This window comes from Pseudophryne corroboree, chromosome 1, assembly GCF_028390025.1.
Source record: "Pseudophryne corroboree isolate aPseCor3 chromosome 1, aPseCor3.hap2, whole genome shotgun sequence".
NCBI classification, from domain to species: domain Eukaryota; kingdom Metazoa; phylum Chordata; class Amphibia; order Anura; family Myobatrachidae; genus Pseudophryne; species Pseudophryne corroboree.
In genome coordinates, this window is record NC_086444.1 from 637,526,312 (window position 1) to 637,670,490 (window position 144,179).

At 47.5% G+C, this 144,179-nt stretch overlaps 1 long non-coding RNA gene across 1 annotated transcript; it reads left to right on the plus strand.

The window, feature by feature from the left end:
* The first annotated feature begins 33,827 nt into the window (after positions 1-33,827).
* On the plus strand, positions 33,828-100,681 carry LOC134930262 (uncharacterized). Its single transcript, XR_010178676.1, has 3 exons — positions 33,828-33,914; positions 36,319-36,443; positions 99,689-100,681. It is a non-coding gene; the product is annotated as an uncharacterized LOC134930262 (long non-coding RNA).
* Positions 100,682-144,179: the final 43,498 nt, after the last annotated feature.

Consider the following 144,179-nt stretch of genomic DNA (forward strand, 5'->3'; position numbering starts at 1 on the left):
GAGGTGAGAGGAGGAGAAAGAGAGAGGGGGAGTGATAGAGGGTTGAAAGAGAGGGGGAGCAGGGTGTAAGAGAGGGGAGGGAGAAGAGATCAAAAGAAAGAGAGATAGGTAGAAAGAAGATTTGAGAGAAAGAAAGATAGGGAGAGCGAGAAAAAGGGAGAGAGGTGAGACAGTGGGAGGGGTGAAAGGAGAGAGCAGGGGAGAGAGAGAGAGAGAAATAAAAAAAGAGAATGAAAGAGAGTGGAGACAGAGAGAAAGGATGAGAGATGAGAGAGAGAGAAATAAAAAAAGAGAATGAAAGAGAGTGGAGACCGAGAGAAAGGATGAGAGATAAGGTAGAGAAAGAAAGAAAGAAAGAAAGAAAGAAAGAAAGAAAGAAAGAAAGAAAGAAAGAAAGAAAGAAAGAAAGAAAGAAAGAAAGGTGGGTGAGAGGTTTAAAAGAGGGAGAGGGGGCGGGGGAGAGAAGGCAGGGGAGAGAGAATGAGAGAGTGAGAAAAGAATGATAGAGAGAGGTGAGACAAAGGCGGGAGTGAGAGAACAGAGGAGGGAGAGAGTGGAGAGGAAAGAGGTGACAGAGTGTGGGTGAGAGAGAGAGAGAAAGAGAAAGGGGAGAAAAAGAGAGGTGAGACAGACAGCAGGGTAGAGAAAGCAGCGCGAGAGAGAGATGAGAGGAGAAAGAAAAAAAGACAGAGAAAGAAAGAGGGTTGCTAGAGTGGGGGAGCAGGGTGTAAGAGAGAGTGGGGAGGGAGGGAAAGAGAGCAAAAGAAAGCGAGGGAGAGAGGGTTAGAGAGAGAAAGTATGAGGGAGAGAAAGGTGAGACAGAGAGGTAGTGTAAGAGAGAGGGTTAAGAGAGAGTGGGATGGGGTGGAGAGCAGGGGAGAGGGAGAGAGAGAGAGAGAAAATGAGAGAGAGACAGGGAGGATGAGAGGGTCAGAGAAGAGGGAGCAGGGTATAAAGAGAGAGGGGGGGACAGAGTGAGAGAGAAAGAAAGAGCAAGACAGAAAAATGAGATAAAGAGGGTCAGAGAAGAGGGAGCAGGGTATAGAGAGAGAGGGGGGGACAGAGTGAGAGAGAAAGAAAGAGCAAGACAGAGAAATGAGAGAAAGAGGGTCAGAGAAGAGGGAGCAGGGTATAGAGAGAGAGGGGGGACAGAGTGGGAGAGAAAGAAAGAAAGAAAGAGCAAGACAGAAATGAGAGAAAGAGGGTCAGAGAAGAGGGAGCAGGGTATAGAGAGAGAGAGAGGGGGGGGACAGAGTGAGAGAGAAAGAAAGAGCAAGACAGAGAAATGAGAGAAAGAAAAGAGAACGAGAGAGAGTTAAAGAGAGAGAGAGAGAGAGAGAGAAGGGGGTGACAAAGAGATGGATGGAGGGTTGAGAGAGAGAGGGGATACAGGTGGCCCTCTGTACTTAGCTCTGTCCCCCTGCCCCCAGTACAAGTGACACTGTGCGTCGCTCCCTTCAGTGAAACGGTACTGCGTACCTCGGGCAGTACTGGGTCTCCCTTTTCATCAGCTCCATCTGCCCCTTTGTTAATCCGGTCCCGTGTCCCTGTCCCTGTGTCTGTAAAAGTTCCACACTGCAGGCTTATTTTCCACAGCTTTTCCACAGGTAGGAAATTCATAACTGAACATAGGCAGTTACCAGCAAGTCACAGGTTACAGAATAGTCCACAGCATACTGTACATACCCTCCAACTGTACCTTTTTGGCAGATGCAGTAGCTTTTTTTTTATGGTCTGTACCGATTTTCGGCTCTCCAAGCTTCCATTGAAAGTATAGGAAAAGTTTTCCTTTTTGTACCGATTTTTATGTGTAAAATGTTGGAGGGTATGAGCATACAAAGTGTAAATTCTCCAGAGACCATTGATCCAGGACCCCTAACAGTAGCCACCCCCATGGCCTATCACCTGAGTGACTAGTTCACCGTCAGGAGCCCTGTCTCTTGTGTCTGAAACCATTTTAACAGCAGGCCAGCAGGTGTCTAATCATGCTTGCAGCGTTGGGACATAATTTCCAGCCCAGGGACTATGCTATAGCCCCAGGATCTATTTGGTTCTAAGTATACAGGGTTTCACGGGCAATTTGGAACAGGCTGATGTATTGTTGAAATGGTGATCAGAGGCTATTCTTAACAGTGTATACTCATTTTTAATTGTCTAACTGACAGATTTTAAGTAAAATAAATTTTTATTAGTTATTTCGACAATTCATCTCCAAGCGCAGCCTTATTTGTTGTTGTATTTGGTTTGTAATTATATAGGCGTAACTGGCCTATCCAGGCAGCTGCTGTACACGTCTAATTGGAATCACACTTGTAGCGCCCTTTTCCAACCTAGGTTGGTTTGTTCCTATTTTTTGCCAGTGGCAAATGCAGGATTTCTAGAGGGGGGTTTCCAAATGCAGTACACAATCTCCCACTCTGCGGAACGTTGGAGCAATTGTGGGAGTCTGGGGGAGCGGTAGAAGAATCTAGTAAAGACCCTGGACATTAATGTATACCTTATGGAATACAGTATTAATATTTAACACTATAGATGGTCTATAGTATAGTCTGTATCACACATTTAAATAATATAAATAAGTGGTCAGGAAAAAGATGAAACATACCATATTTAAGGTCCGTACACACTTAACGATAAAATGAGCGACGTCGCTCATTTTCCCCCTCCTTGAGCGACGTCGCTCATTTTATCGTCAAGTGTGTATGCCGCCAGCGACGACCGATGCGCGGCCCCGCGGGTCGGCAACGATCGTCGCTGTCGGTAGGGCATGCATGAAGGATGTGGACTGTCGTCCACGACCTTCATGCAGGGCTGGCGGGGGCGTGACGTCACTGAGCGATATGAGCAGTCATATCGCTCAGTGTGTATAGTCGGCCGCCGGCCGGCCGGCCCGGGAGAGGGAAACATTAGACGATGTCGCTCACAGAGCGACATCGTCTAATGTGTATGGGCCTTTAGTTTCAAAAATAAATAAATAAATAAATAAACAAACACACAAACATAATAGAACCAGTCCTGCACTTTTTAAGCACACAATCTCCCACCTCATGGTAAGGCTCCTGTCTTTTCTTCCTGGTAGCTACTCTCTTGCCCAGTGTACTGATTGAGGATTCACACAGCAAACTTGGTAGAAGAAGATGCTACCGCTGGGCATGCTATTGCTTTATAATTTGAGTCACTAGCCAAGAGGGGGGGGGGGGGGGTTCCAGGCAACCGGAAACCCCCCTGCATTTGCCTATGCTTGCTGTTGCTCAGACTTGCTGAAACTAAATATCTGAACTGGATCCCACAACATGCTGCTCCACATCCATGTCAGGCATGTTTATGCTGTCCCTGTCAAGAAGGCCACTGCTGTACCTACCTCTGTGTCGTCAAGTATACTATCCATCCATACCTGTGGTGCATTTCAGTTTTGCACAGTTTGCTGACCACCAGTATATAATATATAGCATTACGGTACTGTAGGCCACTGCTGTACCTACCTCTGTGTCGTCAAGTATACTATCCATCTACATTCTATACCTGTGGTGCATTTTAGTTTTGCAGTTCGCCGACACAGTGACCACCAGCATATATAGCAGTACGGTACGGAAGGCCACTGCTGTACCTACCTCTGTGTCGTCAAGTATACTATCCATCTTCATTCTATACCTGTGGTGCATTTTAGTTTTGCAGTTTGCTGACACAGTGACCACCAGTATATATAGCAGTATGGTACGGAAGGCAACTGCTGTACCTACCTCTGTGTCGTCAAGTATACTATCCATCTACATTCTATACCTGTGGTGCATTTCAGTTGTGCGCAGTATATATAGTAGTAGGCCATTGCTATTGATACTGGCATATAATTCCACACATTAAAAAAATGGAGAACAAAAATGTGGAGGGTAAAATAGGGAAAGATCAAGATCCACTTCCACCTCGTGCTGAAGCTGCTGCCACTAGTCATGGCCGAGACGATGAAATGCCATCAACGTCGTCTGCCAAGGCCGATGCCCAATGTCATAGTAGAGAGCATGTAAAATCCAAAACACAAAAGTTCAGTAAAATGACCCAAAAATCAAAATTAAAAGCGTCTGAGGAGAAGCGTAAACTTGCCAATATGCCATTTACGACACGGAGTGGCAAAGAACGGCTGAGGCCCTGGCCTATGTTCATGGCTAGTGGTTCAGCTTCACATGAGGATGGAAGCACTCATCCTCTCGCTAGAAAAATGAAAAGACTTAAGCTGGCAAAAGCACAGCAAAGAACTGTGCGTTCTTCTAAATCACAAATCCCCAAGGAGAGTCCAATTGTGTCGGTTGCGATGCCTGACCTTCCCAACACTGGACGGGAAGAGCTTGCGCCTTCCACCATTTGCATGCCCCTGCAAGTGCTGGAAGGAGCACCCGCAGTCCAGTTCCCGATAGTCAAATTGAAGATGTCACTATTGAAGTACACCAGGATGAGGATATGGGTGTTGCTGGCGCTCGGGAGGAAATTGACAAGGAGAATTCTGATGGTAAGGTGGTTTGTTTAAGTCAGGCACCCGGGGAGACACCTGTTGTCCGTGGGACGAATATGGCCATTGACATGCCTGGTCAAAATACAAAAAAAAAACAAAACATCAGGTCTTCGGTGTGGAATTATTTCAACACAAATGCGGACAACAGGTGTCAAGCCGTGCATTGCCTTTATCAAGCTGTAATAAGTAGGGGTAAGGACGTTAACCACCTAGGAACATCCTCCCTTATACGTCACCTGGACCGCATTCATCAGAAGTCAGTGACAAGTTCAAAAACTTTGGGTGACAGCGGAAGGAGTCCACTGACAACTAAATCCCTTCCTCTTGTAACCAAGCTCCTGCAAACCACACCACCAACTCCCTCAGTGTCAATTTCCTCCTTACACAGGAAAGCCAATAGTCCTGCAGGCCATGTCACTGGCAAGTCTGACGAGTCCTCTCCTGCCTGGGATTCCTCCGATGCATCCTTGAGTGTAACGCCTACTGCTGCTGGCGCTGCTGTTGTTGCTGCTGGGAGTCGATCGTCATCCCAGAGGGGAAGTCGGAAGACCACTTGTACTACTTCCAGTAAGCAATTGACTGTCCAACAGTCCTTTGCGAGGAAGATGAAATATCACAGCAGTCATCCTGCTGCAAAGCGGATAACTCAGGCCTTGGCAGCCTGAGCGGTGAGAAACGTGGTTCCGGTATCCACCGTTAATTCAGAGGCAACTAGAGACTTGATTGAGGTACTGTGTCCCCGGTACCAAATACCATCTAGGCTCCATTTCTCTAGGCAGGCGATACCGAAAATGTACACAGACCTCAGAAAAAGAGTCACCAGTGTCCTAAAAAATGCAGTTGTACCCAATGTCCACTTAACCACGGACATGTGGACAAGTGGAGCAGGGCAGACTCAGGACTATATGACTGTGACAGCCCACTGGGTAGATGTATTGCCTCCCGCAGCAAGAACAGCAGTGGCGGCACCAGTAGCAGCATCTCGCAAACGCCAACTCGTTCCTAGGCAGGCTACGCTTTGTATCACCCCTTTCCAGAAGAGGCACACAGCTGACAACCTCTTACGGAAACTGAGGAACATCGCAGAATGGCTTACCCCAATTGGACTCTCCTGGGCATTTGTGACATCGGACAACGCCACCAATATTGTGCGTGCATTACATCTGGGCAAATTCCAGCACGTCCCATGTTTTGCACATACATTGAATTTGGTGGTGCAGAATTATTTAAAAAACGACAGGGGCATGCAAGAGATGCTGTCGGTGGCCCGAAGAATTGCGGGCCACTTTTGGCATTCAGCCACCGCGTGCCGAAGACTGGAGCACCACCAAACATTCCTGAACCTGCCCTGCCATCATCTGAAGCAAGAGGTGGTAACGAGGTGGAATTCAACCCTCTATATGCTTCAGAGGATGGAGGAGCAGCAAAAGGCCATTCAAGCCTATACATCTGCCCACGATATAGGCAAAGGAGGGGGAATGCACCTGACTCAAGCGCAGTGGAGAATGATTTCAACGTTGTGCAAGGTTCTGCAACCCTTTGAACTTGCCACACGTGAAGTCAGTTCAGACACTGCCAGCCTGAGTCAGGTCATTCCCCTCATCAGGCTTTTGCAGAAGAAGCTGGAGACATTGATAGAGGAGCTAAAACAGAGCAATTCCGCTAGGCATGTGGGACTTGTGGATGGAGCCCTTAATTCGCTTAACCAGGATTCACGGGTGGTCAATCTGTTGAAATCAGAGCACTACATTTTGGCCACCGTGCTCGATCCTAGATTTAAAACCTACGTTGTATCTCTCTTTCCGGCAGACACAAGTCTGCAGAGGTTCAAAGACCTGCTGGTGAGAAAATTGTCAAGTCAAGCGGAACGTGACCCGTCAACATCTCCTCCTTCACATTCTCCTGCAACTGGGGGTGCGAGGAAAAGGCTAAGAATTCCGAGCCCACCCGCTGGCGGTGATGCAGGGCAGTCTGGAGCGAGTGCTGACATCTGGTCCGGACTGAAGGACCTGCCAACGATTACTGACATGTCGTCTACTGTCACTGCATATGATTCTCTCACCATTGAAAGACTGGTGGAGGATTATATGAGTGACCGCATCCAAGTAGGCACGTCAGACAGTCCGTACGTATACTGGCAGGAAAAAGAGGCAATTTGGAGGCCCTTGCACAAACTGGCTTTATTCTACCTAAATTGCCCTCCCTTCAGTGTGTACTCCGAAAGAGTGTTTAGTGCAGCCGCTCACCTTGTCAGCAATCGGCGTACGAGGTTACTTCCAGAAAATGTGGAGAAGATGATGTTCATCAAAATTAATTATAATCAATTCCTCCGTGGAGACATTCACCAGCAGCAATTGCCTCCAAAAAGTACACAGGGACCTGAGATGGTGGATTCCAGTGGGGACAAATTAATAATCTGTGAGGAGGGGGATGTACACAGTGAAATGGGTGAGGAATCGGAGGATGATGATGAGGTGGACATCTTGCCTCTGTAGAGCCAGTTTGTGCAAGGAGAGATTGATTGCTTCTTTTTTTGGTGGGGGCCCAAACCAACCAGTCATTTCAGTCACAGTCGTGTGGCAGACCCTGTCGCTGAAATGATGGGTTCATTAAAGTTTCCATGTCCTGTTTATACAACATAAGGGTGGGTGGAAGGGCCCAAGGACAATTCCATCTTGCACCTTTTTTTTCTTTCATTTTTCTTTGCATCATGTGCTGTTTGGGGACAATTTTTTTAATCTGCCATCCTGTCTGACACTGCAGTGCCACTCCTAGATGGGCCAGGTGTTTGTGTCGGCCACTTGGGTCGCTTAGCTTAGTCACACAGCGACCTTGGTGCGCCTCTTTTTTTCTTTGCATCATGTGCTGTTTGGGGACAATTTTTTTGAAATGCCATCCTGCCTGACACTGCAGTGCCACTCCTAGATGGGCCAGGTGTTTGTGTCGGCCACTTGTGTTGCTTAGCTTAGTCACACAGCGACCTCGGTGCGCCTCTTTTTTTCTTTGCATCATGTGCTGTTTGGGGACAATTTTTTTGAAGAGCCATCCTACCGGACACTGCAGTGCCACTCCTAGATGGGCCAGGTGTTTGTGTCGGCCACTTGTGTCGCTTAGCTTAGCCATCCAGCGACCTCGGTGCAAATTTTAGGACTAAAAATAATATTGTGAGGTGTGAGGTGTTCAGAATAGACTGAAAATGAGTGTAAATTATGGTTATTGAGGTTAATAATACTATGGGATCAAAATTACCCCCAAATTCTATGATTTAAGCTGTTTTTGAGGGTTTTTTGTAAAAAAAAACCCGAATCCGACAAAAAATTTTCAGGGAGGTTTTGCCAAAACGCATCCGAATCCAAAACCAAAACACAAAACCCGAAAAATGTCCGGTGCACATCACTAATATATATATTAATATATATATATTAATATAGGCAAAACCTCACCGAATTTTTTTTGTCGGATTCGGGTGTGTTTTGGATTCGGGTGTTTTTTTTCAAAAAACACTAAAAAACAGCTTAAATCATAGAATTTGGGGGTCATTTTGATCCCAAAGTATTATTAACCTCAAAAACCATAATTTCCACTCATTTTCAGTCTATTCTGAATACCTCACACCTCACAATATTATTTTTAGTCCTAAAATTTGCACCGAGGTCGCTGGATGACTAAGCTAAGCGACCCTAGTGGCCGACACAAACACCGGGCCCATCTAGGAGTGGCACTGCAGTGTCACGCAGGATGGCCCTTCCAAAAAACACTCCCCAAACAGCACATGACGCAAAGAAAAAAAAAGAGGCGCAATGAGGTAGCTGTGTGAGTAAGATAAGCGACCCTAGTGGCCGACACAAACACCGGGCCCATCTAGGAGTGGCACTGCAGTGTCACGCAGGATGGCCCTTCCAAAAAACACTCCCCAAACAGCACATGACGCAAAGAAAAAAAGAGGCGCAATGAGGTAGCTGTGTGAGTAAGATAAGCGACCCTAGTGGCCGACACAAACACCGGGCCCATCTAGGAGTGGCACTGCAGTGTCACGCAGGATGGCCCTTCCAAAAAACACTCCCCAAACAGCACATGACGCAAAGAAAAAAAGAGGCGCAATGAGGTAGCTGTGTGAGTAAGATAAGCGACCCAAGTGGCCGACACAAACACCTGGCCCATCTAGGAGTGGCACTGCAGTGTCACGCAGGATGGCCCTTCCAAAAAACACTCCCCAAACAGCACATGACGCAAAGAAAAATTAAAGAAAAAAGAGGTGCAAGATGGAATTGTCCTTGGGCCCTCCCACCCACCCTTATGTTGTATAAACAGGACATGCACGCTTTAACCAACCCATCATTTCAGTGACAGGGTCTGCCACACGACTGTGACTGAAATGACGGGTTGGTTTGGACCCCCACCAAAAAAGAAGCAATTAATCTCTCCTTGCACAAACTGGCTCTACAGAGGCAAGATGTCCACCTCATCATCATCCTCCGATATATCACCGTGTACATCCCCCTCCTCACAGATTATCAATTCGTCCCCACTGGAATCCACCATCTCAGCTCCCTGTGTACTTTGTGGAGGCAATTGCTGCTGGTCAATGTCTCCACGGAGGAATTGATTATAATTCATTTTAATGAACATCATCTTCTCCACATTTTCTGGAAGTAACCTCGTACGCCGATTGCTGACAAGGTGAGCGGCGGCACTAAACACTCTTTCGGAGTACACACTTGTGGGAGGGCAACTTAGGTAGAATAAAGCCAGTTTGTGCAAGGGCCTCCAAATTGCCTCTTTTTCCTGCCAGTATAAGTACGGACTGTGTGACGTGCCTACTTGGATGCGGTCACTCATATAATCCTCCACCATTCTTTCAATGGGGAGAGAATCATATGCAGTGACAGTAGACGACATGTCCGTAATCGTTGACAGGTCCTTCAGTCCGGACCAGATGTCAGCATCAGCAGTCGCTCCAGACTGCCCTGCATCACCGCCAGCGGGTGGGCTCGGAATTCTGAGCCTTTTCCTCGCACCCCCAGTTGCAGGAGAATGTGAAGGAGGAGATGTTGACAGGTCGCGTTCCGCTTGACTTGACAATTTTCTCACCAGCAGGTCTTTGAACCCCAGCAGACTTGTGTCTGCCGGAAAGAGAGATCCAAGGTAGGTTTTAAATCTAGGATCGAGCACGGTGGCCAAAATGTAGTGCTCTGATTTCAACAGATTGACCACCCGTGAATCCTTGTTAAGAGAATTAAGGGCTCCATCCACAAGTCCCACATGCCTAGCGGAATCGCTCCGTGTTAGCTCCTCCTTCAATGTCTCCAGCTTCTTCTGCAAAAGCCTGATGAGGGGAATGACCTGACTCAGGCTGGCAGTGTCTGAACTGACTTCACGTGTGGCAAGTTCAAAGGGCAGCAGAACCTTGCACAACGTTGAAATCATTCTCCACTGCACTTGAGACAGGTGCATTCCACCTCCTATATCGTGCTGAATTGTATAGGCTTGAATGGCCTTTTGCTGCTGCTCCAACCTCTGAAGCATATATAGGGTTGAATTCCACCTCGTTACCACTTCTTGCTTCAGATGATGGCAGGGCAGGTTCAGGCGTTTTTGGTGTTGCACCAGTCTTCTGTACGTGGTGCCTCTACGTCGAAAGTGTCCCGCAATTCTTCTGGCCACCGACAGCATCTCTTGCACGCCCCTGTCGTTTTTTTAAAAATTCTGCACCACCAAATTCAAGGTATGTGCAAAACATGGGACGTGCTGGAATTTGCCCAGATTTAATGCACACACAATATTGCTGGCGTTGTCCGATGCCACAAATCCACAGGAGAGTCCAATTGGGGTAAGCCATTCCGCGATGATCTTCCTCAGTTGCCGTAAGAGGTTTTCAGCTGTGTGCGTATTCTGGAAACCGGTGATACAAAGCGTAGCCTGCCTAGGAAAGAGTTGGCGTTTGCGAGATGCTGCTACTGGTGCCGCCGCTGCTGTTCTTGCGGCGGGAGTCCATACATCTACCCAGTGGGCTGTCACAGTCATATAGTCCTGACCCTGCCCTGCTCCACTTGTCCACATGTCCGTGGTTAAGTGGACATTGGGTACAGCTGCATTTTTTAGGACACTGGTGACTCTTTTCTGAGGTCTGTGTACATTTTCGGTATCGCCTGCCTAGAGAAATGGAACATAGATGGTATTTGGTACCGGGGACACAGTACCTCCAACAAGTCTCTAGTTGGCTCTGCAGTAATGATGGATACCGGAACCACGTTTCTCACCACCCAGGATGCCAAGGCCTCAGTTATCCGCTTTGCAGCAGGATGACTGCTGTGATATTTCATCTTCCTCGCAAAGGACTGTTGGACAGTCAATTGCTTGGTGGAAGTAGTAAAAGTGGTCTTACGATTTCCCCTCTGGGATGACCATCGACTCCCAGCAGCAACAACAGCAGCGCCAGCAGCAGTAGGCGTTACACGCAAGGATGCATCGGAGGAATCCCAGGCAGGAGAGGAATCGTCAGAATTGCCAGTGACATGGCCTGCAGGACTATTGGCATTCCTGGGGAAGGAGGAAATTGACACTGAGGGAGTTGGTGGGGTGGTTTGCGTGAGCTTGGTTACAAGAGGAAGGGATTTACTGGTCAGTGGACTGCTTCCGCTGTCGCCCAAAGTTTTTGAACTTGTCACTGACTTATTATGAATGCGCTGCAGGTGACGTATAAGGGAGGATGTTCCGAGGTGGTTAACGTCCTTACCCCTACTTATTACAGCTTGACAAAGGCAACACACGGCTTGACAAATGTTGTCCGCATTTCTGTTGAAATACTTCCACACCGAAGAGCTGATTTTTTTGGTATTTTCACCAGGCATGTCAACGGCCATATTCCTCCCACGGACAACAGGTGTCTCCCCGGGTGCCTGACTTAAACAAACCACCTCACCATCAGAATCCTCCTTGTCAATTTCCTCCCCAGCGCCAGCAACACCCATATCCTCCTCATCCTGGTGTACTTCAACACTGACATCTTCAATCTGACTATCAGGAACTGGACTGCGGGTGCTCCTTCCAGCACTTGCAGGGGGCGTGCAAATGGTGGAAGGCGCATGCTCTTCACGTCCAGTGTTGGGAAGGTCAGGCATCGCAACCGACACAATTGGACTCTCCTTGTGGATTTGGGATTTCGAAGAACGCACAGTTCTTTGCGGTGCTTTTGCCAGCTTGAGTCTTTTCATTTTTCTAGCGAGAGGCTGAGTGCTTCCATCCTCATGTGAAGCTGAACCACTAGCCATGAACATAGGCCAGGGCCTCAGCCGTTCCTTGCCACTCCGTGTGGTAAATGGCATATTGGCAAGTTTACGCTTCTCCTCCGACAATTTTATTTTAGATTTTGGAGTCCTTTTTTTACTGATATTTGGTGTTTTGGATTTTACATGCTCTGTACTATGACATTGGGCATCGGCCTTGGCACACGACGTTGCTGGCATTTCATCGTCTCGGCCATGACTAGTGGCAGCAGCTTCAGCACGAGGTGGAAGTGGATCTTGATCTTTCCCTAATTTTGGAACCTCAACATTTTTGTTCTCCATATTTTAATAGGCACAACTAAAAGGCACCTCAGGTAAACAATGGAGATGGATGGATACTAGTATACTTATGGATGGACGAGCGACTGCCGACACAGAGGTAGCTACAGCCGTGGACTACCGTACTGTGTCTGCTGCTAATATAGACTGGATGATAATGAGATGAAATCAATATATATATATATATAATATCACACTAGTACTGCAGCCGGACAGGTAGATATATTTATTATGTAATGACTGATGACGGACCTGCTGGACACTGTCAGCTCAGCAGCATTGCAGACTGCTACAGTAAGCTACTATAGTAGTATGTATAAAGAAGAAAAAAAAAAACCACGGGTAGGTGGTATACAATTATGGATGGACGAGCGACTGCCGACACAGAGGTAGCTACAGCCGTGGACTACCGTACTGTGTCTGCTGCTAATATAGACTGGATGATAATGAGATGAAATCAATATATATATATATATATAATATCACACTAGTACTGCAGCCGGACAGGTATATATATTTATTATGTAATGACTGATGACGGACTGTCATCTCAGCAGCACCGCAGACTGCTACAGTAAGCTACTATAGTAGTATGTATAAAGAAGAAAGAAAAAAAAAAACCACGGGTAGGTGGTATACAATTATGGATGGACGAGCGACTGCCGACACAGAGGTAGCTACAGCCGTGGACTACCGTACTGTGTCTGCTGCTAATATAGACTGGATGATAATGAGATGAAATCAATATATATATATATAATATCACACTAGTACTGCAGCCGGACAGGTAGATATATTTATTATGTAATGACTGATGACGGACCTGCTGGACACTGTCAGCTCAGCAGCACCGCAGACTGCTACAGTAAGCTACTATAGTAGTATGTATAAAGAAGAAAGAAAAAAAAAAAAACCACGGGTAGGTGGTATACAATTATGGATGGACGAGCGACTGCCGACACAGAGGTAGCTACAGCCGTGGACTACCGCACTGTGTCTGCTGCTAATATAGACTGGATGATAATGAGATGAAATCAATATATATATATATAATATCACTAGTACTGCAGCCGGACAGGTATATATATTTATTATGTAATGACTGATGACGGACCTGCTGGACACTGTCAGCTCAGCAGCACCGCAGACTGCTACAGTAAGCTACTATAGTAGTATGTATAAAGAAGAAGAAAGAAAAAAAAAAAACGGGTAGGTGGTATACAATATTATATATATATTATATACAATTATATATATATATATATATATATATATTAAACTGGTGGTGATTATTAAACTGGTGGTCAGGTCACTGGTCACACTATCAGCAACTTGCAAGTAGTACTCCTAAGCAGACAATCACAATATATATTATACTGGTGGTCAGTGTGGTCACAATGGCAGTGTGGCACTCTGGCAGCAAAAGTGTGCACTGTACGTTATATGTACTCCTGAGTCCTGCTCTCAGACTCTAACTGCTCCCCACTGTCAGTGTCTCCCCCACAAGTCAGATATACATTATACAGTCACACTATCTATCTATCACTTCAGCAAGTAGTAGTACTCCTCCTAATGCTCCCCAAAATTACTACTGTGTCTCTCTCTACTCTAGTCTCACTCTCTTCTCTATAAACGGAGAGGACGCCAGCCACGTCCTCTCCCTATGAATCTCAATGCACGTGTGAAAATGGCGGCGACGCGCGGCTCCTTATATAGAATCCGAGTCTCGCGATAGAATCCGAGCCTCGCGAGAATCCGACAGCGGGATGATGACGTTCGGGGCGCGCTCGGGTTAACCGAGCAAGGCGGGAAGATCCGAGTCGCTCGGCCCCGTGTAAAAAAAAATGAAGTTCGGGCGGGTTCGGATTCCGAGGAACCGAACCCGCTCATCTCTAGTATTAATAAAGTCTTACTTTAAATAGATACACCATAAGTGAATCCAGCACCAGGCAGCGATATCCTAAAACAGTGGTTCTCAAACTCGGTCCTCAGGACCCCACACAGTGCATGTTTTGCAGGTAACCCAGCAAGTGCACAGGTGTATTAATTACTCACTGACACATTTTAAAAGGTCCACAGGTGGAGCTAATTATGTCACTTGTTATTCTGTGAGGAGACCTGCAAAACATGCACTGTGTGGGGTCCTGAGGACCGAGTTTGAGAACCTGTGTCCTAAAACCTGATAAATTATCAGTGACTACTATACCACAGGTTCTCAAACTCGGTCCTCAGGACCAGGGGCGTCAGAACGTTTTTAAATTGGGGGGGGCAAGATAAAATCTGAGTTTGGCGCCCCTAGATTCCCAGAACAGTGTGACAGTGGGTGACATGAAAGGCATATGTGTCGGTGGATCATTATGATTATTAGCATTACCAGCAACATGGTAAACATGGGATCTGGTTTGGATCCCGGCATTTGAAATACCTACGTCGGAATCCCGACACTGCTTGGAATGCTGGCGTTGGCATCCCGAATAGGATCACAATCCCGACGCCGGATCCTAGATGTCTGTGTGATGTGCAACCGGAGAAGTAAGCCGTGGAGGGTGGAAGTGGGGGGAGTTAGGTTTAGGCTGCGGGAAGTGGGTGTTAGGGTTAGGCTGCGGGGAGGGGGGGGGGGTTAGGTTTAGGCCGTGGGAAGGGGGGGGATTAGGGTTATTCACCCCCGGGGAGGGTTAGTCTGCGGGGTGGGGAGGGTTAGGCTCTAAGGGGGAGGGTTAGGGTTAGTCTGAGGGGAGGGAAGGTTAGGCACTTTGGGGGAGGGTTAGGCACTAAAGAGGGGCGGCGGTTAGGGTTCGACTGCGGTGAGGGAGGGTTAGGCTGCGGGGATTGGAGGGTTAGGGTGAGGCTGCAGGTAGGGAGGGTTAGGGGGGTAGAGGGGGAGGGTTAGGACACATAACCAGGTGTCGGATACTGTGCAGGGGGATGCAGCGTTAGGTGTTCTGACAGTGTGCAGGCAGTTGAATAATATATACTGTACCCTTGCTGGTCTCTGTGTCAGCTTGACAGTTCAGCCCCACATACAGTACATAAGTTAATATCTCATAGTGCTTGGTAAGCACTGGCTGCTTTCTGGTATATTGCCAAACTTGCAAAAGCGGGTACCTTGCAGTGGGTGTCCTCTCCTCAATTTTCTGCACTGGGGACGTCATGAGATCAGATGTCACAGTCAGACCTCAGCCAGAAGCAGCACTGTGTCAGCACCAGCGGAGGAGGTCAGAGGATAGAGGAGGGGATGGAAGGAAACAGAAGCCCCCGGACCGCCTCCTTCCTCTACTTGGAGTACTATAATGAGTAGTGATGAGCGGGTTCGGTTTCCGAGAAACCGAACCCACCCGAGCTTTACAGTTTTTTTACACGGGTCCGAGCAGACTCGGATCCTCCCGCCTTGCTCGGCTAACCCGAGCGCGCCCGAACGTCATCATCCCGCTGTCGGATTCTCGCGAGATTCGGATTCTATATAAGCAGCCGCGCGTCGCCACCATTTTCACACGTGCATTGAGATTGATAGGGAGAGGACGTGGCTGGCGTCCTCTCCGTTTATATAATTAATTATTAATAGTATACTACACAGTTGATCTGATTGCTTAGCTTATTGTGGGGAGGATTGGGGACTGGGGAGCAGCTGTTAGGAGGAGTACAGTGCAGAGTTTTGCTAGTTTTTTATCCGTTCTCTACCTGAAAAAAACGCTCCATACCATATCTGTGCTCAGTGTGCTGCATGATATATATCTGTGCCGAGTGCTCACACTGCCTAATTGTGGGGACTGGGGAGCAGTTATAGCAGGAGTACAGTGCACAGTTTTGCTGACAGTGACCACCAGTATACATTTGTCTGCCTGAAAAACACTCCTGTGGTGGCTTTTTTTTTATACTATAAACGCAGTCTGCTGACAGTGTCCACCAGGTCCATTATACTGGATATAGCAGTACGGTAGGCCACTGCTGTACCTACCTCTGTGTCGTCACTTGTCGTCCATAAGTATACTATAGTATCCATCCATCTACATTGTATACCTGTGGTGTCTTTTTTTTATACTATAAACGCAGTCTGCTGACAGTGTCCACCAGGTCCATTATACTGTATATAGCAGTACGGTAGGCCACTGCTGTACCTACCTCTGTGTCGTCACTCGTCTTCCATAAGTATATACTATAGTATCCATCCATCTACATTGTATACCTGTGGTGCCTTTTAGTTGTGCGCATTAAAATATGGAGAAAAATGTGGAGGTTAAAAAAATAGGGAAAGATCAAGATCCACTTCCACCTCGTGCTGAAGCTGCTGCCACTAGTCATGGCCGAGACGATGAAATGCCATCAACGTCGTCTGCCAAGGCCGATGCCCAATGTGATAGTACAGAGCATGTAAAATCCAAAACACAAAAGTTCAGTAAAATGACCCAAAAATCAAAATTAAAAGCGTCTGAGGAGAAGCGTAAACTTGCCAATATGCCATTTACGACACGGAGTGGCAAGGAACGGCAGAGGCCCTGGCCTATGTTCATGGCTAGTGGTTCAGCTTCACATGAGGATGGAAGCACTCATCCTCTCGCTAGAAAAAAGAAAAGACTTAAGCTGGCAAAAGCACAGCAAAGAACTGTGCGTTCTTCGAAATCACAAATCCCCAAGGAGAGTCCAATTGTGTCGGTTGCGATGCTTGACCTTCCCAACACTGGACGGGAAGAGCTTGCACTTTCCACCATTTGCACGCCCCCTGCAAGTGCTGGAAGGAGCACCCGCAGTCCAGTTCCCGATAGTCAAATTGAAGATGTCAGTGTTGAAGTACACCAGGATGAGGATATGGGTGTTGCTGGCGCTGGGGAGGAAATTGACAAGGAGGATTCTGATGGTGAGGTGGTTTGTTTAAGTCAGGCACCCGGGGAGACACCTGTTGTCCGTGGGAGGAATATGGCCATTGACATGCCTGGTCAAAATACAAAAAAAATCAGCTCTTCGGTGTGGAATTATTTCAACAGAAATGCGGACAACAGGTGTCAAGCCGTGTGTTGCCTTTGTCAAGCTGTAATAAGTAGGGGTAAGGACGTTAACCACCTCGGAACATCCTCCCTTATACGTCACCTGCAGCGCATTCATCATAAGTCAGTGACAAGTTCAAAAACTTTGGGCGATAGCGGAAGCAGTCCACTGACCAGTAAATCCCTTCCTCTTGTAACCAAGCTCCCGCAAACCACACCACCAACTCCCTCAGTGTCAATTTCCTCCTTAGCCAGGAATGCCAATAGTCCTGCAGGCCATGTCACTGGCAAGTCTGACGAGTCCTCTCCTGCCTGGGATTCCTCCGATGCATCCTTGAGTGTAACTCCTACTGCTGCTGGCGCTGCTGTTGTTGCTGCTGGGAGTCGATCGTCATCCCAGAGGGGAAGTCGGAAGACCACTTGTACTACTTCCAGTAAGCAATTGACTGTCCAACAGTCCTTTGCGAGGAAGATGAAATATCACAGCAGTCATCCTGCTGCAAAGCGGATAACTAAGGCCTTGGCAGCCTGGGCGGTGAGAAACGTGGTTCCGGTATCCATCGTTACTTCAGAGCCAGCTATAGACTTGATTGAGGTACTGTGTCCCCGGTACCAAATACCATCTAGGTTCCATTTCTCTAGGCAAGCGATACCGAAGATGTACACAGACCTCAGAAAAAGAGTCACCAGTGTCCTAAAAAATGCAGTTGTACCCAATGTCCACTTAACCACGGACATGTGGACAAGTGGAGCAGGGCAGACTCAGGACTACATGACTGTGACAGCCCACTGGGTAGATGTATTGCCTCCCGCTGCAAGAACAGCAGCGGCGGCACCAGTAGCAGCATCTCGCAAACGCCAACTCGTTCCTAGGCAGGCTACGCTTTGTATCACCGCTTTCCAGAATACGCATACAGCTGAAAACCTCTTACGGCAACTGAGGAAGATCATCGCAGAATGGTTTACCCCAATTGGACTCTTCTGGGGATTGGTGGCATCGGACAACGCCAGCAATATTGTGCGTGCATTACATCTGGGCAAATTCCAGCACGTCCCATGTTTTGTACATACCTTGAATTTGGTGGTGCAGAATTATTTAAAAAACGACAGGGGCGTGCAAGAGATGCTGTCGGTGGCCAGAAGAATTGCGGGCCACTTTCGGCGTACAGGCACCGCGTACAGAAGACTGGAGCACCACCAAAAACACCTGAACCTGCCCTGCCATTATCTGAAGCAAGAGGTGGTAACGAGGTGGAATTCAACCCTCTATATGCTTCAGAGGATGGAGGAGCAGCAAAAGGCCATTCAAGCCTATACATCTGGCCACGATATAGGCAAAGGAGGTGGAATGCACCTGACTCAAGCGCAGTGGAGAATGATTTCAACGTTGTGCAAGGTTCTGCAATCTTTTGAACTTGCCACACGTGAAGTCAGTTCAGACACTGCCAACCTGAGTCAGGTCATTCCCCTCATCAGGCTTTTGCAGAAGAAGCTGGAGACATTGAAGGAGGAGCTAAAACAGAGCGATTCCGCTAGGCATGTGGGACTTGTGGATGGAGCCCTTCATTCGCTTAACCAGGATTCACGGGTGGTCAATCTGTTGAAATCAGAGCACTACATTTTGGCCACCGTGCTCGATCCTAGATTTAAAACCTACGTTGTATCTCTCTTTCCGGCAGACACAAGTCTGCAGAGGTTCAAAGACCTGCTGGTGAGAAAATTGTCAAGTCAAGCGGAACGTGACCCGTCAACATCTCCTCCTTCACATTCTCCCGCAACTGGGGGTGCGAGGAAAAGGCTACGAATTCCGAGCCCACCCGCTGGCGGTGATGCAGGGCAGTCTGGAGCGAGTGCTGACATCTGGTCCGGACTGAAGGACCTGCCAACGATTACTGACATGTCGTCTACTGTCACTGCATATGATTCTCTCACCATTGAAAGAATGGTGGAGGATTATATGAGTGACCGCTTCCAAGTAGGCACGTCAGACAGTCCGTACGTATACTGGCAGGAAAAAGGCAATTTGGAGGCCCTTGCAGAAACTGGCTTTATTCTACCTAAGTTGCCCTCCCTCCAGTGTGTACTCCGAAAGAGTGTTTAGTGCCGCCGCTCACCTTGTCAGCAATCGTCGTACGAGGTTACTTCCAGAAAATGTGGAGAAGATGATGTTCATTAAAATGAATTATAATCAATTCCTCCGTGGAGACATTCACCAGCAGCAATTGCCTCCAGGAAGTACACGGGGACCTGAGATGGTGGATTCCAGTGGGGACGAATTAATAATCTGTGAGGAGGGGGATGTACACAGTGAAAGGGGTGATGAATCGGGCGATGATGATGATGAGGTGGACATCTTGCCTCTGCAGAGCCAGTTTGTGCAAGGAGAGATTGATTGCTTCTTTTTTGGTGGGGGCCCAAACCAACCAGTCATTTCAGTCACAGTCGTGTGGCAGACCCTGTCGCTGAAATGATGGGTTCGTTAAAGTGTGCATGTCCTGTTTATACAACATAAGGGTGGGTGGGAGGGCCCAAGGACAATTCCATCTTGCACCTCTTTTTTCTTTCATTTTTCTTTGCGTCATGTGCTGTTTGGGGAGTATTTTTTTGAAGGGCCATCCTGCATGACACTGCAGTGCCACTCCTAGATAGGCCAGGTGTTTGTGTCGGCCACTTGGGTCGCTTAGCTTAGTCACACAGCTACCTCGGTGCAAATTTTAGGACTAAAAATAATATTGTGAGGTGTGAGGTGTTCAGAATAGACTGAAAATGAGTGGAAATTGTGGTTATTGAGGTTAATAATACTTTGGGATCAAAATGACCCCCAAATTCTATGATTTAAGCTGTTTTTTAGGGTTTTTTGAAAAAAAAAACACCCGAATCCAAAACACACCCGAATCCGACAAAAAAAATTCGGTGAGGTTTTGCCAAAACGCGTCCGAATCCAAAACACGGCCGCGGAACCGAACCCAAAACCAAAACACAAAACCCGAAAAATGTCCGGTGAACATCACTAATAATGAGTCAGTTTGACTCATTATTAGTACTGTTCATACTACTGCTGTGGGCCCCTTTGTTGCTTTGGGCCCCGTTGCAGTAGTTCCGATGCTGCGCGGCAGGTATCCAACCGCAGCGCTCCCAGTGCCGGCGTGAGCAGGGGCAGAGGCGCTGCTGGTATACAGGAGCACTATCAGCGGGGGGCAGATGCCAGGCAGAGAGAGAGGAGGGGAGGCAGATGTTGGGCAGAGAGAGGGGGGACAGATGCTGGGCAGAGAGAGGGGGGACAGATGCTGCGGAGAGGGGGGCAGATGGGCAGAAAGAGGGGGAGCAGATGCTGGGCAGAGAGAAGGGGGGACAAATGCTACGGAGAGGGTGACAGATGATGGGCAGAGAGAGGGGGGACTAATGCTGCGGAGAGGGTGGCAGATGCTGGGCAGAGAGAGGGGGGACAGATGCTGTGGAGAGGGGGGGCAGATGATGGGCAGAAAGAGGAGAGCAGATGCTGGGCAGAGAAAAGGGGGGACAAATGTTGCGGAGAGGAGGAGCAGATGCTGGGCAGAGAGAAGGGGGGACAAATGCTGCGGAGAGGGGGACAGATGATGGACAGAGGGGGGGGGACAGATGCTTCGGAGAGGGGGCAGATGCTGGTCAGAGGGAGGGGGGACAGATGCTGCGGAGAGGGGGGCAGATGATGTGCAGAAAGAGGGGGAGCAGATACTGGGCACAGAGAAGGGGGGACAGGTGCTGCGGAGAGGGGAACAGATGATGGGCAGAGAGAGGGGGGACAGATGCTGCGGAGAGGGGGCAGATGATGGGCAGAAAGAGGGATAGCAGATGCTGGGCAGAGAGAGGGGGGACAGATGCTGCGGAGAGGGGGGCAGATGATGGGCAGAAAGAGGGGGAGCAGATGCTGGGCAGAGAGAGGGGGGACAGATGCTGCGCAGAGGGGGGCAGATGCTGGGCAGAGAGAGGGGGGACAGATGCTGTGGAGAGGGGGGCAGATGATGGGCAGAAAGAGGGGGAGCAGATGCTGGGCAGAGAGAGGGGGGACAGATGCTGCGCAGAGGGGGGCAGATGCTGGGCAGAGAGAGGGGGGACAGATGCTGTGGAGAGGGGGGCAGATGATGGGCAGAAAGAGGGGGAGCAGATGCTGGGCAGAGAGAAGGGGGGACAAATGCTGCAGAGAGGGAGACAGATGATGGGCAGAGAGGGGGGAGGACAGATGCAGCGGAGAGGGGGGCAGATGATGGGCAGAGAGAGGGGGGACAGATGCTGTGGAGAGGGGGGCAAATGATTGGCAGAGAGAGGGGGGACAGATGCTGCGGAGAGGGGGCCAGAAAGAGCGGGAGCAGATGCTGGGCAGAGAGAAGGGGGGACAGATGCTGTGGAGAGGACAGATGATGGGCAGAGAGAGGGGGGACAGATGCTGCGGAGAGGGGGCAGATGCTGGGCAGAGAGAGGGGGGACAGATGCTGCAGAGAGGGGGCAGATGATGGGCAGAAAGAGGGGGAGCAGATGCTGGGCAGAGAGAGGGGGGACAGATGCTGCGGAGAGGGGGGCAGATGATGGGCAGAAAGAGGGGGAATGGATGCTGGGCAGAGAGAGGGGGGACAGATGCTGTGGAGAGGGGGGGCAGATGATGGGCAGAAAGAGGGGGAGCGGATGCTGGGCAGATAGAAGGGGGGGGACAAATGCTGCAGAGAGGGGGACAGATGATGGTCAGAGAGGGGGGGAACAGATGCAGCGGAGAGGGGGGCAGATGATGGGCAGAGAGAGGGGGGACAGATGCTGTGGAGAGGGGGGGCAGATGATGGGCAGAAAGAGGGGGAGCAGATGCTGGGCAGAGAGAAGGGGGGACAAATGCTGCGGAGAAGGGGACAGAGGATGGACAGAGAGAGGGGGGGGACAGATGCTGCGGAGAGGAGGATAGATGATGGGCAGAAAGAGGGGTGGACAGATGCTGCGGAGAGGGGGGGCAGATGATGGGCAGAGAGAGCGGAGGCAGATGCTGGTCAGAGGGAGGGGGGACAGATGCTGTGGAGAGGGGGGCAAATGATTGGCAGAGAGAGGGGGGACAGATGCTGCGGAGAGGGGGCCAGAAAGAGCGGGAGCAGATGCTGGGCAGAGAGAAGGGGGGACAGATGCTGTGGAGAGGACAGATGATGGGCAGAGAGAGGGGGGACAGATGCTGCGGAGAGGGGGCAGATGCTGGGCAGAGAGAGGGGGGACAGATGCTGCAGAGAGGGGGCAGATGATGGGCAGAAAGAGGGGGAGCAGATGCTGGGCAGAGAGAGGGGGGACAGATGCTGCGGAGAGGGGGGCAGATGATGGGCAGAAAGAGGGGGAATGGATGCTGGGCAGAGAGAGGGGGGACAGATGCTGTGGAGAGGGGGGGCAGATGATGGGCAGAAAGAGGGGGAGCGGATGCTGGGCAGAGAGAAGGGGGGGACAAATGCTGCAGAGAGGGGGACAGATGATGGTCAGAGAGGGGGGGAACAGATGCAGCGGAGAGGGGGGGCAGATGATGGGCAGAAAGAGGGGGAGCAGATGCTGGGCAGAGAGAAGGGGGGACAAATGCTGCGGAGAAGGGGACAGAGGATGGACAGAGAGAGGGGGGGGACAGATGCTGCGGAGAGGAGGATAGATGATGGGCAGAAAGAGGGGTGGACAGATGCTGCGGAGAGGGGGGGCAGATGATGGGCAGAGAGAGCGGAGGCAGATGCTGGTCAGAGGGAGGGGGGACAGATGCTGCGGAGAGGGGGCAGATGATGGGCAGAAAGAGGGGGAGCAGATGCTGGGCAGAGAGAGGGGGGACAGATGCTGCAAAGAGGGGGGCAGATGCTGGGCAGAGAGATGGGGGGACAGATGCTGTGGAGAGGGGGGCAGATGCTGGGCATAGAGAGGGGGGACAGATGCTGCGGAGAGGGGGGCAGATGATGGGCAGAAAGAGGGGGAGCAGATGCTGCGCAGAGAGAAGGGGGGACAAATGCTGCAGAGAGGGGGACAGATGACGGTCAGAGAGAGGCGAGGCTGATGCTTGTCAGAGAGAGTGGGGCCAGATGCTGCGAAGAGGGGGGCAGATGATTGGCAGAGAGAGGGGGAACAGATGCTGCGGAGAGGGGGGACAGATGCTGCGGAGAGGGGGCAGAAAGAGGGGGAGCAGATGCTGGGCAGAGAGAAGGGGGCACAGATGCTGTGGAGAGGACAGATGATGGGCAGAGAGAGGGGGGACAGATGCTGCGGAGAGGGGGCAGATGCTGGGCAGAGAGAGGGGAGGCAGATGCTGCGGAGAGGGGGGCAGATGCTGGGCAGAAAGAGGGGGAGCAGATGCTGGGCAGAGAGAAGGGGGACAGATGCTGCAGAGAGGGGGGCAGATGATGGTCAGAAAGAGAGGGAGTAGATGCTGGGCAGAGAGAAGGGGGGACAGATGCTGAAGAGGGGGGGACAGATGCTGCAGAGAGGGGTGGCAGATGCTGGGCAGAGAGACAGGAGGGGAGGCAGATGTTTGACAGAGAGAAAACCATGTAGCAGTCAGAGAGAGAGAGAGAGAGAGAGAGAGAGAGAGAGAGAGAGAGAGAGAGAGAGAGACAGCAGCTGCATAGAGAGGGTGGCAGAGACAGGCAGGAGCTATGGAGACAGAGGAGTCAGGTTGAATACATTACTCACATTTAGACAAGGGCCATGCTGTGTTACATCCTCCGTGTTCCAGGGGTCAGAGGAGCATGTGACAGCTCCTCCAATCAGGGGCTCTTCTAATCAGCATGTGCCAAGCTCCTCCAATCACTGCTCGGCACATGTTCTTCTGACCTTATTATTGCTGATACCAGGGAGGGGAGGAGACGAGGCACCGCAGTGAGTTGCAGGGACTTCCCCTGCTGCTGCTCTCAGTGAGTAAAAGCTAACCCCTCCTCCCATCCCTGTGCTGCCAGCGCTGCTGCCTGTCATGCAGTGTGGCAGGCACAGCGGCAATCGGCAGCTGCAGAGTAGCAAAGCAGGGAGAGCGCCTCCCTGCTTTGCAGAGGCGCCTCTCTCATGTTTGGGGGGAGCGAGCTGCCCCCTTGCCCCCCCTATTCCGACGCCCCTGCTCAGGACCCCACACAGTGCACGTTTTGCAGGTCTCCTCACAGAATCACAAGTGAAATAATTAGCTCCACCTGTGGACCTTTTAAAATGTGTCAGTGAGTAATTAATACACCTGTGCACCAGTGGAGTGCGGTGAGGTCAGTGGCTGGTGAGGCACTGCAGCCATAATGTCTGCCGAATCCTGCCAATGACCCCTACCGCCGCCAAGCCTATGCCCGCTACTGCCCCTGAGACGATGCCCGCTGCCACCGCCAGTGGCTTACAAACTCGCCCACCATCAACTGACCCAGCCCTCCGCCACTAATTTGCATCTCAGTCCGATGCCGCCAATTCCCGCTGCCTGCCTGCTCATCATACTTGTGATATATTGTACATTTTTATAGAAAAAATAATAATAGTTAGTGTTTGGGACTGGGGAAGGGAGTGGGAAGAGGACATGAATGCAATTTTGTTGTCCAGGGCTTCCATTAACTTAATAGCACCGTGGATGTGGCGCTATTAAGTTAATGGATGTCCTGGACAACAAAATAGCCAGCAGAGGGTGACGCCAGAGAGAGGGTGAAAGCAGTGGGTGACAGGGAGTGGGTGACGCCAGAATGTGACAGGAAGAGCGTGACGCCAGGAAGAGCGTGACGCCAGGGAGAGGGTCACCAGGGAGAGGGTGACAGCAGTGAGTGATGCCTGGGAGAGGGTGGCGGGAAGGGTGATGCCAGGGAGAGGGTGACAGCAGTGGGTGATGCCAGGGAAAAGGTGACAGAATTCTGTCTGGTGTCTGGAAGAAGGAGCAGTAGCTCCGAAACGTTACATCAATAAACATACCAGCATTTTTTCATATGTTCTACCCTATGAGTGCCGTTCATGCCGCGTTTGGAGAATGATAGATAGATAGATAGATAGATAGATAGATAGATAGATAGATAGATAGATAGATAGAACGGAGAAACAATGGCGGCACTCTGGAGACTCGGTTAAAGATGTGTAGAAATAGTGCTGTTTATTCAACGTTTCGGGGTACAAGCCCCCGTCTTCAGGATACACAACCGTTAGTGTATCCTGAAGACGGGGGCTTGTACCCCGAAACGTTGAATAAACAGCACTATTTCTACACATCTTTAACCGAGTCGCCAGAGTGCCACCATTGTTTCTCCGTTCCATACATGCAGACCGCTGTGTTTGTTGAGGAGGGCACTGGAGCAGGAGCTTACAGTAGCTCACTTTGCCCATGGGTGAGTGCCAGACTTGTTTGCCTTCTATATATATATATATATATATATATATATATATATATATATTACACATACAGTACATGCACATATTCATACACAAACACATACACATGAAAACATACTGTACATACACAATTGCACAAACTCACAGACATACTGTACTACATGCAAACATACAAATACACACAAACATTGGCTTTAAACTTACAGAGTCCATCTCGGGCTGGGAGCAGAAAGGGTGGCAGTGGTGGAGATGCTATAAGCAGAGAGCTTCTTAGCTCTCTCTTGCTGCTGCAGATCCGCGGTCGCGATCGCGATCGCGGCTTTTGCTGAGACGGAGACAAAGCTGTCTCCGTCTCTGTGTGCGCCACTGCAGAGTCGTGCAGACTATTCCTCTTTTCAGCTGCAGACCCGGGTCCCGTTCTGTCGGTCCCCGCAGACCCCACTTGATGACGCTCATGGCCGGATGCAGTAACAGTGACAGGGGCATGCTTTCAGATACGCTGAAAGCACGCCCCTGCTGTTCAGCGGCACTTGGACAGGTGCCGCTTCCATTCATTTTTTCAATGGGCTTTTACAGCCCTCTGCTTGTCCCTGCCCCCTGCCCGCCCCCTGCTTCCGGACCATCACAATGGAGAGCAGGAGGCACCGTTCTCGGTGCCGCAAAATACATTTTAACATCAATTCAAACTGTAAAATGATTCACATAATATAAATAAAATACTTATGACACAAAATGTGTCATAAGTATCTTCTTTGTATTATTTTAATCATGAATGACAGGGGAGGCACTGCCTCCCCTGCCTCCCCTGACTGCACGTCCCTGCTGTGCACCTGCTGGGTTACCTGCAAAACATGCACTGTGTGGGGTCTTGAGGACCGAGTTTGAGAACCTATGCACTATACTATATGGATACAGATACCATACTTATGCAAAGTTATTATTGCCCATATTTGTAACATATATACATACATATTTTCTATTATATAGTATAATACTTAAAGTTAGTCAGGGAAGTAAGATACTATAGGGAAGAATACTTGCAATAATTATAATACAAATGAGATAAAAGACAGATGATCGTTATGTCCTCTTAGTTTTACAGTGTCCAAGGTATAGAGCTACATGGTCTCCGGTCGTAAGAATCTCCTATGCCGATCTCCCCTTTTATTTTCTGGTACATGATCTACAGTAATAGAGATGTGCGGCGGACACTTTTTGTGTTTTGGTTTTGGATCTGGATCTCCATTCGTGTTTTGGATCTGGATTGGTTTTGCCAAAACCACCCTTTCTGGTTTTGGTTTTGGATCTGGATGATTTTTGGGAAAAAAAACATAAAAACAGTTAAAATCACAGAATTTGGGGGCAATTTTGATCCTACGGTATTATTAACCTCTATAACTTTAATTTGCACTCTATTCTGAACACCTCACAATGGGGGTCATTCCGAGTTGATCGCAGCTGTGCTAAATTTAGCACAGCTACAATCAGGTTTCCAGACATGCGGGGGGACGCCCAGCACAGGGCTAGTCCGCCCCGCATGCTAGTGCCGCCCCCCCCCCCCCCACCCCCCCAAGGCACAAGTACAAAAGCATCACACAGAGGCGATGCCTGCGGCTGGCTGGGAGTTGTATGTCGCTGCCGCCACGCCCCCCCAACGGTCCGGCCACGCCTGCGTTGGCCGGACCGCGCCTACTAAACGGCGGCTTAACGCCACCGTTCAGCCCCCTCCCGGCGACGCCTCTATCTCAGAGGCGATCGCTGGGCACCGACGACTGCCATGCGCCGGCGCACTGCGGCGCCAGCGCATGCGCAGTTCCGACCCGATCGCTGCTCTGCGACAAACTGCAGCGAGCAATCGGGTCGGAATGACCCCCTCTATTGTTTTTAGGCAACAAGTTTGCACCGAGGTAGCTGTATGACTAAGCTAAGCGACACAAGTGGGCGGCACAAACACCTGGCCCACCTAGGAGTGGTACTGCAGTGGCAGACAGGATGGCAGTTTTAAAAACTAGGCCCCAAAGAGCACATAATGGAAATATAAAAAAAAGAGGTGCAAGATGGAATTGTCATGGGACCTCTTACCCACCCTTATGTTGTTTAAACAGGACATGCACAGTTTAATAAACCCATCATTTCAGCGACATGTGGTCCCCCTGGAAAAAGCTTGCAAAGTTCTACGAATCATAGCTAGCTACAAACATACCACCTCCTTCTTTGATGACTTTTCACATTATGAGAATAGGTAAGAGGAAGAGGACAGTGTCAAGAAGGTGATTAATACTTAAAGAGGTACACACAATCAGGAACAACACGCAGGCTTTCACCTCCACTCCTATATTGGTGTGGAACGGAAAAGACTTCAACCAAGCAAATATATAATTACCACATTACTGGACAAACTGAAAGACTAGGGGCCAAAGCCTCCAAATTTGTACCCACTTCTCCATGTTTAGGGATTAAGATGATCTTGGATTTAATGCTGGGATGCAAATAAACTGGTTTATACCACAGGATCAAGATTGGATATTTTCCCCTCCACGGAGTCTGGAGACTTATTTTGTGAAAATCTTGTGGGTTTCTTTTTTTTCCATTTTGTATTGCATTATGATTTACATATGTTGTGGCAGATGCCTAATGGTGCCCACACACTTATGAGATAATCGGTGCTATCCTTCGATTTCGACCACATCTGTGAGAGAAATCGAAGGATTGTATGCACAATTTAGGTACCTTGCGACGCGATGCAGGCACACCGGTCGAATATCGCGTCTCAAGATATTATGTGCTGCACTTAATATTTCTCGCATCGCAGTGTGATCGCATGTGGTTTTAAGCCCACATGAGCTATATTGCACTGCGATGTGCGATGGGCACCCACCGGGAGGGGCCAGAGGCCGCTCCCACTCGGCAGTGACGTGCCCATCACGTGATTACCATGCGATCTATCGCATGATCGCATGGTAATCATGTTGGCAGTTCAGGTGCGATTTCATCACACCTGACCTGCCGGTGCAATGCCCCGCGATGTCGCATCGCGGGGCATCGCACAAGTGTATGGCCAGCATATGATTTGTTTTTCCAAGCTCCCAGTTACACGCATGTGAGCATACCTGTGTGTCTTGTTTATTTTTTTTCATATTTAATTTATTAATAAAGCAGCCCCTTAGATGTTTTAGCAGCCCCTCCTGAGCCCCCACAGCAGCCCCGGATGGGGCAAATTGAGTTCGGGTGGGTTTGGTATAGTACTAAGCAGGACTGTGCAGTGAATTTTTTGTTATTGAGCCCCTACCCTAGTGCAGTTTACCACTCTACAGTCGAAAATAATTTCATACTATAAGTAGGACTGTGAGAGGAAGCAATGCTAACCTCTGTGCCCACAGCATGCCTCAGCATGGCAAGCCAGACATCTTCCTGGCTGTAAGCCACCATGAGACTCCATACTGGACCTTATTTAGTAACTGTTTGTGCCTCACAGGAGCTCCTGGCACATCTAGTGCTGCAGTGCAATGGAAAGCGGATGCAATGCAAGATCACTGAAAATTTGTTCTTCTAACACCGCAAGGTCTTGCAATAACCCTACGCAGCCCTTAGGAAAATAACCCTGTACAACAAATGCGCATCTTCTACATAAATAATCCCATAATGTGGAACATCAATAATAAATCAAAATTAAGATTGACTTATTGGAGCCATTCATTTGAGTGAGTCCCTAACATGAAATAATTGGGAAGAACCTCTCTCTAATGCTCTGGCAGAAAATCTCACTTTTACATCTCCGGTAGTTGCTCTGGATTATGATTCAGTCTCTTCTGAGTCACACTGACTTTGGCCACTAATGTGGTCTCTCCTCACTTTAATAAAAAATACTTCTTCAAAATAGCAATTTCCATTTCCACCTGTACGGCTAGATTTTACAAATCTGTTTGTGATGTTGATGCTTGTTTCATATCTGCTCTAGGCTTTCATTTAAACCTATGATCAAGTACAGCAGCACCCCTGGAATTATACAGCAGCACTCCTGGAGTTATACAGCATAGGCAGCACCCCTGAAGAATTACACAGCACAGCAGACAGGCAATAGCACCCCTGGATTTAAACGGCAGTGGGGCAGCACAATTGACTGATAGGGCAGAGGGGCAGCACCCCATATAGGGCAATTGTATAAACAGGACATGCACATTTTAACAAAGCAATCATTTCAGTGTCAGGGTCTGTCACACGACTGTGGCTGAAATGATTGGTTTGTTTGGGCCCCCATCAAAAAAGAAGCAATTAATCTCTCCTTGCACAAACTGGCTCTACAGAGGCAAGATGTCATCCTCAGATTCCCGCGCCCCCTTCAGTGTTTACATCCTCACAGAGAAATAATATTCAAACAAACCACATCATTTAGGTGTCAGTGGACTGTTTACGCTATTACCCAAAGTTTCTGAACTTGACAATGACTTATGATGAATGCACTGAAGGTGACATATAAGGGAGGATGTTCCTAGGTGGTTAATGTCCTTACCCCTACTTATTATGGATTGACAAAGGCAACAGATGGCTTGACACCTGTTGTCTGGATTTGTGGAGAAATAATCCACACAAAAAGGTGGCTTTTTTGGTATTTTTGCCCAGGCATGACGATGGGCTTTTTCATCCCATGGCCAACAACTGTCTCCACTAGTGCCTTATTCAAACAAACCACATAACCATCAGAATCCTCATCATCTATATCCTCCTCAGTGCCAGCTACACCAATATCCTACTCATCCTGGTGTACTTCTACAGTGACATCCTCAATCTCAATATCAGCAACTGGACTCGCGGTGCTCCTCTCAGCGCTTGCAGAGGGCGTGCAAATGGTGGTAGGAGTCTCCTCTTCCCATACAGTGTTGTGAAGGTCAGGCCTAGACGACATAAACGCAGACAGTGCCAGCACCCCTTTATTTTCACAACACAAATGTAAATTTACATCATACAAGACAGGGCCAGTGTACATTTACTTTCACTGCACCCCTGTATTTTACAGCATACAAGGCCAGTGCAATTTTATTTTAACATCACCCCTGTATTTTTACAGCATACAGGACCAGTGTACTTTTATTTTAACAGCAGCCTCCTGTATGTTTACAGCATACAGGACCAATGTACTTTTATTTTAACAACAGCACCCCTGTATTTTTACAGCACACAGGACCAGTGTACTTTTATTTTAACATCAGCACCCCTGTATTTTTACAGCATACAAGACAGAGCAAGAGTAAATTAATTTTAACAGCAACACCCCAGATTTTTTACAGCATACAAGACAGGGCCAGTGTACATTTATTTTAACAGGAGGACCCCAGATTGTTTACAGCATACAAGACAGGGCCAGTGTACCTTTATTTTCACTGCACCTCAGATTTTTGACAGCATACAAGACAGGGCCAGTGTACATTTATTTTAACAGCAGCACCCCATTTTTTTTTACAGCAACAAGACAGGGCCAGTGTATATTTATTTTCACTGCACCCCAGATTTTTTACAGCATACAAGACAAGGCCAGTGTACATTTATTTTTACAGCAGCACCCCAGATTTTTTACAGCATACAAGACAGGGCCAGTGTATATTTATTTTAACAGCAGCACCCCAGGATTTTTACAGCATAAAAGACAGGGCCAGTGTTAATTTATTTTCACTGCACCCCAGATTTTTTACAGCCAGGACCCCTGTATTTTCACAGCATACAGGAGGACTGTGCCCCTGCCCCCTGTAAAACACATTGACAGCCAGGGCAGCAATACCCATGTACATGGACCCTACCCAACACCACCACCCACAGAGAGACAGAGGTCTGTCTCCCTCACTCTCCAAGTGCGGAGTGAAAATGGCGGCGACGCACTGCTGTTTATATGGAATTCAAAACCTGCAAGAATCCGACAGCAGGATGATGACATTTTGTCTTGTTCTGGTTTCCAAGTCTGGCGGGAAGTCCCAAGCTGGACTCTGATTCTGACTTGAAACGGGATGTTCGGGGAGGTTTGGTTCTCTGAGAACCGAACCCGCTCATCTCTAATTATAATGTGTCTAAAATTTGCAAAGCTGTGTTTAATTTCTACATAGGGGTATATTCAATTCAAGTTGTATCCTTTCCGACAAGCATTGTCAGAAAGGATCCGACAATGCACTATTCAATGAGAGCAGACAAATCCGACTGTCGGATTTGGCCGTTCCCGGTGTCTCGTCCACTGCTGCTGTCAGCTGCTGTCCTGTCCTCCCAGCTCGTCCTCTTCTCTGCACTCAGCCACACAGCCCAGTGTTGGCTGGGGGTTGCTGCACATAAATTCCAGGAGAGAGGAGCCTGGCCGGGGGGATGCCCATCGCTGCCGGGAGAGAGGAGCCTGGCCGGGGGGACGCCCATCTATCTGTAGAGGTACTCCCCAGCTCGTCTCCTCAATCAGACTTTTTTTAAAAGTCGGATTGAGATTGTCGGAAACAGGGCCAAAACCTGTCGGACTTCTGACAAAAGCACGTGGATCCATGGCTATTCAGCCGATCCACGTGTTTTCCGACAAGTCAGGAATTCGCTACTTGTCGGAAAAAAACAGCACCTTCTGACCTAAATCAGTCGGAAACTGCCGTCTTTCCGTCAAGACGGCAGTTTTGACAGTAATTGAATATACCCCATAGTGTCTCTACCGGCTGTTCTGATGCTCTCCCATTGGGGTCAGGCTGGGTCTGGCTAGGTGACCCGGCACTGAAATGCCAGGTAAAAGCTGGGATTTTCAGACATTTCTGTCTGAAAAGGGTATTATAGTCTGAGTGCAAGAATCATTTTACACTATGAACACTCCTTGCTTCATCTTTTAATCTTCTCTGTGTAAGTGTAAAAGTGCCTACATATGTTGTGTACATGTATCCTGATCATATTGAGAAAGATGGACAATGTGAATATGACTGCCGTTGGCCTCTTGTGTGTGGTTATTTATAACCAGGTAACTAAACAATAATCCTGCTTTCTTGACTAGACTGGTGTCTATAGTGACCAGTGAGTGTGATCAGTTAAGCCAGGCCTGGCCAACCTGTTGCTCTTCAGCTGTTGCAAAATTACACACACCAGCATGCCCTGTCACAGTTTTAGCATTCCCTAATAGGAAAACTACGGCAGGGCATGCTGGGACTTGCAGTTTCGCAACAGCTGGAGAGCCACAGGTTGGCCAGGCCAGAGTTCAGCTAATTTAACACTATTTCAAAAGCTATGTACGACTTCGACTTGCAGGGGCAGAACTAGCTGTGGTGCAGCCCGCAATGAAAGAGCCCACAGCCAGCGGTATTATATGCCTCCTGCGCTGTTGAACGTAACAAAGCATTGTACATGTGACAGAATGAAGGAGTGGACTGTAGTGGTGGCATCATCCCTTCAAAGAAAGGGTGATGAGATCAAAAACACTTATATATCCCCTCATGTGAACTGCCACAAGACATAATAAAATAAAAAATGACACCACAGATTCAAATGTGGAAAATAAATATGTAAATTATAATAATCTTGGGAAATAATAAAGAACACATAAAAAAGAAGTAAAAAATAGAGAATACTTGTAGCATGTCATTACATTGTATTATTGCTTAGAGAGATGTTGTGATTTGTCTAGTAGACAATATTACAAAATAATTTTGTTTACATTGTTTAGTGCTTGCATACTTTTTTTTTAAATAACAATTTTTTTGTGTGACCCGGTTCTAGTATTCATAGACATACCATACCTCCCAACATGACCCTCTTCAGGAGGGATATACCACATGCACATATTGGACAGAATTCAATAAACCACGGTATATTACCATCGGCTGATTGATCCCCCGGGGTGTAGGTGACAGACACAGGGGCTGTTAGGCCCTATAACAGGAAGCTTCTTGCATGTGGAACTGCTGTAATAATAAGGATGTAGTTGTTCTGCAATGTGATGTGGAGCGGCTCAGTAGGTTTCAGCATACTTGCCTACTTTTGAAAACTAGTTTCAGGGAGACTCCAGATGGCAGCTGAATGCGCCGTTGAGGGGCGTCTCTAGCTCCGCCCAAAGGCATGTCTAGCTCCACCTATGGGCGTATTTATTGCAATCAGGGGTGTGTCCTGCAATGGCAGGTAAAAACTATAGTAGCAAAATCAGCATTATACCCAGTACTTTACAGTATAACATTCCGCCCAACTTGTTGAATCTTTCAGGAGTGACATCTGTGCGCGCCATAGGTGCGGCCGAAATTAGGGGAGTGGCCTCGTTGATAGGGGTGTGCCCTCTCAGGAAGTGCCGCGATTCTGAGCCATGCCCCTGTTTTTGTTACTATGGGGGCATGAACAGCGCTTTGTGAGCTGCTGACCATGCCCTGTGTCCTCTCTGCCAGTGAATAGATGCTGTGCACATGCTCACAGTGTCTATTCACTGCTGCTCTGCTAAGCAGAGCAGCGTGAGACAGTGTCTGCCAACTGCCACTCCCCCAACTGCGGGACACTGATGCCCATGGGTGGGACAATGGTACAGTCCGTGAAAAAACTGGACTGTGCCGCCAAAATCAGGACAGTTGGAAGGTATGACATAAATAACATACACAGCGCTCCTCGCCCATATTACATCTAGTAGCAGATTACATTGCATTATACACAGCACCACCCCATATTACACCCAGGTACCAGGTTACATTGCATTATACACAGTACCCTCCATATTACACCCAGTACCACATTACACACAGCATACACAGCTCCTCCATATGGGATGTAATCATGTTACCGGCGGTCGGAATCCCAACCGCTAGAAATCTCGACAGCTAGCATGCCGACCAACAGGGACTACTCCCACATGTGGATATCCACGACACCCATAGAGTGGGATTAGAACTTGTGGTGAGCGCAGCAAGCATGCAAGGGGCTTTGTTGCGCTCGCCTCCCCCGCCAACAATCTTGCGGCCGGGATTACAGCGTCAGTATGCTGTCCTCTGGGATCCCGACCGCTGGTGACCCAATCCCAACCACATATTACACTGAGCACATTACATTATACACAGCCTCTCCCCCATATTACACCCAGCACATTACATTATACACAGCCCCCTCCCCCATATTACATTATACACAGTCCCTCCCCCATATTACACCCAGCACATTACATTATACACAGTCCCTCCCCCATATTACACCCAGCACATTACATTATACACAGCTCCCTCCCCCAAATTACACCCAGCACATTACATTATACACAGCCCCTCCCCCATATTACACCCAGCACATTACATTATGCACAGTCCCCCTCCCCCATATTACATTATACACAGCCCCTCCCCCATATTACACCCAGCACATTACATTATACACAGCCCCCTCCCCTAAATTACACCCAGCACATTACATTATACACAGGCCCCTCCCCATATTACACCCAGCACATTACATTATGCACAGTCCCCCTCCCCCATATTACACCCAGCACATTACATTATGCACAGTCCCCCTCCCCCATATTACATTATACACAGCCCCTCCCCCATATTACACCCAGCACATTACATTATACACAGCACCTCCCCCATCTTACACCCAGCACATTATATTATACCAGGGACGTGCAGTCAGGGGAGGCAGGGGAGGCAGTGCCTCCCCTGTCATTAAAGATTGCACTAATACAAAGAAGGTACTTATGACACATATGCTGTGTCATAAATAACTTCTTCATAGTAATCTATTAATTTTAGTACATGAAAGTAGTTTGGGAGGCACTGATAACACTGCCTCCCGTTAACAATGGGAACGAAGATAAAGCGGGGGGCGGGGCCAAGCACTGGGCTGTAAAAGCCCATTCAAAAAAACAGGGAAAGCACCACATATAGAAGTTCGGTCTTCCCAACGTATGACAGCCCACAGGGGCACACCAACTGGTAAACCACATACCTGGAAGAACATGTTAATCGGTATTTGATAAAGATGGGCCTGCCAGTAAGAGGATGCAGAAATTGGTCCCCAGGGATAAGGTATTGGCAAGTAGTACAGGTGCATCTGATACACCCCTTTCTACTGCTACCATGGGTTAATCGATATAACCAACAAAGTCGGGTTATTCAGCAAAAAGTAAAAAATTTGTGGCCTTTAATTCAGTCAGACACTGAACTTTCCCTGGAGGATACTAGAATCATGTGCTGTTATTCCAGAAATCGTAATTTACGAGATATATTGGTTAAGGCTGATATAACAAGCACTCGTGATACCACAACCTTCCTTAGCAGTAGAAAGGGGTGTATCAGATGCACCTGTACTACTTGCCAATACCTTATCCCCGGGGACCAATTTCCGCATCCTCTTACTGGCAGGCCCATCTTTATCAAATACCGATTAACATGTTCTTCCAGGAATGTGGTTTACCAGTTGGTGTGCCCCTGTGGGCTGTCATACGTTGGGAAGACCGAACGCATGTTCAAGGAACGTATGGCAGCCCACAGATCGGCCATCAAGGCAGCCATTACTACAGGTCAGAGCGACCAACCGGTCGCTAGACACTTTCTAACAGCTAGACACCCTTTGGTGTCTTTACGATACCGTATGATAGATCATGTTCCCCAAACTTTGAGGGGAGGGAATCGAGGTCTTAGGCTGCTACGTTTAGAAACACGCTGGATTCATCAGCTAGGAACTTTACACCCCAAGGGCCTTAATGACCACTTGGGATTAAACTGTTTTTTGTAATGGCCTGCTTGTGTCAGGTTATGTGGTATTGAATGCAATTCTTTTACTAGGATGTTTGTTAATAATAGCCCATGATTGTCATATTTAGGTGATCCAGCCTAGCTATTGTTCAATTATGCAACACTTTATAACCATAGTTGTTATGCTGATATGTGCCTATTAGGGACGTTAAGTCAAAATGCTATGTGAGCTGTTAGTTAATGAAAACGAGCATTGTTACTATATGATGTGATCTTTTGTTGTTGCATTCCGGTAGCTATGGTGATGGGGAGCACAGCGATGACGCATCGGCTGATGACGTCACGCGCTATGCGCAGCCCATCCGGGAACTGGTCCCGCCAACGGAGCAGCGTCTTCTCACGGGTGCACGAGGGTATTTAGGTAAGTGTTTGTTGTAATGTTTTGTAATACCTGACGAAAGTGCCACAATAAACGGCACTGAAACGTTGCATACGACTGTGCTACATAAGAGTGATTTGTCAAGACGCCAGGAGTGCTGCATACTTCTACCTTTGTATTTATCCTACTATACATGCGGGCACCCGGCGCAGATGGGAAGCATTAAGTGAGAGCCGGACATTGCAACGATTATATATATATATATATATATATATATATATGTGAGTGAGTGTGTATATATATTATATAATTGATTGATATATATATATATCAATCAATCAATCAATCACATGGACGTAGTGCAGAAGGGCAGAAGAGCCAGTGCCTCCCCAGCCAATGACCTCACCGCACGTCACTGCATTATACACAGCCCCTCCCCCATCTTACACCCAGCACATTACATCATACACAGCCCCTCCCCCATATTACACCCAGCACATTACATTATACACAGCCCCTCCCCATATTACACCCAGCACATTACATTATACACAGCCCCCCTCCCCCATATTACATTATACACAGCCCCTCCCCCATATTACACCCAGCACATTACATTATACACAGCCCCTCCCCCATATTACACCCAGTACATTACATTATACACAGCAGCAGGGATGCTAACTTACCCCTCAGGACCACTGAATATTGCCTGAATCCTCCTTAAGTTTTAGGAATTGATCTACAACAGCAGAAGAAACACATGTTAAATGTTGTACTGCTAAGATTAAAATTGTGATATCACCTCAAAGACCTGTACCTAAGCCATATGGAAAAACCACCTATTTGCAATGAGTACAACTCATACGGCCTTCTGCAAACCTCAGCATAGGCCATCTGAGGGTAGAAAATCCTAACCATTAATACTCCTGAGCTAAGTGTCGTCCAGGGGTGGCCTCTACTTCTGTCGCTATGATATTTCTGGAATACCTACTCACTCCTAATACGGCTTCTAGTGAGTACCAGAAAACAAATGCACCATACCACATACTGTCACTGCAATAAAAAGCCTATATTAGAGTACCGTATATACTCGAGTATGAGCTGACTTTTTCAGCACTTTTTTGTGTGCTGAAAAAGCCCCCTCGGCTTATACTCGAGTCAGTGGGAAGGAGGGACATGGAGGGCACAGCGCGCGCCTCTCCTGTGTCCCTCCTGCGTCCCTCCTGCGTCTCCGGCAGCAGCGGCGGGTCTATTAAATGAAGTACCCGTTCGTGAGCTCTTATTGGCTCACGAACCGGCACTTCATTTAACACACACACGCCGCTGCCGCCGGAGACACAGGAGGGACACAGGAGAGGCGCGCCCTGTGCCCTCCGTGTCCCTCCTTCACAAAACAGCGTGGGAGCGGCGGAGGGTAAGTTGTAACTGGCACTGGGGGAGCATATTTGGCACTGGGGGGGGGCATATGTGGCACTGAGGGGGCATATCTGGCAGTATGAGGGGCATATCTGGCACAGTTGAGGCATATCTGGCACTATGAGGGCATATCTGGTACTGTGGGGGCATATCTGGCACTGTGGGGGCATATCTGGCAGTATGAAGGCATATCTGGCACTGTTGGGGCATATCTGGCACTATGAAGGCATATCTGGAACTGTGGGGGCATATCTGGAACTGTGGGGGCATATCTGGAACTATGAGGGCTGTGTACGGCTAGAGCTGCATTTCCCACCCTAGGCTTATACTAGAGTCAATAAGTTTTCCCAGGTTTTTGTGGTAAAATTAGGTGCCTCGGCTTATATTCGGGTCGACTTATACTCGAGTATATACGGTAACTTACTTACTTACTTACTTACTTACTTACTTACTTACATGTTCTTAACATAAAACAACAGCTTAGAAGACTAAACAAACAGCACTCTACAGAACAATATAACACAACAACAATGCATATCACAACCTGCAACTATGACTATCAAATACAAGATAAACACTAACTATATGAAGAATTAGTAATCAAAATACAGTATAAACCAGGGGTGGGGAACCTCCGGCCCGCGGGCCGTATAAGGCCCGCGAAGCCGTTTGGTCCGGCCCACCAGCTTGTGTCAGTGAGACACGCTGCCGCTCAGTCCGGCGGCAGCGTGTCTCAGCTGTCAGAACAGGGAGGAGAGCGCGGCTGTCGGGTGGGAGCGGCGGCGTGTATGACTTGAAACCAGCCGCCGGTTCGTGAGCCAATCAGAGCTCGCGGACCGGCAGCCAATCAGAAGCCGCTGCTGCCGGTCCGCGAGCTCTGATTGGCTCTCGAACCGGCGGCTGGTTTCAAATCCTACATGCCGCCGCCGCCCAACATAGCCGCGCTCTCCTCCGTGTCCCGCTGAAAGCAGCACGGTAAGCAGCACGGAGGGGAGAGGGGGGGCAGGGCATCTGTATACCTGGCACTGTGGGGGTCATCTGTATACCTGGCACTGTGAGGGGCATTTGTATACCTGGCACTGTGAGGGGCATTTGTATACCTGGCACTGTGAGGGGCATCTGTATACCTGGCACTGTGAGGGGCATCTGTATACCTGGCACTGTGAGGGGCATCTGTATACCTGGCACTGTGAGGGGCATTTGTATACCTGGCACTGTGAGGGGCAATTGTGGATCTGGCACCGCACTATTGGGGGCATATGTGTATGGGGCCTCAATAAAATAAATACTTAAATTCCCGGCACTGCGGAGGAGAGAGGAATAAGGTTTGGGGCAGAACTAGGTATAAGCTGGACCAGCGCTACCAAAAGGCAGCTTTAGGCAGCTGCCTATGGGCACCGGCACTTGAAGGGCGGTGCGGAGTGCTTAAAAAAAAAACAAGTAAGACACCACCCGCTCTCTGCTCACCATGTCTGGGGCTGTTCGCGAGGGGGGACAGATCGGCTTCCCTCCTCCCCTGCTGCGTCGCTTGCTCCCACCCGCCCTGATGATCGGGGGCGGCACCTTCACACAGGGAGGAAAGGAAAGGGCTTCTTCAACAACAGTGAGCCGATCTGTCCCCCCTCGCGAACAGCATGGAGCACCAGAGCAAAGCCCCTAAAGCACTGTGTTGGTTCCTTTCGTGGTTGTGAAGAAACAGTACAAGTGAGTAGCTGTCTTTACCGGGAGAACATTACCAACACTTGTTGTTTGCCACATGCTTCTAATTATGTTCTATTTCACGGTTAACATACATCTCCGCCCCTCACAGCGAAGCAGCAGCAGGCTGGCCCCGGCGTCTCCTCCTTCCTGCAGCCGGAAGGACCAATGGCTGGGTTGCTAGGGGGAGGAGCAATTTGACTTCCGGTGCCAGGATGCCTTAACAGAGGTATGCCGTGGGGAGGGTAGCCGGTTTCAGCGGCACGGGGCAGTGGGTTGGGGCGGTTGGCGTTAAGAAGCCCATAGGCTTCTATAGGGTTACCCTATGCGTTGAAAATGCGGCGGTCGGGGCTTAGTACATATGAAAATGCGGTAAAACCCTCCGAAAACTGAGGTTTTACCGCATTTTTCCCTTTAGTACATCCTAAACACCAGCTGTAAGCCCCTACTCCTGCCACCAGCCGCAAGCTCATACCCTCCCCCACCACACACCGCCTGACCAGAAAGCAGCTGAGATAGGAGCCATCAATTACTACCGGCACTGCTGCAGCTCCAGCCCCTTAAGCAGAGAAAGTTGCTGGCGGGTGCAATTTAACTGAGCACTGCACCAACACAACCAGAAACCCCAGCCAATTAGCAAAGCAGATCGAGGCCGGGTATAGCCCACTACTTCAGTGCTTCCCCCAATTGACAGCCCATCAGACTGGTCACCGGAATCAGGGAGTGATAGTCCACAGCCAGCATCTGAACCCCCATCCTGTGATATTAATCAATGGTTTTAGGTTTATAATCCTTGAAGTGGAGGGGAGGGTGGGGATATATCAGATAGGAATCTACTTTAGTGAAAAAAGCCTGTAATTGCCTCACTGATACTTTCCCCCCCCAAGGATTATACTGCTAACATCCCCGAGTGGCAATAAATACAACCATGAGGGTCATTCCGAGTTGTTCGTTCGTTATATTTTTCTCGCAACGGAGCAATTAGTCGCTAATGCGCATGCGCAATGTCCGCAGTGCGACTGCGCCAAGTAAATTTGCTATGCAGTTAGGAATTTTACTCACGGCATTACGAGGTTTTTTCTTCGTTCTGGTGATCGTAATGTGATTGACAGGAAGTGGGTGTTTCTGGGCGGAAACTGGCCGTTTTATGGGTGTGTGCAAAAAAACGCTACCGTTTCTGGGAAAAACGCGGGAGTGGCTGGAGAAACGGAGGAGTGTCTGGCCGAACGCTGGGAGTGTTTGTGACGTCAAACCAGGAACGAAACTGACTGAACTGATCGCAGTTGCCGAGTAAGTGTGGAGCTACTCAGAAACTGCTAAGAAGTGTCTATTCGCAATTCTGCTAATCTTATGTTCGCAATTTTGATAAGCTAAGATTCACTCCCAGTAGGCGGCGGCTTAGCGTGTGCAAAGCTGCTAAAAGCAGCTTGCGAGCGAACAACTCGGAATGAGGGCCCATATGTGGAGCTAGACATGAGCATGACACGCCCCCTCAGCGGCGCTGCACATTCTACTGTCAGCTAAAATCTCCGTGGAACTAGTTCTATCTATCTACGGGATGCCGGTGTCTGTATTGTGGGAGACCACCGGTCACATAACCGCATTCCCTCTGTGTCTATGTCCCCTTTTCCATCTGTACCTCTGAAACTATCTTCATTTGTCTCCTTGTGTGCCTCTATCCCTTTCCTACCTCCTCATGTGTGTGTCTGCCACCCCCTCCTCACTCCCTATATCTGGCAGCTGCCATCAGAAGTGGTGAAGAACAAGACCGTGTACATTGCCACGTAAATGATCAATTAGTACAATTTTGTGTGTGCATATATATATATATTATATATGTAGGTATTTTATTTTTAAGAGGGGGTGCTGAAGATTTGCCTAGGCTTCTGAGAAACCTTGCACTGGACCTGGGTGTAAGGAAAGCCTAAGGTTATATATCTCTATGTCAGTGGCAGAACTAGCGAGCAGGGGGCCCATGTGCGACAAAATGCTTTGCCCCCCCATCATCCCATCCAAGTCCACCCCCTCGCCCCTGGAGAGGATCTGGTGAGGGGGACCTGCTCAGGGCCAGGGAAACGGATACCTAGCAACAGTGCCGTAATTAGACATTTTAGCGCTGTGTGCAAGAAACGGCATCGGAGCCCCCCACTCCATGTAAAACAGGGGCAGTGCGCGCCGCAGGCGTGCGCAAAAATAATAGGGGCATGGCTTAGTGGGGAAGGGGTGTGGCCACAAAATAATACCAATTCATATAACGGTGCACAGTAGTCTCCATTATTCAAATTACGCCGCACGGTAGCTCCACTACACCACGTAGAGCCCCTTTTACAACTTACGGCAGACATATTCCCCTTTTTACACATTACGACAGACAGCGTCAACCTTTTACACATTACGGCAGACAGCGTCCCCTTTTTTACACATTACAGCAGACAGCGTCCCATTTTTACACATTACGGCAGACAGCGTCCCATTTTTACACATTACGGCAACAGCGTCCCCTTTTTACACATTACGGCAGACAGCGTCCCCCTTTTTTTACACATTACGGCAGACAGCGTCCCCTTTTTTACACATTACGGCAGACAGCGTCCCCTTTTTTACACATTTGCAGACAGCAAACAGAATAGATGATAGTTAGATAGATAAATAGATAGATTATACTTACTGTTTCCGCTGGCTCAGGCTCCTGGTGCAGCTTCTGGCAGATCCTGGGCAGGGGAGAAGAAGGAGGAGGGAGGGGACTAGGGTGCCACAGCAGCGCATTGTAATTGGTGGAGGCGCTGCTGCTGCTGTCCCTCTCCTTCACCACAGGCTGCCCTCCGCCGCTGTGAATGCTGGGAAGCGCATCCCAGCATTCACAGCAGTGGAGGGCAGCCTATGGTGAAGGAGAGGGCCAGCAGCAGCAGCACCTCCACCAATTACACAGCGCTGCTGCGGCTCCATCCTCCACCTCCCTCCTCCTCCTCACCGTAATCGGTGCGCTCCTGTCCTCGGCGGTGGCACACAGCGGCAGCCAGGCGGCATGTAATGAGTCAGTTTGACTCATTACATGCAGCTCTGGCTACGGGCCCCTGGACAGTTGCGGGCCCCTGTGCAAGGCACTGCCTGCACTGGCGGTAGTTCCGCCACTGCTCTATGTTCTATGTCCACGTCTCGAGGCCCAAAGCCAGATAGCTGTGTTGAGAATGGGCAGGAAGGCTTAAAGGCTTAGGCATGGGAAAATCCGTTAACCTAGTTGAGCCTGGCGGTTTAGCAGAGCCTGCTTGGGGCAAGTAAATCCTGGGGACAGATGACAGTCAGACCTGTCCTCTGCAGCTTCCTGGTTCCATGGTGGACCTCTCTCCTTGATGACTTCTTGCTCTCTACCATTGGATTAACATAACAAACTGCATATTTTATGTATACAGGTTGAGTCTCCCTTATCCAAAATGCTTGGGACCGGATGTATTTTGGATATCGGATTTTTCCGTATTTTGGAATAATTGCATACCATAATGAGATATCATGGTGATGGGACCTAAATCTAAGCACAGAATGCATTTATGTTACATATACACCTTATACACACAGCTTGAAGGTCATTTTAGCCAATATTTTTAATAACTTTGTGCATTAAACAAAGTGTGTGTATATTCACACAATTCATTTATGTTTCATATACACCTTATACACACAGCCTGAAGGTCATTTAATACAATATTTTTAATAACTTTGTGTATTAAACAAAGTTTGTGTACATTGAGCCATCAAAAAACAAAGGTTTCACTATCTCGCTCTCACTTAAAAAAGTCCGTATTTCGGAATATTCCGTATTTCGGAATATTTGGATATGGGATGCTCAACCTGTACATCCATTTGAAAGGGATGTGACAACTACAGTATGTTTCATGCCCCAAATGATTCACTATTCATAGTAATGATTGGTTCTTTGTAGCATGCCCTGAATGATCAACCTTAGTGGCCTGTGATTGATATCTTTTGTATCTAGATAAGCCATCTGTAAAGGATGCCACAGGCACAATGGTGGTCATTCCGAGTTGTTCGCTCGTTGCCGATTTTCGCTATGCTGCTATTTGCTGCTAAATGCGCATGCACATGGTACTTAGCGCGCATGCGCTAAGTTATTTAACACAAAATTTAGTAGATTAGCTGGTGTTAGTGCAGCACTTTTCAGTCGCACTGCTGATCGGGGAGTGATTGACAGGAAAGAGGTATTTCTGGGAGGTAACTGAGCGTTTTCCGAGAGTGTGCTAAAAAACGCAGGCGTGCCAGGGAAAAATGAAGGAGTGGCTGGAGAAACGGGGGAGTGGCTGGCCGAACGCAGGGCGTGTTTGTGACATCAAACCAGGAACTAAACGGACTGAGGTGATCGCAATCTAGGAGTAGGTCTGGAGCTACTCAGAAACTGCAGGAAAATATTTAGTAGCAGTTCTGCTAATCTTTCGTTCGCTATTCTGCTAAGCCAAGATACACTCCCAGAGGGCGGCGGCTTAGCGTTTGCAATGCTGCTAAAAGCAGCTAGCAAGCGGACAACTCGGAATGAGGGCCAATGCCACTTTTAAACTGCTGCTGATCGCTGTCAGACGCATTTTTCCTTCCACATTCTTGAACATTCTACAATGACATACTCAACCAGACAAAAAGTAAAAAATCTTTTGCTGCGCCTGTGTATAATAATCTATTACAGATAAATTGAACCTGGAGCTTATGGCGTGGACAACACGTTCGCCACTATGAGGAGATGTGCAATACTCCTACAGGGTTAACCAAATAGAGAATATAAATAGAGGCGCTCATGAAAATTACACACCAAAATTTCACAGGTTCAATATCAACCAAGGAATCAAAATATGTAAATATAAAATATATATATTTATTAATGATAATGTAAAAATACTATTACATAATAGATAATTCACAAATAATATTCCTTACGACTTTAGCATGATTTGTGAGATACAAAAATGTAAAAAACACATGAATTATCTAAGCTTTGATAATGTATTAAGTATCCTTGAAATATCACTGAACTATATGATTTGAACATGCAAAGAGTATGTATCAGAATGTTGCAGTCTTTTTAGAAACACTGTTGCCACAGCTGCTAGATGTAAATCCTGAATATATCACAGTGGCTGCACGTATTGAAAATTGTCAGCATAGATTAATATACGAAATACCTCTCCATAAGGGCTGGTGAACCCGAGCGTCCCCGGGTGAGTCCAAGAATTTGCCCAGTTGGTAGAGAAGCTGGAGGGTACGTGTGGTATCTGGATACGTCAGCCGGCTGCAAGGTTTATTTAATTAACCTGCTGGTTCCACCTTGCGAGTGCTGTGCAGATAATCGTGGGCGGCAGGTATATGGCTGCTGAATCGGATGGTGTCTTAAGCCCAGCTGTATGAGGAAAACTTCCTTCCAGACTACCTGGACGTGCACCGTCCGCCGGTAGAGAACGGGGTGGAAAATGCTGGAGACAATTGCCGTGACCGCACAGCGCCTGCGGCTGATCGTGAAGCCAAATAAAAAGCCGCCCGCGGCTGCCGTTAGTAAGAGCCGGATGAGATGGCTGTGACCTGAGAGCGTCCTGGATACAGGTGTTCAGTGACGTGCAAAAGGGGGAGGAGTCCTGACGCGTTTCGTCACGTGACCCGTGACTTTTTCAAAGATGACTCCTTTTGCACAGTGTATGTAATTTAAAGGGCTCTTAATTATGCCTCCACAGATGTAACTAATCAATATAATCATACACCAATGGTAACACATGCACTTATATATAGATTCCTTAGCTGTTTAAATAACAATCTATCTAGTTACGTAACTTAACATTATAAAACCTAATGGAATAGAGTATATTAAAAAATGTATATGTTAAAAAACACACATAATGGCGGAGCTAACACATAAATCCATAAAAATAAAAATAAAATAGAGTGTCATAGACACGAAAAACGGTGTTAATGTAATATATTATAACGTATATCCCAGCTGTAATTCACAATGCACCCTATTGGTGCTGGGAGCTTATATATATATTGAGGATTTTCAGAACCTTATATAATAAAAAAACCCATAATCATTATAAAGAAAGACCACAGTAAGAAATATATATATTATAAATATACAGAGGAACTGTTATATCTGAGAGATATCCTTTGTATAGCAATGTCAAAAGGTTAAATAGAAAGACATAAGAAATTGATATGATGATATTATCAATATTTCCAAAACATATATAAATGTCTGGCAAATATTATACATAACCCATTAAAATAATATTTAAATACAATTACATGAAGATTAAGCATAAAATTATAAATAATAATCATAATAATATTCCTGCTAAACATAGAATTATTTGAAGAGTATCAAAGAGACCTGAAGTGTACAAATACCCATAATTAGAACAGAGACACTATTATATAATAATGATGGAATAAAGAACCTTTCAATATATATTTGTACAACTACCAATTTGTTCTCATGGACCAGAGAGGCAGAGAAATATGGCAATGTTCAGTAAAGAACATTACCAGTCAATCTTGATACACTCATTGAGGCCACCAGGAGCGAATGACCCCAATCTGTGTATCCAAAAATTCTCCCTGCGGCAAAGCCTGCCAAATCTGTCTCCCCCCCTACACGTAGGGCTAATGGTCTCAATGTCTATTAGCTTCAGGTCTTTTGGATCTCTATTGTGGAAATGAAAAAAGTGTTTTGAGACCCCATGATTCAGGAAACCCTTTATGATGTTGCGTCTATGTTCTAAAAAGCGGACTTTTAGCTTGCGCGTCGTTCTCCCTATATACTGGAGCCCACAAGGGCAAACCAGCATATATATAATGTATTCGCTATTACAATTGATAAATGATTTTATAGGATATTTATCTCCCCGAGATGATTCAAAAAAGGGCAGGTTATTCTGAATATGAGAACATGTGGTGCAGTTTCCTGCACCACATCTATAGCAACCATTGGGTGTACTCCTGAGCCAAGAGACTGACGAATTTTGCATTTTATTATCCCCCATTCTTTTATCCACAAAAAGGCTGGGGGCAAGATGTTGTGTCAAATTTTCTGATCTTTTAAAAATGACAGAGGGAGAATGGCCTATGACTGGTTTAAGAATCTTATCCGTCAGTAAAATCGGGAAATTATTGATCAAAACCTTTTTTATTTTCCCAGAAGCACTATTATATTTAGAGAAGAAATGTGGTAAATCTTCTTTAAAAGCCGTATTCCCAGTCTTATATCTGAGGAGCTGAGTCCGATCAAGTTTATTAGCTTTTTCCAAAGCTGAATTAATTAGATCTATGGGATATCCTCTATCTCTAAAGGCACCCACAAGTTCGAGGGCTTGTGTATTGAAATCCCCCTGGTTGCTGCAATTGCGACGCAATCGTCGCAGTTGTCCCAATGGGATATTTCTCATCCAGGGTTTAAAATGCATGCTGTCAAAATGAAGGAAGTTGTAGTTATCGACTTCTTTCCTGTAAGTCTTAGTTACTATATTGTCTTCCAATATTGAGATAGTGATATCGAGAAAGGAAGCGGACCTCTTATCTACTGTACATGTGAACTGTAAATTAAACTCATTATTATTAAGAAGTGAAATTAGAAAAATGTGAACAATCTCCATCAAAGATAAAAAACAAATCATCTATATAACGGCCATAGAAGACGAGGTCCGCGCCCAAGTCCCTCCCCCACACACGGGCGTCTTCAAAGGCGCCCATATATAAGTTAGCGAAACTAGGCGCGAACCTCGTCCCCATGGCCGTCCCCAGTGTTTGTAAATAATAAGTGTTATTGAAGAAAAAATAATTGTGAGATAAAATGAACGATATTGAGTCTACAATAAATTTTTGAAGTCTTTCTGATAGAGAATCTGATTTCTTTAAATATTGTTCAATAATGGCTACTCCCTTAGCATGGGGAATATTAGAATAAAGAGCGCTTACGTCACATGTGACAAAAAAGTATGTGTCTTTCCACTTAATTTCCGAAATCGAATTCAAAAAGGAGGTGGTATCTTTGATGTGCGAACGCAGTGAAGTGGCATGTGGCTGTAAAAAGAAATCAACAAAATGTGATAAATTGGCTGTGAGGGATCCAACACCAGAAATAATAGGACGACCAGGAGGTGTAGTAAGTGATTTATGAATTTTGGGGAGGTGATAATAAGTGGGTGTGATGGGGTGTGAAGGGATCAAATAGTTCGTTTCCTCTCTAGTTATAACTCCATCATTAAATGCATCCTGTACAAGTGTGGTGAGGGAGGCCAAAAAGATCTTGGTAGGATTGCCCATCAATTTAGTGTAAACCTCAACGTCACCCAATTGCCTATTGGCCTCTAGAAGGTAATCAGGTGTATCCTGAATAACGATACCCCCTCCCTTGTCCGCTGGCTTAATGACAAGGGAGGGGTCTCTCATTAGCTTCTGTAATGATTTCCTTTCTCTTGAGTGTAAGTTCTGTTTATATTTGACAATCCTTGCGGCATATAGCATCAAAATCATCCAAAGTTTTTTTATAGAAAATATCAATCTGTGGGCTCTTATATTGCAGAGGAAAAAATTGGGACTTGTTTCTGAATTTATTAAGTCTCTCTCCAGGTCTGGCCGTGCTATATAGCGGAGTCTGACCTGAGGACATGTTGCTCTCCAATTGTAGTGACTCAAGTAATTCAATGGCAACATAATCTTGATCATCCAATATAATGGATGAACCTGTTATTTGCATCTAATCTAATTTTTTGGAAGCAATATATCTTTTTCTCGTTAATGAGCGAACATATCTGTTCAGATCAACAAATAAATTAAACTGGTCTGGAGGTTTGGTGGGTGCAAATTTAAGACCTCGACTCAAAAGTTTCTGATCATCCATGCTAAGCTCAATTGATGACAGATTATATATATTGGATTGTTTCAGTATCTCACGTCTCGCTTTTTTTCTCTGCACTCTATATCCTCCTCGTTGGCCTCTATGCTTGGGTCTCTTCCTCTTTTTGGAGTGTTTATTCTTAATGAGCTGTACCTGTTCTGATGATGATAGGGGGACAAAGCTCGATCGCTTTGATTCTGTTTCTCTAAAAAAAATGGATTATTTGTTTTTTGTTGTGATGAATAAATAGCATTGGTGTTGAGACGGAATTTTTGTTTCGGTCTCACAACCATAGCTTCCGCTTGATAACCATCCTGTACATTTTGGGAGAATCTCTCTTTCTGATAGTTAACAGATTGTCGTCTCTGAGACATACGGGAATTGGAGCGGTTAAATTGTTGTTGTCTCCAGTTGGACCTACTACGGGGTCTCCCTCTAGAGTTCTGTTTCTTATTGTAAGTACGTACCTGATTGTTGGTATAATCATCGTTGTCTCTTTCAAATTTACGTTTTTTTCCATCTATGATCTCCCTCTCAAATACTTCTAATTTATGATTTAATTTTTGATCATTATGTTTATATTGTGGATGTTCTGAATAAGTTAATAATAATTTTTTAGTTTCCTCTATTTCTTTAGAAATGGAATTAATTTTATCACTGCGATAATTGATGAGTAAACCCATCAGGGCAAATGAGCACCCATCAAGTAGAGCATCCCATTTATCTTTTAAACTGGGATCATCTATAAATGATAAAGTTTTAAAAACCCTGTAGGAGTATTGCACATCTCCTCATAGTGGCGAACGTGTTGTCCACGCCATAAGCTCCAGGTTCAATTTATCTGTAATAGATTATTATACACAGGCGCAGCAAAAGATTTTTTACTTTTTGTCTGGTTGATTTAGTGTTGGTTTGCAGCAGCCAGTGTTAATTTGTATCTATTTAAAATTGTTGATTGATTAATTGTTAATCATATTTTTTATTTATTTCAAATGGCGGAGCTAACTTGTTTTTCTGAAAGATTAAAAAGGAGACAGCAATATGTGGAGGAACTCAATGATACTAGTGAGATTATGATTTCCTCAACGATACCGACTGATAGAGATAAGGAATTTAATACCTTATTTTATAAATTAGAGGATTTGCTAAAAGCTGAAACACGTCATTGGTGGGATATGGTTACCCTCCAAAAATATGTAAAAAGCCAAAAAATCCCTAGAGGGCTAAGGATTTTTAAAACTTTATCATTTATAGATGATCCCAGTTTAAAAGATAAATGGGATGCTCTACTTGATGGGTGCTCATTTGCCCTGATGGGTTTACTCATCAATTATCGCAGTGATAAAATTAATTCCATTTCTAAAGAAATAGAGGAAACTAAAAAATTATTATTAACTTATTCAGAACATCCACAATATAAACATAATGATCAAAAATTAAATCATAAATTAGAAGTATTTGAGAGGGAGATCATAGATGGAAAAAAACGTAAATTTGAAAGAGACAACGATGATTATACCAACAATCAGGTACGTACTTACAATAAGAAACAGAACTCTAGAGGGAGACCCCGTAGTAGGTCCAACTGGAGACAACAACAATTTAACCGTTCCAATTCCCGTATGTCTCAGAGACGACAATCTGTTAACTATCAGAAAGAGAGATTCTCCCAAAATGTACAGGATGGTTATCAAGCGGAAGCTATGGTTGTGAGACCGAAACAAAAATTCCGTCTCAACACCAATGCTATTTATTCATCACAACAAAAAACAAATAATAATCCAGTTTTTTTAGAGAAACAGAATCAAAGCGATCGAGCTTTGTCCCCCTATCATCATCAGAACAGGTACAGCTCATTAAGAATAAACACTCCAAAAAGAGGAAGAGACCCAAGCATAGAGGCCAACGAGGAGGATATAGAGTGCAGAGGAAAAAAGCGAGACGTGAGATACTGAAACAATCCAATATATATAATCTGTCATCAATTGAGCTTAGCATGGATGATAAGAAACTTTTGAGTCGAGGTCTTAAATTTGCACCCACCAAACCTCTAGACCAGTTTAATTTATTTGTTGATCTGAACAGATATGTTCGCTCATTAACGAGAAAAAGATATTTTGCTTCCAAAAAATTAGATAAGATGCAAATAACAGGTTCATCCATTATATTGGATGATCAAGATTATGTTGCCATTGAATTACTTGAGTCACTACAATTGGAGAGCAACATGTCCTCAGGTCAGACTCCGCTATATAGCACGGCCAGACCTGGAGAGAGACTTAATAAATTCAGAAACAAGTCCCAATTTTTTCCTCTGCAATATAAGAGCCCACAGATTGATATTTTCTATAAAAAAAACTTTGGATGATTTTGATGCTATATGCCGCAAGGAAGCAAGGATTGTCAAATATAAACAGAACTTACACTCAAGAGAAAGGAAATCATTACAGAAGCTAATGAGAGACCCCTCCCTTGTCATTAAGCCAGCGGACAAGGGAGGGGGTATCGTTATTCAGGATACACCTGATTACCTTCTAGAGGCCAATAGGCAATTGGGTGACGTTGAGGTTTACACTAAATTGATGGGCAATCCTACCAAGATCTTTTTGGCCTCCCTCACCACACTTGTACAGGATGCATTTAATGATGGAGTTATAACGAGAGAGGAAACAAACTATTTGATCCCTTCACACCCCATCACACCCACTTATTATCACCTCCCCAAAATTCATAAATCACTTACTACACCTCCTGGTCGTCCTATTATTTCTGGTGTTGGATCCCTCACAGCCAATTTATCACATTTTGTTGATTTCTTTTTACAGCCACATGCCACTTCACTGCGTTCGCACATCAAAGATACCACCTCCTTTTTGAATTCGATTTCGGAAATTAAGTGGAAAGACACATACTTTTTTGTCACATGTGACGTAAGCGCTCTTTATTCTAATATTCCCCATGCTAAGGGAGTAGCCATTATTGAACAATATTTAAAGAAATCAGATTCTCTATCAGAAAGACTTCAAAAATTTATTGTAGACTCAATATCGTTCAATTTATCTCACAATTATTTTTTCTTCAATAACACTTATTATTTACAAACACTGGGGACGGCCATGGGGACGAGGTTCGCGCCTAGTTTCGCTAACTTATATATGGGCGCCTTTGAAGACGCCCGTGTGTGGGGGAGGGACTTGGGCGCGGACCTCGTCTTCTATGGCCGTTATATAGATGATTTGTTTTTTATCTTTGATGGAGATTGTTCACATTTTTCTAATTTCACTTCTTAATAATAATGAGTTTAATTTACAGTTCACATGTACAGTAGATAAGAGGTCTGCTTCCTTTCTCGATATCACTATCTCAATATTGGAAGACAATATAGTAACTAAGACTTACAGGAAAGAAGTCGATAACTACAACTTCCTTCATTTTGACAGCATGCATTTTAAACCCTGGATGAGAAATATCCCGTTGGGACAACTGCGACGATTGCGTCGCAATTGCAGCAACCAGGGGGATTTCAATACACAAGCCCTCGAACTTGTGGGTGCCTTTAGAGATAGAGGATATCCCATAGATCTAATTAATTCAGCTTTGGAAAAAGCTAATAAACTTGATCGGACTCAGCTCCTCAGATATAAGACTGGGAATACGGCTTTTAAAGAAGATTTACCACATTTCTTCTCTAAATATAATAGTGCTTCTGGGAAAATAAAAAAGGTTTTGATCAATAATTTCCCGATTTTACTGACGGATAAGATTCTTAAACCAGTCATAGGCCATTCTCCCTCTGTCATTTTTAAAAGATCAGAAAATTTGACACAACATCTTGCCCCCAGCCTTTTTGTGGATAAAAGAATGGGGGATAATAAAATGCAAAATTCGTCAGTCTCTTGGCTCAGGAGTACACCCAATGGTTGCTATAGATGTGGTGCAGGAAACTGCACCACATGTTCTCATATTCAGAATAACCTGCCCTTTTTTGAATCATCTCGGGGAGATAAATATCCTATAAAATCATTTATCAATTGTAATAGCGAATACATTATATATATGCTGGTTTGCCCTTGTGGGCTCCAGTATATAGGGAGAACGACGCGCAAGCTAAAAGTCCGCTTTTTAGAACATAGACGCAACATCATAAAGGGTTTCCTGAATCATGGGGTCTCAAAACACTTTTTTCATTTCCACAATAGAGATCCAAAAGACCTGAAGCTAATAGACATTGAGACCATTAGCCCTACGTGTAGGGGGGGAGACAGATTTGGCAGGCTTTGCCGCAGGGAGAATTTTTGGATACACAGATTGGGGTCACTCGCTCCTGGTGGCCTCAATGAGTGTATCAAGATTGACTGGTAATGTTCTTTACTGAACATTGCCATATTTCTCTGCCTCTCTGGTCCATGAGAACAAATTGGTAGTTGTACAAATATATATTGAAAGGTTCTTTATTCCATCATTATTATATAATAGTGTCTCTGTTCTAATTATGGGTATTTGTACACTTCAGGTCTCTTTGATACTCTTCAAATAATTCTATGTTTAGCAGGAATATTATTATGATTATTATTTATAATTTTATGTTTATGTTTAATCTTCATGTAATTGTATTTAAATATTATTTTAATGGGTTATATATAATATTTGCCAGACATTTATATATGTTTTGGAAATATTGATAATATCATCATATCAATTTCTTATGTCTTTCTATTTAACCTTTTGACATTGCTATACAAAGGATATCTCTCAGATATAACAGTTCCTCTGTATATTTATATTATATATATTTCTTACTGTGGTCTTTCTTTATAATGATTATGTTTTTTTTTATTATTATATAAGGTTCTGAAAATCCTCAATATATATATAAGCTCCCAGCACCAATAGGGTGCATTGTGAATTACAGCTTGGATATACGTTATAATATATTACATTAACACCGTTTTTCGTGTCTATGACACTCTATTTTATTTTTATTTTTATGGATTTATGTGTTAGCTCCGCCATTATGTGTGTTTTTTAACATATACATTTTTTAATATACTCTATTCCATTAGGTTTTATAATGTTTAAGGTACGTAACTAGATAGATTGTTATTTAAACAGCCAAGGAATCTATATATAAGTGCATGTGTTACCATTGGTGTATGATTATATTGATTAGTTACATCTGTGGAGGCATAATTAAGAGCCCTTTAAATTACATACACTGTGCAAAAGGAGTCATCTTTGAAAAAGTCACGGGTCACGTGATGAAACGCGTCAGTACTCCTCCCCCTTTTGCAATTCACTGAACACCTGTATCCAGGACGCTCTCAGGTCACAGCCATCTCATCCGGCTCTTACTAACGGCAGCCGCGGGCGGCTTTTTATTTGGCTTCACGATCAGCCGCAGGCGCTGTGCGGTCACGGCAATTGTCTCCAGCATTTTCCACCCCGTTCTCTACCGGCGGACAGTGCACGTCCAGGTAGTCTGGAAGGAAGTTTTCCTCATACAGCTGGGCTTAAGACACCATCCGATTCAGCAGCCATATACCTGCCGCCCACGATTATCTGCACAGCACTCGCAAGGTGGAACCAGCAGGTTAATTAAATAAACCTTGCAGCCGGCTGACGTATCCAGATACCACACGTACCCTCCAGCTTCTCTACCAACTGGGCAAATTCTTGGACTCACCCGGGGACGCTCGGGTTCACCAGCCCTTATGGAGAGGTATTTCGTATATTAATCTATGCTGACAATTTTCAATACGTGCAGCCACTGTGATATATTCAGGATTTACATCTAGCAGCTGTGGCAACAGTGTTTCTAAAAAGACTGCAACATTCTGATACATACTCTTTGCATGTTCAAATCATATAGTTCAGTGATATTTCAAGGATACTTAATACATTATCAAAGCTTAGATAATTCATGTGTTTTTTACATTTTTGTATCTCACAAATCATGCTAAAGTCGTAAGGAATATTATTTGTGAATTATCTATTATGTAATAGTATTTTTACATTATCATTAATAAATATATATATTTTATATTTACATATTTTGATTCCTTGGTTGATATTGAACCTGTGAAATTTTGGTGTGTGATTTTCATGAGACCCTCTATTTATATTCTCTACAATGACATACTGTAGGTTACTGCTCGATTAATATGTAATGCTTTTGTATGGGAAGCCTGATGCATTTAACAGCATCTACACTTCATTGAAAATGCTGTGACATCACGTGACAACAGTAACTTGCTGAAAGTTCTTCCCATAGTTAGTAGCTGTCATTAGTTGCTAGGATAGTTTCAGGTTTTAAATACAGTATGTGCCCCTGGATATATCCATAATTTTCACAACTGACTTATTCAGAGTTGTTAGCAAACCAAAAAAGTAAGCAATTGGGCAAACCCATGTTGCACTGCAGGGGGGGGGGGGGGGGGGGGGCAGAGGTAACGTGCAAAGAGTTCAATTTAGGTGGATTATATTGTTTCTGTGAATGGTAAATGCTGGCTGCTTAATTTTTACACTGCAATTTAGATTTCAGTTTGATCACACCCCACCCAAATCACACTCTATTTGTTCATATTATATCTGCCCCACCTGCACTGCAACATGGTTTTACCCAATTGCTATATTTTTTAGTTTGCTATCAACTCTGAATAACCAGAGATCTGTGTTTATAACTAGTGATGTGCACCGGACATTTTTCGGGTTTTGTGTTTTGGTTTTGGATTCGGACGCGTTTTGGCAAAACCTCACCGAAAATTTTTTGTCGGATTCGGGTGTGTTTTGGATTCGGGTGTTTTTTTTTAAAAAAAAAAAACCCTAAAAAACAGCTTAAATCATAGAATTTGGGGGTCATTTTGATCCCATAGTATTAGTAACCTCAATAACCATAATTTCCACTCATTTCCAGTCTATTCTTCACACCTCACAATATTTTTAGTCCTAAAATTTGCACCGAGGTCGCTGGATGGCTAAGCTAAGCGACACAAGTGGCCGACACAAACACCTGGCCCATCTAGGAGTGGCACTGCAGTGTCAGGCATGATGGCACTTCAAAAAAATAGTCCCCAAACAGCACATGATGCAAAGAAAAATGAAGAAAAAAAAAAAGAGGTGCAAGATGGAATTGTCCTTGGGCCCTCCCACCCACCCTTATGTTGTATAAACAGGACATGCACACTTTAACGAACCCATCATTTCAGCGACAGGGTCTGCCACACGACTGTGACTGAAATGACTGGTTGGTTTGGGCCCCCACCAAAAAAGAAGCAATCAATATCTCCTTGCACAAACTGGCTCTACAGAGGCAAGATGTCCACATCATCATCATCCTCCGATTCCTCACCCCTTTCACAGTGTACATCCCCCTCCTCACAGATTATTAATTCGTCCTCACTGGAATCCACCATCTCAGATCCCTGTGTACTTTCTGGAGGCAATTGCTGGTGAATGTCTCCACGGAGGAATTGATTATAATTCATTTTGATGAACATCATCTTCTCCACATTTTCTGGAAGTAACCTCGTACGCCGATTGCTGACAAGGTGAGCGGCTGCACTAAACACTCTTTCGGAGTACACACTGGAGGGAGGGCAACTTAGGTAGAATAAAGCCAGTTTGTGCAAGGGCCTCCAAATTGCCTCTTTTTCCTGCCAGTATACGTACGGACTGTCTGACGTGCCTACTTGGATGCGGTCACTCATATAATCCTCCACCATTCTTTCAATGGTGAGAGAATCATATGCAGTGACAGTAGACGACATGTCAGTAATCGTTGGCAGGTCCTTCAGTCCGGACCAGATGTCAGCACTCGCTCCAGACTGCCCTGCATCACCGCCAGCGGGTGGGCTCGGAATTCTTAGCCTTTTCCTCGCACCCCCAGTTGCGGGAGAATGTGAAGGAGGAGATGTTGACGGGTCACGTTCCGCTTGACTTGACAATTTTCTCACCAGCAGGTCTTTGAACCTCTGCAGACTTGTGTCTGCCGGAAAGAGAGATACAACGTAGGTTTTAAATCTAGGATCGAGCACGGTGGCCAAAATGTAGTGCTTCGATTTCAACAGATTGACCACCCGTGAATCCTGGTTAAGCGAATTAAGGGCTCCATCCACAAGTCCCACATGCCTAACGGAATCGCTCTGTTTTAGCTCCTCCTTCAATGTCTCCAGCTTCTTCTGCAAAAGCCTGATGAGGGGAGTGACCCGACTCAGGCTGGCAGTGTCTGAACTGACTTCACGTGTGGCAAGTTCAAAGGGTTGCAGAACCTTGCACAACGTTGAAATCATTCTCCACTGCGCTTGAGTCAGGTGCATTCCCCCTCCTTTGCCTATATTGTGGGCAGATGTATAGGCTTGAATGGCCTTTTGCTGCTTCTCCATCCTCTGAAGCATATAGAGGGTTGAATTCCACCTCGTTACCACCTCTTGCTTCAGATGATGGCAGGGCAGGTTCAGGACTGTTTGCTGGTGCTCCAGTCTTCTGTACGCGGTGGCTGAATGCCGAAAGTGGCCCGCAATTCTTCGGGCCACCGACAGCTTCTCTTGCACGCCCCTGTCGTTTTTTAAATAATTCTGCACCACCAAATTCAATGTATGTGCAAAACATGGGACGTGCTGGAATTTGCCCAGATGTAATGCACGCACAATATTGCTGGCGTTGTCCGATGTCACAAATCCCCAGGAGAGTCCAATTGGGGTAAGCCATTCTGCGATGATCTTCCTCAGTTTCCGTAAGAGGTTGTCAGCTGTGTGCCTCTTCTGAAAAGCGGTGATACAAAGCATAGCCTGTCTAGGAACGAGTTGGCATTTGCGAGATGCTGCTACTGGTGCCGCCGCTGCTGTTCTTGCTGCGGGAGGCAATACATCTACCCAGTGGGCTGTCACAGTCATATAGTCCTGAGTCTGCCCTGCTTCACATGTCCGTGGTTAAGTGGACTTGGGTACAACTGCATTTTTTAGGACACTGGTGACTCTTTATCGGAGGTCTGTGTACATTTTCGGTATCGCCTGCCTAGAGAAATGGAACCTAGATGGTATTTGGTACCGGGGACACAGTACCTCAATCAAGTCTGTAGTTGCCTGTGAATTAACGGTGGATACCGGAACCACGTTTCTCACCGCCCAGGCTGCCAAGGCCTGAGTTATCTGCTTTGCAGCAGGATGACTGCTGTGATATTTCATCTTCCTCGCAAAGGACTGTTGGACAGTCAATTGCTTACTGGAAGTAGTACAAGTGGTCTTCCGACTTCCCCTCTGGGATGACGATCGACTCCCAGCAGCAACAACAGCAGCGCCAGCAGCAGTAGGCGTTACACTCAAGGATGCATCGGAGGAATCCCAGGCAGGAGAGGACTCGTCAGACTTGCCAGTGACATGGCCTGCAGGACTATTGGCTTTCCTGAGTAAGGAGGAAATTGACACTGAGGGAGTTGGTGGTGTGGTTTGCAGGACCTTGGTTACAAGAGGAAGGAATTTAGTGGTCAGTGGACTGCTTCCGCTGTCATCCAAAGTTTTTGAACTTGTCACTGACTTATGATGAATGCGCTGCAGGTGACGTATAAGGGAGGATGTTCCGAGGTGGTTAACGTCCTTACCCCTACGTATTACAGCTTGACAAAGGCAACACATGGCTTGACACCTGTTGTCCGCATTTGTGTTGAAATAATTCCACACCAAAGAGCGGATTTTTTTTGTATTTTGACCAGGCATGTTAATGGCCATATTCGTCCCACGGACAACGGGTGTCTCCCCGGGTGCCTGACTTAAACAAACCGCCTCACCATCAGAATCCTCCTTGTCAATTTCCTCCCCAGCGCCAGCAACACCCATATCCTCATCCTGGTGTACTTCAACAGTGACATCTTCAATTTGACTATCAGGAACTGGACTGCGGGTGCTCCTTCCAGCACTTGCAGGGGGCGTGCAAATGGTGGAAGGCGTAAGCGCTTCCCGTCCAGTGTTGGGAAGGTCAGGCATCGCAACCGACACAATTGGACTCTCCTTGGGGATTTGTGATTTAGAAGAACGCACAGTTCTTTGCTGTGCTTTTGCCAGCTTAAGTCTTTTCATTTTTCTAGTGAGAGGATGAGTGCTACCATCCTCATGTGAATCTGAACCACTAGCCATGAACATAGGCCAGGGCCTCAGCCGTTCCTTGCCACTCCGTGTCGTAAATGGCATATTGGCAAGTTTACGCTTCTCCTCAGACGCTTTCAATTTTGATTTTTGGGTCATTTTACTGAACTTTTGTTTTTTGGATTTTACATGCTCTCTACTATGACATTGGGTATCGGCCTTAGCAGACGACGTTGATGGCATTTCATCGTCTCGGCCATGACTAGTGGCAGCAGCTTCAGCACGAGGTGGAAGTGGATCTTGATCTTTCCCTATTTTACCCTCCTCCATTTTTTAATGTGTGGAATTATATGCCAGTATCAATAGCAATGGCCTACTACTATATATACTGCGCACAACTAAAATGCACCACAGGTATAGAATGTAGATGGATAGTATACTTAAGGACGACACAGAGGTAGGTACAGCAGTGGCCTTCCGTACTGCTATATATACTGGTGGTCACTATGTCAGCAAACTGCAAAACTAAAATGCACCACAGGTATAGAATGTAGATGGATAGTATACTTAATGACGACACAGAGGTAGGTACAGCAGTGGCCTTCCGTACCGTACTGCTATATATACTGGTGGTCACTGTCAGCAAACTGCACAACTGAAATGCACCACAGGTATAGAATCTAGATGGATAGTATACTTAATGACGACACAGAAGTAGGTACAGCAGTGGCCTTCCGTACCGTACGGCTATATAGACTGGTGGTCACTGTGTCAGCAAAACTGTGCACTGTACTCCTCCTATGTAATATTATACTGGTGGTCCCGACTCCCCAGTCCCCACAATAAAGCAGCACACTGAGCACAGATATGGAGTGTTTTTCAGGCAGACAACATATACTGGTGGTCATTGTCAGCAAAACTCTGCACTGTACTCCTGCTATATAATACAGCTGCTCCCCAGTCCCCACAATTAAGCAGTGTGAGCACAGATATATGCAGCACACTGAGCACAGATATGGAGTGTTTTTTTTAGGCAGAGAACGGATAAAACTGGTGGTCACTGATCAGCAAAACTCTGCACTGTACTCCTCCTATATTAATATAAAGCTGCTCCCCAGTCCCCACAATGATATAAGCAAGCACAAATATTTGCATCAACTCAACAATGAATAAACGGAGAGGACGCCAGCCACGTCCTCTCCCTAACATTTCCAATGCACGAGTGAAAATGGCGGCGACGCGCGGCTGCTTATATAGAATACGAATCTCGCGAGAATCCGACAGCGGGATGATGACGTTCGGGCGCGCTCGGGTTAACCAAGCCATACGGGAGAATCCGAGTATGGCTCGGACCCGTGTAAAAAGGGTAAAGTTCGGGGGGGGGTTCGGTTTCCGAGAAACGAACCCGCTCATCACTACTTTAAAGTAGTCTCCTGCCTGCGAACCGCAGGATCCTTGAGGGCCGCTGTGTCTGGAGACGGTAGCGCCACTTTCTTGGACAGGCGCGTTAAGGCCTTGTCCACAGTGGGAGGTGATTCCCAATGCACCCTGTCCTGTTTAGGGAAGGGGTATGCCATATAAATTCTTTTGGGGATCTGCGGTCTCTTTTCCGGAGTTAACCGAGCCGTACGGGAGAATTAGAGTATGGCTCGGACCCGTGTAAAAAGGGTGAAGTTCAGGGGGGGGTTCGGTTTCCGAGAAACCGAACCCGCTCATCACTACTTTAAAGTAGTCTCCTGCCTGCGATCCGCAGGATCCTTGAGGGCCGCTGTGTCTGGAGACGGTAGCGCTACTTTCTTGGACAGGCGCGTTCAGGCCTTGTCCACAGTGGGAGGTGATTCCCAACGCACCCTGTCCTGTTTAGGGAAGGGGTATGCCATATAAATTCTTTTGGGGATCTGCGGTCTCTTTTCCGGAGTTAACCGAGCCATACGGGAGAATCCGAGTATGGCTCGGACCCGTGTAAAAAGGGTGAAGTTCGGGGGGGTTCGGTTTCCGAGAAACCGAACCCGCTCATCACTATTTATAACCACAGCGCTTTAACACAAAATTATAGACAAATAAAAATCACCATAACGTCCCTTAATGAAGGTTCCTGTGATGGAGTCCTCAAAGCGAATGTTCTGATGGAATTTCTCCAGAGTATAGTAACATGTAAGGGAATAAAAATAAAGACCAATGTGTAGTAGATTCCTTTTATGTATCCACAGTTCTTAGTGTATTTTTTATATGATAAAGAGGTGGCTTAGGAGCATACCCCACTCACACTTTGATTAAGAAGCTATAAGCCCATCAAGGTTTCTTTGCCCAATGCCGTGGCCTCGCCCACTTGAACTACGCCCGGCGTGATGTTTTAGGATGGAAATATATATAAATGAAGCGTACCCAAGAACTCACACTCGCAAGGTGGGTGTTAAACACATTAAGGTATCTTTAGTATGGAAAGGAGTGAAATATGGGTCCACTCAAGCGTACCCCAACTCACAATGCTCGGTGTGATGATACTCCCATAAAGGTATCTTTCAGTTCTGTTTCCCGGACTGTGTTCATAAAGTGGTAATGTTGGCTCCCCAAAGAAACTGACTCTCCTCAAGTGGAAGCAGGGGGGTACACAAATTTAATAAAAATCACAAACATGAACACTTAAAATGGAGTCCATCCATAAAATAAACAAATAGAAAAATAGCAGCAAAAATCGGCAAAGGGGTTAAAAGTTCCAAAGCAGCTGAAAAGTTTTTGTTTGAAATATCCAATAGGTAAATAACTACTCACACTCCTGTTGTCATCATGTTTCAGCCCTGGCCTGGGCCTTTATCAAGACATAATGGAGTGTGGCAGTTGCTTGATATTTAAAGGGCATGTGCCCAATAGAAATTCAACAGGAAGTGACGTTATAATTTAGTTAGTTAGAATTGGTTATTATTATGTGGTATTTATCCTCTTTGCCATTTTCACAGCAAATAGATCACAGTGTAACTCATTCACATTCTTATAAACATCTATTACAATCCTGTGGAGACACTGAATAGGCAAAACTATAATAAAAACATTCACGTCAGCCAGAAATTATGTGTCCCGGGCATTCTGGGAATTAGAGTTTCTGTGTACTATAAAATGGACAGACATCCTCGATGCAACATCCTGTCCCGGGGCATGTGGGAAATGTAGTCCACTGGAGTCCGATTGCCTATATTCAGGCAGGAAAGTGTCAAACCCGGAAGTGATGTAATCCTGGTGAAAGGATCCATGGGATGTGTAGTTTTCCAATAGAGGCAGCATACTATGATGTAAAGAGTCCCGGAATTAATAAATAAAAGATACATAGTGCGCCTACAAAATAAATATAAAGTGCACTAGTGAGCTCCCAAATGAATAGAGATTACATATGACTTAAAAACCATATTGATTCGCATGCACTAAAAATAAACATAAACAAGGCTCACAGATGAATATAAAGTGCACTAGTAGACTCCCCAGCGGGGAAAGGATGGCATATAATATAGATATCATATTACTTGACATGCCCTAAAATCATCAAAAACTAGAGCTTAAAAACATCTCAAATTCATAATCCAAATTCACAATGATGTATTAATATCCATCGCACACATCATTGTACATTTACATAAACCATTTTAGCTCGAAATCATTATTCAAGCCTGCAGGAAGCAGAGTATTATAGTTAAAAATACAGCTCATCTCTGTTTTTGCCAGACAGACAGCCGTATTGTTATTACGCTGCGTACCTCTGATGTGTCTCAGTCCACAGAAACTACTGATATCTGAAGTACGGCACCCATGTTCTGATTTGAAATGAGCAGAAAGGGAGTGGGTCTCCAACCCTTTTTTGATATTCCTAATATGCTCACCTAGTCGTGTTTTAAAAGGTCTTGATGTGCGTCCGATATATGTTAAATTACATTTACACGTAATGGCATACACTATGTTCTTCGTATCGCAGGTAATAAAATCCTTTATTTCTACAGTTTCCCATTGATGAGGATTTTTTCAATTTTACTACTGCCCCCGCTTTTTATATTTCTGCAGCCCATGCAACTCCCACACCTGAAGGAGCCTTTTGAGACTATTCCAGGCGCAGAGGCTTTAGTGTGATGGGCACTTGAAACTAACTTGGATCTCAAATTTGGAGCCTTGCGATATATATGCACAGGTTTAGTGGGAACAAGTGGACCAATGACAGGGTCATTTCTCACAAGGTTCCAATGTCTGTTAAGGATTTTTTCTATAGATTTATGTTGTGTGGTGTACTCTGTTATGAACGCCCATTCATATTTCTTATCCTTCTCTCTTTCCATATTATTAACCTTTAGGAGATCCTGACGTTCCACTAAGCTAATATCTTCCATGACCTTAGCTAAATTTGCACTTTTATAACCACAGATTTAAAATTTTTGGGATAAGACACTGGCTTGTTCTTTAAAGGTGTCATTATCGCTGCAATTCCTCTTTAGCATTTTTAGTTGGCCCACAGGTATAGATTTGAGCCAACTCTGATGGTGACAGCTATCAGTTGGAATATAGCTGCCCAAATCTGTGGGTTTCGAGTACGTCTTGGTATTGATCCTTCCATCATCTATGTAAACTGTTATATCAAGGAAGTTAATCAGTCGTTGATCTATGGTGAAAGACAATTTAATGTTCCTATTATTGGAATTAAGGCCCTCACAAAAAACATTCAGGGAGTCTACAAACCATGCGCATGCGGCAAGTATTTTAGCACAAAACTTTGTAAATTTACTCACGTCCGAACGAAGAAATGTAATCGTTGAAGTGATCGGTGTGTGATTGACAGGAAGTAGGTGTTTCTGGGCGGAAACTGCCCGTTTTCCGGGAGTGTGCGGAAAAACGCAGGCGTCTCATGGAAAAACGCGGGAGTGTCTGGAGAAACGGGGTAGTGGCTGGCCGAACGCTGGCCGTGTGTGTGACGTCAAACCAGGAACGAAACGGCCTGAGCTGATCGCAATACGTGAGTAGGCCTGGAGCTACTCAGAAACTGCTAAGAAATTTCTATTCACAATTCTGCTAATCTTTCGTTCGCAATTATGCTAAGCTAAGATACACTCCCAGAGGGCGGCGGCTTAGCGTGTGCAATGCTGCTAAAATCTGTTAGTGTGCGAACAACTCGGAATGACCCCCATTGTTTTTTATGGATTTTGATGGGACAATGATGGTTGATTAACGAGGGCTGGGTGGCAATGAATACATTTTCTGGTATGACACAAGTCCTGTTTTTAACAGGTATTTGGAGATATCTTAACAATTTTTTTCCAGGGAGCTCAGTATATTACATGGACCAAAAATATCAGAAATAATCTGTATTTAGTAGTGATGTGCACCGGACATTTTTCGGGTTTTGTGTTTTGGTTTTGGATTCGGTTCCGCGGCCGTGTTTTGGATTCGGACGCGTTTTGGCAAAACCTCCCTGAAAATTTTTTGTCGGATTCGGGTGTGTTTTGGATTCAGGTGTTTTTTACAAAAAACCCTCAAAAACAGCTTAAATCATAGAATTTGGGGGTCATTTTGATCCCATAGTATTATTAACCTCAATAACCATAATTTCCACTCATTTCCAGTCTATTCTGAACACCTCACACCTCACAATATTATTTTTAGTCCTAAAATTTGCACCGAGGTCGTTGGATGACTAAGCTAAGCGACCCAAGTGGCCGACACAAACACCTGGCCCATCTAGGAGTGGCACTGCAGTGTAAGACAGGATGGTCGATTTAAAAAATAGTCCCCAAACAGCACATGATGCAAAGAAAAAAAGAGGTGCACTGTGGTCGCTGGATGGCTAAGCTAAGCGACACAAGTGGCCGACACAAACACCTGGCCCATCTAGGAGTGGCACTGCAGTGTCAGGCAGGATGGCACTTCAAAAAAATAGTCCCCAAACAGCACATGATGCAAAGAAAAATGAAAGAAAAAAGAGGTGCAAGATGGAATTGTCCTTGGGCCCTCCTACCCACCGTTATGTTGTATAAACAGGACATGCACACTTTAACAAACCCATCATTTCAGCGACAGGGTCTGCCACACTACTGTGACTGAAATGACTGGTTGGTTTGGGCCCCCACCAAAAAAGAAGCAATCAATCTCTCCTTGCACAAACTGGCTCTACAGAGGCAAGATGTCCACCTCCTCCTCATCGTCCGATTCCTTACCCCTTTCACTGTGTACATCCCCCTCCTCACAGATTATTAATTCATCCCCACTGGAATCCACCATCTCAGGTCCCTGTGTACTTTCTGGAGGCAATTGCTGGTGAATGTCTCCACGGAGGAATTGATTATAACATCATCTTCTCCACATTTTCTGGAAGTAACCTCGTATGCCGATTGCTGACAAGGTGAGCAGCTGCACTAAACACTCTTTCGGAGTACACACTGGAGGGGGGGCAGCTTAGGTAAAATAAAGCCAGTTTCTGCAAGGGCCTCCAAATTGCCTCTTTTTCCTGCCAGTATACGTACGGACAGACTGCGTAGGGAATATAATATGATCATAGCAGCATAAACGCACCGTCTGGGCTTGCGGAGCGCTGCTCAGTGCATCACTTTGGCCTGGAAGGGGTTAAGTTTTTTTGTAGTGGGAGGAACGTAGATGGAGGAACCGGGAGGCTATTGGCTGGATTGTGGATAGGGGCTGTACTGCCATGGATATAGGTTGGTAATCCACCATTTCCTGCCTCTTTCAGTGTCTTCACGTGAGGCTGCAAGTATTATCCATTCATTCAGTAATTTACACTTTCATTTCCTTCTCTTTCTGCCATTTCTATCTTTCCTATTCCTACTTCTACATTCACTCTCCTATTCCTAACTTTTATTTCTTACTGTGCCTTCCCTCTCCCCTGTGTATTATTTATGCTGCTGATTTCCTCAGCCCCCCCTCCCAGGTATTATGGCGACCCGTTCCCGTCCTACACACAGCGCTGGCCTCCCCGCCCGGCTCTTAGACTCCTCTGATGTCCTGCCGGGTCGGGGTAGCCCTGCTGCGGCTGCTACAAGGGAAACGAGGGCTGTGCGCGGCCATGCTCGGCCGCCCGCCCGCGCTCCCCCATGTGCGCACTCTCCGTCTCCTTCCCCGCAGCGGGCAGCGGCGGTGGACGGAGCGCCGGGGAGCCGGGGGCGTCTCAGGCGGCCTGCCAGGGACGGTGTTCTGCTGTCCCTGGCCCCGCCACGTAGTGCAGCGGCTGGCCGCACGGGTCACGTGGGGCGGGGAAGGAGCTCCCGCCCTGCGGCCCGGCGGCTCTCCCCAGTCCCCAGCCTTATTACTCCATGCGCCGTATCTCCCAGTGGGCGGGTGGGGGGTCGCGCGGCTGCCGGATGCAGGCAGTCCGGCCAGCCAGCACGTGCCGCAGACCAGCCACGCAGCAGGGGGGCCCAGATGAGGCATACCCCCTCTGTGCCAATACCCCCCTTACCTGTATTAGTTCGGTCAGCGCCCTCCCGCGTCGAGGTGGGGTGTCGCCCCCGCTCCGCGCCTGCGGGGGGGGGGGCGTTGCCGGTTTTGGACAGTGCGGGGCCTGTTGTGCGGGCCGCGCCCACCCGCGGTGGGCCGGCCCGCCCGACCTCACCTTCCGTGGTTGGGCCCGGGCCCTTCCAGGGCGCCTCCCTTGGCAAGAAGTTCAGCCGCCGCCTGTGGCCGCGCGGCTCCTGGCGGACACCGACCGGGGTCTCGCCTGCCGGCAACTCACCCCTCTAGGGGGCGGCGTGCGCAGGCGGCTCACGAACCAGCACCCCCTCCTAGTGATGAGCGGGTTCGGTTTCTCGGAAACCGAACCCCCCCGAACTTCAGCTTATTTTACACGGGTCCGAGCAGGCTCGGATCCTCCCGCCTTGCTCGGTTAACCCGAGCGCGCCCGAACGTCATCATCCCGCTGTCGGATTCTCGCGAGGCTCGGATTCTATCGCGAGACTCGGATTCTATATAAGGAGCCGCGCATCGCCGCCATTTTCACACGTGCATTGAGATTGATAGGGAGAGGACGTGGCTGGCGTCCTCTCCGTTTAGACTAGAGTAGAGACATTTGATTGTTGATTTACTAATTTTGGGGAGCATATTAGGAGTACTACTTGCTGTTGCTGATAGTGTGACCAGTGACCACCAGTTTAATTAATCCGTTCTCTGCCTGAAAAAAAACGATACACAGCGTGACACAGTCACATACCATATCTGTGCTCAGCCTCAGTGTGCTGCATCATATGTAATACTGTATATCTGACTGTGCTGAGTGCTCACTGCTCACACAGCTTAATTGTGGGGGAGACTGGGGAGCAGTTATAGCAGGAGTACATATTTTAAGTACAGTGCACACTTTTGCTGCCAGAGTGCCACTGCCAGTGTGACTGACCAGTGACCACTGACCACCAGTATATTGTGATTGTCTGCTGACCACCAGTATATTGTGATTGTCTGCCTGAAAAAGTTAAACACTCGTCGTGTGGTGTTTTTTATTCTATAAACGCATTCTGCTGACAGTGTCCAGCAGGTCCGTCATTATATAATATATACCTGTCCGGCTGCAGTAGTGATATATATATATATTTTTTATATCATTATCATCCAGTCTATATTAGCAGCAGACGCAGTACGGTAGTCCACGGCTGTAGCTACCTCTGTGTCGGCAGTCGCTCGTCCATCCATAATTGTATACCACCTACCCGTGGTGTTTTTTTTTTTCTATCTTCTTGATACTAGTAGCTTACTTTAGGAGTCTGCAGTGCTGAGCTGACAGTGTCCAGCAGGTCCGTCATTATATAATATATACCTGTCCGGCTGCAGTAGTGATATATATATATTTTTCATATCATTATCATCCAGTCTATATTAGCAGCAGACGCAGTACGGTAGTCCACGGCTGTAGCTACCTCTGTGTCGGCAGTCGCTCGTCCATCCATAATTGTATACCACCTACCCGTGGTGTTTTTTTTTTTCTATCTTCTTGATACTAGTAGCTTACTTTAGGAGTCTTCAGTGCTGAGCTGACAGTGTCCAGCAGGTCCGTCATTATATAATATATACCTGTCCGGCTGCAGTAGTGATATATATATATTTTTTATATCATTATCATCCAGTCTATATTAGCAGCAGACGCAGTACGGTAGTCCACGGCTGTAGCTACCTCTGTGTCGGCAGTCGCTCGTCCATCCTTAATTGTATACCACCTACCCGTGGTGTTTTTTTTTTTTTCTATCTTCTTGATACTAGTAGCTTACTTTAGGAGTCTGCAGTGCTGAGCTGACAGTGTCCAGCAGGTCCGTCATTATATAATATATACCTGTCCGGCTGCAGTAGTGATATATATATATTTTTTATATCATTATCATCCAGTCTATATTAGCAGCAGACGCAGTACGGTAGTCCACGGCTGTAGCTACCACTGTGTCGGCAGTCGCTCATCCATCCATAATTGTATACCACCTACCCGTGGTGTTTTTTTTCTTTCTATCTTCTTGATACTAGTAGCTTACTTTAGGAGTCTGCAGTGCTGAGCTGACAGTGTCCAGCAGGTCCGTCATTATATAATATATACCTGTCCGGCTGCAGTAGTGATATATATATATTTTTTATCTCATTATCATCCAGTCTATATTAGCAGCAGACGCAGTACGGTAGTCCACGGCTGTAGCTACCTCTGTGTCGGCAGTCGCTCGTCATCCATAAGTATACTAGTATCCATCCATCTCCATTGTTTACCTGAGGTGCCTTTTAGTTGTGCCTATTAAAATATGGAGAACAAAAATGTTGAGGTTCCAAAAATAGGGAAAGATCAAGATCGACTTCCACCTCGTGCTGAAGCTGCTGCCACTAGTCATGGCCGAGACGATGAAATGCCATCAACGTCGTCTGCCAAGGCCGATGCCCAATGTCATAGTACAGAGCATGTAAAATCCAAAACACCAAATATCAGTAAAAAAAGGACTCAAAAATCTAAAATAAAATTGTCGGAGGAGAAGCGTAAACTTGCCAATATGCCATTTACCACACGGAGTGGCAAGGAACGGCTGAGGCCCTGGCCTATGTTCATGGCTAGTGGTTCAGCTTCACATGAGGATGGAAGCACTCAGCCTCTCGCTAGAAAAATGAAAAGACTCAAGCTGGCAAAAGCACAGCAAAGAACTGTGCGTTCTTCGAAATCACAAATCCACAAGGAGAGTCCAATTGTGTCGGTTGCGATGCCTGACCTTCCCAACACTGGACGTGAAGAGCATGCGCCTTCCACCATTTGCACGCCCCCTGCAAGTGCTGGAAGGAGCACCCGCAGTCCAGTTCCTGATAGTCAGATTGAAGATGTCAGTGTTGAAGTACACCAGGATGAGGAGGATATGGGTGTTGCTGGCGCTGGGGAGGAAATTGACCAGGAGGATTCTGATGGTGAGGTGGTTTGTTTAAGTCAGGCACCCGGGGAGACACCTGTTGTCCGTGGGAGGAATATGGCCATTGACATGCCTGGGGAAAACACCAAAAAAATCAGCTCTTCGGTGTGGAAGTATTTCAACAGAAATGCGGACAACATTTGTCAAGCCGTGTGTTGCCTTTGTCAAGCTGTAATAAGTAGGGGTAAGGACGTTAACCACCTCGGAACATCCTCCCTAATACGTCACCTGCAGCGCATTCATCATAAGTCAGTGACAAGTTCAAAAACTTTGGGCGACAGCGGAAGCAGTCCACTGACCAGTAAATCCCTTCCTCTTGTAACCAAGCTCACGCAAACCACCCCACCAACTCCCTCAGTATCAATTTCCTCCTTCCACAGGAATGCCAATAGTCCTGCAGGCCATGTCACTGGCAATTCTGACGAGTCCTCTCCTGCCTGGGATTCCTCCGATGCATCCTTGCGTGTAACGCCTACTGCTGCTGGCGCTGCTGTTGTTGCTGCTGGGAGTCGATGGTCATCCCAGAGGGGAAGTCGCACTCGTAAGACCACTTTTACTACTTCCACCAAGCAATTGACTGTCCAACAGTCCTTTGCGAGGAAGATGAAATATCACAGCAGTCATCCTGCTGCAAAGCGGATAACTGAGGCCTTGGTATCCTGGGCGGTGAGAAACGTGGTTCCGGTATCCATCATTACTGCAGAGCCAACTAGAGACTTGTTGGAGGTACTGTGTCCCCGGTACCAAATACCATCTAGGTTCCATTTCTCTAGGCAGGCGATACCGAAAATGTACACAGACCTCAGAAAAAGACTCACCAGTGTCCTAAAAAATGCAGTTGTACCCAATGTCCACTTAACCACGGACATGTGGACAAGTGGAGCAGGGCAGGCTCAGGACTATATGACTGTGACAGCCCACTGGGTAGATGTATGGACTCCCGCCGCAAGAACAGCAGCGGCGGCACCAGTAGCAGCATCTCGCAAACGCCAACTCTTTCCTAGGCAGGCTACGCTTTGTATCACCGCTTTCCAGAATATACACACAGCTAAAAACCTCTTACGGCAACTGAGGAAGATCATCGCGGAATGGCTTACCCCAATTGGACTCTCCTGTGGATTTGTGGCATCGCAAATGCCAACTCGTTCCTAGGCAGGCTACGCTTTGTATCACCGCTTTCCAGAAGAGGCACACAGCTGACAACCTCTTACGGAAACTGAGGAACATCATCGCAGAATGGCTTACCCCAAATGGACTCTCCTGGGGATTTGTGACATCGGACAACGCCAGCAATATTGCGTGTGCATTAAATCTGGGCAAATTCCAGCACGTCCCATGTTTTGCACATACCTTGAATTTGGTGGTGCAGAATTATTTAAAAAACGACAGGGGCGTGCAAGAGATGCTGTCGGTGGCCAGAAGAATTGCGGGACACTTTCGGCGTACAGGCACCACGTACAGAAGACTGGAGCACCACCAAAAACGCCTGAACCTGCCCTGCCATCATCTGAAGCAAGAAGTGGTAACGAGGTGGAATTCAACCCTCTATATGCTTCAGAGGTTGGAGGAGCAGCAAAAGGCCATTCAAGCCTATACAATTGAGCACGATATAGGAGGTGGAATGCACCTGTCTCAAGCGCAGTGGAGAATGATTTCAACGTTGTGCAAGGTTCTGCTGCCCTTTGAACTTGCCACACGTGAAGTCAGTTCAGACACTGCCAGCCTGAGTCAGGTCATTCCCCTCATCAGGCTTTTGCAGAAGAAGCTGGAGACATTGAAGGAGGAGCTAACACAGAGCGATTCCGCTAGGCATGTGGGACTTGTGGATGGACCCCTTAATTCGTTTAACAAGGATTCACGGGTGGTCAATCTGTTGAAATCAGAGCACTACATTTTGGCCACCGTGCTCGACCCTAGATTTAAAACCTACCTTGGATCTCTCTTTCAGGTCTGCTGGGGTTCAAAGAACTGCTGGTGACAAAATTGTCAAGTCAAGCGGAACGCGACCTGTCAACATCTCCTCCTTCACATTCTCCCGCAACTGGGGGTGCGAGGAAAAGGCTCAGAATTCCGAGCCCACCCGCTGGCGGTGATGCAGGGCAGTCTGGAGCGACTGCTGATGCAGGGCAGTCTGGAGCGACTGCTGATGCTGACATCTGGTCCGGACTGAAGGACCTGACAACGATTACGGACATGTCGTCTACTGTCACTGCATATGATTCTCTCCCCATTGAAAGAATGGTGGAGGATTATATGAGTGACCGCATCCAAGTAGGCACGTCAGAAAGTCCGTACTTATACTGGCAGGAAAAAGAGGCAATTTGGAGGCCCTTGCACAAACTGGCTTTATTCTACCTAAGTTGCCCTCCCACAAGTGTGTACTCCGAAAGAGTGTTTAGTGCCGCCGCTCACTCTGTCAGCAATCGGCGTACGAGGTTACATCCAGAAAATGTGGAGAAGATGATGTTCATTAAAATGAATTATAATCAATTCCTCCGTGGAGACATTGACCAGCAGCAATTGCCTCCACAAAGTACACAAGGAGCTGAGATGGTGGATTCCAGTGGGGACGAATTGATAATCTGTGAGGAGGGGGATGTACACGGTGATATATCGGAGGATGATGATGAGGTGGACATCTTGCCTCTGTAGAGCCAGTTTGTGCAAGGAGAGATTAATTGCTTCTTTTTTGGTGGGGGTCCAAACCAACTCGTCATTTCAGTCACAGTCGTGTGGCAGACCCTGTCACTGAAATGATGGGTTGGTTAAAGTGTGCATGTCCTGTTTATACAACATAAGGGTGGGTGGGAGGGCCCAAGGACAATTCCATCTTGCACCTCTTTTTTCTTTAATTTTTCTTTGCATCATGTGCTGTTTGGGGAGTAGTTTTTTGAAGGGCCATCCTGCGTGACACTGCAGTGCCACTCCTAGATGGGCCAGGTGTTTGTGTCGGCCACTTGGGTCGCTTATCTTAGTCACAGAGCTACCTCATTGCGCCTCTTTTTTTCTTTGCGTCATGTGCTGTTTGGGGAGTAGTTTTTTGAATGGCCAGCCTGCGTGACACTGCAGTGCCACTCCTAGATGGGCCAGGTGTTTGTGTCGGCCACTTGGGTCGCTTATCTTAGTCACAGAGCTACCTCATTGCGCCTCTTTTTTTCTTTGCGTCATGTGCTGTTTGGGGAGTAGTTTTTTGAAGGGCCAGCCTGCGTGACACTGCAGTGCCACTCCTAGATGGGCCAGGTGTTTGTGTCGGCCACTTGGGTCGCTTAGCTTACTCACACAGCTACCTCATTGCGCCTCTTTTTTTCTTTGCGTCATGTGCTGTTTGGGGAGTAGTTTTTTGAAGGGCCATCCTGCGTGACACTGCAGTGCCACTCCTAGATGGGCCAGGTGTTTGTGTCGGCCACTTGGGTCGCTTATCTTAGTCACAGAGCTACCTCATTGCGCCTCTTTTTTTCTTTGCGTCATGTGCTGTTTGGGGAGTAGTTTTTTGAAGGGCCAGCCTGCGTGACACTGCAGTGCCACTCCTAGATGGGCCAGGTGTTTGTGTCGGCCACTTGGGTCGCTTAGCTTACTCACACAGCTACCTCATTGCGCCTCTTTTTTTCTTTGCGTCATGTGCTGTTTGGGGAGTAGTTTTTTGAAGGGCCAGCCTGCGTGACACTGCAGTGCCACTCCTAGATGTGCCAGGTGTTTGTGTCGACCACTTGGGTCGCTTAGCTTACTCACACAGCTACCTCATTGCGCCTCTTTTTTTCTTTGCGTCATGTGCTGTTTGGGGAGTAGTTTTTTGAAGGTGAAGGGCCAGCCTGCGTGACACTGCAGTGCCACTCCTAGATGGGCCAGGTGTTTGTGTCGGCCACTTGGGTCGCTTAGCTTACTCACACAGCTACCTCATTGCGCCTCTTTTTTTCTTTGCGTCATGTGCTGTTTGGGGAGTAGTTTTTTGAAGGGCCAGCCTGCGTGACACTGCAGTGCCACTCCTAGATGGGCCAGGTGTTTGTGTCGGCCACTAGGGTCGCTTAGCTTACTCACACAGCTACCTCATTGCGCCTCTTTTTTTCTTTGCGTCATGTGCTGTTTGGGGGGTGTTTTTTGGAAGGGCCATCCTGCGTGACACTGCAGTGCCACTCCTAGATGGGCCAGGTGTTTGTGTCGGCCACTTGGGTCGCTTAGCTTAGCCATCCAGCGACCTCGGTGCAAATTTTAGGACTAAAAATAATATTGTGAGGTGTGAGGTGTTCAGAATAGACTGAAAATGAGTGGAAATTATGGTTTTTGAGGTTAATAATACTTTGGGATCAAAATGACCCCCAAATTCTATGATTTAAGCTGTTTTTTAGGGTTTTTTGAAAAAAACACCCGAATCCAAAACACACCCGAATCCGACAAAAAATATTCGGTGAGGTTTTGCCAAAACGCGTTCGAACCCAAAACACGGCCGCGGAACCGAACCCAAAACCAAAACACAAAACCCGAAAAATTTCCGGCGCTCATCACTACCCCCTCCCCGCGTCCTGTTGTCTCCTGCCGACGCTTCTGCGGTCAGCTCTCAGTCCGACGTCGCGCTGCCCCCTTCTAGTGGTGACGACTCTCCGACTTCTCCTCCTGTGGCCGACGCTCGGGTTGGTAGACGGTCGAGGCATCGGCGGTCTACCCGCGGTTTAGCGCAGCAAGACGATTGTGCCGTGATTCCCGACAGTGAGGGATCCTCCGGGTCCTTGCTCCCGACGGGAGGTTTGCGTACCTCACGTCGGGCGCGTGACTCGCAGGGCGGGTCCGTTCTTGCTTCGCCTGCCCCTGCGACTGCACCCTTGGTGGACGCCACCGTCTTGTCCGCCATTTGTGCCGCTGTGGTGTCGGCGGTGGCTCCCTTGTTATCCTCCGTACCCGGGGGACTGGGGCGGCCCACCGCTTCTTTGGCGGATAGCATTGCGCAATCCCTCATACCACTTCTGTCTTCTGGCGCGACTACCCCCCCTCCTGCCCCGCTCCCGGCGGCTGCGGGTCCGGTGGTGGAGCAGGGGAACAATGTCTCTTTTGTCTCCCCAGCCACGGACGTCGGGTTGGCAATGGAGTCAGTCGGTGTATCCACGAGTCGTTCGGTGGCCGGTGGGACGGACGGTGTTCCCTCTCGTGCAGGTGAGTCTTCCTCGGACCCCGACTGGTCCAAGGGAAGCGTGGTTACACCCCGTAGCGGCTTGGGTTCGGATACTCGCTCCAGCTCCTCTAGCGTAGGCAGCAGTGCGGGTAGGATTTCCGGCAAGCGCAGCAGGCGCAGGCGTCGGGCCACAGATTCCTCCCTTGCCTCTACGTCCTCGGAGGGTCTGTCCTCCTCAGATGGTGGCTTGCACAGGGTGAAGAGTTGCAGACGACGCGAGCGTCGGTATTCCACCTCGTCCGCTTCCCAAGTATCGGTGGAATCGGACACCGTGCACTGCGCCAATACGGCTGTGCAACGTGGACTCAGGCCCCGGGTCCGGGACCGTATCCGTAAGGGCCAATATGTGAATATTTTTGCTCTTACCAGCGACGATCGTAAAGCCTCGCTTTTGGCTAAGAAAAAGGGGTAGGGTAGCGAGGACGCTTTGCGGTCCTACCAGAATTGGGTCCGCTGCATGTTGATCTTTGCGGCGTGTTACCTGGAGACGCGCCCGGATGAACACATGAACGTGGTGCGCTATCAATTCCTCATACACGTGCTGTACCATAAGTACAAAGGGTCGGCCTGGCGGCGTTACGACGAGGATTTCCGGCGCAAACAACACGGGCGGCAGATCTATAACTTTGGTAAAAAAGACGTGGAATTGTGCTCTGAACTGACCCAGGGTTCGGACGGCACTGAGGAAGGCGGCACGGCAAGACGATGGGCAAAAAGACCTGCCTCTCGTTCTGCCGGCTTTTGCGGAGTTGCATGGCGCGCGGGGCATGGGAAATGCTTCGCTTTTAATAATGCCCAATGCGACTTGGGGGGGGCGGTGTCATTTTCGCCACTCCTGTATCAGATGTGGCGGGGGCCACGGCATTAAGGATTGCCCCAGTCCTGGGACCGGGAGTGCTTTTGGCTCGCAGCCCCGACAGAGTCGCGCTCCCGCGGCCACCGGCGCTGGCCACAGCTCCCACCCCAATTAGACTTCGGGCGCTCATTCCCTGGCTGCGACGATACCCGCGGTCGGTGGACGCCCAATTTTCACACTCGGGTTTCGCGTCGGGTTTCCCCTTGCCGATACATGGACGGGTGGGTCCCGGGATGGGTACGAACCTGCATTTGGCTCGGGAGTTTCCGGACGTGCTCCGGCACAAGGTAGAGGCAGAGGTGGCGTTAGGGAGGATAATAGGCCCTTTCCGGGAACCCCCCTTGCCAGATTTGGTCTTGTCCCCCGTAGGCGTAGTGCCCAAAAAGACAGCGGGCAAATTTCGCCTCATCCAACACCTTTCCTGTCCTATGGGGTCCTCGGTTAATGATGCTATCCCTGCTGACCAGTGTAGGGTCGTTTACCTATCCTTTGATTCGGCCATAGACACCATCCGGTCTTTTGGCCCGGGGTCAGTTATGTGTAAGTTGGACATCCAGTCTGCGTTTCGTCTCCTTCCGCTGCACCCTTCCGCCTTCAGGTTTATGGGTTTTAAGCTGGACGATGGCTATTACATAGATCGGTGCCTCCCTATGGGCTGTTCTATCTCTTGCGCCTACTTGGAGAGATTCAGTTCCTTCCTCCACTGGTGTCTCGAGCAGGCAACGGGCGAACGGGGAATTTCCCACTACTTGGACGATTTTCTGTTTATCGGCCCCTCAGATTCCCCTCGCTGAGTCAACTTGCTGCAGGAGGCTCTGGCCCTCTTTGCACGCTTCGGGGTTCCGGTTGCACCAGAAAAGACGGAGGGTCCCTCCGCCTCCTTGGTTTACCTCGGGATTCAGATTGATACGGTCGGTGGTCTCTGTAGGCTTCCTTCGGACAAGGTGTTGCGTTTACGTGACGGTATCCTATATGCGCTGGCCGCGGGCAAGCTCACTCTCAAGCAGGCCCAATCCCTATTGGGCCTGTTTAACTTTGCTTGCAAGGTTATCCCCATGGGCAGGGTTTTCTGTAGAAAATTGGAACGGGCTACCGTGGGGGTTAGACGCCCGCATCATTTCCTTAGGTTGTCCCTCGAAATCCGCCGGGATTTACGTATTTGGGACGATTTTCTTGTTCGTTTCAATGGCATCTGTATTTGGCAGGAGGCGGTCGTGTCTAGACCGTCCCTGGAGCTTTTCACGGATGCCTCTGGCGCTTTCGGGTTCGGCGCTTATTTCGCGGGCCGCTGGTGCGCGTCTCCTTGGCCGCGTGCCTGGCTTAGCAAGGGCCTCACTACGAACATGCGGTTGCTGGAAATTTTTCCTATTCTGGTCGCTTTGGAATTATGGTGCGATGCCCTGCGTAACAAACATGTGGTCTTCTGGTGCGACAATCTGGGCGTGGTTTTTGCCATCAACCGCCAAAAATCCACGTCCTTGCCGGTACTGCGGGTCATTGCGCAGATAGTCTTTTTATGTTTGGTGAACAACATTACGTTGCGAGCCAAGCATGTCCCTGGCGTGCGTAACGAAATTGCAGATGCCCTGTCACGCGGCGATTTGCAGCGATTTAGGCGCTTGGCTCCTGCAGCTCTACTCCATGGGGAATCATGTCCTGCTTCTGTGTTGCAGGTCATCCACCCGGTTTGGAGGCGTTAGCCCACAGGTCATTGGCCCCTGCAACTTTTGCGGCCTATCGGGCCGCCTGGGAGCGGTGGTGTCGCTTCCTCCTGGAGAGAGGCCAGTGTGGTAAGACCTCTCATGGTTTACTTTTAGACTACATCTGGGTTTTGTACTCCGACGGGATTTCGCGGGCGTCTGTTAACAGGGTTCTGGCAGGTATATCTTACTTTCTGCAGCTTCGGGGGGAAGCGGATTTTACGAAGTCCTTTTTCCTCCGGCGGGTGTTGAAAGGTTGGGCTCGGGCGACTCCGCCCCTCCCGGATACTCGCCAGCCGATCACCGGTGCGTTGCTGAGGCGGATTTTGGGATCCCTACAGAGCATTTGCTCTTCGGGATACGAGGTTCGCCTCTTCCGGGCGGCCTTTACTATGGCCTTCCACGGTGCGTTCAGGGTGGGTGAGCTGGTGTCCGTCTCTCGGGCTTCTGCCTCGCCCATGCTGGAGGCCCACGTCGTCGTCCGCCCCGACGGTTTATGGTGCAGGATTCAGCGCTCCAAGACTGACGTAGCCGGCAGGGGGCAGTGGGTTCGAATGGGTCCGGCTCGTGCGCGGGGCATTTGTCCAGTTTCCGCGGCCCGGGCTTATTCGTCCATACGGCCTCTAACGCCCACCGGGTGGCTCGTCCATAGCGACGGTTCCCCGCTGACCAGATATCAATTCCGGTCGGTTTTGGGGTGTTGTATTTTGTACCTGGGTCTATCTCCGGCCGACTATGGGACTCACTCTTTCCGCATCGGCGCTGCTTCAGCTGCCGCTGCGGCGGGTTGGTCCGAGGTCGAAGTCCGGGCACTGGGTAGGTGGAGGTCTGGTGCAGTCAGACGCTATATCAGGCCTTTTCCTCCCAATGCGCCCCTTTGAGGACTAGCCGCTCGTCGCAGTCGCACTTTGTGATTGCGGGGGCCTTGAGGAATTTTTGTTTTATCGTTGGTTTTTAATTACGGCTTTTGCCGGCTAACGAAGTTTTGTTTTTGCCTCAAGTCAAATTGGGCGGCCCCCCCCCCACTCCCTCCCCGTTAGGGACGCAGTTAGGTTTCCCATTAACATATCTTATTTATTTCATTTCTTAACCTTCGTCACACCCTTCTTTTGCAGGACGGCGGTTAGATCAGCACTTTATATGGTTTGTCGGCCATTCCTACATCTATTGGCTGTCCGTGTCGGCGCTGGCCTGCGACACCACCCGGTTTCCGGAGCTGCAGGCTGTGCGCTGGTTGGGGCGTAGAGGCCTCCGCTGGGATGGCCTGCGGGACTGGCTTCGGGTGGCAGTTGGCCGTTTTGGGTACCCCCTGATTTTGGTCTTGCATCTGGGTGGCAATGATCTGGTACGCCGCACTGGGCTCGACATTCGCCTCGAGATCAGGCGTCAGCTACTGGAACTTATGGCTGACTGGCCATTTTGCCTCATCCTCTGGTCAGACATCGTCCCCCGGCGGTCTTGGCACGGAGCCTTTAACCCCGGAGCGATTGACCTGGTTCGGAGGCGGGTCAATTCGGTCGTTGGTCGTGCTGTCCTCCAGCATGGCGGGCTGGTCGTGCCGCACGGTGGTATCTCCTACCATGATCCGACACAATACCGGTCTGACGGGGTGCATTTGTCGCCGGCTGGAATGCTGATCTTCCTGGAGGACATTATTCACATTCTTCGGTCCCTTTAGATAGTTTTTTCCTTTTTGATAGTCCATTTGGGTTTTTTCTTTCGTGCTTTCTTAGGTCTCTTTAGTTAGTTTTTCTGTTTTGTTGTGTGGGTTTTTTAGTTCGGTGGCGGTGGCAGGTTGGTAACCTGGCAGTTGGCCGGTTTTCTGAACGGTTACTTAAATTTAATTATGAGTTCACGGTTAGTCAGTTTGGGTGTACTTTGAGGTAATTTTATATCTTTTAGAATTAGTTTATGGGCATCATTTTACCAAGTGGGTCCATATAATTGGTATAAAACATATGTGGATGGCGGGGCTGGTGGCCCAGTTTTTTATCCCGTAGGGGCGGAGCGTACCTCCGTCCCTGCAACTGTTGGTGGACAGGGGTAGTGGCAGAAGGTCGACCCCTGTCCTTGGATTTTGGATTTTTCGATGTCTGGGATGGAGGCAGGAGGCCGATCCCGGAACATCTGGGGCAGGAGGCTCCCTCACACATATGTTTTTTATTGCTTGTTTTTAGGTATTATAATGTTGATCACCCATGTTACGTTTATTATGTTTAACCGTTCTTCTCCCCGCCACCTTAGTTAGAGAGGGAAGTCTGCATTTTAGTTTTAGTATTTAATAGGCCTCCCTCTCAGTCAGAAAATAAAAGCTGACCCCTTTCACGCCAACTACAGTTGTGGTGTCTTTATTTCATAAGATAAGTGTGCTTGAGTGGCGCGTGGATGCATCTGACGTGTGAGGTTTATGTCTGACGTGCCTACTTGGATGCGGTCACTCATATAATCCTCCACCATTCTTTCAATGGTGAGAGAATCATATGCAGTGACAGTAGACGACATGTCAGTAATCGTTGGCAGGTCCTTCAGTCCGGACCAGATGTCAGCACTCGCTCCAGACTGCCCTGCATCACCGCCAGCGGGTGGGCTCGGAATTCTTAGCCTTTTCCTCGCACCCCCAGTTGCGGGAGAATGTGAAGGAGCAGCTGTTGATGGGTCACGTTCCGCTTGACTTGACAATTTTCTCACCAGCAGGTCTTTGAACCTCTGCAGACTTGTGTCTGCCGGAAAGAGAGATACAACGTAGGTTTTAAATCTAGAATCAAGCACGGTGGCCAAAATGTAGTGCTCTGATTTCAACAGATTGACCACCCGTGAATCCTGGTTAAGCGAATTAAGGGCTCCATCTACGGGTGGTCTTCAGTATGCCGGCGGTTGGGCTCCCGGCGACCAGCATACCGGCGCCGGGAGCCCGACAGCCGGCATACCGACACTTATTCTCCCTCGTGGGGGTCCACGACCCCCCTGGAGGGAGAATAAAATAGTGTGGCGCGCGTAGCGCGCCACCGTGCCCGTAGCGTGGCGAGCGCAGCGAGCCCGCAAGGGGCTCATTTGTGCTCGCCACACTGTCGGTAAGCCGGCGGTCGGGCTCCCATCGCCGGTATGCTGGTCGCCGGGAGCCCGACCGCCGGCATATCGTAGTGAACCCCTATCCACAAGTCCCACATGCCTAGCGGAATCGCTCTGTTTTAGCTCCTCCTTCAATGTCTCCAGCTTCTTCTGCAAAAGCCTGATGAGGGGAATGACCTGACTCAGGCTGGCAGTGTCTGAACTGACTTCACGTGTGGCAAGTTCAAAGGGTTGCAGAACCTTGCACAACGTTGAAATCATTCTCCACTGTGCTTGAGTCAGGTGCATTCCCCCTCCTTTGCCTATATCGTAGGCAGATGTATAGGCTTGAATGGCCTCCATCCTCTGAAGCATATAGAGGGTTGAATTCCACCTCGTTACCACCTCTTGCTTCAGATGATGACAGGGCAGGTTCAGGACTGTTTGTGTGCTCCAGTCTTCAGCACGCGGTGGCTGAATGCCGAAAGTGGCCCGCAATTCTTCGGGCCACCGACAGCATCTCTTGCACGCCCCCTGTCGTTTTTTAAATAATTCTGCACCACCAAATTCAATGTATGTGCAAAACATGGGACGTGCTGGAATTTGCCCAGATGTAATGCACGCACAATATTGCTGGCGTTGTCCGATGTCACAAATCCCCAGGAGAGTCCATTTGGGGTAAGCCATTCTGCGATGATGTTCCTCAGTTTCCGTAAGAGGTTGTCAGCTGTGTGCCTCTTCTGGAAAGCGGTGATACAAAGCGTAGCCTGCCTAGGAACGAGTTGGCATTTGCGAGATGCTGCTACTGGTGCCGCCGCTGCTGTTCTTGCTGCGGGAGGCAATACATCTACCCAGTGGGCTGTCACAGTCATATAGTCCTGAGTCTGCCCTGCTCCACTTGTCCACATGTCCGTGGTTAAGTGGACATTGGGTACAACTGCATTTTTTAGGACACTGGTGACTCTTTTTCTGAGGTCTGTGTACATTTTCGGTATCGCCTGCCTAGAGAAATGGAACCTAGATGGTATTTGGTACCGGGGACACAATACCTCAATCAAGTCTGTAGTTGCCTGTGAATTAACGGTGGATAACGGAAACACGTTTCTCACCGCCCAGGCTGCCAAGGCCTGAGTTATCCGCATTGCATCAGGATGACTGCTGTGATATTTCATCTTCCTCGCAAAGGACTGTTGGACAGTCAATTGCTTACTGGAAGTAGTACAAGTGGTCTTCCGACTTCCCCTCTGGGATGACGATCGACTCCCAGCAGCAACAACAGCAGCGCCAGCAGCAGTAGGCGTTACACTCAAGGATGCATCGGAGGAATCCCAGGCAGGAGAGGACTCGTCAGACTTGCCAGTGTCATGGCCTGCAGGACTATTGGCTTTCCTGTGTAAGGAGGAAATTGACACTGAGGGAGTTGGTGGTGTGGTTTGCAGGACCTTGGTTACAAGAGGAAGGGATTTAGTGGTCAGTGGACTGCTTCCGCTGTCATCCAAAGTTTTTGAACTTGTCACTGACTTATGATGAATGCGCTGCAGGTGACGTATAAGGGAGGATGTTCCGAGGTGGTTAACGTCCTTACCCCTACTTATTACTGCTTGACAAAGGCAACACACGGCTTGACACCTGTTGTCCGCATTTGTGTTAAAATAATTCCACACCGAATAGGTGATTTTTTTTGTCATTTGACCAGGCATGTCAATGGCCATATTCGTCCCACGGACAACAGGTGTCTGACTTAAACAAACCACCTCACCATCAAAATCCTCCTTGTCAATTTCCTCCTCAGCGCCAGCAACACCCATATCCTCATCCTGGTGTACTTCAACAGTGACATCTTCAATTTGACTATCAGGAACTGGACTGCGGGGTCGCTCCTTCAAGGATTTGTAGGGGGCATGCAAATGGTGGAAGGCGCCACCTCTTCCCGTTCAGTGTTGGGAAGGTCAGGCATCACAGCCGACACAATTGGACTCTCCTTGGGGATTTTTGATTTAGAAGAACGCACAGTTCTTTGCTGTGCTTTTGCCAGCTTAAGTCTTTTCATTTTTCTAGCGAGAGGATGAGTGTTTCCATCCTCATGTGAAGCTGACCCACTAGCCATGAACATAGGCCAAGGCCTCAGCCGTTCCTTGCCACTCCGTGTCGTAAATGGCATATTGGCAAGTTTACGCTTCTCCTCAGACGCTTTTAATTTAGATTTTTGGGTCATTTTACTGAACTTTTGTTTTTTGGATTTTACATGCTCTCTACTATGACATTGGGCATCGGCCTTGGCAGACGACGTTGATGGCATTTCATCGTCTCGGCCATGACTAGTGGCAGCAGCTTCAGCACGAGGTGGAAGTGGATCTTGATCTTTCCCTATTTTACCCTCCCCATTTTTGTTCTCCATTTTTTAATGTGTGGAATTATATGCTAGTATCAATAGCAATGGCCTCCTACTATATACACTGCGCACAACTGAAATGCACCACAGGTATGGATGGATAGTATACTTGACGACACAGAGGTAGGTAGAGCAGTGGCCTACTGTACCGTACTGCTATATATTATATACTGGTGGTCAGCAAACTGTGCAAAACTGAAATGCACCACAGGTATGGATGGATAGTATACTTGACGACACAGAGGTAGGTAGAGCAGTGGCCTACTGTACCGTACTGCTATATATTATATACTGGTGGTCAGCATACTGTGCAAAACTGAAATGCACCACAGGTATGGATGGATAGTATACTTGACGACACAGAGGTAGGTAGAGCAGTGGCCTACTGTACTGTACTGCTATATATTATATACTGGTGGTCAGCAAACTGTGCAAAACTGAAATGCACCACAGGTATGGATGGATAGTATACTTGACGACACAGAGGTAGGTAGAGCAGTGGCCTACTGTACTGTACTGCTATATATTATATACTGGTGGTCAGCAAACTGTGCAAAACTGAAATGCACCACAGGTATGGATGGATAGTATACTTGACGACACAGAGGTAGGTAGAGCAGTGGCCTACTGTACCGTACTGCTATATATTATATACTGGTGGTCAGCAAACTGTGCAAAACTGAAATGCACCACAGGTATGGATGGATAGTATACTTGACGACACAGAGGTAGGTAGAGCAGTGGCCTACTGTACCGTACTGCTATATATTATATACTGGTGGTCAGCAAACTGTGCAAAACTGAAATGCACCACAGGTATGGATGGATAGTATACTTGACGACACAGAGGTAGGTAGAGCAGTGGCCTACTGTACCGTACTGCTATATATTATATACTGGTGGTCAGCAAACTGTGCAAAACTGAAATGCACCACAGGTATGGATGGATAGTATACTTGACGACACAGAGGTAGGTAGAGCAGTGGCCTTCTGTACCGTACTCCTATATATTATATACTGGTGGTCAGCAAAATTATGCACTGTACTCCTACTATATACTACAATGCAGCACAGATATGGAGCGTTTTTCAGGCAGAGAACGTATAATACTGGTGGTCACTGGTCAGCAAAACTCTGCACTGTACTCCTCCTATATAATACTGCTGGTCCCCAGTCCCCACAATAAAGCAGTGTGAGCACAGATATATGCAGCACACTGAGCACAGATATGGAACGTTTTGCAGGCAGAGAACGTATAATACTGGTGGTCACTGGTCAGCAAAACTCTGCACTGTACTCCTCCTATATAATACTGCTGGTCCCCAGTCACCACAATAAAGCAGTGTGAGCACAGATATATGCAGCACACTGAGCACAGATATGGAGCATTTTTCAGGCAGACAACGTATACTGGTGGTCACTGGTCAGCAAAACTCTGCACTGTATTCCTCCTATATAATACTGCTGGTCCCCAGTCCCCACAATAAAGCAGTGTGAGCACAGATATATGCAGCACACTGAGCACAGATATGGAGCGTTTTTCAGGCAGACAACGTATAATACTGGTGGTCACTGGTCAGCAAAACTCTGCACTGTACTCCTCCTATAATACTGCTGGTCCCCAGAATAAAGATATTTGCACTGCAGCCCCCTGAAACAAAGTGAGAGGACGCCAGCCACGTCCTCTCACTATCATTTCCAATGCACGAGTGAAAAATGGCATCGACGCGCGGCTCCTTATATAGAATCCGAATCTCCCGAGAATCCGACAGCGGGATGATGACGTTCGGGCGCGCTCGGATTAACCGAGCAAGGCGGGAGGATCCGAGTCTGCCTCGGACCCGTGTAAAAAGGGTGAAGTTCGGGGGGGTTCGGATTCCGAGGAACCGAACCCGCTCATCACTAGTATTTAGCACACCTTTTATATAAAGGGAAAAAAGGTGAAGGATTTGTTATTGTCAGTGCTGAAGTACAGAAAAAAGAAAGGAAATTTCTGCAGCTCTAACATTTGAGCACTGGGGGTAAGCACTTCTACGTTATGATCTGTTTTCTGTAGATCAGTACAGTGTCTGCTTTGTAACCCTGAGTATGGTTTGTGGAATAATAGGATTTTAATACCTACCGGTAAATCCTTTTCTCTTAGTCCGTAGAGGATGCTGGGGACGCTTCAAGAACCATGGGGTATAGACGGGATCCGCAGGAGACATGGGCACTTTAAGACTTTGAATGGGTTTGAACTGGCTCCTCCCTCTATGCCCCTCCTCCAGACTCCAGTTTAAGTAACTGTGCCCAGGGAGACGGACATTTCGAGGAAAGAATTTATTGTTAAACCACGGTGAGCATCTTACCAGCTCACACCTCCAGTATGCCGCAGAACGTGGCATTCAATAGAACACCAGCCGACGGCATGAAGAATATGCAGCAATATGCTGACATAAAGCATAACACAACCTGTGTGTAAACACAACCAATAACAGCATAACGCATGCCACGGCATGAATAACGTCAGCAATAGGCTGACTTAAATGCAACACACCATGTGTGTAACCATATCCAATAACTGCAGATACAGTACGCACTGGGACGGGCGCCCAGCATCCGCTACGGACTAAGAGAAAAGGATTTACCAGTAGGTATTAAAATCCTATTTCTCTTACGTCCTAGAGGATGCTGGGGACTCCAAAAGGACCATGGGGTATAGACGGGATCCGCAGGAGCTTGGGCACACTATAAAGACTTAAACTGGGTGTGAACTGGCTCCTCCCTCTATGACCCTCCTCCAGACCTCAGTTAGACTTTGTGCCCAGGAGTGACTGGACACACACTAGGGGATCTCTACAGAGTTTCTCTGGAAAAAGACTTTTGTTAGGTTTTTTATTTTCAGGGAGACCTGCTGGCTACAGGCGCCCTGCATCGTGGGACTGAGGGGAGAGAAGTCAGACCTACTTCTTCTTAGTTAAGGGCTCTGCTTCTTAGGCTACTGGACACCATTAGCTCCAGAGGGTTCGATCACTTGGTTCGCCTAGCTGCTTGTTCCCAGAGCCGCGCCGTCACCCCCCTCACAGAAGCCAGGAGAAAGAAGCCGGGTGAGTATTAGAAGAACCGAAGACTTCAGTGACGGCAGAAGACTTCAGTAACGGAGGTACAGCGCAGCGGTAGCGCTGCGCTCCATGCTCCCACACACCAACGGCACTCGCAGGGTGCAGGGCGCTAGGGGGGAGCGCCCTGGGCAGCAGTTACTGAGGTTTTGGCTGGCAAAAAATGGGCTATACAGTGTCCGATCACTGTATAGAGTTCCCCCACCAGATTACAGATTCAAATTTTAGCGGGCTACAGCGCGCCGGGAAGGGGGCGGGGCTTAGCCACACTTTGCTCACCAGCGCCATTTTCTCCTATCTCCAGCGCTACAGAGACGCCGCCTGGACCTCCAAGCTCCCACAAGTACATGGGGAGGAAAAACGGGAGGGGGCACATAAAATTTGGTGTTTTTCAATTATATTGCCGGCGCTGAACATATTCCTAGCTTCGGTTAGTGTATGGGCGCTGGGGGTGTGAGCTGGCATACTCTCTCTGTGTCTACCTAAGGGCTTCTCTGTGGGTCTGTCCCCGGGTTTGTGAGTGTGAGTGTGTCAACATGAGGTGTCAACATGTCTGAGCCTGGGTGTTCCTCCCCGGTGGAAGTTATGGGGGCTGCAGAAAAAGATTTAAGTATGTGTCTGTCGGCACAGCCGACGGCTGATTGGATGACTATGCTGAGTACACTGAATACAAATGTGGCTTTATTGTCAAAGAGGCTGAATAAATCTGATTCTCAGACAGATTCTCAGACACAAACATGGAGGCAGTCAGTGGAGGTATCATTGTCTCAGGGTCACAGAAGCGTGCTTTTAACTAGATGGCAGATACAGGTACCGACACGGACTCTGACTCCGATGTCGATTTAAATGAGGCTTCTTTGCATCCACGGGTTGTAAAGAGTATTCAGTATATGATTATTGCCATTAAAGATGTTTTACGTATATCTGAGGAACCTGCCGTTCCTGACACAAGAGTTTGTTTATTTAAGGGGAAAAGGCCTGAGGTAAAATTTCCCCCCTCTCAAGAAATGAATGCGCTTTGTGAAAAGGCTTGGGAGTCGCCTGAAAAAAGGTGGCAGATTCCCAAGCGAATTTTGATAGCATATCCTTTTCTTTCTGACGATAGGGAAAAATGGGAGTCGTCTCCAAATGTGGACAAGGCTCTATCCTGATTGTCCAAGAAAGTGGCTCTTCCGTCTCCTGACACAGCTGCCCTCAATGATCCGGCGGATCGTAAGCTGGAGACGACTTTGAAGTCCATTTTCGTCAATACTGGTGCATTGCTCAGACCTGCTGTGGCGTCGGTATGGGTGAGTAGTGCTATTGCAAAGTGGGCTGAAAATTTGGCTTCTGATATGGATGCTCTTGATAAAGATAATATTCTTCTGACTCTTGGTTATATTAAGGATGCTGCAGATTACCTAAAGGATGCGGCGAGGGATGTTGGTCTCTTGGGATCAAGAGCCAATGCCATGGCGATTTCGGCCAGGAGGGCGCTGTGAATTCACCAATGGAATGCTGATGCCGACTCCAAGAAGAATATGGAAGCTCTTCCTTTCAAAGGTAGTGTCTTGTTCGGTGAAGGCCTGGCTGACCTGGTGTCGACTGCTACAGCGGGTAAGTCATCTTTTCTTCCTTATGTTCCCACACAACAGAAGAAGGCACCCCATCAGCAGATGCAGTCCTTTTGGCCTAATAAATACAAAAGAGGTAAGGGCTCGTCCTTCCTCGCTTCAAAGGGTAGAGGTAGGGGAAGGAAGCCGCCTGCAGTATCAGGCACCCATGACCAAAAGTCCTCCCCTGCCTCTACCAAAGTCCACCGCATGACGCTAGGGCTCCCCTGGGGGAGTCCCTACCGGTGGGGGGTCGTCTCCGATCCTTCAGTCAGGTCTGGGTTCGTTCGGCTATGGATCCTTGGGTCTTAGACATAGTGTCCCAAGGGTACAGACTGTAGTTTCAGGAGATGCCCCCCAACCGGTTTTTCGTGTCGGCCTTGCCAACTTCTCTTCCCGAAAGAGAGGTGGTAAGAGTTGCGATACAAAAGTTGTGTCAACAGGGGGTCGTGATGCTGGTTCCCCCGTCAGATCGGGGGAAAGGGTTCCATTCGAGCCTCTTTGTGGTGCCGAAGCCGGACGGTTCGGTCAGACCGATTCTGAACCTAAAATCCCTCAATCTATACTTGAAAACTTTCAAGTTCCAGATGGAGTCTCTTCGAGCGGTGATTTCCAGCCTCGAAGGGGGAGATTTTATGGCGTCAGTCGACATAAAGGATGCTTACTTACACATCCCGATATTCCCCCTTCATCAAGCCTTCCTGAGGTTCGTGGTACAGGATTGTCATTACCAATTTTAGCCGTTGCCGTTTGGGCTTTCCACGGCCCGAGTGTTTTCACCACGGTAATGGCATGATGGTCCTCCTGCGCAAGCAAGGGGGTCACAATTATCCCGTACTTGGAAGATCTCCTGATAAAGGCGAGGTCCAAGGAGCAGTTGTTAAGAACTGTGGATCTCTCCCTGTCAGTTCTGTGACATCACGGTTGGATACTAAATTTGCCAAAGTCTCAGTTGATCCCGGCCACTCGGCTGCCCTTTCTGAGCATGATTCTAGACACCGAGTTGCAGAGAGTGTTTCTTCCGGAGGACAAAGCTCTGGAAATACAGACAATGGTCAGGGAACTTCTGAGACCGACAAGTGTGTCGATTCATCAATGTACTCGGGTTCTGGGGAAGATGGTTGCGGCTTACGAAGCAATTCCGTTTGGCAGGTTTCATGCCCGGGTGTTTCAGTGGGATCTACTGAACAAATGGTCCGGATCTCACCTGCACATGCATCGGAAAATCAGTCTATCCTCCAGGGCCAGGATTTCTCTCCTGTGGTGGCTGCAAAGCTCTCACCTTCTAGAGGGACGCCGATTCGGAATCCAGGTCTGGGTCCTGCTGACAACAGATGCAAGTCTCCAAGGCTGAGGCGCAGTCACACAAGGAAGAAATTTCCAGGGAAAATGGTCAAACCAGGAGTCTTGTCTTCACATAAATGTTCTCGAGCTAAGAGCCATTTACAACGGCCTCCTACAAGCGAAGAGCCTTCTTCAAGGTCGTCCTGTCCTGATCCAGTTGGACAACATAACAGCGGTGGCGTACGTAAACCGCCAAGGCGGAACAAGGAGCAGGGTGGCTATGGCGGAGGCCACAAGAATCCTTCGCTGGGCGGAACAGCACGTGAGCGCTCTGTCAGCAGTCTTCCTTACGGGCGTGGACAACTGGGAAGCAGACTTCCTCAGCAGGCACGATCTACATCCGGTAGAGTGGGCCCTTCACCAAGAGGTATTTGCGTAAGTGACAGAGCGCTGGGGACTTCCTCTGATAGACATGATGGCGTCTCGCCTCAACAAGAAGCTTCCGAGGTATTGTTCCAGGTCACGAGACCCCCAAGCCAGTGCAGTGGACGCCCTGGTAACTCCGTGGGTGTTTCAGTCGGTGTATGTGTTCCCTCCGCTTCCTCTCATCCCAAAGGTGCTGAGGATCGTACGACGAACAAGGGTTCAGGCAATACTTGTCGTTCCAGATTGGCAACTGGTATCCGGTTCTTCAGGAATTGCTAGTAGAAGATCCTTGGCCGCTTCCTCTAAGAGAGGACCTGTTACGACAGGGGCCCTGCATGTTTCCAGGCTTACCGCAGCTGCGTTTGACGGCGTGGAAGTTGAACGCCAAATCCTAGCTAGGAAGGGTATTCCCGAGGAGGTCATCCCCACTCTCCTTAAAGCTAGAAAGGAGGTCACGGCGAAGCATTATCACCGTATTTGGAGAAAATATGTGTCGTGGTGTGAAGCCAAGAAAGCTCCTACGGAGGAATTTCGGCTGGGTCATTTCCTTTATTTTTTGCAGGCAGGCGTCGATGCACGCCTGAAATTAGGTTCCATAAAAGTGCAGATTTCGGCTTTATCTATTTTCTTTCAAAAATAATTGGCCGTCCTTCCAGAGGTTCAGACTTTTGTGAAGGGAGTGCTGCATATCCATCCTCCATTTGTGCCGCCTGTAGCGCCATGGAATCTTGAAGTGGTGTTGCAGTTCCTTATGTCTCACTGGTTTGAACCTTTGCATAAGGTTGAGTTAAAGTTTCTCACTTGGAAAGTGGTCATGCTTTTAGCTCTGGCATCTGCCAGGCGAGTGTCGGAGTTGGCGGCCTTGTCTCACAAGAGTCCTTACAGGGCTGTAACTAGGTGTGTGCAGAAGGTGCATTGCCCACAGCGCACTTGCCCTGTGGGCTCACCTTCTACATACACCCTGAGTGGCCGAAATATCCCTCCCGCTGACGACCGCCCTCCTGCTTCCGTTCCCCTGTTCCTTGCGCCCGCAGCAGCCCCAAGCTCTGACCAGCTGGAGCCGCTGATCGCTCGCTGTCATGCTGTGTAAAGTCAGCAGCAGCAGCGCTGAACAGGATATCCCCCCCTGCGCTGCTGTGCTCCCGAAGCTCGCCCCCTCTCTTCCTGTGAAGTGGACAGACTGTGCAGAGGAGTCAGGAGCCGGCAACAGCGCTGGAAGAACGTACACATCACATAAGTGCCTACACAGACACTACACTACACTACACTATATTACACTACACTTCACTACAGTACACTACACTACACTATACTCTAAGGGTAGGGGGGTGTAAGGTGGAATCTGCCTGCCATACTGTGTAAAAGGAAGACCTATCCTGCCATAATGTGTAAAAGGGGACGCTGTCTGCCATAATGTGTAAAAGGGCACGCTGTCTGCCTTAATGTGTAAAAGGGCACGCTGTCTGCCTTAATGTGTAAAAGGGGACGCTGTCTGCCTTAATGTGTAAAAGGGGATGCTGTCTGCCGCAATGTGTAAAAAGGGGACGCTGTCTACCAAAATGTGCAAAAGGGGATGCTGTCTGCCGTAATGTGTAAAAAGGGGAATCTGTCCGCTGTAATGTGTAAAAGGGGCTCTACCTGGTGTAGTGGCGCTACTGTGCGGTGTTATTTGAATAATGGAGACTACTGTGCACCGTTATATGAATTGGTATTATTTTGTGGCCACACCCCTTCCCCATGAAGCCAAGCCCCTACATTTTTTGCACGCGTTTACAGCACGCACTGCCCCTGTTTTGCGGGGGAGGCGCCGATGCCGTTTCTTGCACACAGCGCTAAAATGTCTAGTTACGGCACTGAGTCCTTATTTGATATTCCATTCAGATAGGGCGGAATTGAGGACTCGTCAACAATTTCTGCCGAAGGTGGTTTCTTATTTTCACATTAACCAACCTATTGTGGTGCCTGTGGCTATGGATGCTGTGACGGTTCCAAAATCTCTTGATGTTGTTAGAGTTTGGAAAATTTACGTCGCCAGGACGGCTCTTACCAGGAAAACAGAGGCTTTGTTTGTCCTGTATGCTTCCAACAAGATTGGTCATCCTGCTTCCAAGCAGACCATTGCACGCTGGATTTGTAATACGATTCAGCATGCTCATTCTTCGGCTGGGTTGCCATTGCCGAAGTCGGTAAAAGCCCATTCTACCAGGAAGGTGGGCTCATCTTGGGCGGCTGCCCGAGGGGTCTCGGCACTTCAACTTTGCCGAGCAGCTACGTGGTCGGGTTCAAACACATTTGCTAAGTTTCACAAGTTTGATACCCTGGCTGATGAGGACCTCATGTTTGCTCAATCGGTGCTGCAGAGTCGTCCGCACTCTCCCGCCCTGTCTGGAGCTTTGGTATAGACCCCATGGTCCTTTTGGAGTCCCCAGCATCCTCTAGGACGTAAGCGAAAATAGGATTTTACTACCTACCGGTAAATCCTTTTCTCCTAGTCTGTAGAGGATGCCGGGCGCCCATCCCAGTGCGGACTGTTACTTGCAGTTGTTGTATTACTGGTTGTATTTGTTTACACATGGGTTGTGTATTAGTTTCTTCAGCTTGTTGCTGTTGTTAATTCATACGGTTATCTGGTTTTATACTACTCCAGTTGTACGGTATGTTGTGGTGTGGGCTGGTATGTTTCTCGCCCTTTGATTAAACAAAAATCCTTTCCTCGAAATGTCCGTCTCTCCTGGGCACAGTTCCTATAACTGAGGTCTGGAGGAGGGGCATAGAGGGAGGAGCCAGTTCACAACCAGTTTAAGTCTTTATAGTGTGCCCAAGCTCCTGCGGATCCCGTCTATACCCCATGGTCCTTTTGGAGTCCCCAGCATCCACTACGGACTAGGAGAAAAGGATTTACTGGTAGGTACTAAAATCCTATTTTTCTCATACGTCCTAGAGGATGCTGGGGATGCTTCAAGAACCATGGGGTTTTTACCAAAGCTCTAGAACGGGCGGGAGAGTGCGGATGACTCTGCAGCACCAATTGACCCAACAAGAGGTCCTCATCAGCCAGGGTATCAAACTTGTAAAACTTCGCAAAGGTGTTTTAACCCGACCAAGTAGCTGCTCGGCAAAGCCGTAATGCCGAGACCCCCCGGGCAGCTGCCCAGGATGCGCCCACCTTTCTGGTAGAATGGGTCTTCACCGATTTCGGTAACGGCAATCCAGCCGTAGAATGAGCCTGCTGAATCGTATTACAGATCCAGCATGCAATATTCTGCTTGGAAGCAGGAGCCCAAATCTTGTTGGGAGCATACAGGACAAACTGAGCCTCTGTTGTCCTAATCTGAGCCGTTCTGGCGACATAAATTTTCAAAGCTCTGACCACATCGAGAGGCTTCTATTCCGTCAAGACTTCAGTAGCCACTGGCACCACAATAGGTTGGTTCATGTGAAACGATGAAACCACTTTTGGCAGAAAATTGCTGACGAGTTCTCAACTCCGCTCTATCCGTATGGAAGATTAAATAGGGGCACTTGTGGGACAAAGCCGCTAATTCAGACACCCGCCTTGCGGATGCCAAGGCCAACAGCCTGACCACTTTCCAAGTGACGAATTACAACTCTACCTTACGTAAAGGTTCAAAACAATGAGATTGCCGGAACTGTAACACCATGTTAAGACCCCATGGAGCTCCAGGGGGGCACAAAGGGAGGTTGGATGTGTAACACTCCTTTTACGAAAGTTCAAACTTTTGTAAAGGAGGCCAATTGTTTTTGGAATAAAACCGATAAGGCTGAATCTGAACCTTAATCGAGCCCAACTTAAGACCCGCATCCACACCATCTTGTGAAAAAAGAAGAGAAAACGATCCCACTGGAATCTTCCGTAGAAGCCTTCTTGGATTCGCACCAAGACACATACTTTCTCCAAATATGGTGGTAATGTTTTTGAGTTACTCCTCTACTGGTCAGAAGAAAAGTAGGGATGACTTCACTGGAACTATCCTCTCGGTTAGGATCCGGCGTTCACCTGAAGATCCGGATACCAGGTCCTCTTAGGCCAGTCTGGAACAATGAGGATCACCTGAACCTTTGTTCTTCTTATGATCTTTAGCATTTTTGGAAGAAAAAAAATGGAAGCGGAGGGGACGCATAGACCGACTGAAACATCCACGGAGTCATTAGGGCGTCCACTGCTATTGCTTGAGGGTCCCTTGACCTGTGAGGCGAGACGCCATCTTGTCTAATTTAGGAATCCCTCAACGACTTGTCACTTCTGTGAAAACCTCTGGATGAAGACACCACTCTGCTGGATGGAGAATGTGTCTGCCGAGGAAGCTTACTTCCCAGTTGTCCACTCCTGGAACGAACATGGCTGACAGAGCGCGCATATGATTTTGTCGCCCAGCGGAAAATCTTTCTGGATTCTGCCATTGCTGCTTCGGTTTTTTGTTTGTAGAAAACCGTTATAAACGGCCCTTACCTTTAGACCGTTAATGTGGTGACAAGTATCCTAACGACCCTCTTCCTTGGAAGTTTTCCTCCTGTGTGACAGCTCCCCCGCCTCGAAGGCATGCATCCGTGGTCCCTAGGATCCAGTCCTGGAACCCGAACCTGCGCTTATGAGAACTGCGCCGCTACCACAGGATTGAATTTCTGGTCTTGAAAAAACAGGATTATCCCAGGTGGGAACCGGACCACTTGTCCAACTGGTCCCGCTAAAAACACTCTGGCATTTAACCTGCTCACTGAATGGCCTTGTAGGCCGCAACCATCTTTTTAATCAACGGAATGTAATGATGGATTGACCCTGTTGCAGATCTGACCCGACTCTGGATCCTCAGAGCTTTTTCCACTGGAAGAAACAAACTCTCAACAGTTCTGTATCCAACAGTATTTCCAACGCCGACAACCGCGTCGTTGGGATCAACAGTGATTCTGGCAAGTTCAGGAGCCAACCACTTTGTTGAAGAACTGTCAGGGAGAATGCAACGTTTTGCACCACTTGGTTTCTTGACCTCGCCGTAATCAGAAGAGCGTCCCAGTACAGAATAATAATGACTCTTACTATCGAAGGAAAACCATCATACCGCCATCACTCCGGTGAATTGGTAATGACAATCCTGAATAGCAAACCCAGGTAAGCCTAATGCGGTAGAAACCGTAATTAGACCCCCTTTTTCCTTTTTCAGATTGGAGATCCCTGCCCTGAGAGATTCCAGCTTGTAGTTCAACTTCTTAAGTAGAAATTTATGGGATTTTAGATATGGGATTGTTCTGACCGAGCCGTCCGGCCTCGGGAGCATGAAAAAGCTTGAATAACAGCTTCCTCTTTCTTTTCTTTTTTTTGTGTGCCCGGGACAGCAGGACAATGACCTGATCCTGACACAACTCTTGTATGGCGCCGCATACTACCTCCCCGTCCAGAGGAGAATCGGTAAGGTCTATTTGAAAAATCTGTGAGGGGAAACGTTTGGAAACTGCAGTATGTCCCCCTTGGGACTCTATTCTTAAACTCACTGGTCCATGTCCATTCCAGGACTGACTGAAGAGTATTATACGTGGTCCCACCGGTGTGGGCTACCGCAAGATAGACCCAGCGTCATGTGGTGGATGTGGCAGAAACAGAGGATGATTTCTGCTTCTGCAAACTTGATAAGACTGCTGACCTCTTACCTTTTCACCTTCCTCTACCTGCAAAGAAAGGGAAATCCGTATCTATTCGGTCGAAATGACTGCATCCTACAATAATGCGTCACCAGCCGTTGTGAGGGAACATAGGGCGAAGGTAGACTTACCAGTGGTATCTGCCGAGATCAACTTAACAAGGCCATCCCCAAACCAGGTATCACCTTCATAGGGAAGAGACTCCAGTTCTTCTCGGAGTCAGCCTCAGCATTCCATTGGTGAATCCACAATCCTCCTAGTCGAGACCGCCATGGAATTGGCCCGCGAACCCAAGAGTCCTATATCCCTTGTGGTCGCACGGCAGTCTGCTGCAATGTTATAGATCTGAGTCTGACCCAACTTAAGGAGTACCCGCATACAACTACTCCCCCATGCGCACGTAATGCAAGTATAATCAACGTACACGCAGACATATAATTAGAGTATCACATATCTTCCTGCATACGATCCTTTGTGACAGGGCCCCGTGCAGAACAGGGGGTGACTCTCACTTTATTTTATCTACGGCGGGAAAAGAATAAACACTCGGAATCCTCGTGAGGATTTGAAAACATCTTGTCACGGCCGCTCAGCACATGAGAAGGAATAACTTTACCTCAGCATTCATTATAAATTTTTTATATATATATACATATATATACCTTTAAAAACACCTATACACACAAATATCTATATATATAACTCATATATAAATATCCCTTTTGACAGGAACAGCAGGGTCCCTAGTGACGTTAATACGTTCTTAATGTGTATGAAACATGTACTGAATGGCGATTTTGTGGATCTAGTCAGGAAACATTATGGTCGACATAAGAAACAGTATTCGTGTCGATCTCCGGAAGTAGTAACTGGGCAAAATAACATCTTTGCAATCCCGAGGGATCTGAGGGAAATCTATTCTATGAATATGACACCCTCCATAAATATTACTACGTCTGTGTTCGTGCCACAGACCTATGCAACCTTACTATACATACATATACATATAGGTATAGCCCTTTCTTATATGCATCACATTATCATGCCAATTTTTACCCAGTCAGATATTGTTGGTGCCGACAGGGTCACCAGCACACGTCTGTGTCTCCCATATAGTTTTCTCTTGGGAAGAACATACATCTACTGACATGTTGACACTTATTTACATGTACCAAGTACCATTTGGAGTCGGCGGTGCCAACAGAGTCATTCCCACAGCAGAGCACTGAGCTTCAGATATGCTGACACACGTGTACCAAACACCCACCGACATTACACTGGCTATAAGGGATAGACCCCAGTACATTCTGTCAGGGAAACACAGAAGGAGTTTACCAGCTCATTTCCATAGCGCTCATTATATAGTGTGCATTTCATTTTTAACCATACTTGCCGATATTCTGGCTGCTCTCTGCGGGAGAGAGCAGCCAGGTCGGCTCAGCAGGGGGGCAGGGACAGGCTGTGACGTGGGGAGGAGGCGGGCCGGAGGTGGGACGGGGGCGGACCGGGGGCGGAGTTACCACGCCACACCCTTTAAGCCACGCCCCCCGCTCTGTAATGCCGCGATCCCCGGCATTACACTGCAGGGGGCGTGGCTATGATGACGCGATTCAGCAAGAATCGCGTCATCAACTGCCCGAACCGCCCACTTTACACAGTAAGTGGGCGGACGGGCAGGGTGACTGCTGGTTCCGGGAGACTTGCCTGCTCTTCCGTGGGGCCGGGAGGGTCACCCGATTTTCGGGAGCCTCCCGGCCATTCCGGGAGAGTAGGCAAGTATGTTTTTAACTTATAATGCACCAAACAACTGTGCCCCCCTCCCCCCCCCCTCGTTTTTCCACTGTGATCTGTACAGCAGTGTTATGGAAGGACAAGCATCTCTGTGAGGAGAAAACGGCGCTGAAATGAGCTTGAGGGGGAAGCCCCGCCCACTTAATGGCGCGCTTCAGCCCCGCTATTTCTTACATATATTTATACTGGCGGGGGTTAAATCTAGTACCTGGGCACTTATATATTCGTTTGCCAGTCGCTGTTGAGGATTTATATGCTTCCCAGGGCGCCCCCCCCCCCGCACCTCGCACCTTACACTGCCTGTGTGTGTGGGAGCATGGCGCACAGCGCGGCCGCTGTGCGGTACCTCAAAGCCGTCACTGAAGTCTTCTGATCTTCTTCTATTCACCCGTCTTCTGACTTCTGGCTCTGCAAGGGGGGTGACGGCGGGCTCTGGGAACGAGCATCTAGGCGTACCTAGCGATCAGACCCTCTGGAGAAAATAGTGTCCAGTAGCCAAAGAAGCAGAGCCTTGAAACTCACAGAAGTAGGTCTGCTTCTCTCCCCTAAGTCCCACGATGCAGGGAGACTGTTGCCAGCAGGGCTCCCTGAAAATAATAAACCTAACATAAAGTCTTTTCAGAGAAACTCAGTAGAGCTACCCTGTGTGTGACCAGTCTCACTGGGCACATAATCTAAACTGGAGTCTGGAGGAGGGGCATAGAGGAAGGAGCCAGTTTACACCCATTCAAAGTCTTAAAGTGCCCATGTCTCCTGCGGATCCTGTCTATACCCCATGGTTCTTGAAGTGTCTCCAGCATCCTCTAGGACGTATGAGAAATACAGTTACAGTAGGTCCATTTATATTTGGAAACTGATACAATTTTCCTAAGTTTGGTTCTGTATGCCACCACAGTTGAATTGAAATGAAACAATGGAGATGCAATTGAGGTGCAGACTTTCAACTTTAATTCAGGAGGCTGCTGCTCAAATGAATTGGACAAATTAACATAATCATAAATAAAATTTTATTTTTTTAATAATTTGTCGAGAATCCCTTGCAGCCTTTGACAGGCCTTTACTGCTGATGTCTTCAGTGGTTGTCCTTGGGTCTTTCTGACTTTAGTATTGTATTCGGCAAGTAAAAATGCATGCTTAACCACTGGGGGTAGAGAGCTGAAAATTAGGTTCTCGCGCCTGTAGGCAGCAACATTTCAATAGCTGCCGGTGGGCAGACACAGGTACGGGTACCTGCAAAGAGAATTGAATCTGGCCCACTATATCTCAATACTTCATCCACCTGCCTCAATACACAATAGTCCAAATCCCGGTAGAAGACATGCAGGAACATGTCATCACACTGCCACCGTGTTTACCCATTTCACACCAAATTTCCGGGTCCAGACTGGGTCACTGAACACGGGTTTCAAGCCGTGTCGCTGCGGCTTGGAACTCATTCACTACACAGACTGGACATGGGGTTTATGCTCTGCCAGCACTTGCAGCTGACATCAGCTCTAAGCACTGGTGAGCCAGCTCTCCATAGGGTTTGAATGGGATCTGGGTCCGATGACCCAGGTTACACATTCAAACTTTTTTTTTCAGGGACCCTTTAACACTGAGTCACAACCCTTAAACCGGCAATAACATGGCTAATGTGAACGGGTTATGACAGATGGTGTGGGATGCTTTGGATTATGAGCCATTCCAAGCCTACTCCGTACTTTTTTCTTCCAATCATTCTGATACAAGTTGATCTTAAATTAATCTGTCTAAAGAATGCTGTTCCAGAACTGTGCTGGCTTTTTAAGATTTTTTTTTGGGCAAAGTCTGTTTTGGTCTTTCTATTCTTTATTTATTGGCCACTCCTAAAGTTCTGCCATCTCTCTGATGGATTGTTTTTTCTTGTGCAGCCTAAAGATGGCCTGTTTCACTTGCACTGAGAGCTCCTTTGACTGCATGTTGTGCATTCACAGAAACAGCTTCCAAATGGAAATTCCACAAATGGTCTCAACTCCAGACATTTTGCATATTCATGACAATGAATAACTGTTATGAAACTCCTGCACAATTACATAAAATGCCTAGAGCAACTAGGGAGGCTCTTAAGGCCTATAAACAACTGCCTATTGTTCCTTTAGTGTTTTATACACACACCAGTACTTAGGATCCCACCAGGCCTTAAACCTCGAGGCTGTTGGGGCTTATATAATCAGCGGGAGATCGCAGGATATAGCTGTAGAAGTAATTCAGGATACTTCCAATATTGTGGTAAGGTAATACTAACACACTTTAAGTAATCAGAGGATTCTCCAAAGACAATGAAACAAATGGTTTTAAATATACTTCCAGGGAGGAGTATGCAGGTAGTATAAATTTAAAACATTAGTGATAGTATAGCTACACAGTGCAATCTCAGAAGTTATTCACAGCAAGGGATGTATGTTTGAAGAGCACAGCAACTACTAATGAAGTAGCAATGGTTGTATAGAATAGTTCATGTAAGCCACAGGTAGTATCCACAGTAAGGGAGATGAACACAGTTCCAACTAGCAACCACTAATGAAGTAGCAGTAATTAGGAATCTTGGTTCACTGGTGGTAATATATAAAGATACAGTCACTTAGCGGAAATAGAGATTAGCACGCTGTGATTCCACACAGTGTGAGCTGAGCTATGAGTTAAAAAAAGTAGAGCGAAATATATATTGTTCTATTGTTTGTACTACATGTGTGCTGTACCCCTGTGCATTTGTTCACATAAATACAGTATAAAAGTGATGTGACTCCACGCAGTGTGAGCTGAGCTGTGAATTAAAAAAAAGTACAAAAATATACTGATCTGTTGTTTGTACTACTTATGTGTGTTTGTCGATATAGATTACAATCAGTTGATAGACAAGCAGGAGCAGCAACCAAATACAAGCGCTGCTACTAGTCTACAAGCCCAAGGGCATAGAGGGTTTAAGTCAGGCATCTGAAATCAAACAACCAATATATTAATAAACACCTCTAATAAAGGGAAAGTTTACTGCAGAAAAACTTAAATTGCCAACATGAGATTCACCGCACGCAGTGGCAAGGAAAGGCCTTGGCCTATATTTATGAGTGGTGATTGTGATTCTGCATCTGTCAGTGAGGCATCTTCTTCTGTCTCTCATGACAATGCAAGCCCTTCTCACTCAAAGTGTAGGAGAGGCATAAAAAAAGAAATCCAGAAATCAGTGCTGAAAAAAATACTGTGTTAAAATGTTTTACAAATCTCTGAGGAGAGTCTAAGTGTGTCTATGAGTGCTATGTGTGAGTCCAACCTTTCTGATACTGTATTCATAGTGAAGCCCCCTTCCATTATTTCTGCACCCTCTGCAAATGGGATGAGCAGCAGATATATAGCTGGTGACATAGAAATTGAGTATGCCACCGTGGAAGTGCAATAAGATGAGGGGGGTATTTGTGTAGCTGATGCCAGTGATAATGAGGATGTTGATGATGATGAGGATGTTGTTTGTATAAGTCAGGTACCAGTGGAAGCAGTCATTGCCTATGATAAGAGGAAGGCCATTGTCATGCCCAGGCATAAGACAAAAAAATCTGCCTCTAGTGTGTGGAATTATTTTTACCTAAATCCTGACAACACTTGTCTAGCCGTCTGTAGCATTTTAAAAGACACAGTAAGTAGAGGTAGGGACTTTAACCATCTAGAAACCTCTTCCCTGTTAATGTACATCATTTGCAGTGAGTTCATGGAAAGTTTTTGGGGAAAATAAAAAAACATTTGCTAAAAAAGTAACAACCGCAGTACAACATCAGCTAACTCCATTCTCTCACCTAGATCCCAGCACCTGCAATCTCCACCTCCAACACTTTCATCTTCAGTATCCTCACTACTGATCGGAGGTAGTCCTGCATCCAGGATAAGGCTAGGTGACTCTTCCGTAGAATCCTTCAGCACTAGGCCTGCTGCTGCTGCTGGGGGTGGATCTTCATCCGAGAAGGGGACCAAGAAGAGTACTAGTAATTTCAAACAACAACTGACTGTTTAACAATCCTTTGAAAGAGGGCGCAAGCATGACAGCTGTCTCACAGTCGCACAGTGGATCACTGACACCATGGGCCTGATGGTGTCAGTGATGGTGTCAGTGATTTACCGTTTGCAAATGTGAGAATGCATGCAGTGAGCGATTGTCGGCAGACTGTGCATTTGCTGAAAACGCATTGCGCATGCATGAAGGCCAAAATGCAATCGCCTTGCGTATGTAGCCTACTTGTAAAGAGTACGCATTTTGATTGACAGGAAGTGACCATTTGTGGGTGGTAACATGGCATTTGTGGGGAGTGGTTGGAAAGACGCAGGCTTGTTATGGCCATTTTCAGTGTATCTGACGTCATCTGCAAACGCTGCATTCAAAAACATGGCGCCTGGGGCAAATGCTTTCTCATTGATTTGAGTATGCTGGGGTCAGCTGCACATGTCGATGGTGTTCTCTTTTTGCGTTTGCATTGCGAATCTGCTAATGCATAGGGAGATTTGCAAATGCATTGGTGGACGTCTATTATCCTTTCTGGGTGGCTCTTCACATGCAAATTTTAGCAATAGAAGATTTGTGAACATCGCTATCTCAGTCTCAATAGTGATCCATTATGAATCAGGCCCTATGACGGCTATGCTAGTATTAGATCTGTGTCCAACATCCACCATAAATGCAGCAGATTTTAGACAGTTAATTGAGGTCCTGAGTTCCTGCTATCAAATTCCATCTAATTTCCATTTTTCTAGATAAGCAATTCCTCTGCTGTACCAGAACGTTAAATAAAAACCCAAAGTATTGGCCATTGAATGTTGGTCCAAGTAGCACTTTCTGTGGATCCTACACAAAACATTAGACCCACTTACTCCTTCTGAGCGCAGGGTTTTGGGTTTATGGCAAAGTACAACCATTATTTGAAACATTTACTTTTGATGTATTGTAGTAAGCCACATAATTATTACAGGAGTGCTATACAGGTTGAATATCCCATATCCAAAATACTTGAGACCACAAGTATTTTGTATATCAGATTTTTCTGTATTTTGGAATAATTGCATACTATAATGAGATATCACGGCGATGGGACCCAAGTCTAAGGACAGAATGCATTTATGTTTCATATATGCCTTATATCACAGGTTCTCAAACTAGGTCCTCAGAACCCCAAACAGTGCATGTTTTGCAGGTCTCCTCACAGAATCACAAATGAAATAATTAGCTCCACCTGCGGATCTTTTAAAATGTGACAGTGAGTAATTAATACACCTGTGCACCTGCTGGGTGATCTGCAAAACATGCACTGTTTGGGGTCCTGAGGACCGAGTTTGAGAACCTATGCCTTATACACACAGCCTGAAGGTATTTTTAGCCAATATGTTTAATAACTTAGGTGGTCATTCCGAGTTGTTTGCTCGCTGCCATTTTTAGCAGAATTGCTAATAGGCTAAAATCCGGCAGTTCTGCGCATGCGTATGCACTGCAGGGCGCACGCGCTAAGCAATTTTACATAAAACTATGCTATTTTACTCACGGGCGAACTAAGCTTTTCAGTCGCTCTGTTGATCGGAGAATGATTGACAGGAAGTGGGTGTTTCTGGGTGGTAACTGAGCGTTTTCCGGGAGTGTGCTAAAAAACGCAGGCGTGCCAGCAGAAAACGCAGGAGTGGCTGGAGAAACGGGGGAGTGGCTGGCCGGATGCTGGGCGTGTTTGTGACGTCAAATCAGGAACTAAACGGACTGAGATGATCGCAATCTAGGAGTAGGTCTGGAGCTACTCAGAAACTGCAAGGAAATACTTAATAGCAGAATTGCTAATCTTTCGTTAGCAATTCTGCTATGCTAAGATACACTCCCAGAGGCGGCGGCTTTGTGTTTGCATTTCTGCTAAAAGTAGCTAGCGAGCGAACAACTCGGAATGACCACCTTAGTGCATTAAACAAAGTTTGTGTACATACACACAATTCATTTATGTTTCATATACACCTGGGAGGTCATTCCGAGTCGTTCGCTCGGAAAATTTCTTCGCATCGCAGCGTTTTTCCGCTTAGTGCGCATGCGCAATGTCCGCACTGCGACTGCGCCAAGTAAATTTGCTATGAAGTTTGGATTTTTACTCACCGCTTTTTCTTCGCTCAGGCGATCGTAGTGTGATTGACAGGAAATGGGTGTTACTGGGCGGAAACAGGCCGTTTTATGGGCGTGTGGGAAAAAACGCTACCGTTTCTGGGAAAAACGCGGGAGTGGCTGGAGAAACGGAGGAGTGTCTGGGCGAACGCTGGGTGTGTTTGTGACGTCAAACCAGGAACGATAAGCACTGAACTGATCGCAGATGCCGAGTAAGTCTGAAGCTACTCTGAAACTGCTACGAGATGTGTAATCACAATATTGCGAATCTTTCGTTCGCAATTTTAAGAAGCTAAGATTCACTCCCAGTAGGCGGCGGCTTAGCGTGTGCAATACTGCTAAAATCGCCTTGCGAGCGAACAACTCGGAATGAGGGCCCTTATACACACAGCCTGAAGATCATTTAATACAATATTTGGAATAATTTTGTGTATTAAACAAAGTTTGTGTACATTGAGCAATCAGAAAACAAAAGTTTCACTATCTCAGTCTCACTCAAAAATGTCCGTATTTCGGAATATTTGGATATGGGATACTCAACCTGTATATCATTTTTATCAACATGCTATAGGTACAGGTAGCACATTTATAATGCCGGAGAAACATACAGATGTGTCCACATATATGTATCCTCAAATGGGGCACATTGGACATGCTGCAAACTTTGAAACATACCCCCACAATGCCGCTGCCATAGTCTTTTCCACAAAATATACGTCTCAATCGCTTCATTAATGCGACAAAAGTACAATATGGGAGTAATTTGCACCAAAAATATTAATCCAAAGTACCTTAGACACTATAAGCAAATCTGCATGTGGCTACGATGCGAATAAGAGGACATTTTCAGGAAAAAGTATGAAATTATGGGAAGCACTGCCAGTGGTGGAGTATCTAAGTTGTGCTATCATCTCACACCATATGGTGTAAAAACACTAGGTATATGAAGACAGCTTTATCAAACTTTGCTGCTGTTCTCTAGTAATGACTGGCGGAAGCATTGCAGGAAACAGTACTACATATTGGGGCTAATTCAGACCTGATTGTAGCTGTGCTAAATTTAGCACATCTACGATCAGTCACACTGACATGCGGGGTGACGCCCAGCACAGGGCTAGCCCGCCCCGCATGTCAGTCCCTGCCCTGTTGCACAAGCACTAAAGCATCGCACAGCGGCGATGCTTTTGTACTTCAGGAGTAGCTCCAAGCAAGCGCAGCTCCTGCTTACTGGCTGGGAACTACTCGTCGCTGCCTGGGTCGCAGTGGCTGCGTGTGACATCAGGCAGCTGCCGCAGCCCGCCCCCCAATGCATTGCCCGGACCGTACTCCCTAAACGGTGGCTAAACGTCGCTAGCTCGCCCCCTCCCACCCAGCAACCGCCTCTGCCTGTCAATCAGGCAGAGGCGATCGCAGTGCTGAGACGGCTGTCGGCTGTCTGCAGTGCACCAGCGAACTGCGGTGCCGGCGCATGCACATTTCAGACCTGATCACTGCTGTGTGAAAACGCACAGCACCAATCAGGTCTGAATAAGCCCCATTGGACCTCATTCAGGTCCAGTTGTTGCTGCTTCTCATGCAGCAAAGTACCGATTGTCAGTACTTTGTGCATGTGCAGGACCCATCCTGTGTGTGCACGAACGGTTCCTGTGATGTAGGAAGCAGGATGGCAGCAGACTGTCAATGATTGACAAGCTGCTGCCATCTGGGGGGCAGGGAGGGGGCGGCAACAGACTCCTTTTACCAAAATGGAGGCGTGTCACCACCGTTTAGGGAGAGGGAAGAGGACAGGGATCCCCGTGATTGCACTGAGATTTCCTGGCCTCTGACGGGCGGCTTGCACCACAAGCTGTCCAGTGGTGAGTCAGTGATCCTATTCAGGTCAGCTCACTACTGCAGCAGGAGGTGTCTGCTTGTAATACCATACAGCGCTATCACTGCTGTCTCCAAGGAACCACAACTCCAACTCCAACCACATCTGAATAACCCCCATTAAGCTCCAACTGCTACCCCTCCTATGTACAGTACTTACCTCATGCTTAAAAAGCACTTTCTGTCACACTGCAAGATGAACTTAACAGACCTGAAAATTTTACTTTAACCACATTAGTGAATTACATCAAACAAGCTTGTAAATAAGAAAAAACACTTTCATTAATGGTATGTTTATTAAGCAACCCTAAAATTAATTTGTACAAGTGGCACTTGAATATGATGTAGAGCTTGTGATATACAGCAACAGCTAAGGAACTTTCAAAATGTTTGGATTCTATTTCTATATTCTGGTAAGGTCTGGCTTGGATCCAGCCTGGATAACTGGAACGTGTTCACCAGTTTTCAAAACAACATCATTTTTACAGATATTAAAATCACAGCCTCTGGGAAAATATATGAACAGTAGCGATTTCTGTTAGAGGGAGCTGCCTTTTGTGACACATCATGACAAGCCTGTAATACAGTTTGGGTTCATTATTACATTTCAATAAGGTTCAGCTACTGCTGTCATTCTGTCTAAATCCATCTAACTAGAATAAAAAAGGACTATACCCTCAACTATTTTCCTTTTATTCATTGGCCTGAAATCATGAAATGCGAAATTTCAACAAGGTATAACACATGTAAACATGTAGAAACATGCTAAATATATAATGGATGCCAGGACACATAGACACCATGGCCATCTTGATGTATAAGCACACTGGGCAGCTGCCCTGCCCCCCACAATTCTAGGGACCTTCAAGGAGGGACGGATGGTGGTCACACAATCAGAGCAACGAGGCAGCATTCTATATCTGCCTCCCAGCCTGCAGGCAGACAGGGAATATCTGTCAGCATGCTGATTGGTGGATAGCTTGAGCTATCCACCAGTCAGAGTGCTGACAGCCATTCACTGTATAGAAGCATCCATAGTGAAGGTGTGGAACTACAAGATTGGCGAGTTATATATTTTCTTTGAATTGGTTCAAGGGCTGGATTGAGGCTAGTGGGTGCCCCGGGCAACAAAGGTGTGGAGGCCCCACCAATAAAATTGACTCTGCACCTCACCGCTTTCACTATTATGCCCCTTAGGAGAGCAGGAGAGTGAGTGAGAGGAGTGAGAGACAAGGGGAAGAGAAAGAGAGAAAGAGGGGGGAGCTAGGGAGACAGAGAAGGGGGCGAGGGGAGAACGAGAGAGAGAGAGAGAGGATCAGGGAGAAAGAGAGGGTGGCATGGAAAGAGAGGGAATGAGAGAAAGAGGGAGGATGTCAGGGAGAGAGAGAGAGGGGGAGAGGACAAGAGATAGAGGAGGTGTCAGGGAGAGAGAGGCAGAGAGGAACAAGCGTGAGCGGGAGAAAGAAAGAGGGTGTTAGGGAGGGAGAGTGAGACAGAGATAGAGAGAAAGGGAGGGACAAGAAAGACAGAGTCAGGGAGTGAGAGATAGAGATGGGGAAGCAAGAGAGAGAGAGGGGGGAAGAGAGGGGATCAAGAGAGAAAAAGGAACAAGAGAGAGAGCGAGTGAAAGAGTGTGCCAGGGAGGGAGAAAGAGACAGAGAGAGACTGTCAGGAATCGACGTTCAGCAGCATCTCACCAGCGCGCTGGTGTGCAGGCCTCCGGAGGTCACGGCCCCAGTCGCGGCTGCATGAATGCACTGTCCGTGAGCGTCATGTTCAGTGTCGCTAAGTACCCCATAACCGCATCCAGTGTGTGCCCGCTGTGTGCTGGCGTCTGTCCAGCATGGGTGCCGCCATGACACCTGCACTCAGCTGATCCGGACATCCAATCCTGCACTGTGTTTGCACACAGAGTCCAGCAACCAATCACCACAGAGCAAGGGGTATAAGTTCCAGTCCATTGCTCAGTCTCATCACCTCGGACAATGAGTCACTTTCAGTGTACAAGTTCCCTGGTTCCTGCGTTCCTGTTTCCAGTGGTTTCCTTGTTGTCATTCCATCTTCAGTCTTCAGTTTGCTATGAACTCCAGCCACAGTCTGCCACAACATCTTGCAGTAAGAGACTTTCTCCAGGTGTTTGCTCATTGCTCAGCCTGTGCACCTAATTACCAGCATATAGCATTGGCCCTCATTCCGAGTTGTTCGCTCGCTAGCTGCTTTTAGCAGCAGTGCAAACGCTAAGCCGCCGCCCTCTGGGAGTGTATCATAGCTTAGCAGAAGTGCGAACGAAAAGATCGCAGTGCTGCTACAAAAAAGATTGTGCAGTTTCTGAGTAGCTTGAGACTTACTCCTAGCTAGCGATCACTTCAGACTGTTTGGTTCCTGATTTGAAGTCACAAACACGCCCTGCGCTCGGCCAGCCACGCCTACGTTTTCCCAGCCACTCCTGCGTTTTTATCCGGCACGCCTGCGTTTTTACACACACTCCCCGAAAACGGTCAGTTACCACCCAGAAACACCCACTTCCTGTCAATCACTCTGCGGCCGGCAGTGCGACTGAAAAGCGTCGCTAGCCCCATGTGTGAAACTGCATCAGCTTTTGTGAAAGTACGTTGCGCGTGCACAGTGCGCCCCATACGCATGCGCAGAAATGCCAATTTTTAGCCTGATCACTGCGCTGCGAACAACGGCAGGTAGCGATCATCTCGGAATGAGGGCCATTGTGCATTGCATTCAGCACTTAACAACTTGCTGTGTTAGAACTGTGTCCTGCTTGAGCCTTGCTTGGCTTAAAGAACGTGTGTTTCTTCAGAGACTGTGTGCTTTTATTGCTGTTTATTATATACCGGAGTTCCGTTTGCTTCATCTGATTTCATTATTGCATTTACCGTTATATCAAGTTTCAAGTTCATCTTCATTGCTCATTTGTTACCAGTGACTTTTGAAATACTCATTTCATCGTATTAAGTTATCATTCATTATTCCTGTCATCAGTTATACCAGTAACTCTTCATACATCATTTCTGTTGTTGCTGACTTCCAAGTCCATCACCAATTGTTTTCACTCATTTGTTTATCAGTTGTTCAGTTGCTGTGTGACCCCTGTGTGATAATAAATATCAAGCGCATATGCACAGAACTTTTCTTCAGCCTCCTCGTTTCATCTACCACACCTACACTGACCCACAAGTGCCCATTCCGGGGACAGACAAAACTACAGACCTGACAGAGACGAAGCAAGACAGAGAGAGAGGGGGGAAAGAGATAGAGAGGGAGTCAGAGGGAAAGGAGGGTGTCAGAGAGAAAAAGAGAGAGACAGAGAGGGTGTCAGGGAGGGAGAAAAAGAGGGAGAGAGAGACTGAGAGGGAGAGGGTGTCAGGGAGAGACAGAGAGAGGGGAGCAAGAGAGAGAGAATGTCAGGGAGGGAGGGAGAGAGAGAGAGAGAGAGAGAGAGAGAGAGAGAATGGAGCAACAGAGAGAGAGAGAGAGAGAGAGAGAGTCAGGGAGATAATGGTGGAGAGAAAATGACAGGGAGAGATTGAGAGAGGAGGGGAGCGTGGCAGAAAAAGAGGATGTCAGAGAGAGAGAGAGAGAGAGAGAGAGAAAGAGAGAGAGCATAGGGGAGTGAGCAGGAGTGAGGGGGGATGTCAGGAAGGGAGAGAGAGACAGAGTGAGAGAGGGGAGCCAGGGAGACAGGGTGTCAGTGAGGGAGAGATAAACAGTGACGGGAAACAAGAGAGAGAGAGGGAGAGAGAGTGTCAGGGAGTGAGAGAGACAGAAAGGGGAGCAAGAGAGAGAGGGAGAGAAAGAGAGTATCATGGAGAGAGATGGGAGGGGGACCAAGCGAGAGAGAGAGGTATGAATAGAGCAAGAGAAATACTACCTGTAAGTCTACAGCAACATCAGGTTACTGGTGGGGTTGGGCACTTCATGGCATTAGGCCCCACCCCTTCTCCATACACCCGTGAATTACAGCATTATGTCCGTGAGGGGGTGGGTCTCACTGTAGAGATGGAGTCAAAGATTAAAACCATCCTGTGCTATTGGGACTCGGAACCGGGCAGGAAAAGTGCAGGGAGCGCCATACAAGGGCAATGTTTGTCAGTTTGGGGGCCCCCAATGTGTGGGAGCACCTGGACAACCTCCCCCTTTATAATCTGGCCCTGATTGGTTCCAGTAAATAGGTGTGTAGAGGCCCTGTGCATGATTTCCCAGGGCCTACTATGCTGTTAAGATGCCCTACAGCTGGTCCTATAAAGAAAATGTATACTTCCTAACTAGGATTACCAGCTTTTCATTTTTAGATTCCCGAACAGGCGTCATGACAAGAGACTTAGCCAAAGGTTTATAACATTTTATTTCTGAGATTTCAGGCCCCACATGCCTTTTTTATATGTAATTTGCTTCACATGGACCTTATATTCCCTAATATAAGATAATCTTCCTGCAGCTGTCAGACACACAGTGCTCTGAATGCACCTCTGAGCTGTACTGTATTAACTACAGTATATATAGTTAACATAGTACAGCATTATAATAGAGATGAGCGGGTTTTGTTCGTCGAGATCCGAACCCCCCCGAACTTCACCTATTTTACACGGGTCCGAGGCAGCCTCGGATCTTCCAGCCTTGCTCGGTTAACCTGAACGCGGCCGAACGTCATCATCCCGCTGTCGGATTCTCGCGAGATTCGGATTCTATATAAAGAGCCGCGCGTCGCCGCCATTTTCACTCGTGCATTGGAGATTGAACGGAGAGGACGTGGCTACGTTCTTTGCCTGAAAAGCTCCATATCTGTGCTCAGTGTGCTGCAAATATCTGTGCTCAGTGTGCTGCAAATATCTACGTTCTCTGCCTGAAAAGCTCCATATCTGTGCTCAGTGTGCTGCAAATATCTGTGCTCAGTGTGCTGCATTTTGGTGACCAACAGTATATAGTTGTACAGTACAGTAGGCCATTGCTGTATCTTGCAGCTCCGTGTCACTGCAAGTATCCATTCCATATCTGTGCTGCATTTTTGTGAGCAGTATATATAGTAGTACAGTGCAGCATTTTGGTGACCAACAGTATATAGTTGTACAGTACAGTAGGCCATTGCTATTGATATAATAATATTACTGGCATATAATTCCACACATTAAAAAATGGAGAACAAAAATGTGGAGGGTGAAATAGGGAAAGATCAAGATCCACTTCCACCTAGTGCTGAAGCTGCTGCCACTAGTCACGGCAGAGACGATTCAATGCCATCAACGTCGTCTGCCAAGGCCAATGCCCAATGTCATAGCAGAGAGCGTGTAAAATAAAAAAAACAAAAGTTCAGTAAAATTACCCAAAAATCTAAATTAAAAGCGTCTGAGGAGAAGCTTAAACTTGCCAATATGCCATTTACGACACGGAGTGGCAAGGAACGGCTGAGGCCCTGGCCTATGTTCATGGCTAGTGGTTCAGCTTCACATGAAGATGGAAGCACTCATCCTCCCGCTAGAAAACTGAAAAGAGTTAAGATGGCAAAAGCACAGCAAAGAACTGTGCGTTCTTCTAAATCACAAATCCCCAAGGAGAGTCCAATTGTGTCGGTTGCGGTGCCTGACCTTCCCAACACTGGAAGAGGTGGCTCCTTCCACCATTTGTACGGCCCCTGGAAGTGCTGGAAGGAGCACCCACAGTCCAGTTCCTGATAGTCAAATTGAAGATGTCACTGTTGAAGAACACCAGGATGAGGATATGGGTGTTGCTGGCGCTGAGGAGGAAATTGACAAGGAGGATTCTGATGGTGAGGTGGTTTGTTTAAGTCAGGCACCCGGGGAGACACCTGGGATGAATATGGCCATTGACATGCCTGGTCAAATTACAAAAAAAATCACCTCTTCGGTGTGGAATTATTTTAACAGAAATGCAGACAACAGGTGTCAAGTCATGTGTTGCCTTTGTCAAGCTGTAATTAAGTAGGGGTAAGGATGTTAACCACCTAGGAACATCCTCCCTTATACGTCACCTGGGGTGCATTCATCAGAAGTCATTGACAAGTTTAAAAACTTTGGGTGACAGCGGAAGCAGTCCACTGACAACTAAATCCCTTCCTCTTGTACCCAAGCTCCTGCAAACCACACCACCAACTCCCTCAGTGTCAATTTCCTCCTTAGACAGGAATGCCAATAGTCCTGCAGGCCATGTCACTGGCAAGTCTGACGATTCCTCTCCTGACTGGGATTCCTCCGATGGATCCTTGAGTGTAACACCAACTGCTGCTGGCGCTGCTGTTGTTGCTGCGGGGAGTCGATCATCATCCCAGAGGGGAAGTCGGAAGACCACTTGTACTACTTCCAGTAAGCAATTGACTGTCCAACAGTCCTTTGCGAGGAAGATGAAATATCACAGCAGTCATCCTGTTGCAAAGCAGATAACTCAGGCCTTGGCAGCTGTGTTGGTGTTAGACGTGCGTCCGGTATCCGCCGTTAGTTCACAGGCAATTAGAGAATTTCTTGAAGTAGTGTGTCCCCGGTACCAAATACCATCTAAGTTCCACTTCTCTAGGCAGGCGATACCGAGAATGTACACAGACGTCAGAAAAAGACTCACCAGTGTCCTAAAAAATGCAGTTGTACTCAATGTCCACTTAACCACGGACATGTGGACAAGTGGAGCAGGGCAGACTCAGGACTATATGACTGTGACAGCCCCTGGGTAGATGTATTGCCTCCCGCAGCAAGAACAGCAGTGGCGGCACCAGTAGCAGCATCTCGCAAATGCAAACTCGTTCCTAGGCAGGCTACGCTTTGTATCACCGCTTTCCATAAGAGGCACACAGCTGACAACCTCTTACGGAAACTGAGGAACATCATCACAGAATGGCTTACCCCAATTGGACTCTCCTCGGGATTTGTGACATCAAACAACGCCACCAATATTGTGCGTGCATTACATGTGGGCAAATTCCAGCAAGTCCCATGTTTTGCACATACATTGAATTTGGTGGTGCAGAATTTTTAAAAAAACGACAGGGGCGTGCAAGAGATGCTGTCGGTGGCCCGAAGAATTGTGGGCCACTTTCGGCATTCAGCCACCGCGTGCCGAAGACTGGAGCACCAGCAAACACTCCTGAACCTGCCCCGCCATCATCTGAAGCAAGAGGTGGTAACGAGGTGGAATTCAACCCTCTATATGCTTCAGAGGATGGAGGAGCAGCAAAAGGCCATTCAAGCCTATACACCTGCCTACGATATAGGCAAAGAAGGGGGAATGTACCTGACTCAAGCGCAGTGGAGAATGATTTCAACGTTGTGCAAGGTTCTGCAACCCTTTGAACTTGCCACACGTGAAGTCAGTTCAGACACTGCCAGCCTGAGTCAGGTCATTCCCCTCATCAGGCTTTTGCAGAAGCAGCTGGAGAGATTGAAGGAGGAGCTAAAACGGAGCAATTCCGCTAGGCATGTGGGACTTCTGGATGGAGCCCTTCATTCGCTTAACCAGGATTCACGGGTGGTCAATCTGTTGAAATCAGAGCACTACATTTTGGCCACCGTGCTCGATCCTAGGTTTACAGCATACGTTGTATCTCTCTTTCCGGCAGACACAAGTCTGCAGAAGTTGAAAGACCTGCTGGTGAGACACTTGTCAACTCAAGCGGAACGTGACCCGTCAACAGCTCCTCCCTCACATTCTCCCGCAACTGGGGCTGCGAAGAAAAGGCTAAGAATTCCGAGCCCACCCGCTGGCGGTGATGCAGGGCAGTCTGGAGCGAGTGCTGACATCTGGTCCGGACTGAAGGACCTGCCAACGATTACTGACATGTCGTCTACTGTCACTGCATATGATTCTGTCACCATTGAAAGAATGGTGGAGGATTATATGAGTGACAGCATCCAAGTAGGCACGTCAGACAGTCCATACGTATATTGGTAGGAAAAAGAGGCAATGTGGAGGCCCTTGCACAAACTGGCTTTATTTTACCTAAGTTGCCCCCCCTCCAGTGTTTAGTGCAGCCGGTCACCTTGTCAGCGATTGGTGTACGAGGTTACTTCCACAAAATGTGGAGAAGATGATGTTCATCAATATGAATTATAATCAATTCCTCCGTGGAGACATTCACCAGCAATTGTCTCCAGAAAGTACACAGGGACCTGAGATGGTGGACTCCAGTGGGGACGAATTAATACTCTTTGAGGAGGGGGATGTACACAGTGAAAGGGGTGAGGAATCGGAGGATGATGATGAGGTGGACATCTTGCCTCTGTAGAGCCAGTTTGAGCAAGGAGAGATTGATTGCTTCTTTGTATGGTGGGGGCCCAAACCAACCAGTCATTTCAGCCACAGTCGTGTGGCAGACCCTGTGGATGAATTGATGGGTTTGTTAAAGTGCGCATGTCCTGTTTATACAACATAAGGGTGGGTGGGAGGGCCCAAGGACAATTCCATCTTGCACCTCTTTTTTTTTAAAAATCTTTATTTATCTTTGCATCATATGATGTTTTTTTTAAGTGCCATCCTGTCTGACACTGCAGTGCCACTCCTAGATGGGCCAGGTGTTTGTGCCGGCCACTTGGGTAGTCATCCAGCAACCTCGGTGCAAATTTTAGGACTAAAAATAATATTGTGAGGTGTGAGGTGTTCAGAATAGACTGGAAATGAGTGGAAATTATGGTTATTGAGGTTAATAATACTATAAAATCAAAATTTCCCCCAAATTCTATGATTTAAGCTGTTTTTGAAAAAAAAACACCCGAATCCAAAACACACCCGAATCCGACAAAAAAATTTCAGGAAGGTTTTGCCAAAACGCGTCAGAATCCAAAACATGGCTGCGGAACCGAATCCAAAACCAAAACACAAAACCAGAAAAAACGGGTTTTATGGTAAGAACTTACCTTTCTGCGAGGTACACTGGGCTCCACAAGGAAAGGCATAGGGGGTGTAGAGTAGGATCTTGATCCGAGGCACCAACAGGCTCAAAAGCTTTGACTGTTCCCAGAATGCATAGCGCCGCCTCCTCTATAACCCCACCTCCCTGCACAGGAGCTCAGTTTTTAGTTAACTAGCCCAATGCAGTAGCAGGAAAAGAGACGACAACGTTTAGTAGCCACATACACCACACTCTCACGACAGGAGAAGTGTCAGCGGCTAATTCCATACCAACCCAAAGAAGCTAAGTGCGTCAGGATGGGCGCCTTGTGGAGCCCAGTGTACCTCGCAGAAAGAGTTTTAACAAAGCTAAGTTCTTACCATAAAACTCATTTTCTGCTGCGGGGTACACTGGGCTTCACAAGGAAAGACATAGGGGATGTCCTAAAGCAGTTCCTTATGGGAGGGGACGCACTGTAGCGGGCACAAGAACCCGGCGTCCAAAGGAAGCATCCTGGGAAGCGGCAGTATCGAAGGCATAGAACCTTATGAACATGTTCACTGAAGACCACGTAGCCGCCTTGCACAATTGTTCAAGGGTCGCACCACGGCGGGCCGCCCAAGAAGGTCCAACAGACCGAGTAGAATGGGCCGTAATGTGAGCAGGAGCTGATAGACCAGCCCTCACATAAGCATGTGCAATCACCATTCTAATCCATCTGGCCAAAGTTTGTGAAATCCAAACAGCACAAAGAGAGAATCAGATTTCCTAATAGAAGCAGTTCTCTTCACATAGATACGGAGAGCCCGTACCACATCCAAAGACCGCTCTTTGGGAGACAGATCAGGAGAAACAAGTGCCGGAACCACGATCTCCTGGTTAAGGTGGAACGAATAAACCACCTTAGGTAAATATCCGGGACGAGTCCTAAGAACCGCCTGGTCACGGTGAAATATCAGATATAGGGAACTACAAGACAAGGCACCCAAATCCGACACTCTTCTAGCTGAAGCAATAGCCAGCAGAAACACCACCTTAAGGGAAAGCCACTTAAGATCAGCTGAACCAAGAGGTTCAAACGGAGACTCTTGTAACGCCTCCAAAACCACCGACAAGTCCCAAGGAGCCACAGGCGGGACATAAGGAGGTTGGATACGCAACACACCCTGAGTAAAGGTATGCACATCAGGTAAGGTCGTAATCTTTCTCTGAAACCACACCGACAAGGAAGATATTTGAACCTTGAGGGAGGTCAGACGCAGGCCTAAGTCCAGGCCCTGCTGAAGAAAGGCCAACAACTTGGCTGTACTAAACTTGGAAGCGTCATAATCGTTAGATGCGCACCAAAGTAAGAATGCCAGACCCTATAGTAAATCCGAGTAGAAGCCAGTTTCCGGCCCACAACATAGTTTGAATGACCGCCTCAGAAAACCCTTTGGCCCTCAAGACGGAAGCTTCAAGAGCCACGCCGTCAAAGACAGCCGGGCTAGGTCCTGGTAGACACAGGGGCCCTGAACGAGGAGGTCTTGGTGCTGTGGAAGTAGAATTGGATGCTCTGACGATAGGCCCTGCAGGTCCGAGAACCAGTGCCGTCTGGGCCACGCTGGAGCTATGAGAAGCAGAATTCCTTTTTCCTGCTTGAACTTCCGAATTACCCTGGGCAGGAGTGACACCGGAGGGAACACGTAAGGCAGCCGAAACCTCCACGGCACCGCCAGCGCATCCACGAATGCTGCTTGAGGATCCCTTGTCCTTGCTCCGAAGACCGGAACCTTGTGATTGTGTCGAGACGCCATCAGATCTACGTCTGGAAGGCCCCACTTTTCCACTAGGAGTTGAAACACTTCTGGATGGAGGCCCCACTCTCTGGAATGTACGTCCTGACGACTGAGAAAGTCCGCTTCCCAATTCAGGACTCCCGGAATGAATATTGCCGATATGGCCGGTAGATGGCGTTCCGCCCAATGTAGAATCCGTGAGACTTCCTTCATTGCCAAACGGCTTTGAGTGCCGCCTTGATGATTTATGTAAGCCACTGTGGTGGCGTTGTCCGACTGTACTTGAACAGGACGGTTCTGGATTAAATGCTGGGCCAGGTTCAACGCATAGAAGACCGCCCACATTTTCAGAATGTTGATCGAGAGGAGAGATTCCTCCTTGGTCCACCGACCCTGAAGGGAGTGTTGCTCCATCACCGCTCCCCAACCTCTGAGAGTGGCATCTGTTGTCAACAGGACCCAGTCGGATATCCATAAGGGACGGCCCCTGCACAATCGTTGGTCCTGGAGCCACCATTGCAGCGACAGACGGACCTCCGGAGTCAATGAGATCACGTGAGACCTGATCCGGTGAGGCAGGCCATCCCACTTGGCTAGAATCAGCCTCTGGAGGGGGCGAGAATGAAATTGAGCATACTCCACCATGTCGAATGCTGATACCATGAGGCCCAGCACCTGCATCGCCGAATGTATCGACACTTGCGGACGAGAAAGGAAGCAACGAATCCTGTCCTGAAGCTTCAGGACTTTCTCCTGAGACAAGAACAACCGCTGGTTGTGAGTGTCCAAAAGCGCTCCCAGGTGCACTATGCTCTAAGCAGGGACCAGGGAGGATTTCTTCCAGTTGATGAGCCACCCGTGGGCTTGTAGAAACCGGACAGTCATATCCAGATGACATAGGAGAATTTCTGGGGAATTTGCCAGGGTTAACAAGTCGTCCAGAGACGGCAGTATCCAGACCCCTTGACGGCGGAGTACCACCGTCATCACCGCCATAACTTTGGTGAAGACTCGCGGAGCCGTAGTTAAACCAAAAGGTAACGCCCGAAACTGGTAATGGAGGTTGCCAATCACAAACCTCAGGTATTGCTGATGTAACACTGCTATAGGAATATGCAGGTAAGCATCCTGTATGTCCAGGGAGACCATGTATTCCCCAGGTTCCAAGGCCAGAACTAAAGAGCGAAGGGTTTCCATACGGAACTTGGAAACTTTCACAAACCTGTTCAATGCCTTGAGGTTGAGAATGGGCCGGGAGGACCCATTCGGTTTCGGGACCAGAAACAGCGGAGAATAGTACCCCCTGCCCCTCTGAGCAAGAGGCACCTGTACTACGACTCCTGTATCCAGGAGGGTCTGTACCACCGAATGTAGAGTGTTTGCCTTTGTCTGGTCCAACGGGACGTCTGTCCGGCAAAATCGATGAGGGGGTCGGTTTTTGAAGGCTATGGCGTAACCTCGAGTGACGACTTCCCGTACCCAGGCATCTTAAGTGGTCTTCAACCATTCCTGGGTATACCCTAGAAGCCGGCCCCCCACCCTGGGATCCCCCAGGGGGAGGCCCGCCCCGTCATGCAGCAGGCTTATCGGTCTTGGAAGCTGGCTGATGGGCAGCCCAGGCTCTTGTGGGCTTCAGCTTACCAGGTTTGGAAGTGCGGGCCTGCTTGTTGTACGCCTGACCTTTTGCTTTACCTGAAGGACGAAAAGGGGCGAAAGGAAGTACCACAGAAGGAGCGGTACTTGGCAGACAGGCAGTTTTGGCAGTAGCCAAGTCAGCCACTATCTTATTTAAGTCCTCCCCAAACAGAATATCTCCCTTGAAAGGGAGTACCTCCAGGGTTTTTCTAGAGTCCAGATCCACAGACCAGGATCTCAGCCACAATATCCGGCGAGCCAGGACCGATGTAGTAGAGGCCTTGGCTGCTAGGATACCGGCATCAGAAGCCGCCTCTTTAATATAGTGAGAAGCTGTGACACTATATGACAAGCATTGTCTAGCATGGTCAGAAGAGATTTCAGCTTCTAACTCCAAGGCCCATGCTTCAATAGCCTCTGCAGCCCATGTTGCTGCAATAGTGGGCCTTTGTGCAGCACCCATGAGGGTGTAAATCGCTTTCAGACAACCCTCCACACGTTAATCCGTAGGCTCTTTTAGAGACGTGACGGTAGTGACAGGTAGAGCTGAGGAAACCACCATCCTAGCCACATGCGAGTCTACTGGAGGAGGCGTTTCCCAATTTTTAGACAGGTCTGACACGAGGGGATAGCGAGCCAGCATCTTCTTTTGAGGCACAAACTTCTTTCCCGTGTTTCCCCAGGGTTCCTGACGTATATCCACTAGGTGGTCAGAGTGAGGTAAAACCTGTTTAACCACCTTCTGATGCTTGAACCTATCTGGTTTCTTCAGGGCTGTCTTAACAGCAGTGTGAGCCCTTGGGCACAGCAATACACTGGGGCCCCTACCCATCCTCCATGGGTGGGGGTGCTATCAGCGGCAGCTTTGATGTCCCACGGGCGTTAGGGGTGTTCTATCTTCCGCTCAGCATGTAGGACCTGGAGCAGTAATTTCTGCTAATTACTCCTTTACTGCACAGGGAGGGAGAACACTAAACTGTAAAAGGTGGCATTTCGCTGAATGAAGGGCCCCGGTACATGACTTTCAGGGTAGTATGGGGTGTTTAATACGTAAGGGAGGGGCCGATAGTGGAGTGGGCTTAATTTTCATCATTTTCTGGTGACAGCGCAGCTTGCTTGACTGCAGATATCTCAAGTTCCTGGAAAAAGATTTCTTAGCTTTGAATGGTGTCTCACCTTCAGGAGGTACTGGGGACTTGGGGATCAGACTTCAGGAGCCAGAGCAATCCACCAACAAATATATAAAACTGCATATTAGGCATGTGGAGCTTGAGCAGGGACCAGCTGCTTGAATGCGGATATCTCTGGTTCTGGGCACAGTAGAGACAAGATTTCTTAGCTTTGAATGGGATAAAAAATTAGAGTGTCTCACCTTCAGAAGGTACTGGGGACTTGGGGATCAGAGTTCAGGAGCCAGAGCAATCCACCAACAAATATATAAAACTGCATATTAGGCATGTGGAGCTTGAGCAGGGACCAACTGCTTGAAGGCTGATATCTCTGGTTCTGGGTATAGTAGAGACAAGCTGCTAGTGTCCATCGAAAGTGGAGAATCCCAGCTTTTGAAATGTACCTTCAGAAAACCTCTAAGTCATACAGAGCCCGAGATATCTGGCTGGGAAGAGCAATTAACAGGCTTGGGTGGGCACCACTGCTTTGAAGTCTGATATCTCTGGTTCCCTAGGACCAATTTTCAAAAATCTGGTACCCCTGGAAAAAGGGGACCCTCAGCTATCAGCCTAGGGCCCTTATACTTCTGGGGCCCTTGGGCAAGAGCCCATTGAGCCCATATGAAAAGACGGCCCTGGGTTTCTTAGGAGGGGCGGATGGCTCGGGATCATCCGTAATCTGTAAAATTAACTTAATAGCCTCCAAAAGATCAGGAACATCCACATGTGAACTACCCTCCCCATCAGCAGTATCTGTGTCAGAATCTGTGGGGTCAGTGTAAGCGCCATCTTCATCAGACGAAGTGTCAGTGACAGCAGTGGATTGTGAAAAGATAAGAGCTCGCTTAGAGGACCCCTTGGTCTTAGGCGAGCAAGGGTCAGATTTTTAGTAGTCAAGGACTGGTTCAACTTCTTCAATTCAGCAGATAAATTGTCCGCCCAAGGCGGGTTACCTGCGGGGACCAAATACGGTTGCATCGGCATAGGAGGTCCCATAGGGGGCGTTAGTTTAGTAACTAGCGTATGTAGAAGCGTGGAGAAAGTAGCCCACGGTGGGTCATTACGTTCCCCCGTTGCCACAGTCCCACTGGGGGGCAAGGAGCCCCTAGAACCAGAGCCCACAGTTGCTATAGTCTCCTCAGAGGGTTCTGTGGCTTCAGCAACACCGGCAGTGTGTTCAGCCCCAGAACCGTTACCTTCAGAAGCAGACATGATATAACTTGCATTATCAGGTAACACAGTACAATTGGCAGCAGCACAATACCTCTTACCCAAACCCCTGCGCAGTGTAGTCAGCACAAGCAGAGATACAGGAGAGATATGGTGACTAAAATCACAGAGAAAAATACATATTAGAGCACTAGGTGCTTCATCGCGCCCTACGGGCGCTCTTCACACCGTCGCAAGGGGCTACGCCCCCTTAACCCTTGCATGCCTTTCTGGGGTTCAATATTTGTGTTATATGGAGTATCACCTGCATTCCTTTGTTAGTGGTTAAATATTGCACAATGAAAGGGTGTGCGATGGTGAAGGAGGCGCAGCCCCTTGCGACGGCGTGAACAGCACCTGCAGGCCACAATGTACAGAATGTAGCGGGTGCGGGGGGTACTGCGGATGGTGTCTGTAGATGCTGCGGATGGAGGGGGGGCAGAAGTGGGGGTGGGGCCCGGATGGGGAAGGGTTGGGAGGTGCTGCGGGTGGGGGAGGGGCAGAGGAGTGGGGGATGCAGATGGGGGAGGGGTCCGGAGGCACTGCAGGTGGGGGAGGGGCAGGGGTGCCATGGGTGGGGGAGGGGCAGGTGTGGGGATGTTGCAGATGGGTGAAGGGTTCCGGAGGTGCTGTGGGATGGGAAGGGGCGGGAGTGCCACTGGTGGGGTAGGGGTCCGTAGGCGCCATGGGTAGGGGAGGGGCAGGTACGGGTGTTGCGGCAGATGGGGAAGGAGGTCCGGAGGTGCTGCAGGTGGTGGTGGGGCAGGTGCGGGGGTGCCATTGGTGGGGGAGGGGTGGGGGAGGGGGGGACCGCGGATGGAGGAGGGTGTCTGCAGATGCTGCGGGTGGAGGGGGGCAGGTGTGGGGGAGACATATAAGGGGGGTGAATGGTGGAGGGGGCCTGGAGATTGCTGGGGGTGGTGAAGGGGCGGAGGAGTGGGAGCCACGGGTGGTGTAGGGGGTCTGGAGGCAAAGCATGTGGGGGAGGGGTGGAGTGCCGCATGTGGTGGAGGGGAAGGTGCGGAGGTGTGGTGCATTGGGGAGAGGTCTGGAGGTGCTGCGGGTACTGTACCTGCCAAAAAGGTAGTTGGAGGGTATGCAGTAACAGGGCCAGGACAGGGGTGACAGGGTCAGAACAGGGTTGAGTGGGCCAGGACAGGGGTGACAGGGTCAGAACAGGGGTGACAGGGTCAGAACAGGGGTGACGGGGCCAGGACAGGGGTGACGGGGCCAGGACATGGGCGACGGGGCCAGGACAGAAATGACAGGGACAGGATAGGGGTGACAGGGTCAGTGTAGGGGCAGCAGGACCAGGACAGGGGTGTCAGGGCCAGTATAGGGTTGACAGGGCAAGCACAGGGGTGACAGGGCCAGGATAGGGGTAGCAGGGCCAGCATAAGGGTGACAGGGCCAGGATAAGGGTGAAAGGGCCAGGATAAGGGTGGCAGGTCAAGGCCAGGGGTTACAGGGACATGATAGAACACAGGGCACGGGAGAGATTGGTATTAGGGACAGAACAGTGGTGACAGACAGATGTGTCTTACCGGAATCACTGCTGCTGGCTGCTGCTGTTCCACTCCAACCTGTTGGCATCTGCTGCTGGTGGAGACTTGGCATGGCTGACTCTCTTAGGCTGTATTCCTGCTTCCTCTGCCCGTCCGCATCACTCCCCCCCCTCCTCAGTCACACACCGCAGACCTCGCGCAGCTGCCGGGCACTGTGGTAAGGTGAGACTGGGAGTGACTGGTTAGCCCCCAGGAGATGCTGCGGCTGGAGGGAGGAGGGGGTCATAGCATGCTCGTGGCGTGGACCTCACGGCTGCTGGGCACTATGGTAAGGGGAGACTGGGAGTGACTGGTTAGCTCCCAGGAGACGCTGATGCTGGAGGGAGGAGGGGGTCAGAGCCTGCAAGCAGCGCGGACTTCTGCAGCGCTACCCGCCGGCTAAAGTGTGTGAAGGAGCTGGGCGCAACTCACTGCGGGTGGCAGCGCTGCAGCTAGCGGTGGGGTCGCAGGGGCTGGAGATAACAGAGGCAGTACGGAAAGTGCACAGCGGCTGGTGACCCACAAAACTACAGCTAAGAAGCGTGGAGTGTGCCAGAATGTGACGCTCCTCCCTGCCAGAGAGACCCTGCTGAGTATGCTGATGTGGGGGTCAAGTATGGCATACCCCCTCACACACCCCCATACCTCCCATATGTCCCAATTTTCGGGGGACAGTCCCATTTTTTGGGGTCTGTCCCGCTGTCCCACCCGCGGGTCGCAGTGTCCTGCGGTGGGGGTGGGGGGGGTCAGTTGGAAAGCTCCTGTACTCGCTGTTCTGCTTAGCAGAGCAGCGGTGAATAGTGGAGACAGAGGGAGAGGGGGCATCAGGGGGTACGGATTAAGGGGGGGTTCCAGCTGCAGAGCCGGATTAAGGGGGGGGGGGCAGGCGGTACGTACCGTTGGCCCCACAGTTTTAGGGGGCCCCCTGGCTGGAGTAGCTCTGTCCCAGCTCTGAAGCTCCCCCGTCCTGCCAGCAACAGCGGCAGCATTGTGCTACAGTCAGCACACGCTTCTGCGTATTGGCAGGTCTGTGGTGTTGCAGGGAGGCAGCAGTCTCCCTGCTTTCTTCTCCCTGTGTGGGTGTGTAGGGGGGAGCGACCACCTCCTCTGGATTTACCTCTAGCTGAGGGGCCAAAATTCCATTAAAAAACCCCCCCGGAATTTGCATAATGGGGCGTGGCCTCGCGTCCGCGATTAGGCCACGCCCCCAACCCACAGCAGGCACAGCAATGAGATAGGGCTCGCCTGTCTCAAGTACCCTGTGCCCCCCGGACTCATAATCAGCCCCTGGGGGCATGCCAGCAGCTCACAGAGCGCTGGGCATGCCCCCTCACTGACGAAAACGGGTGCCCTCCCGTGAAGCCACGCCCCCTTTTTGCCGTGTGTGTGTGTGTGTGTGTGTGTGTGTGAGTGTGTGTGTGTGTGTGAAAGCTGGGAGGTATGCACCCTGCCTGTGCCATGTCCATACTATCTGCTTCTGCAGCTGCTCCTAGTGTCCTATAGATTTGGCCAGATCTGTGACTCATTTGACTAACTCCGCCCACTGTTGTGACTCCGCCCAGCGTTAGCAAATGAATCACAATATCACAGATCTGGGCTATTATATAGGAGATATCTTTGTTAAAATCCTATATAATTATAAAACCTGACGCACCAAGCCCCCTCAGGTTATAGAATATAGGGATAGCAAGTTGAGTGAGAGACACAAAATGGAAACGACTCAGCAAGCTAATGCACACACCTATAGTCACATGAAAACAATGCAGAGGTTATTACTAACAATAATACTGCACTGGACCAGCTTATATAGCTATGTAGTCAATAGATATAACACTGCACAGTAAGAACTGGATGTATATCACAGGGTACTTGTACCAGAGAACCCTGACTAAATGCACTCTTTCTTAACTATCACTGACTAATTGACATGTAGAATACTTAAGTGTCATGTAAAGTCACAGCGCTGACAACCAGGCGGCTTTACACAGGAGGATTTGCCCAAGCAGTCCCAGGAACAGTGTAGCTGAGAGAAATGGTGCCCAAACACTGACAGGGAGTGAGGGAGAGACAGATATGCAGCTCCAGGGCGGGAACATTTGCGGGAAATGGCGCCTTGGGGCTGGAGGAGGGTCTCCAGGTCTAAGCCTTATCCCCCTGCTGGCAAAACCACCGGGTACTGTGGGCTACTAGTAAAATGGTTTTAAGGGAAAACCTGACCTGCACCCATGCCCTGGTGATCTAGTGGGATCGCCTGTACTGCCACAGTGTCCACCGCCAGCGCGCGCGGCCCGCCTCCCACTGACCGCGCCAGATCGCGATAAAGTACGGGGTCCCGCAAGCGGGACCCACTCACCACCTCCCGAAGTGCGGCCACGCGATCCCGGAGAGCCCCCGTCGTGTGTGCCTGACTTTAGAAGAAAACCGGAGCCTCCTGCTGTAGTTACCCGGCAACCAGGGCTCGGGAGTGTACAGCGCCTCTGGGGAGAGATGGAGCTGCAGCAGTGAATGTCACTAGACATTTACACACCGCTGCAGCCCTTGAAGTCTTCACTTTTCTTCTCAAAAAGCTCTTCTTAGGGCTGCCCAGAGCAGCCCCTCTGTTATGTGCCTGCTATCTGTGGCACCAACTACAAAACTGAGCTCCTGTGCAGGGAGGCGGGGTTATAGAGGAGGCGAAGCTATGCATTCTGGGAACAGTCAAAGCTTTTGAGCCTGTTGGTGCCTCGGATCAAGATCCTACTCTACACCCCCTATGTCTTTCCTTGTGGAGCCCAGTGTACCCCGCAGCACAAATTTCCTGTGCACATCTCTATATTATAATAGCTGTTATAAATATTATTAGTTACTTATATAGCACCAGCATATTGCATTGCGCTTTACAGTTGGGAACAAGCAATAAGCGAAAAAGACTATAACAAAATAACAGACAGATAGAGATGTAAGAGGGAGCTGCTTGCAAGCTTACAGTCTATAGGGAAATATGCATTCATAAACAAGGATAGCTTTCTATTGCATATTGGTCCAGTCCGATTACAGGGGTTCTTGGTGGGCTGTATATAAAAGTTGGCCAAAGAAAAGGAGGATGTGAAAGTGAAGAAAGAGAAAATCTGTAAAGTTGTGAGAGGACTGCATAAGGTGATGTAATTGGGTAGGACATCATTTGGATGTTATGTGGGTGGTTCTGGTATCTGATAAGATTTACTGAAGTGGTGAGTTTTCAGGGAATGCTTGAAGGTTTGAAGACTAGAGGAAGTCTTATTGTGTAGGAGGGCATTCCACAGAGTGGGTGCAACCTGAACAATGTTATACAGTATATTCAGTATATTATTTGCATATTTGTTAATAAAAAGTACTGAATGATGTTTAAATATTGTAACACTGTAGGGGTGCAAGGCGCCTCTTCCTGGGGAATATGGCAGCACGCAGCAGCTGAGAAACAACACAAGTCCAGTTTCTGGTACAACTGGCCCCGGCCAGTTTTATTGAAACAGAAAATAAAACAAACACCATAAGAAAATACCTTGCCTGTCCAGCACTAACTAAACACAAGATGTTCCTAACTATCACTAAACAAAAACACAGGGTTCTCCAGTAAACACTGTATAGCTCACTTGTATCCAGAAGCGTGTTTCTCTCACACAGATCCCTCCAGTCTTCCCAGGCAGTCTGCCCATACTAATCAGGCTAGCAGCCCTATAACACTCTTACACAGCTGAAACCCTGATTAGCCCTCTGTGGGGCCAAAGACCCGAACTGGGCCCAATGTCTAGAACTCGCCTTATCTCTCTCTCAGAGCCTTTACCCAGCTTTTACAGCAAACTGAAAAGGTTCTGACAAAACAAAAGCATTTTTCCTAGAAGTTTTCATTTTCTAAAACATGTAAGACAAGAACCTGGGACAAACATACCTGCCCTCAAACACTATCCCAGTGTTCTTGTCACATATCCCCCTCCCCTGTTTCGACCTAGGGGCCGGAACATTTGTAGCCCCCAAACAGAAGATGCGAGACAATGCATCTGCGTTGGCCAATTGTGTTCCTGGTCTATGTTCGACCGTAAACTTAAAGTCCTGCAACGCTAGAAACCATCTAGTTACACGAGCATTCTTGCCTATATTTACATACATCCATTTTAAAGGGGCATGGTCTGTCACTAGTCTGAATTGTCTACCCAAGAGGTAATATCTCAAGGTATCTAGTGCCCACTTAATGGCCAAAGCCTCCTTTTCCACAATGGCATACCTTTTTTCATGCTCATTGAGTTTCCTACTCAAATAAATGATAGGGTGTTCGTCCCCATCTCTGGTTTGGGACAGCACAGCACCTATCCCTACCTCTGAGGCATCTGTCTGTACCACAAATTCTTTTGAAAAATCTGGTGTTATCAACACCGGTTGTGAACACAAAGCCACTTTTAACGCTTGGAACGCTTTTTCTGCATCAGGGTTCCATTTCACCATATTTGACTGCTTCCCTTTGGTAAGGTCTGACAACGGCACCGCTGTGGTCGCAAAATTGGGAATAAACCGTCTATAGTACCCAGTAATTCCCAAAAAAGCCCTTACCTGTTTTTTATTCACTGGACGAGGCCAGTTTTGAATAGCATCAATTTTATTCAATTGGGGCCTAATCAGACCTCTGCCTATGGTGAAGCCCAAGTATTTGACCTCCTCCATTGCGAGGCAGCACTTCTTTGGGTTAGCAGTTAACCCTGCCTCTCTGATTGAGTCCAGTACTGCTTGTACTTTAACCAAATGGGACCCCCAGTCTGTACTGTGAATTACCACATCATCCAAATAGGCAGCTGCATATTTTCTATGGGGCCTCAAAATTTTATCCATCGCCCGTTGAAAGGTTGCTGGAGCCCCATGCAACCCAAAGGGTAACATCTTATACTGGTACAGCCCCTCCGGAACCGAGAAGGCTGTTTTTTCTTTGGCGCTATCAGATAAAGGTATTTGCCAGTAACCTTTGGTCAGGTCCAATGTGGTGAGAAACCTGGCTGTTCCCAGCCTTTCTACAAGCTCATCCACACGGGGCATGGGGTATGCATCAAACTTGGACACCTCATTTAACTTACGAAAGTCATTACAGAAGCGTATGCTACCATCGGGCTTCGGGATGAGCACTATGGGACTGGACCACTCACTGTTAGACTCCTCTATGACTCCAAGTTCTAACATGGTTTTAACTTCTTTAGAAATAGCTTCTCGCTGAGCTTCAGGAATCCTATATGGCTTTAAATGAACCCTGACCCCTGGTTCTGTGACAATGTCATGTTTTATTATGGTCGTTCGGCCAGGCAGCTCTGAAAATATCTCCCTATTTTGGATGAGAAATTCTTTAACCTGATTGTTCTGATCAGCTGATAATGTCTCTGACACCTTCACTGCGGGAAGTAACCGGGGTGAAGACACTGAAGGGCAAGGCTCCGCTGACAGAGACAACCTATCTTTCCAGGGTTTGATTAAGTTAACATGGTAGATCTGTTCGGGTTTTCTCTTTCCCGGCTGGTATACTTTTTAATGTTTTATTAAACCTTTCCACCAACCCGTCAGTTTGGGGATGGTAGATGGACGTCCTGAGGTGAGTGACCTTAAATAATTTGCACAATTCTTTCATGATCCTTGACATAAATGGAGTACCTTGGTCAGTCAAAATTTCTTTTGGTATTCCCACTCTACTAAACACCTGCACCAGCTCCCTAGCTATCGCCTTGGTTGTGATAGTGCGTAAAGGGACAGCCTCAGGATATCGAGTGGCATAGTCCATAATTACCAGGATATACTGATGGCCCCGAGCAGACTTTAACAAGGGCCCCACGAGATCCATGGCTATTCTGTCAAACGGGACCTCTATAATAGGCATGGGAATGTCAAAGTCAGAAAAATGTCTCAATGCACGTTGCCATATTTGCACCGCACACTGGTCCGCGCTGCGCGTGCATGCGCTCTCCCGTGGATTCGCATACCCGCAATAACGTGCACTCGCAGGCGCGGTATGCGTATTTACGGTAGAGTTTATGTAGTCGTAGCGTGCGACTCATTCGTTACAAATGTTCACAATTAATGTAGTTTATAGATCATGGTCCCTTTGATAGATTCTGAAAGTTTGGTTAAAATACAATGTCCCAGAGCTGAGGAATCCCTCTTTATATCGTACAAAGGGTCTAACGGGAATCATACAGCAGTGTTTGGTACCCATCGGAAGAGTATTTAATTAGCAATATTCCGGTGTTGGTTTGGAGCGTATTAATCGCTCGTGCGAATAGTTATGGACATAAGAAGTTTATGTCCATTTCTATTAATTACACATACTCAGGTATGCGGCGGGAAACCCAGTTTCCCACCCACCTGAGCTGTTGGAAATCGTCACAGCCCACCTGTATGAATCACCCTATGACCTTTTGTTATGATACAGGGCCGAATTCCTTCGGCCAATGGACAATGGGATTGTAGGACCAGGAGATTGCATTGTGTGTGGGGCATAAATAGGCAGGCCGACCACATCCAGCTCTCACTCTCTCATCAACGGTTATCTGCTGATAGCCGGGAGCTGGATATCGAGGCGCAGGCGATCATACCCTTTGTGCGTAAGTTTCTCTCCGTAATCATTGTCTTTCTGTGAGCCAATATCTCTCTCTCTCTCTCTCTCTCTCTCTGTTCTGTTCTCTCATATCTCCCCTAGACTAGGCTAGTATTGTATTGTATTAGATAGTATTGTATTGTATTTCATTTAGGTCAGAGTAGTATTGTCTTTTTGTATTTATTGTTTAGTTCTGTGGTTAGGAAGTCTCTGTTATATTGTAGTGTATCATATGTACTGTTATCCCCTTTTACAAGTATATTAGACATAATACAGTTAATAGGCCTTGGAACCTAAACCAGTATCTGTGTATTTTCTATAGTGTTAAGTGTTCACTTGAGCGTCGGTGACGCTCAAGCAGCTTTGTAGTTAGTCAGGTTACACAAGGTTGCACTTACACCCTGTACTCACATTAAGGTATTCAGTGTATTTCATTGGTATAAGGTTTTATCATAAAGGTATAGTGTTGTGAGCGTCTGCATCGCTGGTGACCTCCTCGTGGTCTCGAGCGTAAGCTACGCCATAGCGAATCATTACCCTAGACATAACCAATAACGTGTCCTGTGATCACTGGGCCGTAAGCGAACGTGACGCTTGAGCGTCTCGCCTACGGCTGAGCGATCGTTACGCAACTAGCGTACCATTACGGTACTTCTTAAGTAAACAGCGTACAGTGTTCTTAGCTTCATAAAGGGTTGTTATAAGGCAAAGGAATTTAGCATTGTCAATTGCGGGCTCGTCCTATCCTTCTCATATCTGCACTAGGTAGATCAGCAGACATTATCCCTCCAGCAAAGGGTGGGAGGTTGTCTCACAGTGCTGACGGGATAAGCGTCTGCTTCGCTTAGATAAAGAGTGCTGAAGGAACCCGGTAACCGGAAGTAAGAACAAAACGCTTGTGTCTTTTAAAACTTTTATTTCTCTTCTGTCTTGCGTATACACGCACGCATACATATATCTGCATTTCTGTTTCATTTTTCGTATATCACTATTCCTGTTTGCCAATTTTATAGTTGATAGAAAGTGCTAAAAAGAGATTTGCTGTTATTTAATAGTAGAGGTGATAGTTAAAGTATAGAACAAACACACGGTTTGTCTGAGATACAAGGCAGTCAGTGTGGATTGCGGTAGATGATCAGGGATCATTTACATTGATAAAAATATATTGTGTTACGGTGGATCCTTTGCATTGCGTACACGTGTCGCTAACAAAGACTAGCGTACGCAATCCAAAAGGCAGACGCACGCAGCGTACATTACGCAACGTAGCGTCCGGTTACGCTCACGTAGCTCAAGTCACGAAAAAGTTGAATTAGCGCAAAGCGATAATTAGCGCAAGGCGATAAGTAACGCACAGCGGTAGATAACGCGAAGCGGTAAATAACGCAAATCTATTTTTGGAAAATCTGAAATTTAGTTTAACAGATCCTGCTCCTAATTGGTAACACTTTTGGCCTAAAGACAATTTCTGCGCAGAAATAGATATAGAAACAAAGTGTACATGTGTTGAGTGAGTGTGTTTTGTATACAAAAGTTTATATAACTTTAAGGTGGAACCAAAAGGAAAGCCGGGTACTCGTCAAGGGACATACGTGTAAGTGACATATACGGTGGCTAGGGAGGCATCCCTGGTTAAATAATATTTGAGCATTAGAGTATAGCGGACCATAAGGTAACAAGACCAGGAGGTCATAAGGTAACAAGACCAGGAGGTCATAAGGTAACAAGACCAGGAGGTCGTAAGGTAAAAGGTCCGCTATAAAAGTCCAGTGGCACAACGCCTGGGGTGTTGGTGCAGAACCCATATAGGCCATACAAGCTCTGGCTGAAGGAATCGCAGCCGGAAACATAGATTCCATTGATCTTTCAGTACATGACAAGTAGTGCTCGTATACTGAACGATTGGACCGCACGTTATTGTGTGCAGTAGTTAGTAATCTGACCTAATACCATTAGAGTAAAGTGGTCACAAACGCTATCTGTACATTCTGACGTGATTTGTGTAATTTTTTATTTTTGGAAGGGAAGTTCGCTGGTCACTCAGGAACTATCTAACAACCCCAACTTTACTGGAAAGAGTAAGTGTCCTGCGGGTAACCCTCATATGTTCCAGTAAACTAAAGGTTCACAGGGGCCCTAGGTTGGGTCCAGCAGCTCTGGCTACAGTGATTGCAGCACAGGCCAACGTGGGCGAGAAGTAAGTGGGGTACTTGATAAACCACCACCGCCGGCCTGCCCAAGGACATCTTGGTTTGTTTGTAAGGGTTCGCTGAAAGCCTTGATATTCAAGGAGGAATAAGCAACGCCTGCAGATTATGGGGGCCATTTGTTCAGGTAGGGGGCGATCAACCCTGGTTCAGGTTGATTCTGTGAACCGACCAGTTGGGTCGGCACGATATGTAATGTGTGAAAAATATGGAATTCACACCGAATCTTTATGTGATGAATGGGAGAGAATGACTGTACAAGACAGGGACAAGTTCCCAAGAATAGGTAGCTTTAGTCCAGAAGTGTTACAAAATTTAAGGAGGAGGATATGTCTCGTAAAATCAACAAAGAGACGAATTCAACATCATGATTGTTTACAGTTATGGCACCAGGAAGGTGAGATACAGAGAGGTTTGGCTCTGGCGGCAGGATCTGGGGCAGTCAAGAAGTTGATTGCCACAGCTCCTCCTCCACCATACATTGCAGGAGAGAAGTTGATTGCGGAGAGAAACGCACTGGGTTGTAAAACACAAACTCTTAGTAACACTGTAAATGTTAATGATGTTAACCAAATAACTCATGCAAGTATTAACCCGTGCAAGATGTACCCTGTTTTGAACCTTCCTCAGGAGTGTGATCAAGAAGACGATTCAGCAACAATTTCAGCTCTCTCTCTTGCAGCCACCATAGCAGAGACCACAGTAGGCACAGCGACACCCACGAGATTAGTGAAAGCCCCTAGCGGAGGGATAGGTGAGGTCGTGTCAACGGGTAAGTACGGCACCATGCACTACACTGAAACAATTGTACCACAACAAGCAGTAGAATCTACACAGGAAGAGGCTGTTAGAATTGCTCCTGTAAGGGTAATAGCAGTTCCCAATGGAAAAACAGATGTGTCTGGAGCCACTCCCATAAGGAACATTGCCATGTACACTCCATTTTCCAGAATGGAATTAAGAACAATAGTGTCCGAATTTCCTGACCCCAGGAAGGATTTAGTTGCTAGCCAAAAATACATCAGGGATCTAGGTAACACTGTAGAACCCAACAACAAGGATTGGCAGATACTGCTAAGAGCTTGTTTACCTTCCAATGTTGATGCAACTCAGTTTTTAGCTGATTGTGCATTGGATAAAGATGTACCGCTTACAGACGTGTACAACAAGGATAATGTAAAGAGGATAAATTTACAGCTAAAAGAGTATTTCCCAGCCGTTGTTAAATGGAATAAAATATTTTCCATTAAGCAAAAGGAGTCCGAAACGGCAACAGAGTATTTCCACCGGGCACTATTAGAAATGGCAAAGTACACTGGTATAGAAGACATTAAGACCAACCCAAACCATCGGGAAGTAGCAGTATCTGTACTGATGGATGGTTTAAAGGAAACATTAAAGACTAGGGTTCAGACCACGCAACCGTGCTGGCGAGGTCTGTCAGTGTCCGGCTTGAGAGAGGCTGCTATTGATCACGACAGAAACATCACTAGGCACAGGGAATCGCAAAGTGATAAGTTGATGTCCGTAAGTATACAGGCGCTGACCACAAGGCAGCCTGCGCATGTACCACCGAATCCTGTGGGTAAGGCAAGTGTAATAACATGTTTTTCTTGTAACAGACCGGGACACTTTGCACGAGAATGTAGAACAAAGAATGTACAAAGATCTTTTCAACCCCCTAGACAACAACACAACACACGACATTGGGAGCAGGGTCCACAGAGGCGGAGTTTTGAGCCACATACAGGGGAAACAAAAAGATATCCCCCAAACAGAGACTGGCATGCCTCTGGTAGTTCCCAGCTAACTCCCTCACAAGTAGTTGCTGCCAGCGGGATTCAGGGAGGTCAGCATACCCAATAGGGGTGTGGCCATACCTGTAATCTGCAGCCAGTTAAGTTGATTGCCAGTCTTGGAAGCGAACCAGAGATTGCAATCAATGTGGCTGGTAAAACTTTAAACTTTCTTGTAGACACAGGGGCGGCCAAGTCAGTGATAAATTCGACAGTGGGCATGAGAACCACTGGTAGGACAATTCCAGCCATGGGAGTAACAGGAGTAGTCCAGCACTACCCTGTTAGCAAACCAGCCGAGATTACAATAGGGCCTTTGCATACCAAGCATTCCTTTTTGCTGGCTGCATCTGCACCAACTAATCTCCTGGGAAGAGACTTACTATGTAAAATGGGTTGCGTCATTTATTGTACTCCTGAAGGTGTATTCTTGGACATTCCTGAGAATCACGCTCAGGAAGTACGAGACATGTTAGACTCCCCATCAAAATTAATGTCACATTCCATTATGACAAATAGGAATCCATCCCAAGTAGAAGAGATGATATCTCAGATACCAGAGTCACTTTGGACAAAAGATGGACAGGACACTGGATTAATGGCAAACGTAGCTCCAGTAGTTGTGCAAGTAAAAGATGGTAGGATAGCTCCAAAAATCCCACAGTATCCTCTGAAGCCAGAGGTGGAACTAGGAGTTTTTCCCGTAATAGAGCGCTTGCTACAACAGGGCATTCTAGTAAGAACGTCCAGCACAGCAAATAGTCCCATCTTCCCTGTTAAAAAGAGTGGGGGGAGGGGTTACAGGCTAGTGCAGGATCTAAGGGGAATTAACAAAATAGTTGAGAGTCAGTTCCCCGTAGTGCCTAATCCAGCTGTCATCCTAATGCAAATTCCTCCCACTGCCAAATTTTTCACTGTTATTGACCTCTGCTCCGCTTTCTTTTCGGTACCTCTGCACCCTGACAGCCAATATTTGTTTGCATTCACATACAGAGGAGTCCAATACACGTGGACTCGGTTACCCCAAGGTTTCATAGATAGTCCAAGTATATTTTCTCAGGCTTTGCATGATTGTTTACAGTCTTTCCAACCAGACAGTGGATCAGTATTGATACAGTATGTGGACGATTTATTACTGTGTTCAGATTCACTGGAAGCATCTCTGAAGGATACGAAACAGCTCCTGTTTCATCTTTCAGACACAGGTCACAAGGTTTCCAAAGACAAGTTACAATTATGCCAAACTAAGGTAAAATATTTGGGACACTGTCTAACACAAGGACTGAGACACCTGACCGCTGATAGAATCCAAGCCATTAGAGACATGACACTGCCACAAACCCAGCAACAGATCAGGACGTTTTTAGGAATGTGTGGGTATTGCCGTAATTGGATCCCAGGGTTTTCCATATTGGCGCTACCTTTGCAGGAAATGGTCTCTTCAAACAAACCTGATCGCATTTCGCATACAGACGAATCTGAAACAGCATTTGAGAGACTCAAACAGTGCCTAACGCAGGCACCAGCACTAGGTATGCCAGACTATGGGAAACCCTTTGAACTATACGGAACAGAAAGTGCTGGGTGCGCAGCAGGTGTACTAACACAAAAACACGGTGACGCCAGCAGGCCAATTGCATACTACAGCGCCCAGCTAGATACGGTAGCGCGATCCCTCCCCACATGCTTGCGTAGCGTTGCGGCAATAGCATTGCTAGTAACAAAAAGCGAAGATGTCGTGCTAGGCCACAACCTCACAATCCATACACCGCATGCGGTATCTGCCTTATTGAATTCGGCCCAAACCAGACACGTCTCATCTGCAAGGTTTACAAGATGGGAATTGGCATTAATGGCCCCCGTAAACATCACCATAAGGAGATGCAGCGCATTAAATCCTGCAACATTTCTCCCAGGTGTGCCTGGTCAGACACAAAGGGTGGAAGGTGAGAGTGATGGGGAAGGAGGATTTAATGCAAAGGAAGATACACATGATTGTATGGAATATTTGACCCAAAATTTTACCGCAAGGCCTGACATCAGTGACAATCCACTGGAAGATGCAGAACTCACGTTCTACACGGATGGTAGTTGTCACAGACAGTCAGACTCGGGAGACTTGTGTACTGGATACGCAGTCGTAGATGACCAAGACACCATAGAAGCGGAACCGCTAGGCCCACCTCACTCAGCCCAGGTTGCTGAACTGGTCGCCCTAACCAGAGCATGTGAATTGGCTAAGGGTAAGTCAGCCAATATCTACACCGATTCCAGATACGCGTTCGGGGTAGTCCATGATTTCGGAGCCCTATGGCGGCTCAGAAATTTCATGACGGCAGCTGGTACACCGATAGCGCATGCAGCTCACATAAAAAGGCTTCTAACAGCGATACAGGAACCCGACAGAGTGGCTGTTATCAAATGTAAAGCACATACATATAGCCAAGACCCAGTATCCCTTGGTAACAGCCGAGCAGACGAAGCCGCAAAGCTTGCAGCTGCTACCCCCACACGGACAGACACCACACAGTTGATGGTATTTAATACCATCAACACACAGAAGTTGTGTGAGATGCAGAATCTGTGTTCCACACAGGAAAGAGCAGTCTGGAAGGCAAAGGGATATGGCCAGGAGTCCTCAGGGCTCTGGACGGATGGACATGGTAAACCAGTGGCCCCCAGGGCATACCTTCCATGTCTGGCTGAAGCAGCTCACGGGCTGACTCATCTAGGCAAGGAGGGGATGTGCAAATTGGTAAGAGCATACTGGTGCGCCCCAGGATTCTCCTCTCATGCGAGTAAAAGAGCAATGTCATGCCTTACCTGTCTGAGAAAGAATATTGGAAAAGCAATACCTACAGAACCATCCCATATCCCACCAGCCGGCGGCCCTTTCCAGGTAATACAAATTGACTTCATTCAATTACCCCCATGTCGAAATTTGAAATATGTACTTGTCTGTATAGATGTTTTCTCGAATTGGGTCGAGGCTTTTCCAGCAGCTACAAATACCGCTATGTTTACAGCTAAGAAAATTGTGCAAGAATTTGTATGTAGATATGGTATCCCTAGAATCATTGAAAGTGATAGGGGTACCCATTTTACAGGTGATGTCTTTCAAGGAATGTGTAAATTGATGGGTATTGATAGCAAGCTGCACACTCCGTACCGTCCACAGGCGAGTGCGAAGGTCGAAAGAGTGAACAGCACTATTAAAAATAAATTGAGTAAAGTAATGGCAGAGACAGGATTGACGTGGCCAGAAGCTTTACCCATTGTTTTGTATAACATCAGAACCACTCCCAGGTCCCCTCTTAATCTGTCTCCTTTTGAAATCTTGTTTGGTCGACAACCGCATGTCATGATTAACCCTCAGGATGATTTGAAATGTAACAATGAAGTAACTGTAAAGTACTTGATTAACATGAGTAAACAGTTGAGGAATCAAAATGATAATCTGAAGTTGGTGATTCCTGATTTACCAGATAGTAATTGTCATGACATTGAACCTGGGGATTATGTAATGATACGAAATTTTCTACGCTCAGGTTGTCTTATTGATAGATGGGAAGGACCATACCAGGTCTTATTGACTAGCACCACAGCATTGAAGGTTGCTGAGAGAGAGACTTGGGTCCATTCATCCCACTGCAAAAAGGTTGCTGATCCAGAGAAGTCCCGCGATAAGGAACAGACGGTAGAGGTTGTATCACTGGAGTGTCTGTTCCAGGAGGATTGAGGCGGCACCTGAGCCTTGAAGACCGAAAGCAGTTGTCGACTCCCTTCTCCCTTTTATTGTTTTTCTCCACTTCCCAGCCCCTCTCCCTTAAAATTTCTTTTTCCCCCTCCTCATTCTTCTCTATTTCCTCCTCAAAGATGGACTTGCCCCAAGAGACTGTGATCCGGATTTTGATGTTAACCATGATGTTGACCAGAGCAGTCTGTTCCGGCGAGAGTACCATAGAGGTCGAAAGAGGTTCTGGAATGGGTTCCGATTATGATGATGGAGGCGTAGTTTTCCAAGATCAACCAAACCAACAAGCAAAGGCGAGTATCAGAAAACGATCCGATAGAAGAAATTGTGATGGATTGTTAGCTGAAGAAAATTGTATCTGTAGGCTCTGTGATAATCTGGTTGAAGATGGATGCATAAAGAAATGCCAATCTAGTTTTAATATCCATATAGACCGGCATCCATTGAGTGACTATCACTCCTTAGTGGGTAACGTATTAAACCAAACAGATTGTTGGGTATGCTCTCAAGTACCTCAGGGTCACAGCAAATCAGGGCTAGTACCATTTCCTTTAACGTTAGGGGAGGTACTTGAGCTAAGTGGTGGGAGACCGGTGGACCGGAGGTTTAACATCTCCAGCCCTCCTAGTTTGAAGCTCCACCAATACCATGTGGATAGGTCCCTCTTATGTTTTAACATCTCCAATCCCAGAAAACCGGGAAATTGGGAAGTGTCGTGGAGCAACCTTACCATGACCTTTTCACACAGAGCAGATAGAATGCCTACAGATACAGAGCTCGTACGCCATATAGCCAGTAGAGGAAAATCTTTCCGGTATCGATATACCTTAGGAAATAGGATTACTAGAGTTGGAGAGGTATCACCAGGATACTGTGCACATATCGTACAAACCGATACGTGCATTAAGCAGTTGGAAGAATTAGGGTCAGGAGATTTCACCTGGAAGGTTTGTAACATGGTCATGTCCTTCTCCGTCCCTTATGTTCTCCCCGATGATGCATATTTCATATGCGGGAGAAAGGCGTACAAGTGGCTTGCCCCAAACTCTGAAGGATTGTGTTACATTGGAAAAGTATTGCCTGAAGTGATGACTGTTACACATGACAAAATGAAGGACATACACCGTGGTGCCCAAGCTCCTTATACTCACACTCACTACGAGCACCGGGTTAAAAGACAACTGTCAGAAAGGTTAGAGCATCCGGCCTCTGATCTTATCCATGAATCCACCGGGATTCAGGTTCTGGTAGCGTTAGATTTCACTCGTACCGCTCGAGGAGTGATGAATTATAAATACATTTCCGCACTCGCCAATTTGTTAGATAATATCACTGAAATGTATGATGACACGTTTATATACACTGGAAGAGAACTTCAAGCTTACAAAACAGAACTAGTTCAGCATAGGATGGTTCTTAATTACCTTACAGCAGTAACAGGCGGATATTGTGTTACATTGGCAACACAGTACGGCATAAAGTGTTGCACGTATATCACAAATAGCACCGAGGATCCGGTAGAGGTCATAGACCAAAAGATGGACGATATTCTCCAACTAAAGTGGGAATTTCGTCGAAAACACAATCTCACCCTTGCTGCTGTAGGTAATGAGCTGACTGGTTGGGTGTCATGGTTGAACCCGCGAAATTGGTTCTCCGGTTTAGGAGACTGGGCTCAAGGAGTCATAATGGATGTTGGAAAGTTTCTACTATGTATCTTGGGTGTCGTTATATCGATTGGATTGATATTTAGATGCGGGCAGGCTTTAATGAGGTGCAAACAAAGTACAAAAGTGATGAGCTTGAGGAGTGAGGAAACTGTAATTAACCTGGATTTGATTTATGACCCAATGATAGAAACCAGGATGTGATGAAAATGCGATTATACGGTCCGTTTCTTTCACCTGTTTTTCTGCTTTTCTCCCAGATACAAAGACCCCCTTGGACGAGGAAGTTGACGAGATGTATACAGACAACAGACAAGCACCAAAGAAGAAGATTTGACAACTTTAAATATGGACACTTGATGAACTTTGCCATGGATCCCCAGTTTCCCTAGTATTTTTAAACTCACGCTAGCCCAACATTTTTGTAAATCTGATGGCTCAGACAAAGCTATTTGCTCATGCCTAAGGAGCAATACAGCGCAAAGAAGACGACTCTCAACAGATACCGAAAACAACTTCGACGACAGATGTACATTTCCCTGACATAGAATATCATTGCATTTTTCGTAAGTGTTCTTTATCTTCATCTCTACAACCCTCAGGTAACGACACACATAGACGATAGGGAATACAGGCACAGATATCAGCAACCACATACCTCCCCCATTCATGTATCATCAACTAAAATGTGCATCCCCATTTTGTTACAACCACAGCCGAAAAGAGCTCGGTAAAGTTTGACAGCCCATCCACAGACCTGTACCACAGGATAAGAAGGAATTCAAATGTATACTTCGCAATACCTCGAAGCTTGATTTACCACACGTACGGCACGATGATACATGACCCCCCAAACATGGATTCATACACACATGCTTCTGCTATCTCACTAGGTCATACCCTCTTCACACCTTCTCCTCTCTCCTCCCCTACCCAACCATGGAAATCAATTAACCCCTGACTTACATTTTTCTCCTTAAATGTTTTGTGGCAGTTATTATTGACTGCCAAAGGGTGGACTGTCAAAGTCAGAAAAATGTCTCAATGCACGTTGCCATATTTGCACCGCACACTGGTCCGCGCTGCGCGTGCATGCGCTCTCCCGTGGATTCGCATACCCGCAATAACGTGCACTCGCAGGCGCGGTATGCGTATTTACGGTAGAGTTTATGTAGTCGTAGCGTGCGACTCATTCGTTACAAATGTTCACAATTAATGTAGTTTATAGATCATGGTCCCTTTGATAGATTCTGAAAGTTTGGTTAAAATACAATGTCCCAGAGCTGAGGAATCCCTCTTTATATCGTACAAAGGGTCTAACGGGAATCATACAGCAGTGTTTGGTACCCATCGGAAGAGTATTTAATTAGCAATATTCCGGTGTTGGTTTGGAGCGTATTAATCGCTCGTGCGAATAGTTATGGACATAAGAAGTTTATGTCCATTTCTATTAATTACACATACTCAGGTATGCGGCGGGAAACCCAGTTTCCCACCCACCTGAGCTGTTGGAAATCGTCACAGCCCACCTGTATGAATCACCCTATGACCTTTTGTTATGATACAGGGCCGAATTCCTTCGGCCAATGGACAATGGGATTGTAGGACCAGGAGATTGCATTGTGTGTGGGGCATAAATAGGCAGGCCGACCACATCCAGCTCTCACTCTCTCATCAACGGTTATCTGCTGATAGCCGGGAGCTGGATATCGAGGCGCAGGCGATCATACCCTTTGTGCGTAAGTTTCTCTCCGTAATCATTGTCTTTCTGTGAGCCAATATCTCTCTCTCTCTCTCTCTCTCTCTCTCTCTGTTCTGTTCTCTCATATCTCCCCTAGACTAGGCTAGTATTGTATTGTATTAGATAGTATTGTATTGTATTTCATTTAGGTCAGAGTAGTATTGTCTTTTTGTATTTATTGTTTAGTTCTGTGGTTAGGAAGTCTCTGTTATATTGTAGTGTATCATATGTACTGTTATCCCCTTTTACAAGTATATTAGACATAATACAGTTAATAGGCCTTGGAACCTAAACCAGTATCTGTGTATTTTCTATAGTGTTAAGTGTTCACTTGAGCGTCGGTGACGCTCAAGCAGCTTTGTAGTTAGTCAGGTTACACAAGGTTGCACTTACACCCTGTACTCACATTAAGGTATTCAGTGTATTTCATTGGTATAAGGTTTTATCATAAAGGTATAGTGTTGTGAGCGTCTGCATCGCTGGTGACCTCCTCGTGGTCTCGAGCGTAAGCTACGCCATAGCGAATCATTACCCTAGACATAACCAATAACGTGTCCTGTGATCACTGGGCCGTAAGCGAACGTGACGCTTGAGCGTCTCGCCTACGGCTGAGCGATCGTTACGCAACTAGCGTACCATTACGGTACTTCTTAAGTAAACAGCGTACAGTGTTCTTAGCTTCATAAAGGGTTGTTATAAGGCAAAGGAATTTAGCATTGTCAGGAACTAGTGGGCTCCTAAAATGGGGTCTAGGGGCATGATACTGGCATTCAGGACAGGAAGAACAATATTCAGACACTTCTTTATAAACCCCTGGCCAAAAGAACCTTTGTAAAACTCTTTCAGTGGTTTTTTCTGCCCCTAAATGTCCTGCGGTAACGTGACTATGAGCTAAATCTAGTACCGTTCTCCGATAAGGCTGGGGAACTACCAGCTGTTCCACCACATCCTCGCCTTTTTTGACAATGTGGTACAAGAGCTCATTACAGATGGCCATGTGGGGATACGTAACCCTGTCACCTGGTACCACAGGCTCCCCATTAACAATCTTAACATTCTCTCTAGACTTTATCAAGGTAGGATCCTTTAACTGTTCAGATGCAAACAGATCCTTTTTTACCTCCAGGTCAGGCACACTTTCGTTTCTAACCACTATGTCTCTGTTCCCAGCAAGAGGGTCCTCACTGGACTCCCCGTCTGTCACTTCCCCAGCCAAACTGGCAAAAGGCAAAGGGTCAGAAAGTTCCGAAGACACACGTACATCCATACAATCACCGGTATTACCAACTGGCTCTTCACTTCTCACATCTGTTGATAAACGTGATTCCCACAGTTTCCAAAGATGAGGAAAATCCCTCCCTATTATGGCCTTATGCACCAAGGTGGGGACCAGTCCTACTTTAACCATTGCTGACCCACAACAAGTTTCTATATTCACTTCAGCAGTGACATAATATTGGGTATCCCCATGTATGCAAGTTACCCCAATAGGTATTTGCTGGACCTTTAAGGGGTTCACTAACCCAGCTTTCACGAGGGCAACTAAACTTCCTGAATCTAGCAAGGCCTCTACCCGGTTACCCTCTAAGAACACATCACACATTTGTTTTTCCAGCTCAGGTGAAGGTACCACAGTACAGGCTAACCTAGCAAAGAAAGACATTCTTCGACATTCAAAGGCAGCATCACATTGCATGGGTTCTTGCATGACTGGGCAATTGGCAATAACATGACCTGGCATACCACATCTAAAACATTTAACCACACGATTATCAACCCGTTTGGGCAACATAGACCGTTCTAGCCCCATTGGCCTGTCTCCAGGGCCAGTGTTTACAGTCTCTCCAGCCTTGCGTTCTCTTAACCGCCCAGCAACGTTTTCCCACGGAACAGTCTTACCAGTCTTTACTGAAGGGCGCTGTCGAGGATCTATGGGTTGCTGGGTGGTCATCAGTAGTTCCTCTGCTGCCAAATACCGCTCTACCATGTCCACTAATTGGTCAGCAGTACCCGGGTTTCCATGGCTCACCCACTTGCGCAGGACCATGGGCAAAGATCTCAGGTAGCGGTCCATGACGACTCTTTCAACCATCTGGGGACCAGTTAATGTCTCTGGCTGTAGCCATTTTTTTGTTAGCTGAATAAGGTCGTGCATCTGGGAGCGCGGAGGCTTCTCCATGGCGTACACCCAACGGTGCACCCGTTGTGCTCGTACTGACAGCGTGACTCCCAGGCGGGTCAGGATCTCAGTCTTTAGTTTATCATAGTCCCGAGTCTCAGCAGGGCTTAAATCAAAGTACGCTTTTTGGGGCTCACCAGACAAAAAAGGTGCCAGCAGACTGGCCCACTGCGCTTTCGGCCAGTTCTCACGCTCGGCAGTCCTTTCAAACGTGGTCAGGTAGGCCTCCACATCATCAGCCTCTGTCATTTTCTGCAGGAAGTGACTGGCCCGTATAGAACTAGAGCTGGTCGGAGCACTGACGGCCACATCTCCAACCCGAGCTGCAAGTCTCTGCACCACTTCTGCTAAGGCCTCTCTATCCTGACGCTGTTGCCTCCAATTTTCCTCCAATGCCACCTGCTGCTGTCTGATGGCCTCCTGCTGTACCGCTGTAGCTTGCAGCAGGGCTTTAAGCAGTTCCTCCATGTCGACAGATTTTTCAGGCGGCTTTGTAGCTGCTTTCACCCAGGACATATATCAAACCCTCGGGGTGAGTCTCAGCAACTTCACACTGGGCTGTATCTGCATAAACCACCGTGTTCTGCAGGCCTCATAAAGCTGCTGCTTTCACTTATGCGCAGAGCGGCATGCTCGCATTCTCCACCAAGTTGTAACACTGTAGGGGTGCAAGGCGCCTCTTCCTGGGGAATATGGCAGCACGCAGCAGCTGAGAAACAACACAAGTCCAGTTTCTGGTACAACTGGCCCCGGCCAGTTTTATTGAAACAGAAAATAAAACAAACACCAAAAGAAAATACCTTGCCTGTCCGGCACTAACTAAACACAAGATGTTCCTAACTATCACTAAACAAAAACACCGGCTTCTCCAGTAAACACTGTATAGCTCACTTGTATCCCGAAGCGTGTTTCTCTCACACAGATCCCTCCAGTCTTCCAGGCAGTCTGCCCATACTAATCAGGCTAGCAGCCCTATAACACTCTTACACAGCTGAAACCCTGATTAGCCCTCTGTGGGGCCAAAGACCCGAACTGGGCCCAATGTCTAGAACTCGCCTTATCTCTCTCTCAGAGCCTTTACCCAGCTATTACAGCAAACTGAAAAGGTTCTGACAAAACATAAGCATTTTTCCTAGAAGTTTTCATTTTCTAAAACATGTAAGACAAGAACCTGGGACAAACATACCTGCCCTCAAACACTATCCCAGTGTTCTTGTCACAATATCTATTATTATTTATATATTTTGGGTTGAGGTTAGGGTTGGGACATTTTTGGTAAAAATATTAGTAGCAAGTAGATGCTTTTTCTTTAACATGCTTTTTTTTCTTTTTTCTTTGTATAAACATCTTTATTTGAATCATTAGTTCAATAAAGATTAAGAAAAAAAGCAATGTACATTGGAAAAAAAATAATAATATAAGCATTTACACAATTACACAATTACATCACATATCTCTATCGGGACTAAGCATTGTTTTCTTTATCTAAAAAATATTTATTTCTGCTTACATAAATCTTAGTAGCTCTATTCAAACCCAGAAATAAAATTTCTTTCCTTTTTATTCTTTGGTTTAAGACATTGGTCCTTGGGGGTCATTCCAAGTTGATCGCTAGCTGCATTCGTTCGCTGTGCAGCGATGAGGCAAAAAAACGGCACTTCTGTGCATGCATATGCGGCGCAATGCGCACGCGCGTCGTACTATTACAACGAACAATGTAATTTCACACAGGGTCTAGCGAAGCTTTTCAGTCGCACTGCTGGCCGCAGAGTGATTGACATGAAGTGGGCATTTCTGGGTGTCAACTGACCATTTTCAGGGAGTGTTCGGAAAAACGCAGGCGTGCCAGCAAAAACGCAGACGTGGCTGGGCGAACGCAGGGCGTGTTTGTGACATCAAAACAGGAACTGATCAGTCTGAAGTGATCGCAAGCGCTGAGTAGTTCTGAAGCTACTCTGAAACTGCACAAAATTATTTTGTAGCCGCTCTGCGATCCTTTTGTTCGCACTTCTGCTAAGCTAAAATACACTCCCAGTGGGCGGCAGCATAGCGTTTGCACGACTGCTAAAAACTGCTAGCGAGTGAACAACTCGGAATGACCACTCTTATTTAGAGCATAGGCATTTCTATAATGAGTGCAGTGTGTGCGGGCCCCTGAGTCCCGGGGGGGGGGGGGGGGGGCGACACTGCACACACTGCACCCATTTCTCCTATACTTACCTTTACGGAGTCCATTGCTGACCGTGTGTGGGCCCCCTCCTCTCCCGTAGCCGTCGCGCCGCTGCTAGCGCACTGACCACTAGAGACTCTGGCACAGTGCCAGAGTCTACAGCGCATGTGCAGGACTCAGAAGAAATGGCGCTCAGAGCACTAGCAGCGGCGTGACGGCTACGGGAGAGGAGGGGACCCACACACGGAGTCTGCACACAGGTCCCCTGCTCTCTAGAGATGCCCCTGATTTAGAGACAGTCTGAAAGTAAAGTGGTAATTCAATTAGCCATGGTAATTTACAGCAGGCTAATTGATACTTACCCTTTGGGAAGGGTGGCACTTGCCAGGGGCACAGGCTGAGGAGGGGGGAACCAACTAGCGTTGCCACCCACAGCCAGATGCTAGAACCCGGCTGCCACAATCTGTAATTGTCCAGTGTCCGCTACATGCATAATAGTAGCTACTGATATACGAGCATTACCATGGGCAGTGACTCATGCATACCCAGTGGGTGGAATCGCCACTTCCCCAGCCCTTAGTCTGGGTACACACTTACCGATGCACATCAGATGTGACATTGTGCAAGATTTCCCCCTGCAAACGATATCATTCATACACACTGAACGATATCGTTTGCTTTACTGGTTGACGACACCCGAACACATTCAGTCTTATACAATGGGGTAAATTTACTAAGATGGAAGCTCTTTTTAAGATAAGATGCTGCCCATAGCAACCAATGAGATTCTACATCTCATTTATCTAACATCTTCTAGAATATAATACCTGGAATCTGATTGGTTGCTATGGGTAACATCCCATCTTAAATAGAACTCCTATCTTAGTAAATTTACCCCAATATCTTAAGATTTCAAGGTGAAAACGAAAGATATTGTACATCACTAACGACCCGCGGGAGCGTGCATCATTAACGATATAGTGAATACACACTGGAAGATGTGAACAATATATCGTCCAACCTGCCAGACGATATATCGCCAAGTGCGTACCCAGCTTTAGTCTTCCCAGCCTTCAACAAAGGGCCTAATTCCAATCTGATCACAGCATTAAATTTGTTAGCTAATGGGAAAAACCATGGGGGTCATTCCGAGTTGATCGCTCGCTAGCAGTTTTTAGCAGCCGTGCAAACGCATTGTCGCCGCCAACGGCGGAGTGTACTTTCGCTTTGCAGTCGTGCGAACACCTGTGCAGCAGAGCGCCTGCAAACACATTTTGTGCAGAACAAGACCAGCCCTGTAGTTACTTATCCTGTGCAATTATTATTGTGACGAGTGACACGGTAATGACATCAGATACCCGCCCAACAAACGCCCGGCCACGCCTCCGTTTTTCCAAACACTCCCAGAAAACGGTCAGTTGACACCCATAAACGCCGTCTTTCTGTCAATCTCCTTGCGTTCGGCTGTGCGATTGAAATCGACGCTAGAACCAGTGCAAAACCACAATGGACTTTGTACCCGTACGATGCGCGTGCACATTGTGGTGCACACGCATGCGCAGATTAGCCATTTTTTTCACTGATCGCTATGCAGTGAACAACGACAGCTAGCGATCAACTCGGAATGACCCCCATGTGCACTGCAGGGGGGGGGCAGATATAACCTATGCAGAGAGAGTTAGGGTGTGTACACACGGTGAGATCCCTGCTATGTTCGATTTTGACTATGCGATTTCCCTTCAACTCCCCCAGAGCCCAGATAGCACAGATTGTACAGATTTTGACTACCTGTGCTTGAGATTTTGTCTATGTACGATTTTGACTAAGTGCCAATTTTGACTATACTTTGTACTAGATTGTACACTAGATAGTCAAGATTGACTTGCCTGCACAGTCTATCTAGCCTTACGATACCGACCCCACGGGAGCGCGCATTGGGATCGAATCTGTATCGCAAGCTGCCTAGCACCATGCACTAACTTTTCATAAGATTTTGACTATATAGTCAAAATCTCACAGATTTATCTC